We start from the raw sequence: 144,179 nt of genomic DNA, 5'->3' as shown, positions 1-144,179 counted from the left end.
TTGGCATTAAACTACTTCTGCATACTTTCAGCTACAGACTCATGTTCAGCTCTTTAAGGACATTTCCGCTTGAATTCAGCATTTTTCTTCCAAGTATATTAAGCGTTTTTAGACTTCTTGTCTTGTAGTTTCCAGGTTTTTCAGCAGTGTAGTCAGTGCATTTGAGCTTTTATATCTCAGCCAATTTGTTTTATATTTCTGCATTTTCAGCAATGCATTTCAGCTGTCAGCATCCACACGCACTTTCTGCAGAAGATGCCTTTTCTAGTTATTTTTATTGTTGTTATTAACCTATTATTAGTAGACCTATAATAATAATAATAATAACAATTATAACAATAACAAGCAATATATTATTTATTGATTATGATTGGTGTTGTTTTTAATTATTGCTGCAGAAATATATTAACAGTATACAAACACACACACACACACACACACACACACACACACACGCTTAAATAACATAGATTCAACTTCTTTAATTTCAGTTATTGGTGTGAGAAAACTGGTTGAATTCTAGTAAATTTTATCTTTTGACCAACCTGTGTGTATTTTTTGCATCTAGAAATACCAAAATATATTGTATATTTTTCATATATGAAACATTAGAAGACTCAATTTTCCTGCATCCCAAACATAAATCGCATGAATGTCATTAACACGTAGGCCTAAAAGAATTGAATTGAATTAAATTAAACTAGATTAGATTAAATTAGATTGAATTGAAATGAAATGAAATGAAATGAATATCTTTATTATCCACCAGGGTGGAAATTTGTTGTCAGCCCTTTAGATACAAGAGACAACATAATAAAAAGCAGACAAGCAGTTTGGGGAAAAAAACATATAGATAAGGTCATTAGAAACTTTTTACACTTTAAATGAGTTTATGTGAGAATGCATCTCGGGCAATATACTGTACACAGAAAAACAGGATCACAAGAGGGCTCTGTTTTCACTGTGGACAGTGTGAGTCAGAGCCTCTCTTTCTCTCCCATGAAAAAGCAATAAAGGCTGATATCAGTAAACACGTGTCGACCAACAGGAGGCTGCAATGACCTCAGCATGGGCTGAGTACTCAGGAGAGGGCTCACTGAGGTTACTGGTGGTCACTGACTCCTGGTAGCTTTAGTGAATATTGATCCAATAGCAGGCTGAATCTTGAAGGTGTGTTTTCCAAGTTGCAGCTGATTGATCACAGGGAATCTTCAAATCAGGAGTGTAGCTTCAAAGTCCCATTTCCTCAGCCTAAACTGTGTTTTCTTCTCATTTTTAGCTAAATGTTGTGAAGATGTGATCGAGGTGGCAAAAGAGGCCAGGAAGAGGAACCTGGGCCCCCTTCACCCTACCTTCAACCTGGTCAAGGTGATCAAGACTGGCTTGAATCGTGACCTTCCTTCTGACGCACACATCCTCGCCTCGGGGCGGCTGTGTGTTTCACTGACCAGAGTGTCTGATGGGGAGAACGTGCTGGTGTCAGAGTTTAGCTCCAAAGAGGAACTCATACAGGTGCGGGAAATCTGTGACATTGTTATTTTTAATTCTGGAGAAGCCTCTTCTGGGGCATCCGTCACAGTATTGTAAGCACAGGAAATTGATTTTCTCTGGTTTAACCCTGCACTTTTTCCACAGGCGCTGATCTGTAGCTGTTTCATTCCCATCTACTGCGGGCTGATCCCTCCATCCTTCAGAGGAGTGGTAGGTGTCTGCAGCTGAGTTGCTATTCAACAAGGTTGAGCTTTAAAGTCTCCCTTTTGGGATTCACAGTAATTTGTACAAAACTGTATTTCACTCTCTTTCTTCTCCCAGAATAGTTACTGCCTCCAAAGTTTTTTTCTGAGCAAAAACTAAAGTGTTAAAATTTTTGTTCAGTGTAGAAGGAAGTTTCATTGACAAAGAAAGATCACAGTTTTTTCATGTAGCAACAAGCAAAGTTGAAAAGGGAGTCAAACATCAGAGAGGATAATCATCATGATCCTGAATTTAGAAACATATTAAAATTTGAAAAATAAAATTTGAAGATCATTTTGAATTGCCTTTGGGTGCATCTGTGATCCAAAAGCGTTCTATTACATGACAGCGTTCTATTAAAACCTAAAAATAGGACTGGAGGAATACTGCACAGGAAAAAAGCAACAGGAAAATATAGGTCAAGCCACGAGGCTGCTATGAGATCATTTTAGTTTCCTTTATAAATCAATCAGTCTGGGTGGCTTGCATGTTTAGAAAGAGAACTTATAATCGATTTAGCTGTAAGTCCTGGTTTGATACCAGTGATGTCTTCACTTGGACTTATCAGCTGCTATTGGACTTTGACAGTAATCTAATTGGGACAGATAGAGCTGGGGTTACTGTGTGTGTGTGTGTGTGTGTGTGCCACTGTTAACAGGCAGCACTAATCAGACCTACTCCCTCTGCCCTATTGCCAGCTGGTACACAAGCATAACTAAGTCAGTCAGATTAGATTCAGATGACGTTATGTAGTAATAATAAAATACAAAGGTCAAGTGATTCACAATCCATACATATAAAAGTACTCAAGCGAATGACATCAGCTCAGTGCTTATCATTTACAGTAAATATAAATCGATTCAAATTATATGATGAGTTTTTTGTGTTAGGACCAGACGGAGAAGCTCCAGTCACAGAGTAAATCTCTGTGGTAAAATAGGACATCCCTGACAAACACTGTCTTTGTGGACATCTTGGTACACTTCACCCTGAATACTGCCTGTTGTCCCAGTCTTTGTGCCAGAGTTCCATGTCAAAACACCACAGGGAACACAGTCTGTCCTACAACTTGAAGCTAGATTCAGTCAAACTGTAAACACGCAGCTGTCTGTATGCACACATTCTGTCTGCAGGCTATATTTGTGGATTCTGTACATTGTGTACTTTCTGCTGCCTGACTGCTGCTGGCTCAGAGCCCAGTTTCATGTGACTCACCAATTCCTTGCATGAGTGTGCATTAACTTGAGGCATGACACCCTGTGGACAACTAGTAATTTGGAGAATAGCTAGTGGTGTATTTATTAAAAATCAAACATTTGTAGGCATTTGATAGATAAAACTTAAAATGGACTTAAAGGGACAGGATCATACTTGTATTAAAGGTTTCTACTAGAACATGCTTACATGCCATAATGGTCAAAAACACTTTATTTTCCTCACACTGTCTGCGTTGGAACACCTGTATTCACTCTGTCTGAGACGCTCCATTAAGCACCTGTAGGGTTGCCACATGTTCTGGTTTTCCCGGGATTGTTCTCTTTTTTGAGCGACTGTTACGGAAAATGACTATTCTTTCTCGGCACACAAAATATCCATTTTTATTGTTGAAATGTATTTGTAATTTAGAATGTCAGAGTTCCAAATAAAACCAGATTCTGTTTTTTCTTCTTTACATTTAGAAATCCAACCATATGTCTGTAAACAGGAAAAGCTGAGTAGAACACAGTGATGATTGGCCAGATGCCTGTACTTCTTTTCAATTGGTAGCAGAAATATGAACGTTTACCTTATCACCTAGCAATTGCTGGGCTGTCACTGTCTTAGGTAAGTTATCCAGTCATTTCATATTGTTTTGTGTAGTTAGTAGGCTATTGTATTCCCCGCTGTACTGTGAAAGTTTTACACTTTATAACTGGCTCACTGGAGTGCAGAGATTATTTTATTTTGAAAGCCCCCAACAGGACGTCGTAGTTAGGCTACCCTCATGTCTTGTGCTACTGTTGGGATGATTGAGATGTCTAACGTAAGTTTTGACAAATCATTGTGTGCAGCAGAAGTCTGAATCACTTTGAAATGACACTCCTGCAGTCATCATGCCAATGGCATACTCCCTCAAAACTTGCAACATCTGTGGCATTATGTTGAGTGGTCAAACCGCACATTTTAGAGTGGCCTTTTATTGTGACCATCCCAAGGCACACCTGTGTCGTAAAAATGCTATTTAAGCAGCATCTTGATATGCCATGTGTCAGCCGAGTGGATTATCTTGGTGTAGGAGAAGTGCTCACTAATATGGATTTTAACAAATTTGTGACCAAAATTTGAGAGGACTGAATGTATTAAAAAAGCCTTAAATCTTTAACTTAAACCTGTTAAAAATGGGAGCAAAATCAAAAGTGCTGTGTTTAAATTTTTGCTCCGTATATGTTAAAGTGTCAAAATCCACACTTCTATGACTCTGTATGCACATTGATGCATCCTGACCTCCATTTCCTCACTGACCTATATTCTGTCAAGCTGGCAGTGAGGTTGTAACACAGATAACACATTTTTCACTCATTTGGACTGCTGGCACCATCTCTGCCAAACTGAATGGGATTTTACAACTGGCCCTTGGAATAAAGTTAATCCTTTCTCTGTGGCATTTTAAGTGCTTTAAATGATAAATACCCTCCCTTCGTTTTCCAAGGTTCCAGAGGTTGAATCTGAAATGGAATTAGAGCATTTCATAAAGCGAAGATGTTAATGTTGCAGAGACGTGACTGATAGGTCAATTGCTAAAGTGTCTTTAGGATGTAAGCTCAGAACAATCGCAGGGCACAAGTACCATTATTATGGTACAGTAGCCGGGAGGAACATCCCATGGGTTTCAATGGGACTCCTTCTGTAAAGGATGATATTGCAATCTACTCTGTCGTCAAAGTTTAAAGTACTTCAACTCTTGATGTAAATATTTCTGTCTTTTCTTTAGCGCTACGTGGATGGCGGGATCAGTGACAACCTGCCACAGTCAGAGCTGAAGAACACCATCACTATCTCGCCTTTCTCTGGTGAAAGTGACATCTGTCCCCGCGACAACTCCACCAGCTTCCACGAGCTGCGCTTCACCAACACAAGCATCCAGATGAACCTGGGGAACCTGTACCGCCTCAGCAGGGCCCTGTTTCCACCAGAACCAAAGGTAGGGAATACCTCAGCATTAGAGGGACACCCTGCTTTTGTCAGATGGTGTATAAGGTGCATTTAATAAAGTTAAAAAAAAATAGTAGAAAAGACAATAACAAAAAATATGATGCAAAATGGTAAGTGTACTTTTTGCTACAGCCAGTGGGGCATCTGTAGATCAGGAAGTAGAGATGTTGTTTATGTATCAGAAGATAGCTGGTTAAGTCCCTGGCCCCTTCAGTCTAAGTGTTGCAGTGAACTTGGGCAAGATAATAAACCCCACTGGTTTGTGGATTCCCATTTTGAACCGGCCACTAGGAAGTACGCAGAGTGTTGGAACCAATTTTTGAAGCCAATTTTTGTGGTGGCCAAATAGTGGAATTACAACTACGCAGGCGGTCACGCCATGCCATTAGGGCCCAAAAGACCCCATGGACTTACATTGGGAAAGAGATGTCTGTAAATCAGGTGATACATTTTTTTTTAGCATTATGACCTGACGAAAATGACCGGTTTTAATATCAGGATTTGATCCATTCAGTCTGATAACATTTGGAAAGTCTAAAAGAACTGCACGAAAAAATCATTTTATATTAATTTAAGCTAGCAGAGCACTAAACCAGAAGGAGCTGGGTGAGCTGTTGTCAAGTGCGCTTGCTCTATGGGCCCAATGATGCGAGAGCAGCTCCGATCATCTAGGTATTTCATACTGCAGAAATCAAGCTTTTTTTTTTGGCTTCATGCACCACAGGATCTCACCTTAAATGCTGTATCCAGGTCTCTTTATACATTCATGGTTTTGAAGGCTGGGCTATGGCATTTTGGCCATGGCCATCTTGGTTTCTGGAGTCAGAAGTGACCATATTAAGATGAGAGGGTGGAGATAGCCCTAACACTAGCTGCTAGCTTAGCTAGCATTGTACATTTACAGCTATGGTTAACTGTGATAATACTAATGCTAATGCTAATTTTTGCCACCAAATGCAGGCTTAATCCATTAAAACAAAATGTACTTAACGGAAAAGTAACTGAACGTCCAACTCCTTCGAAGGTCTTTTAGTACAACCAAACACTGAACAAGACTTCTTTAGACACCAAAATGTTATAATTAATTTTCATGAACAGAAAACGCACTAAGGTGGTGACAGCTATGGCTACGCCTATACATTGGAATCTGTGGTTATGCTCAGGTTATGTTACCTAACCAGTGTTGTTACCATGGTAGCGACCTGTCAACAGACAGCACTAATCAGTCACTCAAAATGGCCACACCCTTAATTGTGAATAACTTTAAGCATTAATAAAATGTAAATGAGTGAGTTACATAAAAATCACCCTCTGTATAGTTGCCATGAATGTTGAAATTAGCTATAGAGACTAGGGATGCACCGAAATGAAAATTTTTGTCCGAAGCCGAATAATATTAAACGCTTGGCCGAATACAGAGTACCGAATACCGAATATCGTTGTTTAGTTTTTCATTAGTTTTTGCAGATGAACCCCTTCCAGATTAGTGTTGTCACGGTACAAAAATTGGATCCCACTGTACGATACCACTGAAAATATCATGGTTCTGAGTAGTACCATGATACCACAGCGAAAATGAGGCAGATGTGCCTTTTGTCATTTATAAAAAGATAAATCACTTTTCTATAATACATCAATGATATTTCAATGGAATAAATTACTTATTGACTTATTCATACTTCAAAAACAGCATCAATGAGTGATTAACATAGGGGGGATCAAAATAAAATAAATAAATAAAATAAGAATCAAACAGCCACCCTCCTCCCCTTCATAAGTAAAGAACAGTCCCTAAAGTGCGGTGAGGTTTGTGGGCCATGAACGGCTCGTTTCTCCTCTGACACGTCACATACCTGTGTTCAGCTGGCTCGGCTGTTCAGGTACTTCTGGGCAGTCCACACGCCAAGAAGAGGATATTTTGGGAGCCGACTTATCCGTCGCCGGAAAGCCAATGGCCGCCGTATTTGACAGGAATACATTACTGTCTGTGTCTGTGACCCCCGTTCAACCCACAATCGGTGGGATTCGCCTTTCGTTTCTGCTGGTGGTTGAAATCTGTAGGCTGCTCGCACAGCGTGCTGAATGATTTAAGCCTATTTTGCTCGCTCAAAACTATTTTTAGTCGCAAATGCGAGTGCAGTGAGGGACGGATCGCCACACTGCCAACATTTTAATCCGCCCGTCACGGCACGCTGTTTGATTGCGTTATCAAAACACGCCACTATTATTCAGTCTTGCTTTTAACTTATTCCACCGAATCCCGAATGTGTGTTTTTTTGCAATATTCAGCCGAATATATTCAGTTACCGAATATTCGGTGCATCCCTAATAGAGACCAAAATTGTTTTTTGTACCAGGCTATATATTTCTGCTGTAAAGTTGGGCATTTTAACATGGAGGTCTATGGGGATTGACTCGCTCTTTGAGCCAACCTCTAGTGGCCTTTAGAGGAACTGCAGTTTTTGGCAATTCAATTTTGGTTTCATTTTTCAGCCCCAGAGGTTGCTGCTTGATCTACTGATCACCTTGTATAGTAGCCTCAGCAGTGGTGTAGTGATAGTTGATGCTGTTGTTGTGGCTGTTAGGTGGGTATACTGTAAACAGCCAGAAAAAGAGAAAGGTATACCCCATATACCTAGGTATACCCTTCACTACACCACTGAGCCTTGGCCACCAGTGTGTGTGTGTGTGTGTGTGGTGCCTGTGTTGTAAAGGGCTTTGAGTGGTTGCTAAGACTAGAAAGGCACTATATAAATACAATCCATTTACCATACGTGGTCTGGTATGACCATAAGCTTATGGTAGCTAATGTAAGCTAATTTTAGCAAACTCAAGAAAGGTATTCTTTTATAGAATTGAAATTACTACATCAGTTTGTCTGTTTTATGACCAGCATGCAAGGATTGGCCAAAGTATCTCCACACTGAAACTGAAGTGGCTCGCTGACAGTTTAAAGATGTATACTTCACTGTCACAAGTGGATAAAGTACCTTTAAGGCACACAGGAAATAAGCTTTTTTATGCCTTGACTCCATGAGGTTTTGCTTTCCCCTCCACTTTCTTAATCTTCCTGCGACCCCTCTTAAGTAACCCATTATGCGGTGAGCTTTGACCTTGTTGGGGTAGAGCTGTGTTATTGTTATACAGCCTGGCTACTCTCTGCTCTCCTCACGTGTGTGTTATGTCGTCTGGCTTCTACAGTTATGTAATTGGGTGCATTAGTCTGTGTGACAGGGGAGGTGTGTTCCTACCACATTCCTAGAGGGAGGAATTACCTCTCTGTACCATGCCACATGACAAACAAGCCTGCAAGCGGTAACTCTGTGTCAACTTGTCACTACAAACACACACACATGGCAGTGCATAGGAACACAGAATTTGAATGTCAAATAATACAGAGGACTCAGTGTATTTTGACCCGTGGTGACCTGTCCCTATCAGTCCAGCCAGTGGGTTGGCTGTGATCACCTCTGATGATGTCAGAGCTCTCTTTTTATGACACTACTTGCCAAGTCTTTCTTGAATGAAATTTTTTACATTTTGGAAATTTGTTTGCTTTTTTGCAGAGAGCTAGGTGAGAAATTTCACACCAATCTTACATTTGTAAATTCAGTCGGGTATGGAAAATTCAAAATGCCTAAATAAAAACAAATCAACCAAAGAAATCAAGAGAAATTCACCCTCACCTGTTGTGTGATGTTATGAAGTGAATTATGACAGTGATGTCAAAGAAAATTGATTGTGTGTTGTGTGTTCTCGAGATATCGCATTCATGAGAATGACTGACTATTAGATGTCCTGTCTTCCTCCACAGGTTCTGGCTGAGATGTGTCAGAGTGGTTATAAGGATGCTCTACGTTTCCTTGAAGAGAACAGTGAGTACTCTACTACTGTGTTACCATGGTGATATCAAATAAGCTTACCTAGGTATGATGCATCCCTATTAGCCTCTAGTTTAACCCTTGGACAGTGTTAATGATGTCATGTTTTGTGGTGCCAGACCTGCTGATGCTGGAGCGTCCGACCTCAGGCCTTGCCCCTCCAGAGAGCACGCCCACCTGCTGCTGCAAGCATACAGAAACCACCAAAGAGTGGGTGCTCCGTAGGCTCCACCTACTGAGGAAACAGCACTGGTGGCTGGATGAGCAGATTGCTCTGCCTACGCCCATCAAGAAAGGTGTGGTGTCATCCCAGACTGTTGGTTTTTAGTAATGCAATAAGTTTTGTAAGGCCTCTGTAAAGTGGTGTGTGGTTGACTGTTGTCTGTGTGTCCTTCAGTGTTCTGCGAGGCCTGCCAAGACAAACCTGGCCTGATTGCCAAGGTTTCCGAGATGCTGCCAGTGAGAGTGGCCTCCTACATGCTCATGCCATACACACTTCCTGTACAGTCGGCCTACTCAGTGGCCCAGAGGTCAGTATAGATCTGATTCTGAACATTACAATATCTCACCTTTAACCAAAAGAATTCTGCATTTCAATCTCATTTTCACTCATCTTGAAGAAAAAGTGAGGTCCATGACCAAGCTATCAGTTTCCATGTTCAACATCAGTTCAGTGCCTGTTGATATAATGTTTCTGCTCTGCTCCAGGTTTGTGGAATGGATCCCAGAGGTGCCAGCTGATATGCGCTGGCTGTTTGGGGTTGCAGGTGGCATGTACCAACAGGCCTGGAAAGGAGCACCAACCAGCTCCATGAGGTGACAGATGATTTTCATACAGTGTAATACAGTGTTTGAGTTTAGTCATACAGTTATCCACCTGCAAATTACAAACCAAGAAGGTTGTATATGAAAAAATCAGAAAATCACTAAAAGAATACATCCAGCAAAAGATCTCAGAAAGTAAAGAAAAATCACATTACTAAAAAACTTACTGCCCCTCGCTTGTATGCCTCCCCGCACCAGTCACGTTTCTCTTACAGTTTACATCCATGTCTGTGAAAACATAGATGCTTCACACATGTCTTTCCCCCAACAGCACAGAAGATCTATACAATCAGCACAGTTTCAAGGTGGACACCCAAGATTAGTGTCACTAATTCAGTATCTGACCAAATGTCTCCTCTTCCGTTCCTGAGATATGACATTGAATAATGGCCAGAAAAGTGTCTTATGCAGATCATTATGATGTCACAGTGAAGTTGACCTTTGACTTTCTGGATATAAAATGTCATCATTTTATTATTTTATCCTATTAGACATTTGTGTGAAGTTTTGTCATAATTAGCCGATGAATTCTTGAGTTATGGCCAAAACATATTTTGTGTGGTCATACTGACCTTGACCTTTTACTTTCTACCACAAAATTCTAATCAGTTTATTCTTCAGTCTAAGTGGACATTTGTGTGAAATTTAAAGAAATTCCCTCAGGGTGTTCTTGAGATATTGTGTTCATAAGAATGAGACAGATGCAAGGTCACACTGGTTGACCTTTGATAATTGAAATCCAATCAGTTAATTGTTTCCTCCAAGAGAACATTTGTGCCAAATTTGAAGAAATTGCCTCTCACTGTTCTTGAAGTATTGCATTAACAAAAATGAGACAGACAAGGTCACAGCGACCTTTGACCACCAAAATCCAATCAGTCCATCCTTGAGTCCAAGTCAACCTTTGTGCCTAATTTAAAGAAATTCCCTCAGGACGTTTTTGAGATATTGTGGTCACAAGAATGAGACAGACAAGGTCACAGTGATCTTGACCTTTGACCTATGACCACCAAAGACTAATCACTACATTGTTGAGTCCAAGTGGACATTCTTGGGATATTGTGTTCACAAGGATTGGATGGAGAGCCGGACAGACTCGAATTTTGCGGTAGAAGGTCAAAGGTTAGGGTCAGTGTGACCTCACAAAATATGTTTTGGGTCATAACTCATAATTCATATGATAATTACTACAAGACTTCACATAAATGCCCACTAGGATAAAATAATGAAGTGAAGACATTTTTTATGCAAAGAGTCAAAGGTCAACTTCACTGTGACATCATAGTGCTCAGCAAAACACTTTCATGGCTATTATTCAACACCAGATCTTCTGTGACATGGATGAAAACTCTAAGAGAAACTTAACTGTGCGGAGGCATACAACCATGGGGTGGTAATTCTAGCTGTCAATTGATTTTTGGTACTTTCACCTCTCATAAACTTTCACACATTACATCAAAGAATGTGTATGCTTTTGAACTTTGTTGCCTATTATCCTATGCACAAATTGTTTTTAAAATAAGTGAAACTAACTCTATGTAATCAACTTTACAGTGAGCCCTGCCTGAGGAAATGCACGAGCACACCACCTCTGCCCTCAGAGTGTGATAAATTCATGCACAGAAACACCCTGCCTGTTCTCTCCTCCCTGGACCTGCACGGCAGCTACTGGGAGATCCCCAAATCTTCCTCCTCCTTGTCCCACCATCATTCTCACGTCATCCCCTCCTCACCACAACAAGTCTGCTTCTTTGTCGGCTCACAGGATGAACCTTTCAGCCCTGCACAACAGTAAAATGATTCCCAGGACATGAACTTTAACTCTGTGGTCAAATATCCACTCTGGAGTGGGTGGTTTGATAAGTGGTAAACATTTGAAACCAATAAGCAATGGTGTCTAAATGTTTTAAGGAAACACATATTTTTATGTCTGAATCTGAACACTCCAGGCAGCACCAAGTATATTATATTTTAATGAGTGCTCTGGAAGACAGAGTCGCAGCTTAGGATCATGGATATGTGTGTATGACCTGTTTTGATGTACAGCACAGAAATGTGTCTAGTTTTAATTCCACATTCCAATATACTTAATTCAGTCGATTCATTTGTCTCTCCAGAAGTGGCTCTCTCTATCTGTTTGTCCTTTAGATCATGTCTGTTTGTTTTCACAGTTGTGAGATATCTCCAAGTCCCATATGACGACTCTAAGGTGACATGATGCATTTTCTGATGACCATACTGGAGGTTTGCTGGCCTCATTTCTTAACATTTTAAAGCTGGAGTGTGGAACTTTTGTCTCCCCTCTCTGGCCATGAGGGTAATTGGATAAAAACTCTTGACATAAGCTCATAAGGTATACCTGCAAGTGAGCTTGCAGCATCTCCCCTGCCCCTAGGAGCACTCTTTTATTTACTTTAATCCCTCCTCTGAATGCTGAGTTTCTTATTATATCCAAAGCATCCCATCCAAAATTTTGGACACTTATTAGGATTTTCCAACCTAGCTTGGGGTGGCTGTGGCTCAGGAGGTAGAGCAGGTTGCCTGCTAACCTGAAGATTGACGGTTTTATCCTGGCTCCTCCAGTCCGCATGTGGTTGATACTCAACCCTGCATTTTAACTGAGTAGCAGGTGGCACCTTGTATAATATAGCCTCAGCCACCAGTGTATGAATGTGTGTGTAAATCGTTTGTTTTATGTGTTGTAAAGTAGGGGTGGAAATCACCAGAAGATCCACGGTACGATATTGTCACAGTACTTAAGTCACAATACAATATTATTGCAATTTTAAATATGTTGCAATATACTGAGTATTGCAACAAAATATATGGCGATTTATTACCTTTTTCAACTGTAAATTATTTTCCCGAAGGAAAACTTTTATCAACATCTGTTTTACCTAATAAGATAAAGTTTTCAGTCTGTTCATCTCACTTCAGTCATTTTTTGCAGCAGCAAAATGTATCTAGTGGACTGAAAAAGCAATTGATTATATTATTCTTGTAGGCTACCTAAGGTTTAATTTGTATTTGTAAGATTAATAATTTATATAATTAAAAAAATGATACTTGGCACTATGTGGCAATATGATATTGCCACACAAAAATATCGCAATTCTATGCTGTTAATGAGATACTTGCTACAGTTGCATTTTTGACTCACCAGCTGTGGTGACACCTTGCAGACAGCACAACGACAGTTACATGCATAACTTCAAGCTTTAATAACATCTAAACAAGTGAGTTATATAAAAAATCCAAACAAACAAAATACTTTAGTAACAAGATGTTTCCATAACTGCAGAATTGATGGCCAAAAAGTTGTAATAAACTAAAGTGTCCTTTTACCACGATGATGTCAAAGACCAGATAGTGTACAGCATCACACAACTCTAAATATCAAGACATATCTACTAAAAAAAGACAAGTCGCTTTACTCACTGGTCACTAACATTACTGACCAATACTTAATTGCAGGTTAATATAGTCTGTTTTCTGTGTTTAAAACAGCAAGACCTCCATGAAGGACACAAGAACAGATCCTCCATAGAGGTCACTGTTAGGACCTCAATTGCCAAATGAAACACTGATGCTGACTGTGTTAACAAAGACTGTGCAACCAGTGTTATTGTAATATCAGTGTTATCAGTGCACATGGTCTAACCTTCAAGTTGTTAATATGTTTCAGTCATTTCTCACTTGAATGTAAAGGTGTTTTATTTTACTGTGATATTCTTTTAAGATTAAACCATTTGAAATCTTATTTTGTTTGTTTATTTGCTGACACAACAACAACTTGGATGGCCACAAGGCAAATACATTTCCCACAAAGTCAAAGAGAACACAAACACTGCACATGAGTCTACCTCATGGCAAGTGGTATGGGACTGTTTAAAGTACTAGTGAGGAACTTATGTTTTTTTTCTTTTAGCTAAGGGGAGGGGCACACAACTTTAAATGTTTGTATTTTGTATTCATTTTACCACATTTTTTTTTTAAGAAAACATGCCTGATAAGCTTGGGTGAGTTAGGAAGGCATGTTTTCTTTGAAAATCACCAAAATTACACCATTCATCATAGCTAGAAACTAGGAACAGAAATTGTCACTGGATTTTAAAATTACCGACAGCCTTAGGACACAATGTGCAATGAGAAAAAAGAGAAGAAAAAAAACCCAGCCACCCACCTCCTCTGATAATTAAAGAGCAGTCCATACGGTACCTGTTGTTCTGGTAACACTGCCTCTGATGCCCACGCCTACAATGCATATTATTTATGATCTGCCTATAGTACTTTATAATTGTAGTTATAAAAAGTCATAATGCTTCATAACAATAATCATTATAAAGCATTTTATAATAACATATAAGGTCAAGTATCATTATACTTAATTGCTGGTCACTCACTAGACTCACAAGTCAGTCTTTAGACTGTTTAGCTTTGTTTATCAGAAGATGGAGATCTCTGATTGTCTGGTGGCGAGACCTGTCACTCACTGACCTTTTTTATGGAGGTTATGTCTATAATACATTATAAGCACATTTATATGACATTATGATGCAAATGTTTGGCTTTATAAAACTTGTATTTTCAACCATGTATGACAGCTTATGACAATGTTAATAAAGTATTAGTTCTTATTAATAATCTTTAATAAAAAAAATTACAGTGATAAAAAAGACCAAAACAAATTAAAGCTTAGACTACAACAAAAAAGAGAACAACAAACAAACAAACAAACAAACAAAAAGGGTGAGGTCAAGGGGGCATACAGAACAAAACAATAGTTTTATACTGTTCAAGCTTCTTAAAGACAGGATTTAAACAATGTTCAAGGGTCCATCAATTTGATCAGGCCTATCGTCATTTTGAAGAGTTAGCGCAGCCTGCTGATAGCAAATCCATATAGTCATTACGCCAGCTCTCCACGCTGACACAGTTCAGCTATCTGCTTAACTGATAGGAAGGCCAGTGCTGTAATACCATGGGCAATTTTTGTTTGTGCAATGGCCACTTTACCAGACATGGTTTGATATTAAGGAAGCATGACATGTTTATAATATATTTATTATATTCAATATCTTACCAAAACTGCTTAACAAGAGAACAGTACCACAAAAAGTGCATCAGCACACCATCTACTTCATAGCCATACGAGCACAATTTGGATAATGTATGATCAGGGTGTAACGTAAGCCCTGTGTGTTATCCTTATTTGCCAAATCTTAAACCTGACACAATTACATAGTTCAGTACTACTTTAAAGTGATGCGTTCCATTGTGATGAGATATGGGAATACCTATATCACTTTCCCATATTCTGTAGAATTTTTACCACAGGATTTTGCAAGAGAATTGTAAAAGTAGAATGTCCCTTCTGGGAGTGAATTTTGGATTGTACTATAAAACTGGTAAAGATAAAACTTTATTATGTTCGTTTAGAATTTTTTTTCCCTTAAGCCTTTCCCAACTACCAATGTGTCTCAAACCATTATAAGCCCAATGCAGGGAATATCATGAATTATATGCCATGTTGTACTGGTGAATAGCTGGTAGCCCTGGTGTTCCTCTATTTTGTGAGTTTATTAGTTTTTTTTGTTTGTTTGTTTTATAGTTAAATGGTATAAATGGCATAACAAAAGCCAGGCTTGGTAACATATGTATTTTTATAACTTCAGATCTGCCCCACAGGGATAAAGACAAGACTGTCCATCTCCAGCAGTAGTCACTGATTGGACCCTTAATTACACTTTATTCTTTTCAGCTCATATAACACAAGTAAGGTGTTCAAGGCAAGGATAAAAATAACAGGTGATGCTGTGTAACCTTGGCGTGTAGACTGATGAAGATGGAATGGGCCAGACCTTACACCATTTGTTTAAACTGTTGTAAATGGTTCACAGTAAAAGGCCTTTACCCATTTCAACACTGGCCCAAATCCATATTTGAAAAGGGCACAAAACAAGTCATGCCCCCAAATCCCAGCCCATACTGGGCTATGTGAAAAAAAAACTGATTTGTTTTGACTCATGTCACACTTTTTATTTATTATTATTATTTATTGTACTGATAGTTAATTTAAATGATTACATTATATATTGACATACGTAGAACATGCAAACATGTCACCTCTGTATCTCTTCATGGAAACTGCTTTCTTCTACTCTGGGCTCTTCTTCTCTGGGTTCATCTCTTTCTTATTCTTACAGATTATTATCATAATCTAAATCTAAACATCAGACGCCAAAATGACGCCAATTTAGTCCAGCGGAGTTGCTCACCTGGCGCATACATGTAAAAAAGCCTCTACTCCACACCTGCCAGCTAATAAGCCTGTGTTGTGGGCATTCACAACCCCAACCCACCTACTCCATTACCCACCCAGACAGCCCATCATCTACATCTGCCTCTATGGCTTGACACAACTCCTGTGTTTTTCACTATGTCGATCCTTTGTTTGAGCTCCTGAATGCCTACTTTGAGGACTTCATTGTTATTTTGCATCTCCTCTCTCTGGTCATTTTCTGTTTGGAGTATTTTCTGAAGATCTTTTGTTTATGGAGGGCTCCCTTCTTGTATTGCATTGCCTCCTCCTGCTCCTCCACCTCCTTCATGAAGAAATGATTGACACAGATAATCTCTTTCACATCATCCAGCTCTGGGTAAAGTGCTTCCTCCTTTTAAAACTGCTTTTCTATTTGGAGCATTCTTTGGCTCCTGAATGTGGTGTTGGAGGGATTCATTGTTTTGCCCCGCCTCCTTCTCTTGGGTAAGTGCACTCTGCATCTCGTAGACTCAAGCATCTCCTCTTTTTGGTCCCTCTGTGTTTGCTGCAGTTCCTAGAGCTCCTTCATTTTTTTCATCCAAGGTTGGTTTAAGTAGTTTTATTGAGTTTCTTTTCAATTTATTGATTTGTTTAAGTGCAACTTTTTTCTGTCTTTTTGTGTGTCTTGTGTTTTGTGTAGGATATTTATTATTATAATTGTTATTGTTATTGTTATTATTATTTTTTCATGTGTTTGTGTTGTTGCTTTATTTATTCTTTTCTATGTTTCTAGTTGATGGTGTGCGGGGGAGTGTGAGACCCAATTTCAAAGGGATAGTTTGGACATTTTGAAGTGAGGTTTTAAGGAGTACCAGTCAGTGAGTTCATATGCGGTAGATTCTGGTTTGTACGCAACCAGTTTATTTTAGCTGCCTAAAAAAATCAATATCAGGTTAACTGTATGCTATATAGCATTTTTACTGCTTAGCCCGTTCTGACAGGGAAGCCGTTAATGACTTCAGTTTCCCATCTATAATCTTGTCAAAGACACCAGACTCCATTGAGAAAAACAGTAACTTTAGCTTGCTGAACACAGCAGCTGCTGATCTATCACTGCCTCCATCAGTTACTTAGTTTGTTATTGTGTGACTTTGGTGAATCTGAACTAACCCTTTTCAATGACAAAGTCACACAATAACAATATCTAACTAACTAACTAATAGAGCCAGCAGCAGACCAGCAGCTCCTGTGTTCAGCAATGTTAAATTACTGTTTTTCTCAGTGGAGTCTGGCTTTGAAGAGAGTGATATAACTGCTTCATTTTTCTGTCAGAAATCATTGTGTAGTTAAAATACGTTTTGTTGCTGACACCTCCAAAGCAGTGCATTGCTGAGTTTCCATGCCAGACTCCAGCCTGCTGGCACTGGAGGCATGCCGACTGACATCCACTGTATGTAATATACTGTCTATCGATAAGTACCTAATACAACCCCACTTCAAAAGATCTGAACTATCCCGTTAATGACAGTTTGTCATTTAAAAAAGATATATTGTGAAATGAATTTGTGTTAATGTCCTGCTGTTGGAACCATGGCCTCTGTTCAAGTAATTTAGAACCTGTGTGAGTTTAAATTTCCAGGTAATTTCCTGGGGGTGAAATTCCCCTATGTGGTGTTGTCAACAATGTTACAAAGTAATGTAACCTGGCGAGGGCAACATAAAGTATGTACTATTTCTGTTTTTTGTTTTTTTTTGTTTTTTAAATATTAACAAAAGATGCTCTGTAATAATGAGACCCAAAAGAACAAATGCGTGAATATTTTTTTACACAAATTAAGTAACTGGGATGTAAGTAACATACCATGAAGATTTTTTTTTTCTCAAAAATGTTATTGATTAGTGTTTCAATTATAACATATCCCTTGTAGTGAATACCTGGTCAATATTTTCCACAAAACGAACATTAATTAGCCATCCCCAAGCTTAAGGGACTGGTCCCCATCTCCTTCTACTGTTGTACCATTGTCATTAGTTAGTAACAGGGCAAAACTCACACGCATCACCAACACCGCCAGGACAACTAGTCTCCCCACACCCAACCCCTGGGCTATTACACGCATTGCTACCTCAATAGAACAGGACATCACACACCCACTCAGTCACCACCTCAGCCCACTGCCCTCCCTGTGGGTGCAGGTACAGAGCACTGAGGTGCAGAAGGGCTCGCTTTGGGAGAAGTCTGATCCCCACAGCCATAGCTGCCTTAAATAATAGGCCTTGCTCATACTTGCTGAACAGGCCTGAGTATGCACTCCTGTCTGTCATTACTGTGATGTTGTCCAATATGTTACTGTGTGCTGTGTATTTGCTGTTGTCTGATAATTTATAGCACTGGGGAAAAGAATCTGCCCTCACAAACATTACATTAAAGCAACCTTCTGTTCATTTACATTATGAAGCTCAATTGACATATAAAACTATAATATTATAGGTACTGTACATGCTTTTAATTGGCTATACATACTGTGTGAGTGTGTGTGCGTGTGTGTGTGTGTGTGTGTGTGTGTGTGTGTACAAGAAAAAATAATCTCTGTTTACCCTGCCTTTAATCTGTGTTAAATGGCTCGAACTTTAGAGCTCTATAATTTACTTGTCACTGCTCATACAAAATGGGCACTGAGTGTCAATAATGTTGTCTTCAGGCTCTCTCCTAGCTAATATGTCCTTCTCTGAACATTCAACATCCTACTCTACTGCCTGTCCCTGGGGATTTTCCTGTTTCCCGAAGTATGGACAATGGTTGAGAAATGAGAAGCAGGTCTTGCTGATCCACAGTGAGGACATTGGTTTAAAATGTTTTTTGAAAGGCTTACGACTAACATAGACTTCTAAAATAATGATATAATATAGTTAAGACTCTCATTGATAAAAAAAAAAAAAACATGCATCTGAAAAACAGAAACAATGTATCTTTTTGATTACTTATCTCCCTCCTGACATGCAACGTGTTTTTGCAAAGTGTTTTTCCCCCTTTTTTTGAGAAGAGTTCTGTTGCTCACATACTCATGTGTGTTACACGCTTAGAGAGCTCAGGATGGCGTTTACACAGCACATGGGGACTCAGTAAGCCTGCATGTGTGGTGTTCAAAATAAAGCCCTCGGTATCACAGGACAAACACGCACTGCTCTCAGGAGGATAACCTTAACATCTGTTGGGTGATGGGAGCTTTGCGCATGCGTCCTAGATCACCATCATCACTAGCAAAGAGGATGGCGGAGGATGGGAGGGAAGAGTCGGTGGCTACTGACGACGACTCTGACCACACAGCAGCAGACGGGAGCAACAGCTTGAACAACACGGTAAAAAACGGCAGCTTCCACTCCACGCTATAGTTGTAAAACTGCTCTTAGCACAGCAGCGGGTAAAGGCTGGGATAATGTTACAGTGTATGGGCTCATAGTTTAAAGCTCAAGGCAGAGCTAGCTTAAATACTGTAATGTCATAGACAAGCTAGCCAAATGGAAATGAATAGGCTACACGTTGGCAAGGCCAGTTCAGTTAATATGTTCGCCATTTAAATAGTTTGCGTCATAATGGACTCTGAGGCAAAGTTAATGTTATGTGACTCTATACAGTCTGTGTGTGACTGTTATTTTAATGCTAACATTAGCGTGCTTAACAAACAGGGTGAATGCAGATAAAGTGGGACAATGATTAAAGTGTGATTGTTAAGCTTTATTTTAAGAGTTTCTATCATTTTTACCTTAACGTGTATACTAACATCACTAAAAATCAACATTGAACTCATCAGTAGCAGGTACAGGAACTGTGGTTTTGACATCACCTCCGAGGGCGTGGCACACCATCAAAAACCTTGCAATGAATAGTTTTTTTTAAAAACCTTTATTTAACAAGGTAATGGACTCATTGAGATTAAAATCTCTTTTGCAAGAGAATCCTGGCCAAGAAAGGCAGCAACGCAGATTCCTGAAAACAAGACATAAAGGTTACGATGCACAACAAGACATAACAAAAACATGAACAAGAGCAATAGCCACAACAATGACAACAAATGTTGTCTACATCTACATATAGTTACAGTATGTCATGGTGAATAAGATTATTAAAAAATCACTGGCCGAAATCACTCACTACACACTATATAGTCCACTGTATTGTGAGTTTGCCATTTTGTAGTGCTGTCCAAATGTATACTTAGAATTTTTATACCCTATATAGTGAACTCAAAGTATCCCACAGTGCACCGTGAAAAGTTGTGTACAACAGATGGTCACTAACCAAGCAATATATCCCATCATGCTTTGTGCCAAAGGAACGGACAGACTATATGGGACAGACACCAAGATGTTGAAGTTTGTTTACCAGTTTCTTTGCCATGTAATAAACTGTCAGTATAATGTGTAGTCGTCAGTCCATGAAGAGATTAAAATGAATTGGCAACTGATCTTCTTTAGTGCTTTTTTCTTTAGTGGGTTGGTCGCCTGTTCAAGTCCTTGTCCGGACCAAATATGGAGCGTGGACTGGTAGCTGGAGAGGTGTCAGTTCACCTCCTGGGCACTGCCGAGGTGCCCTTGAGCAAGGCACTGAACCCCCCAACCGCTCAGGGCGCCTGACCAAGGCAGCCCCCTCACTCTGACATCTCTCCACTTGGTGCATACAGGTCCTGTTTGTGCATGTATGTGTTCAGACCTGTGTGTAATTGACAGCAAGAGTGAAAAAATTGAATTTCCCTGTACAGTACTTTTACTGTACAGAGTAGGGCTAATAATGCTAGCTAATGTTAGCGAGCTGGGTTGCTACTAGCTCTTATTTGTGCCGTAATGGTGTAATGCATAACGTTATACATTAAATTTACAAGTTATTACATGACTGACTGGTAAAACAAACTTCAACACAACAAAGATTAAACTGAAAATAAGTAGGACAGGTTGCAATTGTGTTTTTTTCTTTCCTTTTGTCTGTCTGCCAGGCCCACATTTAATGTGAGCAGAGCAGCACAGCTCACAACACAAACGGCCACAAAGTACTTTGTAACGTTATTTATTGATTTGGAGAAAACACTGTCTAGTATGATTTCTTGTTTTTATCACAAAAATGCATGTCAGTATTTGTTATGGATGGTTCACCAGCCAACGTTGATATGACATTTTAATTTTGCAGCAGCTATGATGTAATCAATGGCACAGAGAAAAATTACCTGAGTAGTGTCCAAAAGTGCTTTTTCATGTTGCAGATGAGCTCACTACATCGTCCTCTATATTGAACTCCCTCCCTAGTGAGTAGGGAGTAGTGAATGAGTGAATTATTTCAGACACAGCCACTGTCTCAGTTTGTCAAGGTCCCCTTTTTACGTGTCCCTAATACATTTAGCTAGCTAGCTAGATATTTTAACAAGGATTTACTTAACAACTAACTAGTGATGAAAATATTTCATAGATTGCCTCAAAAACCAAACAGTCCTGCCAAAAAAGGAAAAAAAAAAGAAGTTGAAAAAACAAGGAAGTCGAAGGGTAAAGCTTAGATGGCTATTTACAATTTTTGCAAAGCCAGATGGTGATGAAAGTGTTCCAAAGAAGACAGAGGATTAGATCATGTGCAATGTTTGTCTGAGTCTGCTGTAACTGCACCCTCCCTTAAAAAATTGATTTTTATTATTGTTGTTTATATTATTGTGTATTTATTAGGCCTAAACAAAAGTGTCATAGTTTGACAGTAGAGCTGGATAAAATGTGGTTTAGCGTCACTGTGTGTTTGAGGAAGAGTCATCCCTCCTGTCTTTAATCCTTCTTTCTTATTTCTTCTGTGTAGTATAGTACAACTCATGATGGTATTTAGAATAGTATCATTTAAAGGGTTAAGACATTTTGATCAAAATTAAAATGATGCAGAAGGTAAATTATCACAAAATGTACCACTTGACCATTATTCACACTCATCTTTCAGAGTTGATATAGACAGCTGCTAGCTATTGGCCCAACAATTACACTGGTGGGATCAATGAGCCAAATATGTTGCAAAGAGGTGTTGTCAATGATACTGTGTGATGTGATGGTTCAGATGGTGGAGGAGGGCTCCACTCTCCTGCGCAGGATGGAGATCTGTGTTGCTGAGGCTGAAAAAAGGAGTGGCAAAAATGCAGTGAACATGCAGGAGACGTTCACCGTGTACCTTGTCGAAACACGGTGAGAACAGAACACCCTTTATCAGTCATTTGAAGGAAGTGTTGTGGGTTGAGCTGAGATGTTGTGACATCTGTACTTCCTCTTATGTAGGGCATGCATTTCCTTCTGTATTTTATTGCTGTGCAACAACAACTTACCAAAAACTTAACTGTGACTCAATCTTTAAAGGCCAATGGATGCAGTTGCTGAAGGTCGCAACCCAGCCCCTGACTCTCTGTGGAGGAGATACAGTGAATTTGAACTTCTGCGGAACTACCTGTTAGTTACCTATCCATTCATCGTGGTCCCGCCTCTGCCAGAGAAGAGGGTGAGTTTAGTGATACTCGGAGGATTGCATCCTTGCAGCCTTGAAATGTCTAATAAAATGTGACAGGTCAAGAATTAGTAGGTTGAGAAATCACCACTTGTTTCTAGCTAACTTATTTGCTTATTTGCATTTCAAAAAAATTAATGGTCAGAAAAAATGAGACCAAGCTAATTAAACAATTTGGTAACAGTTAATGTTTTGTAATGGCTTCACTCTGCAGTCCTCATCCCCAAATAAAAACCAGCAAACTGTTCCTCTGAACATAAGTTTGATTGTAAGTCTGATTGTAGCATCAACACTTTAACTTCCACACATTGTGCAACCTCATGTTGTAAAATGACAAATATGAACCTTATAACTGCCACTGTGTAACCAGTTAGTTTCACTCTGAACTTACTACCTTATCCAGCAACTTAAAGGAACAGTTCAACCCAAAATCAAAACTACATATTTATCCTCTTACTTGTAGTGCTATTTAACAATCTAGATAGTTTTGGTATGAGTTGCTGAGTGTTGGAGATATTGGCCGTAGAGATGTCTGCCTTCTAGGGCTGTCAAAATTACTCAAAAATGACATTCGAATATTCCTTCTAAAAATAACTCATAGGTTCGAACCATTCGAATTTTTTTTTTCGCATTATGTCCACAAGAGGGCAAACTAATACAAGGAAACATACTTGTATATGTATTAATACAAGGAAACTTTTTACTATTTTATATATTTTTATTTCAACATAAACGTCTTTGAAAACATTTACATAGCCTACCTACGCATTAAAACACATAAAACAGGTATCTAAAACATTACGTTAGAAACGACCACGGACCTCTCGCTCGCCCCCCCTCTCTGACCCGTCAGGCCACACCGCTCGCGGAAGCGTTGTGAAGAGCCTCGAAGCGAAGCCAGTTTCCTTTCGGCGCCCATGTTAACATTGTGTCATCCACACCGGCTGCGCCGCGCCGCGCAGCTCAGTGGCCGGCTCTGGTCTATTTTCTGCGCGAGCCGTAAGCGAATGTGTCAAGCCGGGTGACAGAGACAACAGCTGGGAGCAGAACCGTTTGTCGACCAGCATGGAGAAATGCGCGTCTGATGTGAACGGAAGTGCTCCAGCTCGTGCGAGAATTTGTGTGGCCTTATGCAGTGCGTTCAGTGCAGCGGCCCAGGCCAACGCCCACTCGCAAAGAGGACAGTTGCGGTGGTGTTTTTTTTCCTCCACAATCGAATATCAATTTTCACATTCGAAGGTCCATTTTTTTTTCAAATTCGAATTTAAATTCGAATTTAGAATATTCGTTGACAGCCCTACTGCCTTCTCTCCATTATAATGGAACTAGATGGCCATCGGCTTGTGGTGCTCAAAGCGCCAAAACATACATTTGAAACTGCAGTATATACTGGTGCTTGGTCAGTGACTTCTGGCATCAGACAACAACGAAAAAAGCTGTCGTTTTACATTGGCATGATATACAGTTATTGCTGTTATAGTTTAACAGCGGCATCAGGGGGAAACAAAGCGTGACAACAATGAAAGTTAAGGTGGTGGAAGCAGGGTGGGTGGGAGGGGTAGTGAATGGGTCCAACAACCATCGACTTTCAACTGGGAGGCTGGTGTAGATTGTAAAGCCAAACCCTGTTCTTTTTTCCTAAACCCAATCACGTGCTTTAACTGCTAAACCCAACCATGTGCATGTGTTTGCAAAATTTAACCATGTTCGTTTGTTGTTGAAGGGAAAAAAAACTCAATTCGTACTGACGCAGTGAAATTAATTTGAAAGAGACGGTATGCAAACTGTACATTTCCTGTGAAAAAGGAAGTGTAATTAGAAAATAGACAATGCATGTATCAGACGGAAGTTTCATGCTTTGTTCTGGCGTCCTAGAACAACAACCAGTGCATCCAGGGTGCCTTGAACGTCATATCTCAACGTGGAAAGTCCATGACCAAACGTTAATATGTGACAAGGCCAGAGTGAGAATGCGTTGCAACAGCAGTGTCACCTTCCTGAAATCAAGACACGGTTACCCGGCATCCTCCTCCACTGGTGCTAAGTGAGCTAGCAGTACAAGCACGCTTCCTTCTGCACGGTGATACTGTTGGCGGTTGTAGTGCAGTAAAGAGAAAAGAGTTCCTACTAGGGCTGCACGATATTGGAAAAAACTGACATTGCGATTTTTTTTTTTTTGGTAATATATATTGCAATATTAAAAAATACAAGTATTTTCACCAGATGACAAAGTAAGAAAATTAAAAAATAGTGGCGGGGCTTTTGGGTGGCACGGTGGTGTGGTGGTTAGCACTGTCGCCTCACAGCAAGAGGGTTCCCAGTTCGATCCCGGGTGTGGGAGCCCTTCTGTGCGGAGTTTGCATGTTCTCCCCGTGTCAGCATGGGTTCTCTCCGAGCACTCCCACAGTCCAAAGACATGCAGATTGGGGATTAGGTTAATTGATAACTCTGAATTGTCCATCGGTTTAAATGTGAGTGTGAATGGTTGTCTGTCTCTATGTGTCAGCCCTGAGATAGTCTGCCGACCTGTCCAGGGTGTACCCTACCTCTCGCCCAGTGTCAGCTGGGATAGGCTCTAGTGTCACCCCCTCAAGAGGATGAAGCAGTTAGAAGATGGATGGATGGCGGGGCTTTTACTCACCACAACTACAGAGGCTACCAGCTTCATTTGAAACAGACTACAGTCCCTCTGTCTCTTTATATTTTTACTTTATATCCGCTCCTGTTGCCTTGATAAAGTTAATGCATCGAGCCGTCATGTCAAACTCAACACTTCCTGTATTTTTTTCAAATTAAAAGCCCCTTATAAGTTCGGCTGAGAGAATCCCTCCATTTTGCAAGTAGGTTTTTATTGTGAAACATTTGTAGGATTCAGTGACTTGTATGCTTACGTACGGTTCTTCAAATGTAGCTCCTGCCATCTGCTGGCGCTTTTCAGCTGACTACAACAACATTTCGGCTGGCACATGGACAGACACAGTGACTGAAATAATAATAAATAATAAATGATAATACTGACTGGTGATACTTGGTGTGTACCATTGTGTAGCGTGTCTTGTCTGTTGGCCAAGTCGCAGCACGATTTTATGACTCCACAATCATGTAATGTGACATAGTGACTTTCAGAATGGGCAGAAAAGTCGCGTGTAGTGTGTACCAGGCATAAATCCTCCTTTACCGTTTCTCCCTCTTGCATGTTGCTCATTTTCAGTGTGTGACTGCAGCGTGTGCATGAGAGGGGGAGAGGCTGCTTAGTGCTCAGAGAGGGAGGCGAGCAGAGAAGAGCAAAGAGCTTTCTTCAGAGCTGCTTTTCTGAAGCAAAACAAAAGTTTACATGTTCATAAAAAAAGAGAAAACATTGCATGTCCTGCGATGTGACTATCGCACATGCACACATCATGATGGAGATGTTCAAACGATATATCGTGCAGCCCTAGTTCCTACATGAAACTGCTCACAATTAAGTCTGTGAAATATGTTGAGTAACTGGGTCATGACAAGTAAAATCAGGGCAATTGACAGAAATTCTAATGGCAAGATGACAAACATGCACATCCATTAAGCTACACATTCACACCAGACCTTAATGAAAGAAAATTAGGGATGTCGACAGGTTAAAGACATTAACCATTTATTTGCCATGTCCACAGTTGAAGTACAGTTGGAGGCTTGTGTTGCATTTGTATCCCCTCTGTCTCTTTCCTCATTTATTGTCAGTTCTCTATTGTATACGATCTATATAGGCATAAACCGACCAAAAGTTCTTAAGAAAGTAATGTGGGTTATCTTGTATAGAACAAGTGCTTTTCCATCTGAAGTCAAATTATCATTTATGAAGGTAACAAACATTTAATAATTGCTTCTGTGGTACTAAAAGTATTTTGCTAAGATAAGGATGGCTGCATCACACATAAATATGATCATCAATGTAACAGTATTAGCAAAAGTCAACAGTTAGCAGTTTCTGTCCCAGTTTTCTTCCGTTGTTTCTGCCATGACAAAAGATAAAAGTCAACTGCTCAGGAGAGTTATCATTTTAATTCACCAAAACATACAACTGATGAAACCAAAGACAAACAGTCAAGCTAAAGTAAAGACACTACATAAAAGTCAAGTGAGATGTTGAATGCAGGCAGTTTCTTTGTTCTCTTGCACGCAGGCAGAGTTTGTGTGGCACAAGCTGTCGGCAGACAACATGGACCCAGACTTTGTGGAGCGCCGCAGGGTCGGGCTGGAAAACTTCCTGCTTCGTGTGGCATCACATCCCGTCCTCTCCAATGACAAGATCCTCCACCACTTTCTGACTGAGGTACATGCTGCAGCTCTGGGCCACTCAAGTGATAACAAACAGATCAGTGGCTCATTAAATTAAACATTTTCACTGCTGTGTGTGGCAGGAACATGGCTGGAAGGAAGTGGTGTATGAGACAGGATTTCAGGCAAAGGTACTTTGTGGAATCTCTTTGTTCTTACAGGTAATCTGTAGCAAGATTTTTAGCGTTGACAAAGCTTGACCATCTCTTGTTACTCCTGTTTCAGGCAGATTCCAGGCTGAGAGCTCTCAGTGCCACCTTCAGGGTGAGAAATCCAGATAAGTAAGTTAGTGTTAGTGTAAACACATTGTAAGAGGGACTCAGCTGTGTTGAAAATGTTGTCAAAAATGCCCTTTAATGTCAAAATAAGCCATCCCCAGTTATTAGGAGTTGTATTTTAAAGTTGGAGCTGTATGTTTGTTGTTTGTTTGTCATAACTGAGGTGCAAAAGATGTCAATTGTTTATAGGCAGAAGGATGTTTTGTACCCTTTATTAGTATTACAGATATGATCAATTCTAGTGCTCGACCCAATGAGTGGATCTATCTAGGGCTGCACCTAACAACTAATTCATATTTTTTTTCCTTGATTAATAACTTCATCATTTGGTCTATAAAACATCCGAAATCAGTGAAAAGTGAACGCATAAGCTAGAGCACAAGATAACATGATTACCAGCAGCAACAACATTGCAACAGCTGGTCTTGTTAGATATCTTGTTTTGTCCAACCCAGTTCCCACATTTGAGTATGTGGAGCTGTCAAATGTTTTGGCATTTTTGCTTGAAAAGGGATTGATTGATCATTAAAATAATAATGAAGTATTATACAAATTGTTGCAGCTCTAGATCCATCAGATGGAAAGAAAAAGCTAAACTAAAGAACATCACTTAAAGGAAGATTAAATACATGTAAACTTTAGAATAAGTAGGCAGACTGTAGGTAAAGGAAATTGTAATCACTGCCTTCTGTTTTCTCTCACTCAGACGCTTCATGGAGATGAAACACTACAGTGATGAGCTGCAGTCTCACACATCTCAGCTGCTCCGAGCACGAGCAGTAAGTCTCTATACCCCTCTCTCTCTCTCACACACACACACACACACACACACACACACACACGCCTGTACTTGTACTTGCTACTTATTGAGTACCAAAACATGTTTGTAACCAACGGAGTGAGAACATTTTTGGAATGTGAGGACATTTTGCCTGGTTCTCACTTCTTCAAAGGCCTGATGGGGGTTAAAACTAGGTTCAGGTAGTGGTTTAATTTAGGTTAGAGTTGAGCATTGATGGGTAAAGGCACAGTTCACCCCAAAATGATATTTTTCCTCTTACCAGCAGTGCTATTTATCAATCTTAGAGATGTCTGCCTTCTCTCCAATATTATGGAACTAGATGGCACTCAGCTTGTGGTGCTCAAAGCGCCAAAATCATCAAAAATCATCAAAATCATGACCCAGTTACTCAAGATAACCCAAAGCCCTTGTTGTGAGCAGTTTCATGTAGGAACAATTTACTTTCTACTAAACTACATTCGTCAACTGTATCACTGTGCAGAAGAAAGCATGCATCTACTGTTAGCTCACCTGGCACTACTGAGCTAGCTACCGTTACAGCTCGGAAGAGGACGCCATTATTGTTTACATCCCAGGCTGTCATGAGCAACAGACTCTCATCCATGAGTAGATGCACAATAAGCACCACAAGTCGATGCCATCTAGTTCCATTATATTTGAGAGAAGGCAGTGATCATCTGACATCTCCCACACTCTGCAACTCACACCAAAACTATCTAGACTAATAAACAGCACCACAGGTACGGGGATTTTTTTTTTTTTAATTTTGGGGTGATCTGTCCCTTTAAGGTCAGGGTAAGGGGCTAGTGATTGCATTATGTCAATGAAGGTCCTCACAGAGATATAAGTACAGGTGTGTGTGCACGTGCACACACACACACACACACACACACACACACACACACGCACACACACACAGATAACATGTCATCTCCTTCAAGTTGTTATATTGAACTTCTCAGCACATCCAGGAGTTACAACGCAACATTATCATTCATTTGGAGTCTTGGTTTTTATGTCACTCCTGCCCCTAAAAAGTGTACGTTCAATATTCTGCTGCTAAATGTTCTCTGGCTATCTGTGTCTGCTGTTTGTTGCTGAGCAGGTAGTTTTTACAGCATTTTCTTTGAAAACAGCTGCCTGCTGCTGCAAAACACGACACTATGAGTGTGTTTACATGGACATTAATAACCTGTTTATGAGGCTGATCCAGTTAAGGATCATATTCGGGATGTGGTGTTTATTTGAGCACAGAGAAATCAGCCTATTCGTATTCCCTGTATACATGACAAATACTAGAAACCCACTCACTGATGACTGCTTCCTTTTTGCGCAGGTACTTGTGATATTCACAAAAACAAACCATTTACATTTACTACCACTTGACAACTCAACTGTTAATTTTTTTACTGTTCCGATCACCAACAGCTGTCAATCTCACACTCACTGTCACTCTCTGTCTCAACCACACACACACTCCATACTGATCTAATGTTATTCATGAAAACAGCCACTATACTCTTAAAACACTGTCCTCCACAATGGCACTACCTTGTTACTACCACTACATAGCACAGGGGAGCAGTGGATAAAGATATGCAGCCTCTTTTATTACCAGAGGTCAAAGCTTTGTTTCTTTACCACTCCAGAAGAAAGAAGCTGTCGCTGCTGCTATTGTTTGTATTTCTGCCACATCACTTGCCTGGAGCTGCACCTGCGGAGGCAGTCGTCAGCACTCAATCACCGGGATAAGATTTATACATAAAGCAGTATCCTGATTTCTTTTGGAAAGCTCCAAGTAGCTCTCTGGGTTTCGAAATATGGGATATGGTGTTAACATGCTGAAACTCATAAGCAGGATATTAAAAAAAACACAATTTTAAAATGTAAAGGCACTACATGAGAGCAGCGAGAGTGAACCAGAAGTTGTAGGCTTGACAGATAAACACTGAGCTGAAACTCACTGTAAAGCTCTCTAAAGACGAGGGGAGATGAAGATTCAGTTTATCATTTTCTGTAGGTTGTTTTTACATTTTATTATGAAAGTATAAATTCTAGTGACTTTGTAAAAAAAAATGTCAGAGCTAGTGGCAGGTTCTTAGCTGAGTCTCTGGGAAGAAATTAAATTTGTGTACTGAGAATGAAAGTTAATTCTTGACCTCAGAAACGGTTACTGACCAAACAATCTCTAACCAGAGGGTACTGGTCATTAAAGTAACTTGACAAAGATTTTTAATTTTTGTATATAAATAAAAGAAAATACACTTGAATACCACTGGGCTCCTTCAGCTGAAAATCTGAATTTCATCATGAAATGTTTCCTATGTTTTTATTTTAATCAACATTTACTTTCATGTCTTTTCTGTGTCTCTTCTAGAGAGTTGCAGATCGACTCTACGGTGTTTACAAAGTCCATGGGAACTATGGAAGAGTTTTCAGGTTTGACAACAAGCATGTAATATTGTATCTGCTCATGACTTTAAAAGGACCTGAAATACTGATCAATGTGTATCATTTTCAATTTAGTCTCAAAGTTATATTAATCCAAAATCACAATTTTACCTTAAAGGACCTTAAAATCTGTGCATACATTACCCAATATCCTTAGGGTAATGTAGAAGAAGAAGAAGAGTGAAAAACAAAAAAATATGTCCCGTAATGACAAACAACAGATTCTCTGCTACCTTTACAAAATGTTCTTCACTCCAAAAATTCAGAAGCATTAAATGTGATCATCATAATGTTATTACAACAATTGTATTTACATACAGTACAAATTAATTCCACACTGCTTATTATTCATATTGAAAAACAAAACCTGAGAGTTTTTTGAAGACAGTATTTTTCAAATGTAGCAGTGTTTCTAATTTGCAAATGTGTGTGTACATCCATGTGTTGACTGCAGTGAGTGGAGTGCCATAGAGAAAGAGATGGGAGATGGACTGCAAAGTGCCGGTCATCATATGGATGCGTGAGTGCTTGATGGGACTCTCTGCCTTGTCTTAATTACATTTGTCCCAGTTATTACAGTTTTATGCAATTTCTTGACAGATATTATCTCTCTAGGATTATTAGTGCCACTACTGATGTTTTTGTTTGTTGCTTACCTGTAGATTTGCTGCCTCAATAGATGATATCTTAGAAGAAGAGGAACATTATGCAGACCAACTGAAAGAGTATCTCTTCTATGCTGAAGCTCTGAGGTAAGACCCAATTTTAGCAACATCTTCACTAAATATTTAAAAGGCTTATGACATAATGGCTCCATTAGCAGTAGAATGTGCTACAACAGAAGATGTTACCATGTAGTATGAGAAATGAAAATGAGAAAAGTCCCAGTCAAGTTTTTTGGCCCTGATCCTATTCCAAGTCCATTCACATTCGATAGATACTTACATTTACTTAAAGTTTATTAAATATTTACCTGGGACACTGAAATAACAGCTGTAGCTTCTAAATGAATTACAGCTGTTATTTCAGTGCGCCAGTGCGAGGCACTTAGTCCAAATAATGAAATTGCTGGTTCGAAACTATTACTAGATTATATTTTTGATATCATATGAAAGAGGGGTGGCACAGTGTAGTGCTTAGCACTGTCGCCTCACAGTAAGAGTGGTTCAGTCTCAGGAGGGAGCCCTTCTGTGTGTTTGCATGTTCCCCCCATGTCAGTGTGGGTTTTCTCCAGGCACCCCAGCTTCCTCCACAGTCCAAAGACAAGACAGGTTGGGGATAGCTTAGTTGGTGACTCTAAATTGCCTGTAGATAACGAGAATGTTTTAAGAAGGGATGTGCTGATCTGATCTCCAAGATTGGGATCGGGGTCGATCAAAGCATTTTTAACTGATCAGAATCAGGTATATTGAGCTACATAGAGGATCTGATCTTTTGTTTAATGTCAGTTGTCACACAGGTGTTTTTATTCGTAAAGCTTTCATGCAGAGACACATGGATTCCAACTAGGGGTGTAACAGTACACAAAAATCTCGGTTCGGTACGTACCTCGGTACACAAGTCACGGTCCGTTTTTTTTTTCGGTACAGTAATGAAAAAAAATAGACAACTATTAAATATCTTTTACTCATTGGTAACCTTATTAAAACATACCACCACAGCAGTTAACTCTTTTTACACAATTTTTGAATGAAACAAATATATATAAAATCCTGCTTTTTCACATTGTTTGAATGAAAATAGAAATATAAATTTCTGCTTTACTCAATTAAAATAAAAAGTATAGTGCAGCTGGTCAGCTTTAAAGCCTGCTCAGATTCAGTTTTACTAGGAACTTACTTAGCTTTCCCACTTTGTTAAAGTGCAGTAAACAAAACATGCTTATATCTAAAGTGCAGCTTAAACAATTTTACGCCAATGGTGTTGATTATTTCTTTAGCGTGATGGTCAGGGAAACGCACTCTCTTTTTAATCGACGACGATATCGTAGTTTGCACCAGATTGCTTTTTCTAGTCGTGCCGGTGTTTCGGATTTACTCGTGACCCTGTTAACTGGCGACCTTCAGCCGAATGTGACCTTATGGCCAAAGGTCGGCTATGTTTTGATATTGTTATGAAAAACTGAATAAAGAGGCCTTCGCGAGGACAGCTACGCTGTTCTCTTCCTGGTTGAAAACAGCTGTTGTCACTACAACAACCACAGACACATTCGGCTGAAGGTCGCCAGTTAACAGGGTCACGAGTAAATCCGCAACACCGGTTAACGTTCAAACTCAGGTGGTGTCGCTTTAGATGCGTTAGCATGTTAGACGTGTTTCCAAGTACATACCCGACTGCTGTTCTGCAGTGTCTGCACACTGCTTTTGTCTTGTCAACTTGTTTATTTCCATCTTCGTATTTTACGCTGAAACCAAAGTGTTCCCGAACGGAGGACTTAAGGTTTGCGGGTGGGTCTTCAGGTTCGTCAGGCTCACTTGCCATGTTGTCAAAATGTGAGAATGCGCTGCACAAAGTGAAAGCGGAGATTTACGGGACTCGGTCCGTCACTCAATTATGTCCTTCGGGGAACTAGATATTTTAAATGGCTCGGCTCGCAAAAACGGAATTAAAATAAAACAAAATAAAATAAAATAATATCCTGCACCTAATAATTCGGTACAGGGTCGTGCCGAACCGAAAGTCGCGTACCGAACAGTTCGACACAAATACATGTACCGTTACGGCCCTAATTCCAGCTGTCTCCAACTCTTCACTCTCCTTTTGCTCTGCCCACGGCGAAACACAACAAACCATAACCGACAAAATTATGAGCACTCGTTTAATTTCAGCTCAGAGTGAGCCTGTGTTGCATTCAGGCGTTGTCACGTAAATAACAAATTCCAGCACTTGAATAGGCCATAGCACAACACAGCAGCAAGCGGGCCGAACCTGAACCAAACCAGAGCAAAATTTTTGATTTGTTATCGAACTTACAGAGCAATGAACAGTAACATCTTGTATTTCGTTCATGAACTGTCTTGTGGCTGGTGGTGTGTTTTAATGTATTACATCTGTGTTCAGTGGATATTGGCTCTTTGTGTTCCTTCATTATGTTAAAAGCTTGTGTTGGAGCACAGGAGCAGCATGCTGTTATGATGTTATGTAGTTAACTTTGCTTTGACAGGGCAGTATGCAGAAAACATGAGCTGACCCAGTTTGAGCTTGAGATGGCCACCCAGGACCTCATCTCCAAAAAACAGCAGCGTGAGGAGCTGGCTACAGGGGTACACTCTGCTTATGTTTTACATGTATTACTCAACTCCTTCTTTGTCTGTTATTTTTAAATAGAGATGGCCTATTTTGTCATGTCTAACCGAGGTATGACTTGAGGAGAATTTTATGATATAATTAAGTTTTCTGTGTTGACGTCGTCCCTTAGATTGTGCGGACGTTCTCCTTTAAAGGAATGACCAACAAGCTGTTTGGCCAGGAGGCACCTGAGCAGAGGGAGGCCAGGCTGAAGCTGCTGGAGGAGCTGATCGCAGAGGGTGAAGAGACCGTCAAGGAGAAAACGATCGAGTGCGAGTGAGTCATGTACACTGCTCAAAGATATATCTAACTTTTCTGCATAGAACAATATACTAAATTTATATAATTTGTGTACTTACATTATCCAAAACATTTTCAACTAAGAGAAATCTGTTAAAAAAAAATTAAATATAAATTGACTTTTTATCCAGTTTAAGGCCACATTTTTATACTATTTAGATCTTCGTCTTTTGTAACTCAATCAATTATTTATTCACCACACGGAAATTTTACAAGATACAACTCGTCTTCTTACATTGTTAGCTGCTGCTTTATAATTGTTCATGTTCCTGGATTGTTTCTGGTTGTGGAATGATTTAACTGTTCACACGTCCAGACTTCAACAAGACAGCCGCAGGGTCGCTTTTCCTGACCATGGCAGCACCACACTGTTTACATTTAAAAACCTCAGCCTGGCTAGCTAGCTAGCTAGATGTTGGCAGGAGGAGAGTTTACAGACTGGTGAGTTGATTTCCTTAAGCTCACGGCAAACACAAAAAGCACCACCAAGACTTGCAAAATAGACAAGAGCCTAAATTTAGCACAAATTTAGCAGAGCTGACAGATAGACAGCTGGAAGTGTTCCGTTTCACATACATTCTGAGAATACTCTCTGAGAGCTCCTAGCCCAAATGCACTGACAGCGATAATTGACGCATGTCGACTGAGGCGCGTCAATTATCGCTCCTATAGCACACTGTAGACATTAGGCAACGCCACAGAACTAGCAGTATTTTAGGAAAAAAGCTGTTGACTATATTACAGATGCCATCATTAATTGTAGCCTATACATGTCTACTTTAGTGCGTTATATGAAATCAGAATCAGTATTTTAGGAAAAAAAAGTCGCAATTATAGGCAACAATTTCTGTTGGCAGTCACCTGGTTGCAGACTTTTCTTATAGCAGCCTAATGAGTGAGATAAGGAAAAGGGTGGATGGAGATGAGAATGTCCAAGGGTGACCAGATGTCCCGAAAAATTCAGGACAGTCCCGAAATCCAAGCAGTTGTCCCGAATCCAGAATCCTGCCCTAAAAATTACACTAGAGCAGAGTCTGGAATAGTTATTGCCTGATAAAACATTAAAAAATCATCATGGTGGTTGAGTCGTCCTGCAGCTCCCGCCGGCTGCACATTGGCTGCAGCAGTTCCTACATGAATTATGGGTGGTTGTACTTTTTAAATTGTGTACAGCAGTGGCGATGAAGCAGATGAAGAGAGCGCAAGCTGCAGCCGCGAGGACAGGGAAAGCGCAGGCAGCCACGAGGAGTGGCTGATTTGGAGTGATTTGTACGTTGCAGTGCAGCCTCATGTTCAAACTGTTCAGCACTGTTCTACAAACTGATAGGCCTGAATGTACCAGGCATCTTTTATTTTGTTAGCTTTTATTTTTTAATTGAGTTTAACACTAGGACCGCCGGGATTACAGGGCCCCTCCAAGCGCCGCAACGGTCTGCCAGACCGTCATATGTAACTTCATGGTTTATGCTGCCCGTGTGCTCAGAAGCATACAAAAAATACATTTTTGAGTAATTACCGAGAAGTTATGATAAAATAAAAAAATATTAAAGACTATAGAATAGGACTGACAACCTCACCAATGTCTCATGTCAATTAATTAACACTATTTGTCGGCTTTTTATAATGCCTTTTTGCGCTGCTGCTGTGCCGTGCCTCCAGTTGAAAGTGGTGATTTGCTAAATACATTCTACAATAATAAATTAGATTAACTTTTGGTCTGTAATATTGTTGGCTATATTACGCATTTCAATTAAAAAACAACAACTTAAGAATGAAAGAAATAAACACCGAAATAATTAGTGGAAACTTTTTTTTTTATTGATACTCCTCCTCTCCTTGCCTTGCCTTGCCTCTCTGACATACTACACACACACACACACACACACACACACGATTGAATGAATGAATGAACATTGGAAGCGATTCAGCCGCAGTCCCACCGGCTGGCGCGGTAACTCTTGAGATTACATTCGTTTTTTATTATTAACAAAATGTTTTTTTATTGACCGTATGAATGGTTTTGTTTTCAAATAAATATTTGGAAACGAAAATGTATGCTTTGGTGTACTTTTGGAATATGTATAGCCTACCTGTATGTATCAAAATGTATAAATTTCAGCAGTGGCCTGAGTGGTTTTTGTGCCTAAACCTAACCAGACCTTAACCACAGGGCATCATGATGATTTCGGAACGGACTTCGGAACATTGAGTTTAATATGGTCGGAACAATGGGATGTCGAACTAATGGGCTGTCGGAACCAATGGGCAGTTCCCAAATGTCGGCAGTGTGGCAATCCACCTGTCACCACACTTGTATTTGCGACTAAAAATAGTTTTGAGCGAGCAAAATAGGCTTAAATCATTCAGCACGCTGTGCGAGCAGCCTACAGATTTCAACCAGCAGCAGAAACGAAAGGCGAATCCCACTGATTGTGGGTTGAACGGGGTTCACAGACACAGACAGTAATGTATTCCTGTCAAATACGGTGGCCATCGGCTTACCGGCGACGGATAAGTCGGCTCCAATAATATCCTCTTCTTGGCGTGTGGACTGCCCAGAAGTACCTGAACAGCCGAGCCAGCCGAACACAGGTATGTGATGTGTCAGAGGAGAAACGAGCCGTTCACGCTCCACAAACCTCACCGCACTTTAGGGACTGTTCTTTACTTGTCAGGGGAGGAGGGTGGCTGGTTGATTCTTATTTTATTTATTTATTTTATTTTGAACCCTCCTATGTTAATCACTCATTGATGCTGTTTTTGAAGTATGAATAAGTCAAAAAAATAATTTATTCCATTGAAATATCACTGATGTATTATAGAAAAGTGATTTATCTTTTTATAAATGACAAAAGGCACATCTGCCTCATTTTCGCTGTGGTATCGTGGTACTACTCAGAACCATGATATTTTCATTGGTATCGTACAGTGGGATCCAATTTTGGTACTGTGACAACACTAATCTGGAGGGGGTTCATCTGCAAAAACTAATGAAAAACTAAACAATGATATTCGGTATTCGGTACTCGGTATTCGGCCAAGCGTTTAATATTATTCGGCTTCGGCCACAAATTTTCATTTCGGTGCATCCCCAGTTTAGCAAGGAGTGTCAGCTTGGAAGTGATTTGGCAAAGTTCTCACAGCAACTCTGAGCAAGGAAGGGACAGAAACTTTTATCATAGTGAGGAGGTGTGGTTGACCCCATTGCTAGGTATGACACATTCTTTTACAAGTGTGATTGGCTGTCACAGACATGCCCTTTTGTGAGCCTGCAAGGCGTGGACACCCAGTGAAAATTAAATGAACTGCTAAATGTGAAAGTGTTTTCATTGTTAATGTGATCACTCTGCTGGTGGAAGGTTGAGACAGACCCAAGTCATCACTGCTGCACTGTTGCATTTTTCCAGTTTTCCAAATGTCTTAGTGTTGTGATCAATTTATTTCAAGGTTAGGTGGGCAATGTGTGCGTATCTTGAAATAGCATCAACCATACATATTTTTTCTGCACAGTCTAATCTGTAACATTTCATTTACACGCTTTCATCCAGAAAGAGAATATTTCTCGGACCTCTTTGTCTTTCTGCCATTTTCTCCTCTGCTTAAAGAATCTTTTAAGCCTCTGTAAAGTTCTCCTCCCTACTCCTTACAGTTTTTCACCATAGGAGCTCTCTTAAGGTCTAAGATGCTCTGTGAATAACTTTTATCTTGACAAAGACCTAGTCTTAACTCTAAGGGGAAATTCTAAGAAAATGTCACATTTCTAAGGTGTTTTCTTAGAATTCTGTCACTAGGAGCAGCTCTTTGTATTAGGAAGCTTTGTGAATTTTTATTTTTTTTATTTTTATTTGACCTTTATTTATCCAGGTTTGCCTCATTGAGATTAAGAATCGCTTTTTCAAGAGGGACCTGGCCAAGAAGGCAGCAGAGTTATAGACACACATTAAATCATTACATAATATCAATACGGCCCCTGAACATTAAAAACTTAAGGAACCCAACCAGGAGAAGTTTCAGCTGGTTGCAATCTGCAGTCCTCACCACTAGATGCCACTAAATCCCCATAACTCTTACACACTGATCCTTTAAGGAACCCTAGCTAGGAGTAGTCTCTCCACCAGACAATCAGAGATCTCCGCCTTCTGATAGTCTGGGGACACTCCTTTCTAAAGTGTGTTTAACACACCAGAGAAAACCGCCAGCAACAAAGCAACGCCTCTTGCAGTTTAGAAAAGGACACGCCCTCCCGGAAATGTGCACTCCCCCTTTTCTCGTCCACAAGGAAACAAACACAAAGAGAGCTTGAAAATGGATGCTGAGAGATTTAACTCTGTTTTATCAAATGTGTGCTCAGTCCACAAGATTGTGGAAATGAAGGACTTACAGCGACTTTGTTTAAAACTTTTAATGCAGTCGGACTATGTTTACGAGCACAAGAGTTCAGCGAGCCACCAAAGGACCGCCCTGCGGATTTACTATTGGTTCTGCAACGTAGGGAGTTTTTTTAAACTCTGAAATTATATCCGCCCATCTAAACACAAAATCAGGGAGAAAGACATTAGTCTTTAGTTAAGCAAAGCGTCTAAAGACTGACTTGTGAGTCTAAGCTAGGAGAAACTGACTGCAATGATGTAATTGTTTTGTCTTCAGTTATTTTGTGGCAGAAAAATTATATATTGTATATTTAATGCTTGCATATTGTGTGTGAAAGCAGCCTTAAACGTTTCTGACCTATAAGCAGAAAATCACACATCCTGTCGATGTCATGATTTTAAGATAATACATTCACCAATATCCTGTGTGCTTTATTTGATGTGTTTCGCTGCAGAGAGCATGTTGAAAGGGCGTGGGTGGATATGCAGCGCTTTAAGGAGCAGAAAGACAAAGATCTGCGGGAAGCACTCATCAACTATGCTGTCATGCAAATCAGCATGTGTAAAAAGGTACAGAACAACACATCGGCTATCTGAAGGTTACAGGACAACTGAAGAGGTCATGTTCATAATAAGCGTTTTTTTTTTCTTCTCTCTTCCTGTAGGGAATACAAATGTGGAGCAATGCCAAAGAATGTTTCCTCAAGATGTAATGTTGAAGCCATATTTAAAGGATTTTCATTCTCAGTGATGCTCAGTTGTGGATGCTGAGAAACGATGCCCAGTGTCTTCTGGATAGAGTAACAGTAAAGCAGCAACATTGCGTATAAAGATAATGTAGTTTGAAGTATTTACACAAAATGCATTCATATGCAGTTAACTTTCAATTTTAACTTTTTTTACTTTCTTTGTTAACTTTTTGTGGAATGAAAAGGCTTAGGAAGGTAGTGATTCACACAAAGCACATGACGGGGATACTGGAGACCAAGGTTCACAGGGTTAACTTTCTCAAGATTTAGATAAGACCATGTTCTCTCTCCCTAAAGAAGCACTTTTGTTGAAGTCATGGGGTTTTATGCCTCTGTGCCAGCAACAGCTGTGACCGATGGCATTATGTTTTTAGGTTGTCTGTCCCATTCTGGTGAATGCAATATCTCAAGAATTCTTTGAGGTAATTTCTTCAAATTTGGCACAAACATTCTCTTGACGACTCAGCGATGAACTGATTAGAATTTGGTGGTCAAAGGTCAAGGTAACTGTGACCTCATCTGACCCATTCTTGTGAATGTGATATCTCAAGAATGCCTGATGGGAAAATTTTCAAATTTTGCACAAACAGCCACTTAGACTCAGAAATGAACTGGTTAGAATTTGGGTGTCATGGTCACTGTGACCTTGCATCCGTCTCATTCTCGTGAGCATGATATCTCAAGAACACCTTGAGGGAGTTTTCTCAAATTTCGCACAAACATCCAATTGGGCTCATTAATGAACTGATTAGAATCAATTGTTATCTAGGGTTGGGTACTGATCTCTGTACTTTTAAGGATATCAACGGAATAATGTTGGTACTACAGAGTACTGAGCCACTTGAAATCTAATGTTGTGAAATTTTGGTACCTGAAAGCACATCTGGGTGAGAATGTGGGGTTTAGACAAGAGGAGGAACGTGTTGTGAAGCACCCTGAAGCCTGGAAGCCAGCCACAGAGCTCCATGGAACCACAGAGTTCAAATTCAGACGGGAGGTAGAAGCATCCCTGAGCACAGAGCTCCACAGCTGTTCCGTTGGTTTCCCAGCAAACTAAGGGGCTGTACACATGCCGTGTTTTTTGCGCCCTCAGATTCATTGTTTTTAGTGTAGAGGTGCAGCAGGTGCACTCAAACGCCAGAGCTACGGCAATGCAGCAGGCATGTGTTCCCAAGCCCGTGTTTTTCAGGGTGCGACCGCTACACCCTGAGATAAACTGAGTTCAACTTTTGGAACGCAGCAGCGTGCACGGTATGTCATGTGATGATGACCGACCAATCACAGCTGACAGATACCTTTCCCTTCATCCATAAATATTAGTCTGTGATAACTGTGGAGAAGAAGTTAATCATTTTAGTGCAGAGCTGTCAGAGCTTTAGACAGACAACAGGCCTACACAAACAGTGCCTGGAAGAAGATCAGCTCTGCACTCAGGATTTCAGGCAAATAGGCTGATGCGGTGCTTGCTGTGGTTGTTTAGCAACCTTAGACGCAACCTGCGTGTGTTTTCCAGGCGATTAAAGGTGTGGCATGCATACGGCCCCAAGCTGTTGCTATAGCGCCAATCTGCTGTGATAGTTTCAGCGTCTGGTCTTTGTTGATTTCTACCATATTTTAACAATCAATTATATTACTAATTATAACTTTTAGACGAGCACACACACACACACACAAGCAGACAGACAGCACATTAGTTCTATGTGGGATTAGAAAAGAGCAGAGGAGCAGGATTTATTTTACGTCTATTACATCAGTCCTGCTGCTTGTTCAAATGGTAAAGTGCTGAAAAAGGTACTGCTGGGCACCTCGTTCGAGTTCTCTGAACTGGTACTGGTATCAGTTTAAATGTGACCGGTACCCAGTGCTTTTGGTAACCATGGTAACATGTCTATGCTTTAGGGATTGTCCCTGACACTTCAGAAATTTAAAAGCAGTACAAACAGTGGAACAGTAGCGAACACACAGAATCTTCCCTCATGATATTACAGCACAACATGCCTCTCTACCTGTTTGTCATGTTTCATGATACATGCTCATAAATCCAGAGAACATAAATCAACCATCAGGTTCAGTGAAGAGTAACATGACCTGGTGTCAGTCACTAGAATTTGATTTGATCCATGTGGGTCTATGTGGAGCTGATTTCAGTTGCCAAAGCTGTCAGACTTGCAGTCCAGATGACTTCATGTTCACTTGTCTTGGTTCACTTGTGATAAGTGAGAAGTGTGAAGAACAAGAACATGAAGAAGAACATTGCAGCAGAATTAAAAGGCAGCAACATGTTATATTTGCCCTCGGCTTTCCCTCGGCCTGAACCAAATAAAAGGAACTACAGGTGTGAAAATGACTTGAGCTGCTTTAACATGACTATAAAGACATTGAAAGTACACTGTAGTGCTCAGTAACATTCAGGAGAGGATACTGTGGCGAAAACACAAAAATATGTATAATAAATATCATCTATATGGCATTACATTTCCCTCTGCAGTGAGGTAATTGCTTCCAGTCATGCTTTAGATGAATCAGTCAAAGTGAAGAAGCTACAAAATGTTGATTTCATGTGCTGATGTGCAGGACAGTGTATTATACTAATGTACAGGAAGCTGCACATAAGATTCATGAAAATCAGTCTGAGATGATTTTATTTAATTGAATTTAACCTTCATACTGTATATTGCCTGAAATGTTTTCTCTTATATGTTTAAAGGGATAGTTCAGATTTTTTGAAGCGGGGTTATATTAAGTTCTTAACCACAGATAGTGTATAACATACAGTAAATGTCAGTCAGCATGCCCCCAGTTTGCAAAAGCAGGCTGGAATCTGACATGGAAGCTGAGCAATCTACTGCTGTGGATGAGGTCAGTAACAAAACAAATTTTAGCCACCTAAAAAGAAAAAGAAAAAAAAAAAAATCAGTATCAGTTTAAAAGTGTGATATATTAAAAGTATTATAGTGCTTTACCTTGCTCTCAGACTGATTACCAATAGGATAATGAGGCTGGTGCAGTAATTTAACATTGCTGAAGAAAGGAGCTGCTGCTCTACCACTGCCTTGATCAGTTAGTTTGTGTTATTGTGTGACTATGGCATAGTTTGTTAAAACACATTTTGTGCTGACCCCGTCCACAGCAGGAGATTGCTTAGCTTCCATGTCAGACTCCTTCCACTTCTCCAAACTTGGAGCATGCTAACCAACATCTGCTGTATGTCATATACTGGCTATGGATAAGTATCCCTTACAACCCCACTTCAAAAAATCTGAACTGACAGTTTATACTAACAGTTTATTTCCTGTATTGGAGGCTTGCCAGCAATAAGCTTTTTGTGTGTATTTGTGAAGTTTTCATAAGTCCATTTATCTAAACCTATTTGTATTTCAGATTTTAATCCTCAATTTGGATGTAGCTGTTTGTTTTATTTATTTGAATAAAACGAGTCCATGCCACTGATGGGATTTGTATTTTTAGTCTTTCTTCTGTGTTTTAAATACGCAACATTAACTAAGAGAGTGGTTTCCAACCTTTTTCTCAAGGGATCCTTTTTCTGTCATTGAGTAAACTCACGAACCCTGAATTAGTGACATAATTTATGCATTTAATGCATAACAATAACAGAACAACTGATAAACTGTACAATTAACCTAAATAGTGAACGCAGTAACTGCAGGAAGTTTGTGTAAAGTGATTTGGATACATTTTGAGCAGATTATTTTCTGTGAATATTTTATCAGACATGAGTTTTCCTGATTTATTTAACTCTCTGTAATATCCATCCATCCATCCATCCATCCATTTTCGTAACGGCTTATCCTCTTGAGGGTTGCAGGGGGCTGTAGCCTATCCCAGCTGACATTGGGCGAGAGGCAGGCTACATCCTGGACAGGTCGCCAGACTATCGCAGGGCTGACACATAGACACAGACCATTCACACTCACATTCCCACCTACAGCCATATAGAGTCACCAGTTAACCTGCATGTCTTTGGACTTTGGACCACACAGAAGGGCTCCCTCCTGGGATCGAACCAGGAACCCTCTTGCTGTGAGGTGGCAGTGCTAACCTCCACAACACCGTGCCGCCCTCTCTGTAATATGTATTTTTCAAATTAATTTTAACAATCACATATACTTTCAATGCTTCTTTTCTTTTTTCTTGCTTTGTTTTTTTTCTAAGCAAATTCAGTGTTTTTTTTTTCCTGTCCTTGGCACTTGGCCATTAACCTGTCCTTGACACTTAACAGACCAGCCACCTGCCACAGGTGTGATGGCAGGACAGAGCAAAAAACACAAACAAAAGCATGCTAGTTCCTTGCATTTTTATTTATTTTTTATTTATTTATCTTATTTTATTTTTGTCTTCTTTCTTTCTTTCCATTTATCTTCTTATATCTTCCTTGGTCTCTTCATTTTGCTCTCTAATCTCTAATCTTCTACAGAGAACACACACACACAAACACTACTTACATCATTTTGATTTCCATAATGTATGTATTTATACTTTTTTTCTTTTTCTGTTTTTTCCTTTTGTGTTATTTTTTTGTATCACTTTGGTTTGTTTGCCCTTAGCTCCACTGCCTATCTTGTGCTTTGTTATTTTGTTGGTTAGGTTGATCACTTGTATCCCACTATTTATTAAACATGTATTTTGCAGTGTTGGTTCTCATGTTGCACACTTGTTTAAAAAAAAGGCATGACCCAAAGGACCTTCAAGCACCTAATTTAGAAAATAATGATATCAAATTTGGAGTGTTAATGGTGGATTTTTTAAAAAAAAAAAAAAAAGAAAAAAGAAAAGGAAATGATGTACAATACCTTGATTATTATGGCTAAACAGTTTATACACAGATGTAAATATGTTAATGCCTCACCACTTTTCCTTGTCGTCATGACAAGGAAAGTAAGTTAGTCTTTCACATTTACAAAAATATTCCAAGATTATTTTCTGATTAGACCTCTGACCATTTCGTTTATTCTCTAATTTTTATTTTTTTATTTCTAATTTATTTATTTTTGTTTATTTTTCCATGGCAGTTCTACGGTCTGTAATGTGTATTGTTTGTACTTTTTTGTCAACTTGATGTTGTAGCCTAATGGTCGGAATTTGTTCCTGGAAATTAAAAAAAAAATACAGATAAATAAATAAATAAATAATAAAAACTAAATTTAAAACAGACATGCCCCCGCCTTATTCTTCCTTACTCTGCCTCTGATTGACTTACCATGACATTTAACATGACTAACCAATCTCACGTCTCTTGCCTTAAGTACTGGCCAATCAGAGGGAAATTAGGGCGGGTCATGCCGTTGTCATCCCAGGAAAAGAAAATTTGCTTCTGGGTCTGCTCAGTCTACCTCCACGTGAGTAATATCTAACCGGAGTCATGTCATCAAACTCTGTAAATCTGAATGGAGACGAGGATGAGGAGTTCTGATTGTTTGTGGCCCTCCACGCCGCAGCCCTGCAGTCCTCAGGAATTCCCCCAATCTACTGGAAGAGCCTCCATCACAAAATCACTAATGAGGTCTGTCTGCTGCTCACTTAGCCTGGTTCCAGACCATAGACCCCGCCCACTCAACTGAGGAGGCTTGCATCTCTGGTCTGGCATACTGCAATGAATTTGCGATTTCTCGTCCAAACGATGGACGGACCAATGAACGCAGGGGGTGGGGGCGGGTCTAGCGATTAATAACAATAATAATAATAATAATACATTTTATATAAAAGCGCCTTTCTCAACACTCAAGGACACTTACAGAGCATTAAAAACACAATTAAAATCACAATTAAAATAAATAAAAACAACAGACAAGAGTGACACAAAGTAAAAATGGATGTGGGCAATTAAAGGGAATATGCAATTTGGAACAGATGGGTTTTGAGTTGTGATTTGAAATGGGGTAGAGAGTCAATGTTTCTGAGGTCCGGGGGGAGAGAGTTCCAGAGTTTGGGAGCAGAGCGACTGAAAGCTCTGCTCCCCATGGTGCTGAGCCGGGCGGGGGGCACAGAGAGGTGGAGGGAGGAGGACGACCTGAGAGAGCGAGAGGGGGTGGCGATGTGGAGGAGATCAGACAGGTAGGGGGGGCAAGGTTGTGAATGGCCTTGAAAGTATACAGAAGGATTTTGTAATGGATTCTGAATTTGACTGGAAGCCAGTGAAGCTGCTGGAGGACAGGGGTGATGTGGTGAAAGGAGGGGGTTCTGGTAATAATGCGGGCTGCAGATTTTTGGACCAGTTGAAGCTTATGGAGGGATTTGTGAGAGGCACCAAGGAGGAGTGAGTTACAATAATCAATGTGGGAGGTGACGAGGCTGTGGACCAGGATAGCCGTGGTGTGAGGGGTGAGGGAGGGGCGGAGACGGTTAATGTTTTGTAGGTGGAAATATGCAGACCGGGTGATGTTATTGATGCGTGAGTGGAAAGACAGTAAGCTGTCGAGCATGACACCCAGACTCTTAACCTGAGGGGAGGGGGACACTGTGGAACTGTCAATAGTGAGGGAGAAATTGTCAGTTTTGGATAAAGTGGATTTGGTACCGACCAGGAGGAGTCAAGCTGTCAAGCTAATGTCAAGCTGTACGCTAGTGGGTAACTGGTGAGGATAGCAACAATGGCAACCACTACAGATCCTACAGACCACATTAACGATGCTATCGAGGTACTTCGCCACTACTCGCGTTAATGGAGGATCAAATTAAGGAAGCTGCTAAACTGGATTTAACGGCGATGCAGCTGGGCGTGCACGACGATGGAGACATTTTAAATGGGCAATGCGTGTGTGTGGCGGCCGCGGGTCCATGTCATTGGTTTGACAGCCCATTGGTTCGACATCCCATTAGTCCGACTGTCTGCGGTGCTGAACGGCTCACGGCGGGCGTATGGTGCGCCGCGACTGGCTTGAGGCGGAGCAGGCTCACGGCTTATGTGTCTGTCACTTTCTTTTTCATTTTAACCCACACCATGATCTTTTCCTGACCCTAACCAAGTGGTTTTTGTGCCTAAACCTAACCAGACCTTAACCACAGGGCATCATGATGATTTCGGAACGGACTTCGGAACAATGAGTTTAATATGGTCGGAACAATGGGATGTCGAACCAATGGGCTGTCGAACTAATGGGCAGTTCCCGCGGCCGCATCAGTTGCTGCCCACCAGTGTTAGTATTCTTTTACACTTTTACACCTTCTATACTCAGACATTTTATCAAATAATGACATGACACATAGTCTTTTATGTTCATACCACACACTCTATTCATTTTGACAGTTTGTTTTCTGATTTGGGTGCACACAATTTGGTGAACATTCTGTCACATTGTTTTTAAGTTGCAACTAATACTTACTGTTTGCTTCTCCGAGCTCCACGGGCAAAAGGCTGGAGGCCTGAGCAGGAAGGCCTTTTAAGGACAGCCCACAGGAAGTGGAAGGAGCCAGGATGGAGACTGAAGAAGGGGGGGACTCAATTTGAAATTCTCCTAAAATCTCTTTGTTTGCCTTTTTGTTTTCATTTGTTGTAAGTTAATTATTTCTTTGTATATTTTTGCTTTTGATAGGTTGTTTATATTTAGGTATCTTTAAGTTTGTTGAATGTTTAATGTTACTGTCAGTCAAATTCCCCCTGTCTCTGTCTAGGTAAAGTCTATATAACCCCCTCGTGTGTCATTTAAAGTCAGGTCAGTTTGGTGTTTAGTTATGTTGTGTGTGTTGAAGCTTTAGTTCTTTATTGCTTAGTTGACCTCCTTTTGTTTTTGTAGCTTATTTTTTTTCTAGTTACTTGAGTTATTTGGGATCCCTGTATTTTTGGCATTTTTTCGAAACAAATTAAAAACAATTTTCCTTTTTACACCTTTGTCCTTTTGCCTTTTTGCTTGGTCCCTGACAGTTAGGGAAAAATCAAATTCCCTCCCCCTTGTAAATCGCCTTCAGTGGAGGCGATATCAGACTGAAGGTTCTGAGAGCTTCAGTCTGACACTCAGGCTACTGCTCACTAACATACAGCCAACACAGCACCATGTCACACCTTCAGGTGTGATAGAGTGGAATGCTGCTTAATATGTTTCAGTAACTGCAGTCCCGATATGGAATAAGTACATGCTCGTCAGAAAGATTTCTGTTGTCAGACATTTTTCTCCTCCGTCTTTTTAACTTTATATGGGTAGTCAGTGTTCATAGATATCTATGGTCAGAACTGCTGGACGCCGCCTTTTGAGGTGAAAATGGGCTATTAGCAAATTAAAACAAATTATAAGGCCTTTATCTGAGATAAGGAAAACCTTAACTTATGTTTCGACTCGATACCCAGCTAAAATCTGCCAATTATAGCATGTTAACTCTATGTCCCGTTCTGTCGTAAGGGAGGGGTGTCTTTCCAAACTCGCTTTAAAAAACTGATATTTCCAGTTTTCCTTCATTGTTTGCAAACACACATAACGAAAAGTTACAGTTGTAACTACGGGTCTATGAGTCCCGGATGACCGCCAGAGGTGGTGCATAAGCACTGGATAACTCTGCCTGCGCTAGCGCATGTCGAGTACGAATATCAACAACGTCACCTGTGACCCCTGCATGAACTCTGGGAGGCTATATCTTCCGGTGTCAGCAGGTGATCTGTTCCCAAAATCTGCTCGCAAGCGCACAAGGGTTCTGAGTGACCAGACACTCTGGCGGTCATCCGGGACTCATAGAACCGTAGTTACAACTGTAACTTTTCGTTCTATTTCGTCCCTACTGACCGCCTGAGGCGGTGCATAAGCACTGGATGACACATACCAACAACGTCACGAAGAATCCCCCAGACCTACCTCACTGAAGAGAAGTCCAGGGGCGAAGGACCACACCCAGCAGGTTGGGAGCAGCAACATTGAGGCGATAAAAGCGATGGAACGTGGAAGGCGATGCCAAAGAAGCCGCAGCACAGATGTCGTCCAATGAAACACCCCTCAAAGCAGCCCAGGACGTGGAAACCCCCCGTGTTGAATGGCACCTGACCCCGGCAGGCAACGGACGGCCGGTGACCCTATAAGCATAGGAGATGGTGTCCACAATCCAATGCGACAGACAGTTTAGAGAGGGCACAACCTCTGTTATTATGACCCCCATAGCACACAAACAAGTGGTCCGTTCGTCGCACAGGCACAGTGGCGTTGATGTAAGCAGCCAGGGCCCGTACAGGACACAACGACGGCGCCCCACAGTCGGCCGATGGCGGGTCAAACCGAGCCAGATGAATCGGCCGGTTGAGATGGTTGCGTGGCAGCACCTTTGGCAGGAACGCAACGTTCGGCCAGAGAGTCACCCCCGAACCATCCAGCCCCCAACGCAGGCAGGACTCACTGACGGAGAGAGCATGCAGCTCCCCGACTTCAGTCTTCATCGACAGCCACTTAAGATCAGCCTGAGCTAAAGGCTCAAAGGGCGAGGAAGACAGGGCATCCAGCACCAGGGAGTGATCCCATGCTGGAACCCTGGGGGCCACTGGAGGCAGCAGCCTCAGTGCCCGCCTGAGAAAAGAGGATACCAACCGCTGGCAGTGTGTGTGCAGTCCTGGACAGACCGAAAGCCGTTCAGCCACATCTGGAGGGGGCGGAATGACAACAGGCCAAAAGGAATGGCAGTCAACGCGGCCGTCAGCTTGCCCAGCAACTGAAGAAACAGGACAAACGGCAGCCGCTTGCCTCTCCTGAAGAGGGGAAGGACTTGGAGGATGTCGGCCACACGACGCTCTGACAGGTAGGCCCTCATGGCCACAGAGTCCAGGACCAGGCCTAGGTAGGCAGCCCACTGGGTGGGGACCAAACAACTCTTTGCCACATTGACCGTGAGGCCTAGCCGGGCCACATGTGTCAGAAGGCGGGCTGTATCCTGAATCACCTGGGCCCGGGAAGGTGCGCATACCAGCCAATTGTCGAGGTATGGCAGCACCTTCATGCCTCCAGCCTGTAACAGCGCCAGAGCCGCTGCCACGCACCGGGTAAAGACCCTGGGAGACAGGGAGAGCCCAAAGGGGAGCACCCTGAACTGATAGTGGCGGCCCTGAAAGGCAAAGCGCAGGAAAGGCTGATGACGAGCTGCAATGGGCACATGAAAGTACGCGTCCTTCAGGTCGATGGACGTGAACCATTCGCCTTGCTGGGTCACGCACATCACATCCGCTGAGGTCAACATATGGAACGGTAGAACCTTCAAGTACCTGTTTAGGCTGCGAAGATCCAAGATTCTTGCTGACAAGGAAGTAGGTTGAGTAGAATCCCCCGGGTTGAAGGAGGGGGTCCACCGATGTGATGGCGCCCTTGTCCAGGAGGGTGGACAGCTCCTGGGCTAATGCTGTGTTCCCACCAAACACGATGAATGCGATTTACTCGCGCGAGTAAATGAAAATTCATCGCGCTACTTGCTCGAGTTTGGACGCTGGGCCATAATGTCCCTTATCGCGTTATCGCGTCGCGCGAGTACAGGCTCGCCCATTTTCACTAGATAACAACAACATTACTTCCGCCATTTCTTTCTCTCATCGACCATGGCTGAGATCACCAGGATCACTGCATTTTACCTGCTCTGGAGGTCCCAGATTCGTCTGAGGGCCAAACGCCGCCGTCGGTTCTGGGTGCATGATACCCTGCGGCGGCGCACTCAGCTCGGCGAGTTCCGAGGAGCGCCTGTCCATCTGTCCCCGGTGAGTTGCAGTTTATTGGTGTTTCAAAATCAATAAATATTCACTGTATCTAGCAAGACACTGACCGGGAAAGGACCTGGAGGTTTAGCTGCTGCTCTGCCGAGAACTGGTGCTTCATAGCCGGCCATAATTTGAGCTGCGAGCCTTGTTGTTGATGTGCGTGTGTGTACAAAACTTTATTTATAATGTATGAATAAATTCTAGCTCTTGACCTGCTTGTCATGTTTTTAAATAGCTTTTTAATTAGTTCTTGTTTTATCCACTGCAATAAAGCAAAAGTGCAACCTCAGCATTTTCATATGTGTAGCCATATCAATAGAATATTATTATTTGTTGTATGTCTTTTTGGTTGTGTTTTGTATTTTAAGTCTTGTGAGTATGAATGTAATGTGTTTGTATATTTTCTGTATTGAGTATTGTGAAATGATTTCTGTACAGTAGCTAATGGGGATCTAAATAAACTATAAACTGTCACCTACAGCATTCGCTACAACTCAGCTAAATTAAATGTTTTCTATGGTGCAGATACCTGGCCACTGGTGACTCCTACAGGACCATCGCCAACAGCTTCCGCGTTGGCGTCTCCAGTGTGTCCAGGATTGTGGCTGACGTGGTCTCCACCATTTGGGACTGCCTTGTGGGGGAGTTCATGGCTGTGCCCACCACAGAGGAGTGGAGGTCCATCGCGGAGGGGTTTGAGGAGCGGTGGAACTTTCCTCTCTGCTGTGGCGCTGTGGAGCCCCTGACAACACAGGATCCCAGTTTTTTAATTACAAGGGGTCATTTTCCATTGTCCTCTTGGCTGTCGTGGATGCCACATATTGCTTCCGAGTGATTGATGTCGGGGGCTACGGGAGGACGAGTGATGGTGGCATCCTGGCCATCTCAGCCTTTGGTCAGGCACTTCGCTCTGGCACCCTCCATCTGCCTGCTGACCATCTGTTACCTGGAGCTGACCACAGAGGACCCCAGCCACACGTCTTTGTGGCTGATGAGGGGCAGGAGGGCTCCGACGGAGGGATTCCAGGAGAAGCCGCTCAATCTGTGCCTGCCTGTCTTGCTCATCCACCCCCTGGCTCTCTTCCTGGTCCTCCTTGTCACTGTATAAAATGGACACATCATATTTTGTGAAACTACTGCATCCAATCAACGCAAAAGATGACAGTATCCAAGTTAATATTTGTTAAACTATTGAAATCAGGCAACAGACAAAAAGACATGAGTCAAACATGAAAGGTAATCAATACAGTACTTGTCATAGTGTCACAGTACTCTTAATGAAAAAAATATACTCGTACCATAAAAAATGCAATCCAACTTTTGTCATGCACATACTGTTGGGTGGTCTTGCAGCAGCAAGGGCAGCAGCAGGGACAGCAGCAGGACCAGCAGCAGCAGCAGGGACAGCAGCAGCAGGGACAGCATCATTGCTATCTGCCTCACTTTCAGAGGACAGATATCGTGGCTGGTCTGTAGTAGTGACAGAGATGTCAGTGTCAATAAAGCATTTAATGCACCCATTAATACATCATACAGTTCCACTCATAGTAATATCTAACCTTGAAATGCAGTGGGCCCTTAATGTACAGAAAGAAATGATCCCAGAGTTACTAACTTCTAGTGTTTTTATGTTCTTCAATTGGGTTGTCCTATCCATTCTTCACGTTTTGAATTACAGGTTTGGTGTACGTTAGGTGAGAGTACAGATTAGTTTGGGGTATTTTCACATTTTCTGTGAGTTATTTAGTGCAGGCTGTGAAAAGAAATCTGTCTGTAACGTTACTGAGACATCTATACAAGTCAGTTATCCATTTATACAAAAAACATTTTCAATACTGTACGTGTGTGCGTCTTCATTTGTCAACAAACCCCCGATATCAATCCCTGATGGGCCTGCTGCTGTCTCTCCCTCGTCCTCCAGCTCGACTGGCCCTGCTCCAGACTCTGTCCACTCTGTCTCATAGTCTGCGGCCCTATCTTCCTCGACTCAACCCATGTTCCCGCTTGTCTCCCTCGGTGCAACAAAGGGGTTGAGGAAAGATAGGACCACAAAGTACCTCCATTTCTTCCCTGTCCCTGCTGCTGCCCCACTCTTTTTCTCTGTCTCCTTTTTTCTTTCTCTTAAATAGGTGTCCCTGAGGCTCTTCCATTTTCTCCAGCAAACATCCACTGACAAAAAAACACACGTAAATTAACTGGTCAATCTAGAAAGCCAGACAAGTAACTTTAACGTTATGCCGGGAGAGCCAGCTGTGCTAAGTAGGGCTATGCTAGTGCTAACATTCATAGTACAGTACAACCGATAGCTGCAAACAAGCAACAGATATTTACAGAACTTACCAGGTAATCCAGCCTCCTCGCTCACCTTCACCCAGGCCTGCTCCTTCCTGTTCCTGTCCCTGTGCAACACCATTGTGGTGTCATACAGTTCGGGGCGTCCGCACACCGCTACTATCAACTTTTCCTCCATATTTGACTGGCACCAGGCAGGGCGCGAGAACGTCAGGATGTCAGTGACGTCGGGACAGTCTCAATGTTGATTGGCTTTCGCAGCACAGCGTCACGCGAATTCGCCTCAAAAGTTCAATATTTTCAACTAGAGCGATGAGGCGATGGACGCGAATTTCGTGTCTATCGCGCCGTGCCTACGCATGTATCGCATCTAATCGCATCTTTGCATTGACTTTGTATGTAATCTTGACGCGCGAATTTGCGAAATCGTGTTTGGTGGGAACACAGCATTAGGCTTGGGCCTTGCCCGAGTCGTTGATGACCGTCATGTTGACCTGGCTGAAAGCTGGGGGCCGGTGTCGGAACTGCAATTCGTAACCCCAGGTCAAGGTGGCAACTACCCAGGGGTCTGGCAAGCAGGCAGCCCAGTGACTGAGCTGCTGCTGCGAAAAGCAGCCGACGACTGGCCCCGTAGCCCTAGCGCCGAGGCCCCTGGCCCCCGGCCCCTGGAGGAGCCGGAAGTGCGGCGGCCAGGCTTGGGGTCCTGAGGCTTCCAAGGTGAGCGGCGCAGAGTGGAATGAAAGTCACCTGCGGACTTCCTCTCGTCCCGCCGTTGGCGTTGGCCACCCCGGGGAGATGGTCGTGGAGGACCCTGAGGGGCAGATGGAAAAGTCCTCGAGCTGCTTCTGGAAACAGGTGCTCTTTTATGGAGGCTCGCAAGCCGCCGCCTGGTCTCATCGGCCTCAGCGGTGCGGTCCAGTGCGTCCAGAGCAGCAGGTTCTGCTGGCACCTGGCGAAGGACCCTGCGAGTCGCCTCCGTCAGAGGTGACTGTGCCAACCAGACATGACGGCAAGTGTGGGCAAGCGTCAACATCAGTCGTCCCAGCTCCCTCGTCTGGTAGGCAAAAGCCTGCAGTGATACATCACAGATGTCACGGACGAAGTCGTCCACCTGTGCTTCCTGCAGGGAGGCCGAGAGAGCAAGGAGTAAGTGGGAGAGGGTGTTCCCCAAGCGGCCGACACGTGCTGCTGTGTTGTAGGCCTTGCAGACATAATCATCAGTGACCTTACACTGGGCAGAAGGGCACTTAGGGTCAGACTTCATTGCCTCATCAGGAGCCACAATCAGGGCTGCGATTGGAGGCTCAACCGCCGGCATGTGGAGAAGCCCTACCGACTCGGCATCCTCCATGGCAGCCAAGGCCCGTTCATCTGACCCCGGCCTGGTGAGGGCTGAAGTGTCCCTCCAACAGGAGTGCAGCTCCTTCAGGAAGTCAGGAGAATGCGGCACCGTAACCTTCGCTGAGGGAGGGTTGCGCCTGTGAAATGCACTGGGAGCCTGCCCCTGACTTGGGGCATCGAGCTGCAGATGTGCCAGGGCTGCCCGGATGATCGCCCCCATGGAAGAGTCATCAGACCCCCGCTGAGAACTCTGGGCTGAGGAATGGGAGGAGCCTGCTGCCGTCAGAGGGGCTGGACTATCCTGTGAGTCCCGAAACTGACTCGACGAAGCTGCGATGGAGAGAGCATCGTCCAGTGGCAGCGGTGACTCCCGGGCCGGCACAACAGCAGGGGGTGCCACCCCACCAACAGGCTGGGGACTCATGAGGAGCGCCTTCATTTGCTCCATATCAGCAGCCAAGCGGTCAACCGTGGAGGAGAGCTGGTCCTTGGCAGCCGCCTTCCTCCTTTTCGCAGGAGCACTGTCCCCGCCCCGTGTGGCAGACCTCTTCTACACAGGGGCCCCACAGAAGTCTGCCCTCTCAGACTGGAAGGAAGGGAGGCAGGCCAGAGGATCCAGTTGGGCCAGTCTCACTGACCGAGGCATGATACAGCAGTTCATGCAGGCTTTGTCAGTGAAGGCCTCCTGCAGGTGGTCCACGCCAAGACAGGCGTGTATATGAATATTGTATATGAATATTGTGAATATTGTGAATATTTTATCAGACATGAGTTTTCCTGATTTATTTAACTCTCTGTAATATCCATCCATCCATCCATCCATCCATCCATTTTCGTAACTGCTTATCCTCTTGAGGGTCGCAGGGGGCTGTAGCCTATCCCAGCTAACATTGGGCGAGAGGCAGGCTACATCCTGGACAGGTCGCCAGACTATCACACGGCTTACACCTAGACACAGACCATTCACACTCACATTCACACCTACGGCCAATTTAGAGCCACCAATTAACCTGCATGTCTTTGGACTTTGGACCACACAGAAGGGCTCCCTCCTGGGTGCGAACCAGGAATCCTCTTGCTGTGAGGTGGCAGTGCTAACCTCCACAACACCGTGCCGCCCTCTCTGTAATATGTATTTTTCAAATTAATTTTAACAATCACATATACTTTCAGTGCTTCTTTTCTTTTTTTCTTGCTTTGGTTTTTTTCTAAGCAAATTCAGTGTTTTTTTTCACCTGTCCTTGACACTTAACAGACCAGCCACCTGCCACAGGTGTGATGGCAGGACAGAGCAAAAAACACAAACAAAAGCATGCTAGTTCCTTGCATTTTTATTTATTTTTTATTTATTTATCTTATTTTTGTCTTCTTTCTTTCTTTCTTTCCATTTATCTTCTTATATCTTCCTTGGTCTCTTCATTTTGCTCTCTAATCTCTAATCTTCTACAGAGAACACACACGCACACACAAACACTACTTACATAATTTTGATTTTCATAGTGTATGTATTTATACTTTTTTTTCTTTTTCTGTTTTTTCCTTTTGTGTTATTTTTTTGTATCACGCTCCCCCGCCTGTCTTGTGCTTTGTTATTTTGTTGTTTAGGTTGATCACTTGTATCCCACTATTTATTAAACATGTGTTTTGCAATGTTGGTTCTCATGTTGCACACTTGTTTAAAAAAAGGCATGACCCAAAGGACCTTCAAGCACCTAATTTAGAAAATAATGATATCAAATTTGAAGTGTTAATGGTGGATCTTTTTTTTTTTTTTTTTTTTTTTTTTTTTAAAGGAAATGATGTACAATACCTTGATTATTATGGCTAAACAGTTTATACACAGATGTAAATATGTTAATGCCTCACCACTTTTCCTTGTCTTCATGACATGGAAAGTAAGTTAGTCTTTCACATTTACAAAAATATTCCAAGATTATTTTCTGATTAGACCTCTGACCATTTCGTTTATTCTCTAATTTTTATTTTTTTATTTCTAATTTATTTATTTTTGGTTATTTTTCCATGGGAGTTCTACGGTCTGTAATGTGTATTGTTTGTACTTTTTTTGTCAACTTGATGTTGTAGCCTAATGGTCTGAATTTGTTCCTGGAAATTAATTTGATTTGATTAATCTGATTGGCTTACCGTGAGTGACTAACCAATCTCACGTCTCTTGCCTGAAGTACTGGCAAATCAGAGGGAAATTAGGGCGGGTCATGCCGTTGTCATCATAGACATATACAGGCAGTCTTGAGGCTTTTCCAGGTCTTCCACTTAGATGCAGTTCTGACACACAGCCAGCAGATGTCACTCTTCTGACTGTATGAAATGCTTCGAAGCAGTGTGTCATTCTTGAAGCAGGTGTGTCAAAGTGGTTCAATGCTTCATGAAGCTTCGATTTCACCATCACTAGTCAAATCGTCAAGTCAGTGAGTCAGTGAGTGAGCCCTTTATGCCCCCTTACCATAGGTCAGCATCAATGCGGACTTATGGTAAGGAAATTACCCACAGTTCATTGGAATTGGGCCGATATATCTATGCATGGTTTCGGCCTACCGCCGCCATTTTGGACTGTCAGCAGACGGCAGCAGACCCGCTTGCATACAAAAACACACAGACAAACTGAAGTATATCGCTATTAATTATGCTTACAATGCTACTCACCTCGTGATAGCTTGGTCATAGCTGCTTTTTCATGTTTTTGTAAAGCAAAACATAGACTTAAAAAAAAACAAAACGAAGAAAAACGGCCGAGACTGCATCTCTTATTACATCCACTTATGAGAAGATTAAAAATTCAAAATCACCCTATAAGCCAATCTACCAAAAAATAAAATCAATATTTTAACTAGAAACACATTAATGGCGACATCACACAGTCAGGAATAAAGATATACATATATATGTGTGTGTGTGTGTGTGTGTGTGTGTATTATCATATATTGCATGTTGTCTGGGCGCAACAGCGCCCCTAGTGGCTGTTGGCAAAAATTCAACGGAGCTTCGCCTCTTGGTATCCATCATAGACATATATACATATGCCCAATTCCAATCCGATCCCTTACAGACTCACTGACTTAGAGGCGCGTTCATGTTAAGTGCGTCAGTGTGTGAGGGCTGTCCCACTGTCAAATCTTCAAGTCAGTGAGTCAGTGAGTGAGCCCTGTATGCCCCCTTACCTTAGGTCAGCATCGATGCGGACTTACGGTCAGGAAATTACCCACAGTTCATAGCGCTGTGACGTCAAATACAGGGGTTGCTCTCGGAACACCGGAAGTGTTATAAAAAAAACCCCGAAAACACGGTCGGCAGATATGCAAACGGTAACGTTATGGAAGGAGAGCGAAAAAAAAAACAGATAAACAATGAAACATTACATTAACAAGGATTTAAGATGGTACATAAACACACATGAAGTCAGAGGAATACCAGTGGTTATATTCCACACACAAAGAATATATAGGCCTATCTATATATCTATATATATATATAGAGAGAGAGATCCATCTATCTATCTATCTATCTATCTATCTATCTATCTATCTATTGATATATATAGATAGGCCTATATATTCTTTGTATGTGGAATATATGCTGACAATAACCATAAATGATCACGCCCAGAGCCGCCAATGTTAACAACATTTTGTAGAGAGGGGGATAAGTGCTGTCCCATTCCTATTTGTAGCATACGGAGCCCTTTCAGACTCTCACACTCAATCACTTACAGCTGACGTCAGTTAAGTCAGTGAGGGTTCAGGGCTTGAGTCTTTAGGGGCCGGATTGGAATTGGGCCATAGACGCCGCATCGAGTGCCTGAGCGCGTCCTCGCCGGCCGCCATCTTGGATGGGTCTCGCTTTGCCTCCACAGTGCATTCACTTCTATTGAGGAAGGATCTTTATGCACAAGTAAAATAGAATAACTCACTGAATTTTCCACTTATTTTCACGAGGTTTGGTTTGTTACAAACGGCACACATGTAGTTATGATACAGGATGCTTTCGTACATTAAAAATGCGGGATTTCATGCTTTAATACTTTCTGCAGATAGCAACAGCATGTTATTTAGGTCACAACACAGCTATTTTATTCACCTCAACCCCAGAGTGCGATGAATATATATATATATATATATATATATATATATATATATATATATATATACATATACATACACATACATATAGGCTATACTGTATATACTGTATAAACACAATATACACAATAAAAAACATAGTATAGCATATTTATACATTTATTAATATATTTTAATAAAGAAAAAGCTTGATTGTTGATTGAGTTTATTTCTCACACACACTCACTCTCTTTTATACCCACAGCCATCAGACTTAATAATTCTTTGTTAAATAGATGATCTTACAGACTTCTTTGAAATTTCCTTTGGGGATTAATAAAGTTCTTCTTATTCTTATTACACTGACTGCCGTGATCCCTCAAAACTAGTAAAAAAACATTTTCAATATTTACATAAACACTGAAATTAATTTTGGTATTGGTATCATAACTATGAAAATAGGACTGTGGTCAAGATAATTTGAAAAAAGATACAGAAGGATGAGCAGCAGGGGATATTTGCAGCACAGCTGGTGGAAAAGTGAATATGTGCACAAAGGTGTGCTATACATAATATGCTATACTATGTTTTGTATTGTGTATATTGTGTTTATACAGTATATAAATACTGTGTATGTGTGTATATATACATATACACACACACACACACACACACACACACACATATATATACAGTACAGGCCAAAAGTTTGGACACACCTTCTCATTCAATGCGTTTTCTTTATTTTCATGATTATTTACATTGTAGATTCTCACTGAAGGCATCAAAACTATGAATGAACACATGTGGAGTTATGTACTTAACAAAAAAAGGTGAAATAACTGAAAACATGTTTTATATTCTAGTTTCTTCAAAATAGCCACCCTTTGCTCTGATTACTGCTTTGCACACTCTTGGCATTCTCTCCATGAGCTTCAAGAGGTAGTCACCTGAAATGGTTTTCCAACAGTCTTGAAGGAGTTCCCAGAGGTGTTTAGCACTTGTTGGCCCCTTTGCCTTCACTCTGCGGTCCAGCTCACCCCAAACCATCTCGACTGGGTTCAGGTCCAGTGACTGTGGAGGCCTGGTCATCTGCCACAGCACTCCATCACTCTCCTTCTTGGTCAAATAGCCCTTACACAGCCTGGAGGTGTGTTTGGGGTCATTGTCCTGTTGAAAAATAAATGATCGTCCAACTAAACGCAAACCGGATGGGATGGCATGTCGCTGCAGGATGCTGTGGTAGCCATGCTGGTTCAGTGTGCCTTCAATTTTGAATAAATCCCCAACAGTGTCACCAGCAAAACACCCCCACACCATCACACCTCCTCCTCCATGCTTCACAGTGGGAACCAGGCATGTGGAATCCATCCGTTCACCTTTTCTGCGTCTCACAAAGACACGGCGGTTGGAACCAAAGATCTCAAATTTGGACTCATCAGACCAAAGCACAGATTTCCACTGGTCTAATGTCCATTCCTTGTGTTTCTTGGCCCAAACAAATCTCTTCTGCTTGTTGTCTCTCCTTAGCAGTGGTTTCCTAGCAGCTATTTGACCATGAAGGCCTGATTGGCGCAGTCTCCTCTTAACAGTTGTTCTAGAGATGGGTCTGCTGCTAGAACTCTGTGTGGCATTCATCTGGTCTCTGATCTGAGCTGCTGTTAACTTGCGATTTCTGAGGCTGGTGACTCGGATGAACTTATCCTCAGAAGCAGAGGTGACTCTTGGTCTTCCTTTCCTGGGTCGGTCCTCATGTGTGCCAGTTTCGTTGTAGCGCTTGATGGTTTTTGCGACTCCACTTGGGGACACATTTAAAGTTTTTGCAATTTTCTGGACTGACTGACCTTCATTTCTTAAAGTAATGATGGCCACTCGTTTTTCTTTAGTTAGCTGATTGGTTCTTGCCATAATATGAATTTTAACAGTTGTCCAATAGGGCTGTCGGCTGTGTATTAACCTGACTTCTGCACAACACAACTGATGGTCCCAACTCCATTGATAAAGCAAGAAATTCCACTAATTAACCCTGATAAGGCACACCTGTGAAGTGGAAACCATTTCAGGTGACTACCTCTTGAAGCTCATGGAGAGAATGCCAAGAGTGTGCAAAGCAGTAATCAGAGCAAAGGGTGGCTATTTTGAAGAAACTAGAATATAAAACATGTTTTCAGTTATTTCACCTTTTTTTGTTAAGTACATAACTCCACATGTGTTCATTCATAGTTTTGATGCCTTCAGTGAGAATCTACAATGTAAATAGTCATGAAAATAAAGAAAACGCATTGAATGAGAAGGTGTGTCCAAACTTTTGGCCTGTACTGTATATATATATATATATATATATATATATATATATATATATATATATATATATATATATATATATATATATATATATATATATATATATATATATCCCACCCACTCTGGGGTTGAGGTGAATAAAAGAACTGTGTTGTGACCTAAATAACATGCTGTTGCTATCTGCAGAAAGTATTAGAGCATGAAATCCCGCATTTTTAATGTACGAAAGCATCCTGTATCATAACTACATGTGTGCCGTTTGTAACAAACCAAACCGCGTGAAAATCAGTTAAAAATTCAGTGAGTTATTCTATTTTACTTGTGCATACAGCTCCTTCCTCAATAGAAGTGAATGCACTGTGGAGGCGAAGCGAGACCCATCCAAGATGGCGGCCGGCGAGGACGTCGGCTCTGATAGGCAGCAGCAGTCAATGCGGCGTGTATGTATATGTGTCTATGGTATCCATGCTGTTTGTCCCAGGAAAGGGAAATGTGCTTCCGGGTCTGCTCAATCTACCTCCACGTGAGTAATATCTAACCGGAGTCATGTCATCAAACTCTGTAAATCTGAATGGAGACGAGGATGAGGAGTTCCGATTGTTTGTGGCCCTCCACGCCGCAGCCCTGCAGTCCTCAGGAATTCCCCCAATCTACTGGAAGAGCCTCCACCACAAAATTACTAATGAGGTCTGTCTGCTGCTCACTAACATACAGCCAACACAGCACCGTGTCACACCTTCAGGTGTGATAGAGTGGAATGCTGCTTATGTTTCAGTAACTGCAGTCCCGATATGGAATAAGTAGGCCTACATGCTCGTCAGAAAGATTGCCGTTGTCAGTGTTTATAGATAGGCTATCTATGGTCAGAACTGCTGGACGCCGCCTTTTGAGGTGAAAATTGGCTATTAGCAAATTAAAACAAATTATAAGGCCTTTATCTGAGATAAGGAAAATCTTAACTTATGTTTCGACTCGATACCCAGCTAAAATCTGCCAATTATAGCATGTTAACTTTATGTCTCGTTCTGTCGTAAGGGAGGGGTGTCTTTCCAAACTCGCTTTAAAAAACTGATATTTCCAGTTTCCCTTCATTGTTTGCAAACACACATAACCGATATGGCGTGGCTAAAACTTGAAACAAATGTATATGTCCCCGGGGTAAATTCGGCATGTAATTTAGAAAATTTAAAGAGTGCTGTGTGGGTTATTTGTTATATGCCGAGCTGAAGAGTGGAACTAACACTATAACAAACGCATTAAAGAAGCTGTGTTAAAGCTGAGAAGCAAGCAAACTTTAAATTGACAAATTCTCTCAAATGGTTACATTTCAAAATAGGCTCATCATACTGTTTGTGTATGTCACAGATTTATGATGCTGGGGAAGTCTTCGGAATCATGCAGTTCCAACAAGGACAAGATGACGAGGAGGAGCAAAATGGAGAGAATGAGGAGAAGAGGGGCAACCCTGGAGCAGTGGTCAGGTGTAAAGTGGTTGTGACCCGGGACAATGGGCTGTCAGCCTCAGAGCCGACCAGGTGAGGGCGCCACATGCCTGAAAATCCCCCCTCACTCAAGGATTTAACAGTATTTATTTTATGGAAACTCTACATTTTGTTTATTATTAATTCAATAAAAAACACATAATAAATTAAACTATATGAATAAATTCAATAAAATATATAAATGAACAATTTTCTATGAGTCTGTGGTGGCCAGTGCTATCCTCTATACTGTTGTGTGCTGGGGCAGCAGGCTGAGGGTGGCAGACACCAACAGACTCAACAAACTGATCCGCAAGGCCAGTGACGTTGTGGGAACGGAGTGTGACTCTCTGATGGTGGTGTCAGAGAGGAGGATGCTGTCTAAGCTACGAACTATCTTGGACAATGTCTCACACCCACTCCACCATGTGCTGGTCAGGCACGAGAGTACTTTCAGTGGGAGACTGAAGTGACAAAAATCGGTGCCTGGAATTGGGCCTGACGGCTCCCGACCCTGTCCTCCTTGTTTCTTCTAAAATATCTTCTGTGGTCAATTCAGTATCTTAGGTTCGGCTGGCAGGTACTTAGAAAAACACTGGAGATAGGCAGAATCTGGTGCAATCGAGTTTATTGTGTTCACAGGCAACAACACAGACAAACTCACGAGTCAGCCTCCGGAGGACGACTGAAAAACTGCTTTCGGCGCTCTGGCTTATATGCTGGTGGAGGTCGAAGAGATCTCCACCCATTTCTGTAGTCCTTCTCATTTCGATCCGTTTTTACTGGTAGCAGACTTTGCCTTTGTTCCGGCTCAAACTGGAATCTGCCACCAGTATTTCCGGAATCGCTCTCACTCTATTTTTTAAAAACATGTGATCTCTGGGGACTCACATGCTACAGTCCCTCGGGCTCCCGTGTAATATGAACCATTACATGCACATTAAGTAATACAATCATTTGAGTGTGTGTGTGACCTTTCCAGTGTAATATAAACTCTTAAGTGCATTAGGCAGTACAATCAAGTGAGTGTGCTATCTTCTTTACATAGCATGTGGCAGCTTGTATGAGTGTCACTGTAAGTTCACGACATCATGTGAGTGTAGGTCAGTGCATTATATCATTACACAGAGCGTGATAGGTTATGTATGTCAATAAGAGTTTACAACTGAGATGTCGCTAAGAGTTCACACCATTATATTGCATATTACACATAAATGCAGTATTAGTTTTTGTAAAAGTCTACACACTAACATGGTTATATAGCTATTTGTATCTTATCCCACTTATATGGTCTAACACCTGATGAGGGTTTTGACTTTTACACTACAAGACTCATACCACCTAAATGTACCACTGAGTGACACAGGAAATCATTCCTGCCTGTGGCCATCAAACTGTACAACTCCTCCCTCTGAGTGGCCCTGAGACTATTTCATTCACTGTCAACATGTGCAATAATTTAACTTGTGCAATAACCCCATTTTACCTTGACTATATATATTCTGTGTATTATCTATTTAGGTTACTACATATATATTGTGTAAATAATCTTGTTTAAGTTACATATATATAGTCAGGTCCATAAATATTTGGACATCGACACAATTTTCAGCATTCCAGCTCTGTACAACACCACAATGGATTTGAAATGAAACAATCAAGATGTGCTTTAAGTGCAGACTCTGAGCTTTAATTTGAGGGTATTTACATCCAAATCAGGTGAACGGTGTAGGAATTACAACACATTTTATATGTGCCTTCCACCTTTTTAAGGGACCAAAAGTAATTGGACAATTGGCTACTCAGCTGTTCCATGGCCAGGAGTGTGTTATTCCCTCGTTATTTCACTTACAAGGAGCAGATAAAAGGCCTAGAGTTCATTTCAAGTGTGGTATATTCATTTGGAATCTGGTGAGGTCATCTCTCAATATGAAGTCCAAAGAGCTGTCACTATCAGTGAAGCAAGCCATCATTAGGCTGAAAAATCAAAACAAACCCATCAGAGAGATAGCAAAAACATTAGGTGTGGCCAAATCAACTGTTTGGTACATTCTTAAAAAGAGAGAATGCACAGGTGAGTTCAGCAACACCAAAAGACCTGGAAGACCACGGAAAACAAGTGTGGTGGACGACAGACGAATCTTTTCCCTCGTCAAAAAAAACCCCTTTACAACAGTTGGCCAGATCAAGAAAACTCTCCAGGAGGTGGGTGTATCTGTGTCCAAGTCAACAATTAAGAGATGACTTCACCAGAGGAAATACAGAGGTTTCACCACAAGGTGTAAACCATTGGTGAGCTTCAAAAACAGGAAGGCCAGATTAGAGTTTGCCAAGAAACATCTAAAAGAGCCTGTACAGTTCTGGAACAACATCTTATGTACAGATGACACAAAGATCAACTTGTACCAGAATGATGGAAAGAGAAAAGTATGGAGAAGGGAAGGAACTGCTCAAGATCCAAAGCATACCACCTCATCAGTGAAGCATGGTGGTGGTAGTGTAATGGCGTGGGCATGTATGGCTGCCAGTGGAACTGGATCTCTTGTATTTATTGATGATGTGACTGCTGACAAAAGCAGCAGAATGAATTCTGAAGTGTTTCGGGCAATATTATCTGCTCATATTCAGCCAATTGCTTCAAAACTCATTGGACGGCGCTTCATAATGCAGATGGACAATGACCCGAAGCATACTGCGAAAGCAACCAAAGAGTTTTTAAAGGCAAAGAAGTGGAATGTTCTGGAATGACCAAGTCATATCATCTGACCTGAATCCGATTGAACATGCATTTCACTTGCTGAAGACAAAACTGAAAGGAAAATGCCCAAAGAACAAGCAGGAACTGAAGACAGCTGCAGCAGAGGCCTGGCAGAGCATCACCAGAGACGAAACCCAGCGTCTGGTGATGTCCATGGGTTCGAGACTTCAGGCTGTCATTAACTGCAAAGGATTTGCAACAAAGTATTAAAAAGTGACAGTGTGATTTATGATTATGTTAGTTTGTCCAATTACTTTTGGTCCCTTAAAAAGGTGGAAGGCACATATAAAATGTGTTGTAATTCCTACACCGTTCACCTGATTTGGATGTAAATACCCTCAAATTAAAGCTCAGAGTCTGCACTTAAAGCACATCTTGATTGTTTCATTTCAAATCCATTGTGGTGGTGTACAGAGCTGGAATGCTGAAAATTGTGTCGATGTCCAAATATTTATGGACCTGACTGTGTGTGTGTGTAGTACAGGCCAAAAGTTTGGACACACCTTTTCATTCAATGCGTTTTCTTTATTTTCATGACTATTTACATTGTAGATTCTCACTGAAGGCATCAAAACTATGAATGAACACATGTGGAGTTATGTACGGTGAAATAACTGAAAACATGTTTTATATTCTAGTTTCTTCAAAATAGCCACCCTTTGCTCTGATTACTGCTTTGCACACTCTTGGCATTCTCTCCATGAGCTTCAAGAGGTAGTCACCTGAAATGGTTTTCCAACAGTCTTGAAGGAGTTCCCAGAGGTGTTTAGCACTTGTTGGCCCCTTTGCCTTCACTCTGCGGTCCAGCTCACCCCAAACCATCTCGATTGGGTTCAGGTCCAGTGACTGTGGAGGCCAGGTCATCTGCCACAGCACTCCATCACTCTCCTTCTTGGTCAAATAGCCCTTACACAGCCTGGAGGTGTGTTTGGGGTCATTGTCCTGTTGAAAAATAAATGATCGTCCAACTAAACGCAAACCGGATGGGATGGCATGTCGCTGCAGGATGCTGTGGTAGCCATGCTGGTTCAGTGTGCCTTCAATTTTGAATAAATCCCCAACAGTGTCACCAGCAAAACACCCCCACACCATCACACCTCCTCCTCCATGCTTCACAGTGGGAACCAGGCATGTGGAATCCATCCGTTCACCTTTTCTGCGTCTCACAAAGACACGGCGGTTGGAACCAAAGATCTCAAATTTGGACTCATCAGACCAAAGCACAGATTTCCACTGGTCTAATGTCCATTCCTTGTGTTTCTTGGCCCAAACAAATCTCTTCTGCTTGTTGCCTCTCCTTAGCAGTGGTTTCCTAGCAGCTATTTGACCATGAAGGTCTGATTGGCACAGTCTCCTCTTAACAGTTGTTCTAGAGATGGGTCTGCTGCTAGAACTCTGTGTGGCATTCATCTGGTCTCTGATCTGAGCTGCTGTTAACTTGCGATTTCTGAGGCTGGTGACTCGGATGAACTTATCCTCAGAAGCAGAGGTGACTCTTGGTCTTCCTTTCCTGGGTCGGTCCTCATGTGTGCCAGTTTCGTTGTAGCGCCTGATGGTTTTTGCGACTCCACTTGGGGACACATTTAAAGTTTTTGCAATTTTCCGGACTGACTGACCTTCATTTCTTAAAGTAATGATGGCCACTCGTTTTTCTTTAGTTAGCTGATTGGTTCTTGCCATAATATGAATTTTAACAGTTGTCCAATAGGGCTGTCGGCTGTGTATTAACCTGACTTCTGCACAACACAACTGATGGTCCCAACCCCATTGATAAAGCAAGAAATTCCACTAATCAACCCTGATAAGGCACACCTGTGAAGTGGAAACCATTTCAGGTGACTACCTCTTGAAGCTCATGGAGAGAATGCCAAGAGTGTGCAAAGCAGTAATCAGAGCAAAGGGTGGCTATTTTGAAGAAACTAGAATATAAAACATGTTTTCAGTTATTTCACCTTTTTTTTTTAAGTACATAACTCCACATGTGTTCATTCATAGTTTTGATGCCTTCAGTGAGAATCTACAATGTAAATAGTCATGAAAATAAAGAAAATGCATTGAATGAGAAGGTGTGTCCAAACTTTTGGCCTGTACTGTATATATATGTGTGTGTGTGTGTATATGTATATGTGTGTGTGTGTGTGTATGTATATGTATATGTGTGTGTGTGTGTGTGTGTGTGTGTGTGTATGTATATGTATATATGTATGTGTGTGTATGTATATGTATATATGTATGTGTATATATATATGTATATATGTATGTATATATATATATGTATATATGTGTGTATATATATATATATATATATATATATATATATATGTGTGTGTGTGTGTATATATATGTGTGTGTGTGTATATATATGTGTGTATATGTATATATATATATATATATATATATATATATATATATATATATATATATATATATATATATATATATGTATATATATGTGTGTATGTGTGTGTATATATATATATATATATATATATATATATATATATATATATATATATATATATATATATAAAATAAAGTATTTCTGATTCTGATTCTGAATTTGGGAAGTAGTTGGAGAAATTATTAAAACTTAAGGAGTCACTATTGCAAGAGGTGATTTCATTATACACAATAACTGAATAGTATTAATAACAATATTATTAATAGTGTAATAATGTACACTTTGGAGCTCCATAATTAAGAGTCTTACAATAAGGTCTTAATTAAAAACAACATAAACAATAAACTGATTGAGTGAAAGTTTAGAATGAGTTTTTAAACTCCTGTCCATTTTCCTGCTGTCCTGCCTGCAGTGTCTTCCTGGTGGATCATGCCTGGACGTACCGCGTGGATCACACCCGTCAGCAGCTGGAGCAGGTCCCCGGCCTGCTGCCCAGAATGGCTGCCCTCATGGGGATAGACTTTCACGGTGAGGCCCCTGACCCGGACACCGTGGAGCTGGTGATGGAGCGCATGTGGAAATACAGCCAGACTTATAAACTCTCCCAGGGGGTATGTTAGAAAACATGATCCAGCCTCTCATACTTGCTTAGAATATCACAATACTTCTGTTTATTATAGCTGCTGTCACACATGGAATCTGCAACATTGCTGCTTTCAGTCATCTTGGAAGGGGTTAAGTTACAGTGTGTATTTGCACGTAATTTCTTTATTTATAAATGTTACAAAAAGGATTTTGTGTCATATTTGCTGAAAGTGTTACACTATCGGGGCAGTAGTACGTGAGACAGATAATCTGTGAAAACCTAATCTTCCCCTGCCTCCTCCTGCTGGTCCTGATGGCATTTGCTAGAATCCACAGCATCTGAATGAAAACAACCAATCAGAGCTGAGAGACTCTAAGGGGCTGTGCACATGCTGCATCTTTAACCGCCTGGAAAATGCGAGGCCTCGCGCCGGGTTTTACTCTCGTGCCTGAACTGCACTGAAACACAGCCCCAAATTACTCCCATTATATAGACTCGCTGTTTCTGTGAAATGTGAGACAAAGTCAAACAGACAACAGAGAGACATTCTTGTTGGATTTCTCCAACCCTACACCTACGCTATTAATATCTTCTTTGACCCTGACCATATGTGTTTTTGACCCTGGGCCCCTTACTGGTCATCTGTTCCAAACCTTCAGAGCTAATGATAATACACTATAGCTGTTTAGCTGTAACATGAGGACGTTTGTAGAGACAGACAAGCAAAAAAGAACTGTCTCATCTTTTTGCTATTGCATTGCCAGAAATACAACTGTAGCAAGTATCCCACTATCACTATACTCATAAATAAGATGTTACGAAGTTTATCAATGTACAAAAAAAGCTAGAAAAGCAGAAAGTTAGAGCGTAATACAGTTTCGTTGCTATGGAGATAATACATCGTCTTGCCTAGTTGCATTCATGGAAACTGTCAGGTTTCAGAACATTGCAGATTGAAAAGTTGCAAGTACTTGCAACTTTTAACTCAACTCATGATTCTTTGGTCTTACACAGAGTATGAGACTGATGTGTTGTGCACAGAGTTTACAGCTATTGCTAATTTTCAACTCTTGTCCCAAGTTGGGCTTTTGCATGTAGGCCTACAATGTTATTAAAACTGTACAGTTTTAAACATCATAAAACCACAATACACTATAAACAAGGAAAGCACAATGAAATACATTTCCCACAATCCACATACTACAATACACATACCACCATACATACTCACAATACATCTGCTACAATTGACATACTACTATACACATACCACATACCACATCAATACACTTATATTATTACCCCTTAGTTTGAGTGTGATTTATTTGAGTGTGGGTCCAGCTCTGTGTTGTAAAGGATTCTTTTAAAATGAGGAACACATTGAAATATAGGGACCACTGAGGTTTGTTGAGTTCTTGCTTTTATTCATGGAAGTGAAGAATGAGCAGAAGTACATGTTTTCCACATCACAGATGCAAACACAAGTGTGGACGTAGCCGCTGTCTCAGTCAACTCTCTGTCCTCCATTTTACCCCTCCTGTTGTGTTTTATGATGCAGTCTCCAGAAGACAAGGTTCCGGTGTGGTACATCATGGATGAGTTTGGCAGCCAGGTGCAGCACTCTGACCAGCCCAGCTGTGGCATGTCTCCCTTCCTCTACGTTCAGGGAGGGCTGGCCTACTCTGTGCTCTGGCCTCTGCAGGACCTGCATGAAGGAGGTGAAAGCAGACGCACATCCACACACAGCACACAGATAGAGGAAGAAAGAATCTTAAAAGCAGGGTCAACTCCTGGTCTGGTCTATGTCAATCTGTGTCGCCCCAAGCTGAATTCTTTGTCTTCTTGATTTTTTTTTTTTTTTATAAACTGATTATAATGTCTGGTTTTCCGTGTGTTAAAGTCATGGTTCTGTTTTTTAGCGACTGTCTCGCTAACCTCAGTTATTTACACTCTATTCAGAAATGCTACTTACTTTACCTAAGCGGTTAGCAATCTGCTAGTTATTTGAGCAAACTGCTAGTTACTTAGCTTTACAGTTAGCGATGGTTTCTCCCTCTCTGCTGCTCTCTCTTGCTCAGTGCGTCTTATGATTAGCTATTCCTCTGCCTCTTTTATAAATGCAGTTCATTTACCGGCATCAGCTCAGCATTATAGAAACCTATGGGTAGATGTTGTAGTTAGCCAGCCTCCGCTCCACACCGCTCCGCAGCGGTGGCCGCTGGCCGGAGCACTGGTGTCCCAGCGGGCAGCAGTGCTTGCAATACACTGGTGGAAATGATTAATATTTCGATAACATCAGCCAGATGTTTGCTTACCTGTCTAGTAGAACACACGCGAGGTCGGCGTTGAATTGTAGTCCTAGATTTTCACAAAGCGCTTTCCATCTCGGAAATGCCACAAAAATATTTATCCTGGATTTAGCTCTCTTCTTATCCCAAATTCTTCTGGGATCGCTTGGTTGACCCGTATGTTTCCATTTTATCGGCTTGTTTACCGGGACAGCTTCGGTGTCAGAAGGTGCAGCAACCGTCAATGCATAATCATGATCCATGATGAGTTAGCTTAGCCTAGCAACAGTAACGTTCATTCTCTGACGTCTCATCCGGTCTGCTGCTTCTTCTTCTTCTCCTTCATTTAATGTCTATAGTAACTGGAGTTACGCCGCCATTGCGACCTAATGACACGGTCCGTAACTGTTATTGATATTTCATATTTATCTGGGTTTGAAAAATTGTTGGAAACGTTTCTGATAATCAAAGTACACAACTAAACAAAATATATAATATTGGTTTAGTCGTTTTTAGAAATTTTTATGTGGAAAAACTACATATTATATCTTTAAGATGTTAATCGATATTCAGAACATGGAGGGGTCTCAAGTGACTTTTTTTTACCCCTCTTCAACGGGGATGGCTGAAAGGAGCGTTTATCAAGACGGGAGTGAGACCGGGGGCAGGGTCGTAAACATTTGACCCTGGAGGAGTTCAGAATGGGTGTTCCTCCTACACTAGAGCAACTAACACATAGCATCCTGTTCACAGTCTTATATAGTAGAGGTGTATGACTGCCCCATGTGTGTTACTGAGCCTCCCCATCATGTCTTATGTGGACAGTGCCCTCGGTTGAGTTGGGGTGACCAGACGTCCTGGAAAATTTGTAACAGTCTTGAATTAAGAGCAGTTGTCTTAAAACCCTGTCATTAAATTATCAATTAGTCCACATGAATTAATAGAGCAATAGTTTTTGCTACCCTCATTCTGACCAACTCTTTTATGTAAACTATAATTACTGCTTTTGATGATTAAAAATGTCCTGTTAGTTTACGTAAAATATATAAAAGTATTATCCATGTGTTTCCCTTTGTCTGTTGCTCTGATTAGGCTATCATAGATGACGGATGTTCCTCATTTCCACACAGCAATAACCTAATTATCTCCACAGATGAAGTAACCCGTGATTATACGTATGGAGAGACAGACCCCCTGCTGAGGCGATGCCGGCTGTTACCGTGGATACCTGCTGAACTAGAAGGGGTCAGTAGTGTTACCACTGAGCCTCCAGATTCATACTATGAGGTGAGGACCGTTTTTTTTGATTTATGAAACGCAACACAAATGTTTCAACTGTTCGACAGACATGTGCAGGTTTGAAGGTCAAGATCAAGGTTGTGGTGGAGGGTCTGGGGCTCCTCCCCCAGCAAATTCTGAGTGTTAAACACTTCATTTCCTGTATTCTGGTGAAGTTTTATGCACCAGTTTATGGTGGAAATGTCTTTCTTTTTTTTTGTTGAGGAAAACACAAAATTTAGGTGCCAAGTGAAAATTCCAAATATAAAAATCTAATGGAGTACAATTCAATAAAGCTCTCAGACATTCTGTATTGCTTTCAAGGATTTATTCTCCTGTAGATCAACTTTTCTCATTTCATTTTATCCCTGCTGAATCAACACACACACATAGGCAGGATATACTCTTCAGTCCTCCTTTGTGTCTTTTGTTTGGCAAAGTAACTTCTTTAAATGTACACGTGGCACCTATTCATGTCAATTATACATTAATTCATTTAAAATTATTTACAAACCTCTGGACTTTAGCTCATATGTGTTTAAGTAGGATTTCTGCTCATGTTCAAAACTTTCTTCACATTCAAGACATATCACACTTGTCTGTTCTCTCAAAAAGTCCAGAATGTAGTTGTAATATTTTTTGGGGAAAAGTCCTGTCTTATAGTCTGCTGTGCATCACATTATCACTCTAGTATCCTCTTCAGACTGTCTTAAAGACATAGAGCTCTGTTTGGGACTCTCTCTGGGTGAGGAAAAAGTATTGGGAAGCAGCGGAGCACTGCTCTTCATCAGAAGTGGAAAAACAAAACTACATCCAAGAGCCTGGAGAGCAGACTGTACAGTCAACAGAGGGTGTGAGAAGAGAGTTCAGTCACCTATGCCCAGGTAGGGCTGCAGACCCTGACAGCCATAGCCCAGGGGTACTCAAATAACATGCCAGGCAGCTGTGTGTGGTTTTTCAGCACATATGTACTCTGAGCCTGAGCCTGATGATAGTCTCTGCCCGGTGGAAAACATCATGCCTGGCTCCTGTGCCCAGGAAGAAACAACCAAGCACACACAGTGACTACAGACCAGTAGCTTTGACTTCACATGTCGTGAAGTCACTGGAGAGGCTGGTCCTGAAGCACCTCTGGTCAATAGTCAAACCATCACTGGACCCCCTGCAGTTTGCCTACCAGCCTCCCCCATATTGGAGTGGAAGGCACCATCATCTTCCTGCTGCACCTTGAGGAGGCAGGCAGCACTACAACCTGTCCTGCTCAGCAATAAACTACTGGACATGTAGGTTGATGCTCCACTAGTGTCCTGGATAACCAGCTACCTTACAGGTTGGCCCCAGTATGTGAGAATGCAGAACATAGTGTCAGACATCATAGTGAGCACTCAGTACTGCAGACTTAAGATACTGCTCACAGTTCTACCACCTGCAGAAGCTTTTGGACGATGAGGGGTGTGATGGACAGCTTTGTGGGTCGTGTGGATGTCACAAAGACAACACTGGTAGTGGACTTTAGGAGGAAGAGGACCCATCTGAACCCAGTCAGCATCAAGGCAACTTGAGGTGGACATTGCGGATGATTACAAGTATCTGGGCATTCACTAAAACACTGATGCTGTGTATAAGGGAGGCCAGAGCTGCCTGTATTTTCTCAGGAGGATCTTTCAGGAAATGTTGCAGATGTTTTATCAGTGGTAGCAGAATTATCTTCTATGCTGTAGTGTTCTAAGGCAGGAGGATGAGGGCAACTGATGCTAAGAGACTCAATAAGCTCATCAGAAAAGCTGGTTCTGTCCTGGGAGTGGAACTGGAGTCTTCAGTAGAGGTGTCAGAGAGGGGGATGCTGAGAAAACGTCTCAGTATTGTGGACAATGCCTCTTTTGCACTGTTGCTCAAGATTTTCCAGCGTGCCCTGCACAGGAGTAGGGAAGCTTTCTACTTCAATGCATGTTAAAACAATTGCCAGAGGCGTGTGCCCAAGCACCAGAACGTTCTCGTCCATAGTAAACACTGAAAAGCTGCATGCAAGTCTCATCTTTAGCAGGGAAAGCCTCGTTGAAAAAGCTTCATCATGGTGGTGGTAAAAGCAAGTTGAATGATTAAATAGTGAAAATGTGCATGTAGGATGAAACTGCTGTTGAAAAGCAAACACACACAAGCACCCCCCGGGAACACTGCAAGGCCTCCTTTTCACATACATTGCTTCCAGCGTCCCCCATCATTCTCTTACAGGCTCTTGGGGGAAGTTACCACCCCCACTGAGAAATACTATCTTAAAGGAAATTTCGGTTTATTTCAGCCCGTCTCCTATCGTCCTAAATTTGTTTCAAGTGACTAGTGACATAGAAATAATAGTTAGCATTTTAGCTGTTAGCCTAGATACAGCCGTAGCGTCAGACCTGTTAAAACATAAGTGAACGGGCATAGCTTCAAGTGCAAAGTTAGTCCACTAAACAAGCTTTTTTTCCCACAAAGACTGCCTCATATTGTTAGGATAAATGTCAGAGAACATATAGAAAACAACATGTAAACGTGTTGTCTTATCTTACTGGTGTGGTGCCATGTTTGTTTACAATTTAGCTCTGCTTTCCAAAGCGCGGCCAAAATATATGTCGCCAGCTCTAGATAAAGCCCAGCTGGATACTAACGTTACTCCAGGTGGAGGTGTCTCATCCTCGGTCACATCCAGACCTTGAAAATAAGGCTGCAACCGGTCCCATTCTTTGCAACAGAGGCATTCCTCTTCTGTGGGCACTGGTGCACAGCATTCACAAGTACACCACCAATCTCCAGAGCTACGCAGCCTTGTGGCAGCCATTCCTCCCCTCTCATCCTCTAACGTCACCTGTTGTGCCTCTCTCTCTCTCCTCCTCCTCCGTTCTTCAATTTCACGAAGCTCTTTGTCAGTGTATTCTATAGGGATGGGTCACAATTTTCATTTGAGAGCGAGGCACGCAGGAGGCGGCGAGGGACCATACGGCCGGGCTCAGCGGCATGACACGTCTGCAGCGCGAGTCCCGTAGCAGCTCGCCCCCCTGTTAATCAGTTACAGCGGCTCCACCGGCAACAGGAGCAGCGTGACAACCCCCGTCTGTCGCGCGACGACTCTCTATTTTATGCGGCTCTTCTATTTTTGTCGCGCTACGCTCCCCTACGCGACCCTCCAGCAGATAAAAACTACATGAAATAGTGTGCTAAACGTGCACAATGTGTTTTTAAACGAATAAACCATTATTAGAGGTGATATGTGTTGACTTTTTATTCATGCATTTACCCATGTTTATCCGTGACACTGTGTAAATGTCCGTGGCGGACATTTGAAAGCGAGTAGATGACAAACAGTACAGTAAACTTGTAGATAACTCAAATATATGTAATAACTTAGGTGGAAAATGCTTTAACATTTCATGCAGCCTACATGCAGCCTTTCGGCTCGGCAAACGGTAAACAACCCCGCTGGCTTCTCTACGTGTCACTTCCGTACGCAGTCAGTGGAGCCCAAATGAATACGCCGCGACGCTACGCTGACATGACGCTTTGCAGCCAGTGGAGCCCGGCCATAATGATGAATGGATCTCTGTGGCTCCGGGAGGGGAGGGGGGAGGGGGGCGATTATTCGAAAAATCGTCGAATAGTTGCCATGATTTTCGAATAGTGTTTTTGCTTGTGCTGCCCATCCCTAGTATTCTGGCTCAAATAGATAAGGGCGGCCATCAAACTCTGCAAAATCAAATTCCTCCTCCACAAAGTCGAAGTCTGGCAAAAAGTCAGCCATTATTCTATAAATCTTTCATAAAATAAATGAATGAACTTTTCAGGCTACTGTCCGGTTCTGTCTTCCAGCTGTTTGTGCTTGTTCAGGCACGCAATGAGATCGCTGCTTGTTTTCGCGATATTTTGGCCGCGCTTTGGCAAGCAGGGCTAGAGGGATAAACAAACATGGCAGCACACCAGTAAGGTAAGACAACACGTTTACATGTCGTTTTCTATATGTTCTCTGACATTTATCCTAACGGTAAGAGGCGGTCTTTGTGGAAAAAAAGCTTGTTTAGTGGACTAACTTTGCACTTGAAAGGATGCCCGTTCAATTAAGTTTTAACAGGTCTGACGCTATGGCTGTATCTAGGCTAACGGCTAACATGCTAACTATTATTTCTATGTCACTAGTCACTTGAAACAAATTTAGGACAATAGGAGACGGGTTGAAATAAACTGAAACTACCTTTTAAGATAATGTGTGTTATTTATGAGGGAGGAGGGGGGGGGTGCAAAAGTTTGCAAATATTTTTTAAGCACCGGGAGGGACTTATGTTTTTTAGTTTGGCTCAGGGGAGGGATATACAATTATAAATTGAAGTATTTTGTATTTATTTTATTTTCCAATTTTTGGAAGGCATGCTTTCTTTAAAAATCGGAAAAATTACATCATTTATCACAGGAGAAAACTGTAGAAACAGAAATGATCAATGGATTTTTAAATAACTGTCAGTCCTTGGACACATCATGTGCAACAAATGCTTCTATTAAAAAAATTTGCATTTGAAATAGTGATATTTCATCAAAATCACTTTGTTCTACAAAAAAGGAGGGATAGCTTAGACTTTGCATTCCGCCCCAAATCACATATCTGCCTTCCTTTTAAACAACAGTGCTCTTGTGACATTCTGCCGAAAGACTGACATATTAAAATTATACAACAGTAAAAATTAAACAACTAATTGTGACATTGACATTGTGATTAAAAGTGCTGATAAAGGAGGTTCTTTAGTGGTGTGGCAAAAATAAAGTATTTAACTGAGGCACATCCTGTGTGTTCCAATCCCAGTACTACCATACTCTGTTGCAGAGCTTTTATTTTGAATTGCCATCTCCTGCTGTATAGTGAGTGACAAATGGACAGCTACAGAGACAGCAAACTAGCTTGATGACATGGCCAGATGCAAATATGACCCTGATTATATGAAACTATGTGGACCTTGAATTAATGACTCTGGCTGGACCGGTTGGGACCACTGCTGTAGAGTATGCCACAAAAAGATTTAGTATGCCCCAAAACATTGACGTCAAATGCAGTATGCAAGACAGCATGCTTCTCTGGCTATTCTGACACACAGTCCTCTGCAAAGCAAAAGATGTGTCACATTGATTGAGCCGCAAACAGATTTTATTATCATTTCATTATCATGAATATCATATGTTAGAATCTACAATGTATGCAGTTATTACTTATTGCAAAATAACAACAGCAGAGAAAAAAAAAGTCAAATATCGTGCATCCCTATTTTCCGGGTTGAGCACTGTCTCTGGCAAGCTCGGTGAACAGCGTTTTGTTTTATCTCTATGGTAACAGCTATATGAGTAAGAGGGTCAAAGTTCAGGGTGTAATGTGATGAGGAAGTAGTATTAGTATTAGGAGTATCTGGACTGTGCGATGCTGAAGTACTTACTAAAAGTAAAAAGAATGTGACCATGTTCCTATATGCTACCAAAAGTGCATAAAAATCTTCTCAATGTTCCAGGCAGACCAGGAATATCTTGAAATAATACATTTTATTTATACAGCGCTTTTCAAAAACTCAGAGACGCAGACAAAAAGTGCAGGAAAATACAATCAAGAGTGCAAAACAGCAGACAAAAAGAGCAAAAAAATTACAAGTACAAAGTTATAGACAAATAAGAGTGCTGAAATTACCAAGTCAGATGCAGTATAAATTAAATATCAAATAACAGTAAGAGTGCAAGGGAAGAGCAAGAATAAAATAGGTGCGATCAAATTTAAAAGTTAAATGCAGAGCGGAACAGGTATGTTTTGAGTTGAGTCTTGAAGGAGGTGAGGTCTGTGCAGCCACAGATGTGTTGTGAGAGCGAGTTCCAGAGGGTGGGAGCATGTTTTCACAGACATGAATGTAAACTGTAAGAAAAACTTGACTGGTGCGCGGAGTCCCTGTGCTCACACTGTTCTTCATAAAAAGCTGTAGTGAATACGTAATCCAGAAGCTGTCTCCATGGTGTTTGTGATGGGTGTTATAGTCTGAAATGTAGTGTTAGTTAATGTCATCATCCAAACCCCTTCAGACAAATTTGTCATACCTTATGGAGTTTAATACCTTCAACAAACACAACACTAGTTCACATGTCTCATGTTCTACACCTGCGTGGGTAATGTCTCTCTCATACAAGATACTGTTAGGTCATCACTGTCCACTGTGTCTGTTTCTGCAGGCCATTGCTTTGGAGAACAAAGAGCAGCTTCCTGTGGAAATCCAACCCTACAGTGTTCCTGAGGACAAAATCCTTAAGTAAGTCTCTCACCTCAGCAGCTCCACACTGGACATCTAGAGATATACAGAATATATGCATTCCTATATATGAGGACACTTTTAAGATAAAAATGTAAAATCAGTGAATTGTTGCTAATTTCATTTATTAAACATTTGCAGTTGGATTTGAATGATGATGTGTTGAGAAAAAAAGTATATACATTTTGATAGTCATGGTGAGCTCAGAGCTAAAGAATGTCCAACAAAGTGAGCAGCACCTCAGTGAAAAAGTCCCATTCATTTTGTGTGAGGTCACACTAAATCAAATGTAATCCCAAATGTATTTACAACATAAACTGATAGCAGGATCTTAAATTCATCCGATATCACTGCTAAGAGTGGTGGTAAAAACAGTTCTAATAGCGGCTCTATGGATGGAAATGTCAGCTGTTGTTGTTTGTGGGTCCATTTTGGTGTTGTAGTGAATACATTAGCCTATATGTAGCAATCATGGGTTAGAATCAGTCACTTTGTAATTCGATGGGAACATTAGGGACTGTGATATTGAAAGATTCACACACACAGTTAGTCATAACAACTTCTGTTAGATGTATGGTAATTTTTTTTTACTATTAAGTCATTTCTTATTTCATTATAGAGTTGCCTGCAGCTCATTTTCTTTGCCCCTCCCTTCCCTGTTCTCTCTCTATCAGACTACAAATGAGACAAGAATTAGCTGTTAGCTACCACATTGTCCCTCTGCCTCTTCCCCGCCACTGTGCACTGCTTTGCCTGGAGAAGAGCGGGCAGCAGCTCAATTTGGCCAGTGCAAATCCCCCAGCTCTGGGTATCACAGTGGTTTGGTGGCCAGTAGCAGTGCTGGGTCTAACCTGTCCAACAATAGTAACACAAAGTTTGGGGTTTGCGCTGGATTTCGGTTGCTGTGGCCACTGACTGGAGGTGTGTTTCCAGAGCTGCTGCACTCTCTCCAATTGGAGTGGTGTTCTGTAGCATCGGGGAGTGAGGTGGTGGACGCACTGTGATTTGAGGCTCTAGCAAACGTTACATAAACATGAACATGAAACTGCAACCAAGTCTTGGGTTCAGGTTAGCAGAAGGCTGAACTATTAACATTTCTCTTCATCTTTGAGACACTTTGCCAGTACTGAAGCACTTGTTGTGTTTATTGTCAGACCCTCTTTTAGACTCTGTTTTTGATAAGTCCGCCTTCCTTTTGGTTTACCCTGCTGGAATAGCAACTTTCCCTGCAGGATTTTCTGCCATTCAATCAGGCTTTTCCCAAAGGAATGTGCACGTGTCTGCATTTGTAAAAAGCCAATAGGACAACTTGTGATTGGCCAAAGTCTCCTGTCACATGCTAGGTTTTCTAAAGTCTGAAAACAGAGCCAAGAAGAGGTGCAGAAGTCTAGTTTTCTATCACACCACTTGATTTACAATATGATCAAAGTTTAATATGGGATTTTTGCTCTAAAACATCAAAATAAAACTGCCTGCTGCAGCTTTAATGGATGTTTTATATTTAAATGTAGACATAATTTTTATGTCTAACCAGATTGAAAAATTAAGAGTAATTTCCCCCAAGCAATCACTATTTATTCTATTAAAGGACACCAAACATGTCATGTCTAGCACAGTGGAAAAGACCTTACACTGATGAATAAAAGTTGTACTTCCTGGTCAGCCTTCACTATAACAAATGCTTGAATAAACTTGATGTGCCACAGTTATCTTAACGTGAATATATGTCTCCTTACATTCCACTCAGCTATATGGCACCTAGATTCACGTATAAACACGCCACAAGAGAGGAGGCAGATAATGTGTGTGACCCTCGATTAGGACCATTTCTCACCCTTTTTTTTTTTTAAAAAAAAGATATTTTCTAGGGCTTTTTGCCTTTAATAGATAGGACAGTATTAGTGTGAAGGGGGTAGAGAGAGGGGATGACATGCAGCAAATGGCCGTGGGTCAGAATCAAACTCCTGGCCGCTTTAACAAGGACAAAGCCATTGTACATGGGGTGCCTACTCTACCAAGTGAGCTACTGGGTGCCCTTTCTCACCCATTCTTATGGACGTCAGAACAACACGCATCTCTATCTCCAGGCACTCGGAGTCTCCTCACACAAAGCAGGTCTGAAGCCCACTGAGGCCTCTCAGGATAACAGACCATGAGAATGCACACATCATACACGTCCAATAAATTTTCTGCTGAACTGATGCTTATTATAACTGCTGAAATTTGGCAGGGAGCTGGAACAAATGAATGCTTTGGCGGCGGGCTTTTGATGGAAAAGGAATGTGTGTGTGTCATCAGCTATGTCGTGAGGGGGAGAGCAGCAAAAAGCAGGCCTCTAGGAATTCAACTTCTACAGAGAAAGTTTTAGCTTCCTTTACTTACTCAAGAACACCATGAGGGAATTTTGTCAAATTCGGCACAATGTCCACTTAGAGTCAACAATGAACTGTGGTGGCCAAACAACTTCGGTCTATTTAAAAGTGCTGTATGTAAGAATTTGGCCAAAACGGTTACTGCACTCAAATTCAAAATACTGCCGCGAGTCGTGTCCGCCCCCCCTCCCCTACAGATTCGAGGTTGCTGGACAGCGGCACGCTGGAGACTGATTTGTTTGCCCACAGGCGGCTGCCGTGGCAAGGCCGCGTCGCCGCGTCCTTGATTTTCGGTTTTCCAGCGGACCATTCGAGCAAGCCCGGCTTCTCTGCTGCTAACGCTGCTGCCGGGATACAGCTGAGGAGCCGGCTGCTAATGCTATGTACCTGGACACTGCTAATGCTGCTTGCCGTGTTGCTGTAGCTCAGTCGTAACTGTAACTGATGCTGAGACTCTACTGACTGTGTGACTGGTAGACGGCGGTGGGTGGCGCAACAGGCCACAACACAAATTCCAAACATAAACATGATTTGCGGACCATAAAAATGTTTTTTAAATGCAAATATTCTGGCTGTACTATTGTTGTCAGTGAGATCAGTATGTTATATGAACATTATTCCTTAGTCTCTGTGACATATTAGGAGGATTTTACAACTATTTGCTTTAGATTTCTTACATATAGCTCCTTTAATAAACAGTTTAAAGAAAAAGGTCTTCACATGTTGACTGTCTTTCTTAAGTTTTAATAAGCACTCATGAATGGAGTCACACATACAACCGCATGAACAGTCAGTCAGTGAGTGAGTGCCTAGATGTTCTTCAGCTATGCTATCTTTATAGTTCCCAAAACACATGCATGTCAATAGTCAAAATATATAGCACGCAGGTGGTTCTGCAGTAAGCATCCCTAAGACACAACATCTCTTGAGGCCCACAAGGACACTTGTTGTTGGAGCCTCCCTGACTCGTAACCTTTAACCTACTTCCATTAGGCCTCTGCTGTATCTCACACTACTGTCACAGTAGGGGTTAAATGAGCAACACATATCATTAGGTGAGAAGTTCAGTTTCATCAAAACAAGTAACCTTAGAACATGGGTGTACAACACATGCAGAACACATTATAGGTTAAATATGGTTAAATACCAGAATTTTCCATCACAGAACCGATTAGGTTTTGGTGGTCAAAGGTCAAACGTCACTTTAACCTCACAAAACACGTTTCTGGCCAGAACTCATACGCTTCATGACAAAATTTTGCACAAATGTCTACTAATCTTTGGTGTCCACCTTGAAACTCTGCTGATTGTATAGATCTGTACTGCCGGTGGAAGATGTGTGAAGCATCCATGTTTTAGAATTTGTAGCGTCTTTGTTGCAACATTTATATTTGAAGCATTGTTTACTGTCATGGCTGTGAATAAGTTGAGACAAACATGGATGTAAACTGTAACTTCAACTTGACTAGCTCGGGAGGCATACAACCATGAGGCAGTAATTCATCTCTCTCCTCCCTACCATGGACCCATTTTTTTTTCTTTTGTTTTGCTACTGTCACGCCATTAATGGATGAATCATGGTTGTTCTTTCTGGCATAGTTACTTGTGGTCTCTAATTACAGCATGTAAATTTTGAGCATTTTTGATCAAGGACTTTTTGAGTTATTCACGAAAAGCTTTGTAGACCGACCAACTAACCAACCAACCGACTGACCGACAGAGTGACCTATAGCTGCTAAAAAGAAAAAGAAAAAAAGTATTTTCTGTATTTGAAAATACAAAATACATGTATTTTATTTTGATACATTTTCTTGCACCAGTATTTTGTATTTTATTTTGATACATTTATTTGAGGGGTATTTTGTATCAAAATACATTTTGATGTATTTTTGCACATCTCTGCCGGACGGGAATTTGAACAGACGACCCTCTGGTTCCCAACCCAAGTCCCTATGGACTGAGCTACTGCCGCCCTTTTTAGAGTCCTCGCATCCCTTGTGGAGATCCCAGGAGAGAGGGGTAGCAACACAACTCTACCTAATGGAGGCTGACGGCACCCCAGATTCAAACGTCCAAAAACACCATAATTGAAACCACAAAATATCTCCATGCTGCTCGTTCATAGTGATCCAAGTGTCCTGAAGCCCCGACATAAAAAGTTGTTTGGAAAAATGTCATTTGAACTGTAGCCTGTAGCTCTAACTGCCTCTCTGTACACCGCGCTCACATGTGTGCGCTTGTGCGAGACCGTGAGACATGGGCACTGTGTTCATGTGTGTTCACGTGTGTTCACGTGCTTTCGCTGGTCTCATGCGCAAGGGCGCACACGTGAGAATCTGGGGCGCCGTAAACCTCCATTAGGTGGAGTTGTGTTGCTACCTCCTCTCCCGTTGGATCTCCGCAAGGGATGTGAGGACTCTAAAACTTCACCTGAGCCTCCCTCGGCATACGGGTAAGAAGATAATGGCTGAATTTTCATTTTTGGTTGCACTATCCCTGTAAGCCATTATGTGTATAGTGTTGCTGTGTACTTCTTACTTTTTGTACCCACTGCTGTCCTTATTTCAGTGTTTTCCACATTAATTCATCACTCTGTGCTTTGCTTTCAGAGTTTACACCGACATGTCACAGGTAACAAACAACCTGACACATCCACGCTTCCAGCTGACAGAGGAAGAGGAGGAGGCTGATATCATTTGGAGCTATAATCACATCAAAGACTACAGGTCAGCCGCAACACAACACACATTCACACAGTCCTGTTGGCTGAGTTGAGCTCTTTCATCAATGTGACAGAAAAAATACAAGATATATTGAATTTAGCTTAGTTACATGAGTTATCAGTAAATATGACAAAGATGTATCTTAAATAATCTAATTGAATAGTTCATTGACAGAAGCAGGCCGTGAATACTGCCACTAAATGTGCTTGAAGGTCCAGCAGTAAAGGCGTTTATGGTTCAGCGACAAAGGGTGAGCAAGTAAACACAGTACAGTTAAACTTAAAATTATCATGTTGGGTTTTCCTTCAGTTGTGATGATTAGAAAGACAAAGAACACTGAGTCCTACTCAAGGTTTTATTAATTCGGCCAGGAAGGTAGAACAATGTACGGAATACAGTCTCTCTAACTATTCCAAGGCACATGTTAGTCCAATCTGAGGGCCCCCTTCTTCATCCTTACATGGTTATATCCTGCAGTGCTCATACTGCTTCTTCATGTGACATGTGACAAGGAGTGTACAGTACACTGTCATGCATATGTGGCATAACCATCAATCACACATTTCCACTACTGCACTAACACACTATGCAAAATACAATAACACTGACATAAACTACACAACAGAGAGAACGACAGAGCATGTGACTATGGGACCTGGATAATGTGATACATTGGTAAATGGAGTCACAGAGAAACATACCTTCACAGCAAGCTTTTGAAGGGATAGTTCGGATCTTTTGAAGTTGGGCTATATAAGACATTTTACCATAGTCAGTGTATTACATACAGTAGGTGGCAGTTGGCATAGAAGCTAAGTAATGTACTGCTGTGGAATGGTCAGCAACAAAACATATTTTAGCCACCTAAACAAATCATTATAAGTTGAAGTGCATGCTATAGTTAGAATGTTTTCACTGCTTTACCTTGCTGTCAGACAGTGATTTCCAGAAGTGACACCATTATAATCACTCTCTTCAAAGCCAGACTCCATTGAGAATAACAGTGATTTAACATCGCTGTACACAGGAGCTGCTGTTCTACCGCTGCCTCAGTCAGTTATTTTGTTTGTTTACTGTGTGACTTTGGTTTTTAATAGGGTTAGTTCAGATTCATCAAAGTCATACAATAACCAACACAAACAAACTGACTGAGGCAGCAGTAGACCAGCAACTCTCATATGCAGGAAGTTTAAATTGCTGTTTTTTCTGACTGCAGTCTGGTGGCTTTGATGAAAGCATAGATAGCGAACAGAAACCATTTATGGCTTTAGCATCAGAAAGGGTTGTCTGACAGTAAGGTTAAGAGGTGAAAATATTCCAAATATAGCATACACTTAAACTGATATTGATATTTTCAGGTGGCTAAAATACGTTTTGCTGCTGCCCCCATTCACAGCAGTACATTGCTTAGCCACCGTGGTGGTACTCCTGCCGCTACTCCAAACTGGGGAGCATGCCAACTGCCAACTACTGTAGGTAATACACTCACTATGAATAAGTCCCTCATACAACTGCACTTGAGCCACTAATACAGGTTTATTAATGTCACATAAATACTATATTTGTCTTTATAAGGCAACATTTTACTTCATGTTTTCCCTGCTGTTTCTCTCACACTTGCATGAGGAATATTTTGTGGATTGAAACATTCCTTTAAAGTCTCCATGAAATGAAAAATACCAGTATCGTACTTGTATCGTAAATACAAGTCAAAAAATCTGTATCAGAGTTTTTTTTTTTTAATTCATCCAATCAAATGAGACTTTGGGTGACTAGCTAGCCACAATGGTCGTTTAAAACCGCACTTCACCGTTTGTAGGTAGCTAAGAGAGGCTGACCAATACTGTCTGTACATGTATTTGTGTGTGTGTGTGTATATATACATACAGTGGTGTGAAAAAGTGTTTGCCCCCTTCCTGATTTCTTACTTTTTTGCATGTTTTCCACACTTAAATGTTTCAGATCATCAAACAAATTTAAACATTAGTCAAAGATAACACAAGTAAACACAAAATGCAGTTTTTAAATGAAGGGTTTTATTAATGAGGAAGAAAAAAATCCAAAGCTACATGGCCCTGTGTGAAAAAGTGTTTGCCCAGCTCCTGTTAAAACATAACTGTGGTTGATCACACCTGAGTTCAATTTCTGTAGCCACACCCAGGCCTGATTACTGCACACCTGTTCCCAATCTAGAAATCACTTAAATAGGACCTACCTGACAAAGTGAAGTAGACCAAAAGATCCTCAAAAGCTACAGACATCATGCCGAGATCCAAAGAAATTCAGGAACAAATGAGAAAAAAAGTAATTGAAATCTACCAGTCTGGAAAAGGTTATAAAGCCATTTCTAAAGCTTTGGGACTCCAGCGAACCACAGTGAGAGCCATTATCCACAAATGGCGAAAACACGGAACAGTGGTGAACTTTCCCAGGAGTGGCCGGCTGACCAAAATTACCCCAAGAGCGCAGCGACGACTCATCCAAGAGGTGACAAAAGACCCCACAACACCATCTAAAGAACTGCAGGCATCACTTGCCTCAGTTAAGGTCAGTGTTCATGACTCCACCATAAGAAAGAGACTGGGCAAAAATGGCCTGCATGGCAGAGTTCCAAGACGAAAACCACTGCTAAGCAAAAAGAACATTAAGGCTTGTCTCATTTTTGCCAGAAAACATCTTGATGATCCCCAAGACTTTTGGGAAAATATCTGTGGACTGACGAGACACAAGTTGAACTTTTTTGAAGGTCTGTGTCCCATTACATCTGGCGTAAAAGTAACACTGCATTTCAGAAAAAGAACATCATACCAACAGTAAAATATGGTGGTGGCAGTGTGATGGTCTGGGGCTGTTTTGCTGCTTCAGGACCTGGAAGACTTGCTGTGATAAATGGAAGCATGAATTCTGCTGTCTACCAAAAAATCCTGAAGGAGAATGTCCGGCCATCTGCTCGTGACCTCAAGCTGAAGCGAACTTGGGTTCTACAGCAGGACAATGATCCAAAACACACCAGCAAGTCCACCTCTGAATGGCTGAAGAAAAACAAAATGAAGACTTTGGAGTGGCCTAGTCAAAGTCCTGACCTGAATCCTATTGAGATGCTGTGGCATGACCTTAAAAAGGCGGTTCATGCTCGAAAACCCTCCAATGTGGCTGAATTACAACAATTCTGCAAAGATGAGTGGGCCAAAATTCCTCCACAGCGTTGTAAAAGACTCATTGCAAGTTATCGCAAACGCTTGATTGCAGTAGTTGCTGCTAAGGGTGGCCCAACCAGTTATTAGGTTTAGGTGGCAAACACTTTTTCACACAGGGCCATGTAGCTTTGGATTTTTTTCTTCCTCATTAATAAAACCCTTCATTTAAAAACTGCATTTTGTGTTTACTTGTGTTATCTTTGACTAATGTTTAAATTTGTTTGATGATCTGAAACATTTAAGTGTGGAAAACATGCAAAAAAGTAAGAAATCAGGAAGGGGGCAAACACTTTTTCACACCACTGTATATACACACACACACACACACACACATATATATATATATATATATATATATATATATATATATATATATATATATATATATATATATATATATATATATATATATTTGTCTACCTGTCTATCTATCTGCAATGAAGTTCTTCCAAACATATGTTTATCAAAGATACATAATGGAGGCAGGATATTTTATTTCACTGTACAAAAAACTTGATTAAAAAAGGGATCCATGCACTGAAAGAGTTAACTTCATTGGGAATTGAATTATTATGAATTACTCCAAGTATCTTCTTCTGGATTATATTCTGTAAAAAAAACAACATATATGCTCATACCGATATATCAGTGAGAAGCCAATATTGGCCGATAAATTCAGCCAACCGATATACTGTATTGGTCGGGCTCTAATAGCTAACAGAGCAACATGGACAGGATGTGGTCAAAACCTTTTTTTTTTTTTAGATTCCAAAACAATGTGATGGAATTCTAATTCAGTCATCTTTCCCTCGTCCCTCACCAATAGTATGCTGTAGAGCCGTATCTTGCTAAACTCTAAGCCTGGGGCCTGTATCACGAAGCAGGATTAATGTCTTAGCGAGGTAACTTCAGGGTTAACCCTGGGTTTTCGGTCTCACGAAGCTGGTTCAGTTCTTATCGGGGTAGATCACCATGGTAACTTACTCTGAAAGGCTATCCTGCTCCGGAGCAGGGTAAGTTCAGGGTTGAATCTGAACCTATAAAAAGCACCACCCACTGGCCAATCAGCTGTTTGGAAAAAAATGACTCCGCTGACAGAAATGCAGCCCAGTCATGACAGGAAGTTTAATTCATTTGATTGATTTTGATTTGAAAGTTTATTTTGAACGTTAAAAAAGAAAAGAAAGCAACAACAACAGACAATGAAAAGATTGTTCAAAATGGAGTGGAAAGAAGTCGAAATTCATCCCACCCCTTCATAAGAAAGAAACTGATAATTTGCGGACACTTAATAGCACCATTAATTAGTGCCAACATTTTTGATGATCCCTGTTAAAGATAATGGGCCTAACTGACAGCTTTGCTGCTGGAAATGTGGAGAGTAGCCTATCATGTCTACACTTCATGGTGTTTGAGGGATTTTCCTTTTTGTTTTTTAAAGAGGGAGACTAGGTAGGTATATTTTTGCACAGCTGTTAATTTCTAACACAGCTCAATATCAGGATGATTTTATTCAGACTATCAATTTGGTGTTGATATGATTTAATTGTGGTGTCAGCTTTAAGCTTTATTGTAGCATATAATGTTATGACAAAGAAGACCAATTTATAAGGCGCAATAATGTTAGACGATAATTGTAATACATGCAATTCATCTGCGCAGCATTGATTGCATGGGATTCAAGGGTGTGATCAGTGTCAGATGTACAGGTACAGGTACAGTAGCTACTTGAACCAGTGATGAGTAATTTAACCTACACATCATTTTATTTGCTACCTTGTTTTGTCTTCATTTTTCCCTCTCTCCTCCTCTATTTCCTCTTTCCTGACCCTTTTTTTTTTCTTCTCTATTATGTGATTTCATTGATGTTTTGACAGGGGAATTTCTTTGATAAGCTTTTAGTGGCTTCTAACCTCTCTGGAACTTTTCTTTTTTTTAATCTTGTAAATTTTATACTGTCTGCTTTTAACATTATGTGCAAATAAACTAATCTAAACTAAAACTAAACATTATTCATCCCGTTATGCGTTGCCACGCATGTTTCCTCCTCCTGCAGCTGCCACGGTGTTGGCCTTTTCTGTAATGTTGCTTTTCTCCTCTTCATATTTTAGTAGAATTAATCTCTGATCCTCACGAGAAATACTTTTTTTTCTCCTCACATTGTAGTCGCTCAGATTGGGACCTGGATGTGGGCCTGGAGGCTCCCGACCTTGTCCACTACGTAGCTTCTTAGCAGTTTTCTGATGTAGGCCTGATATCTTGGAGTCAGCTAGATAATACTCAAAGAAACACCGGAGACAGGCAGAGTCCGATGCAATTGAATTTAATGTGTTCACAAGCATCAACACACACAACCCATCGAGCCAAGCTCCGGAGCCAGACTGAAATTTCACTGTTCTGCGCTCTTCCTTTTATGCTGGTGGAGGGTCTCCACCTTCTTTCTTTAGCCCTTCCTACCCAGGCTAGAATCTATTGGTAGCAGGTCTCCTTGCCTTTGTCCAGACATGTCTAGACATTTCTAATGGTGTAATCCTTTCCCTTTGGCCTGGAAATTCTCAACCTTTGCCACTGTTAGATCCGGGCCTGGGTTCACATTATTTTTAAAAAACCTCATGAAGTTTGGGGACTATCATTTTCTTCAATGTCCCCAACCTTCATGAAATACAATCTTTTAATGTGTTTTTCAGTGTGCATCAGATAATATCGAAATACAATCTTTTAATGTGTTTTTTTCAATACGTACCAGGTAATACAAGTAGTCAAGTGGGTGTGTGTCACGCAATACAATCTCTTAATGTGCTTTGGATAATACTTGTATGTGTGTGTGTATATCAATTATGCTGAACATGATATAATATCAGCTCCTAGCTTTGTACTGTGAACACTTTATCACAAATAACAGTGCCTTACCACATATGAATACATTCTCAATCATAGAACATGATAACATACTGATTATGATAACATACTGATTATGTAGCTTTTGTCTCCTAATCAACACATGTAGAGCAACATTTTTCTTGTTTAGGTGTTAACTCTTTACACTACAACATGCAGCGCTCTGTGAGGACGCTCTGTGAGGACGCTCTGTGACACTGCGCTTCTCTCACGATTGTGATTGGTCCGCTGCGTGCACGTTCATGGCTCTTGATAAAGCAACCCTGGGTTGAGTTACCGAGTTGATATCCAGTGTCGTGATACCGATTATCCTGATTGCCATTGTTAGGGTTAGTCAACCCAGGATTGTCATAAGAATTTGTTTGTAATGACCTTTAAAGCAAATAGAGACCGGAGCTGAAATATCAAAGTTTAACAGAATTTATTATCTTGTACAAGAGGAGCGTTTCACAGTGCAACACACAAGATGAGGTTACAGAGAAAAGGCTCCCTGAGGAGCATCCACTGCAAGCTTTTATACAGTACAATTGGGCGTTGGAGTTTGGGGGTTTCAGGTCCCCTAATCTATCAAGTAAAGTACACACTTCATAGATAACAATTGTTTTCAGTTGGTGTGACGTCTTGTCTCACTGTCCTCCGGATGACACTGTCCCCGACCTGTCTCCGACTCTCTGTTTCTCTCATTTCCTCTTACATATATAATGACGGACTTCCCTTTATCCTTAACCACCTGCTGATCTTGCAGTTGCTATAGAATTAAACAGGAACCTCCAGCACTTGCACAACACAATGGCATGTTTATACAATGTGATCATAATTTTTATAACAAGGATAGGTCTGAGTAACCCAGGAAAGGTTGATCTTGCTTCGTGATACAGGCCCCTGTCCTCTTTAAGTGGTCCAATTAAATGCAGTACAGAAGCTAAAGTTGCCCTTGCTTCTGTTTTAACTAGGACTCAAAAAATAAATAAACTATTTATTTGGAGTCTACAGTGTGGAGACCTCCTTTGTACCCTGCGGCAGAGGTGGAAAGAGTGCTGAAAATTTGTACTCAGGTACATGTACTGTTACATTGCTTAAATTGTACTCAATTACAAGTAAAAGTACTGGTGTAAAAAAAATACTTAAGTAAAAGTACAAAGTACTCTTCTTAAAAACTACTCAGAGTATTAATTACTTTTAACTGATGGATGTTTTATTGCGTCGTCAGTAGCAGGCATTCGATTCCATTCACCTGTATAAATTATTGAAAACAGCTCACCTTATACAGTGAAATTACTGCAATGATATGACTATTATGAGGCAAGAGTGTAAACACATGGCAGACACATGAATACATGGGGCTCACTGACTCCACAAGAGTCACAGCTTTCCAGTCAGGCCCAATTTATCCAACTGTAATACTGTTTAAGGACCCCGATATACAGGAATAATAAAATAGAATAGGCAAAATTACATAAATACCGCACACAAAATAACCGCGTGGGATTTGCACAAAACTGCAAGGGATTAGAGTGAAGTGGATGTGTTTGTAAAGGGGTAACGCTTATCATACGAAAACATTTTCATTCAGGTGTCTTGAAGTAAGAGAACAAGAGACCCCTTGCTCGTGCCCTGTTTTCCATGCTAAACCTTAGCCTAAATTTGGAGCACTATTTACCCCCCTTACCGACAAGCTAACATGACATGGTTAATTTTCATGGTTAATGTTTCATATAACATAGCGTCACTCTAGCACAAAATATAGGCCTGCTGAATGTAGGCCTGTGAGTATTAAATGACTACAGATTTAATTTATTGTAATGACGGTGGTTGTCCAAATATTAAGCTAAAACATCACTAAGAATTGTAGCTCAATTATGCATGTATGCACGCGCACATGTTAGCTAGCTCCATCTTATTTTAATATCAGGCAAAGCAATGGCAGTGACAATATCTTTGCAGACTTATCTTAGCCAAACTAATAACCAGTGCTTAATTTGTAAAATTAGAAGTAGGGGAACACTTTGGGCCTCTGAGAGAGCAGTGTTCCCCCACTCCCAAAAGTGGGGGAACACTTTTTTAAGCGGCACCCAGGCCACCTCACTGCGCGACTCCGAATGGAATGGTTGTGACATCTAGTGTTGTCACGGTACCAAAATTGGGACCCACTGTACGATACCAGTGAAAGTATCAAGGTTCTGAGTAGTATCACGATACCACGGCAAAATGAGGCAGATGTGCCTTTTGTCATTTATAAAAAGATAAATCACTTTTCTATAATACTGCCCTACAAAGGCAAAAGACCTTAACTCACAAGAGTGTGAAACTGAGAAAAATGACTTTAAAGTTATTTTGTTGTCCCGCCAATTGAGTTGTAGGTAGAACATTGGACATTTGACATTTTGTTGTTTATAAATGAAGTTATTTATCCACCAAAAAATTTTAAGCTTAAACTTGACCTTTGACCCTTATTCGGAAGTTACTGTATTCTGCCTTTGCATTGTCTGCAGAACAATAATGGATCATACAAAGGCAAAAGACCTTAACTTCTATTTTATTGCCCATTTGGATTTTTATCACTTTGTATAATATTTTCCTGTGATAACAATGATAATGTTAAACTAAAATTTAGTGATTTTTTTTGTCTAGTTAGGCTTAATATTACATAAACAGAATATTAAAAATAAAAAATAATGAGCATTTGAAGGTTGCAACAGTACATTACTGGATCATTTTAAAACCTCATCATTGTACTAATTTGAAATAAAATAACACTTTACCTCCCTCCTATTTCTTACATTTGAAAGTTACAGCTGATTTGGCTATGCCAGTAATATGTAGCAATTTCCTTTGTTAAATACACTTGTTAGTACACTTTATTGAAGTATTGAAGATGTGTGTCAGAAGTGCTTCAATCACATATAATACATAGGCATAACACCGTAACTCCAGCGCGGTTAACAGTAACTTCACTTTGGTGCTTGGCAAAACAAAGGCAGAGTACCATAACTTAATTCGAGCGGAGTGCCGCGGAACAAAAGCAAAGAACCGCAACTGATGTTACGGGCTTCTGCCTTGGCTTTCCCTCGGCTTTTGGAAGTTACGGCAAAAACAACATCTTATTTTTTCCAAAAACAACAAAATTGACTCAAGATATTTGTCCACATGATAAAACTGATGTTTATTCTTCCAAAAATGACAATAACTCATTTTCGACAAAATTGAAGTTAAGGCCTTTTGCCTTTGCACGGCAGAATACATCAATGATATTTCAATGGAATAAATTACTTATTGACTTATTCATACTTCAAAAACAGCATCAATAAGTGATTAACATAGGGGGGATTGAAATAAAATAAATAAATAAAATAAAAATCAACCAGCCACCCTCCTCCCCTGACAAGTAAAGAACAGTCCCTTCATAAGTAAAGAACAGTCCCTAAAGTGCAGTGAGGTTTGTGGGCTGTTACCTGCCACAAAGAGAGAAATGTGAACGGCTCATTTCTACTCTGACACACCACATACCTGTGTGCTGCCACGGCTTGGTTGTCCAGGTACTACTGGGCAGTCATGACGCCAACGAAAGAGGAAATTACTGGACCTGGAGGCGGATTTCTCGGTCGTAAGCCGTTATGTTGCGGCGCAGAGCACTATGGCGCATGGACACTCACCCTTGGCTTCTTTGTCTCCAAATCTTCAGTACATAAATTAGTCTCTACTCTGCTGTGTAGGTATGTTACCGCCAGACACCTGTGCCTGTTGCAGTGGAGTTATCCTATCCTAATGTGTACTTCCACCCCTGCCCTGCGTTAAAGTGTTACCAGTATTTTTTGTCTTGCACCTGAGTATTTTTGCCTGGATGTGCACAGACTTGGTCCCTCTCATAAATGCCCTATGCTATTGCTGTAATTTAATGTCAGGTCACTTCAAATTGCAAGTATAAAAGTACAATGATATGTAATAGCATACATTACAACTGTTCCACAGTTGTGAAAAAAACTGGGGTGTCACTAATTTACTGTAACAAAGTAGTGAACATCATGATAAAGTCAGATTTAGCTTGATTTGTTTTCACAGCCAGTACACACAAAAATACAGATACACCTAACAAAATACAGATAGCAGCATAATATACTGATAAATATGAATCATGTTTGTTTCTTAACTGGCCTCTGGCCTCCTGTCATTTTGCAAAAGTGGCCCCCAGGCAAAGCAAGTTGAGTATCCCTGCCTTAAAAGAAAAGTTGCTTTCAAAATCTGAAACTTCACAGCATGTATTAGCTAATGTAATTCTAGCATCAGGAGCATAATAGAATAACAAATGCAAATGATGAAAAATAAATCAACGTTCTTTTGTTTTGGTTTTTTGCACAGACATGAAGCATTTTTTCCTGCGGCAGAACTTCCTGTCACACTCTGAGGCAGCAGGTCAGGGTAGTGTGTACAGTGTGGGTGGGAGGATGGGCAGCACAAGCAAAAACACTATTCGAAAATCATGGCAACTATTCGACAATTTTCCGAATAATCGCGCAAAGCTCCACGCACCAGTGACTGCTCGGCATGTATTTTTCACATCGCGGGGATTTTTCATGGACGTTTTTACAGGAAACTACAACACCGAAGTCTGCTCGACTATGAAAGCCCAAATGACTGCAGACATTCCTTGCGGAGTAGTAGTCTCTGCATGTTTCTCCTGTTTGTAGAAGAGCATCAAACTAGCTGGTAGCCCATCTTGCACCGCTGTAGCAATCCTATACTGCCCTCGTGCGGTTAGGAGCTGAATTGCATGTCAAATAAAGGGGGGAAATAAGACAGCGAATAGTAATAACATTAAAAAATCGATTTTTCAAAAATAAAACAACTATTCGAAATTCGAAAATCGTGACCCATCCCTAAAAAACATCATCCTTAAGTACTCACAGCTGACCAGAGCTCCTTGTTGTGAGCACACTGTAAACACTCAGGGCCGAATTCACAAAGAATGAACTGCGGCCGCTGATAGCACCTTGAATTGCACTTCACTTGCACCCGCAGTTTGCTCCATCTTAACGTCCTATTCACAAAGGATATTGCGCAAACACGCCCCACAAAGTTTGGCAGCTGAGTGCAGTTTGCTCCTGATTTGCCCCTGATTGCAATAAGCCACATGGCAAAGTATAAATGCTGGCTTTGCGCCAAGAACACCATGGCAGAACAATGGCAGACTTTGTTTGGCAAAGTACTGAATACTGTATCCCCTCATGTAGTGATGTCTGCTGGTGAGTCAGTCTAACAGTGTCAGATGGGTTGAGGCTGTGGATTTGACCAAGTTTGACCACTTTATCACTATTCCCTCTCACTTGTAGCTGTTTTTTCATTATCTTTTGAATTTAACATGAATTATGGAACCGTTTTTGTTCACATTTGTTTGCCCCGTTTCGTAAAATAAATTATTAAAAGTTGCTTTTGAAGTGCGTGACAGAAGTGCGTTTTGAGAACGACAGCAGACTGTCACCTGTTCAACGCATCGGTATCTTCGGATGCCATTAAAGTAATAATGATTATAATAATAATGTCAAAATATTATTTACAGACTGATTTAACAGACGATCACTGCTGCCACGATCACTGGAAAGTCTGGGCGAGAGGCTTCCACAGAGGAGCGCCAAGTTTGCACCAGCTTTCTAAAGACGTTATTTACTTCACTCAAACTGCGTGTGGCTATTAGCGCTGGTGTTAGTGAATTAGACGTTGTTTATCAATGAGGCTCATTTGCATAGAAAGGGGCAATTTTTCCGGCAAATATATGCATATTACCTCATTTAAATACGTGCAAATAACACCGGAGCACCGAGACACAATCTACTTGGCAGCGCAGTTAGTAGAGCATTTCACCCTCTGCGTGTGCTTTGTGAATTAAGGCCCGAACATAGTCGGGTGGAACGTATGCGAAACGGACTCCACGAGGAATGTCCGCAGTCATTCGGGCTTCCATAGTCGAGCGCACTTCCACGTTGTAGTTTCCTGTAAAAATGTCCGTGAAAAATCCCCGCGATGTGAAAAATACATGCTGAGCAGTCACTGGTGCGCGGAGCGGAGTCCACGCAGTCGTAAAATCTGAGCTTTGTGCACACAGGGCTTGCGGATGTCCGCTTTGAGTCCGCGCAGACCTCCGCGGAGTCCGTTCACCGTACGTTCCGCCCAAGTATGTTCGGGCCTTTAGACGGTATCTGTTTGCTCCATTTTTACCGGTTTAGCGGCCGCAAAAGCCACGCAATACTTTTGCAGCCCTGAGGGCCGAATTCACAAAAGGATTCCGTCTCGGTGCCCCGGTGTTATTTGCACGTATTTAAATGAGGTAATATGCATATATTTGCCGGAAAAATTGCCCCTTTCTATGCAAATGAGCCTCATTGATAAACAACATCTAATTCACTAACACCAGCGCTAATAGCCACGCGCAGTTTGAGTGAAGTAAATAACGTCTTTAGAAAGCTGGTGCAAACTGGGCGCTCCTCTGTGGAAGCCTCTCGCCCAGACTTTCCAGTGATCGTGGCAGCAGTGATCGTCTGTTAAATCAGTCTGTAAATCACTCACATATATACAGTGGTGGAAAAAAGTTTTCGGACACCCTTAAAATTTTACACAATCTCAAATATTATCATGAAATATTTGTGGAAAAATCTTTTTTGTGTTTCAAAAGGTGTGGCTGCATTAGACAGATACAAACAAATACAAATTATATTGTTTTGTTTATTGTTTACAAGAAAAACTAACAAAACTAAATTCTTGACAGTTTCAATATGTCAGTTCTCAACATTGTCGGTATCAAAGTCAACAAATAACAGAGAATGTGTTCAAAACTGAACAAAAAATAAATAAACCATCACATCATCAAATTAATATTTAGTAGTTCTGCCATTGGCACGTAGTAGAGCTCTAATCCTGGCTGGCATGTTCCCCACGAGCCTTTCACACTGTTGAGGGGTAATCTTGTCCCATTCTTCTTGAATTACTGCTTTTAATTCTTCTAAATTCTTTGGTTTATGCTTTGAAACAGACCTTTTGATAATCCACCACAGATTTTCAATGGGGCTCATGTCCAGGGATTGAGCTGGCCACTCTAAGACCTGGATACTGTGCTCCTGCAGCAAAGTTCTACTGGCCTTGGATGTGTAGCAAGGGGCATTATCTTGTTGAAACATCCAGTTTTTACCTCGACGGAACAGTGCACGCGCAGAAGGGAGCATGTGGGTTTCAAGAATGGTACAATACTTGGTAGAGTTCAATGTGCCATCACAGACAGTGAGATAACCAACACCAGCAGCACTCATGCATCCCCAAACCATGATACTGCCTCCACCATGCTTGACAGTAGGTACTGTACATGCTGGAGATAATGCTTCGCCTGGCCTTCTGCGTACCCTCACATTAGTAGGAGGAAGATAAAGCTGGAAACTGGACTCATCTGACCACAAAATCTTCTTCCAATTCCTGGCTGTCCAGTTCTTGTGTGCCTGGGCCCAACGACGCCGGGCTAACCTCTGTCTCTCATTGATCAGGGGCTTCTTGATAGCCTTGTAGGACCTTAAGCCATGATCTAAAAGTTGGCCACGTACAGTGCGGGTCGAACACTGGACACCAGTTTGGTTTGACCACTGCTGCTGAAGCTCCTGTGATGTCATTCGGCAGTTTTGCCTGCACATGCGGATCAGGATGCAGTCATTTCTTGCTGAAGAAACCCTTGGACGCCCAGATCTTGGTTTGTCTTCCAAGCTGTTGGTTCGTCTGTATTTCTGCAGAGTGTGTCCAACTGCTGAAGGACTGCATCTGCACTTCCTGGCTATCTGGCGGCAGCTGTACCCTTCCTGGCTGAGAATCTTTATCTTCAGGCGTGTTTCCTGCGTTAGGTTCCTTGTTTTAGCCATTTTTGTGTCTGAAGAACTTTCAAATGTGCTGGCTTTATGTAGACACGAAGCTTGGCAACAAAAATTGTGTCTTTTAATAAAAAGAACGACCTTCATCACTGGTACCAAAATGACCCAATACTCAAAATTTCTTATGTATTTTTAGGGAGCCAATCAATTTTAAGTTTTTAATGGCTTTTTTAGGATTTATTTAGTATTTTGGCTGTGACTATACTAAAAGAAATTGCACTTGAAGACCTAAGAGTGATTCTTAATGCAATATTTCACAAATGCATGGGGTGTCCGAAAACTTTTTTCCACCACTGTGTATATATATATATATACAGTACAGGCCAGAAGTTTGGACACACCTTCTCATTCAATGCGTTTTCTTTATTTTCATGACTATTTACATTGTAGATTCTCACTGAAGGCATCAAAACTATGAATGAACACATGTGGAGTTATGTACTTAACAAAAAAAGGTGAAATAACTGAAAACATGTTTTATATTCTAGTTTCTTCAAAATAGCCACCCTTTGCTCTGAATACTGCTTTGCACACTCTTGGCATTCTCTCCATGAGCTTCAAGAGGTAGTCACCTGAAATGGTTTCCACTTCACAGGTGTGCCTTATCAGGGTTAATTAGTGGAATTTCTTGCTTTATCAATGGGGTTGGGACCATCAGTTGTGTTGTGCAGAAGTCAGGTTAATACACAGCCGACAGCCCTATTGGACAACTGTTAAAATTCATATTATGGCAAGAACCAATCAGCTAACTAAAGAAAAACGAGTGGCCATCATTACTTTAAGAAATGAAGGTCAGTCAGTCCGGAAAATTGCAAAAACTTTAAATGTGTCCCTAAGTGGAGTCGCAAAAACCATCAAGCCCTACAACGAAACTGGCACACATGAGGACCGACCCAGGAAAGGAAGACCAAGAGTCACCTCTGCTTCTGAGGATAAGTTCATCCGAGTCACCAGCCTCAGAAATGGCAAGTTAACAGCAGCTCAGATCAGAGACCAGATGAATGCCACACAGAGTTCTAGCAGCAGACCCATCTCTAGAACAACTGTTAAGAGGAGACTGCGCCAATCAGGCCTTCATGGTCAAATAGCTGCTAGGAAACCACTGCTAAGGAGAGGCAACAAGCAGAAGAGATTTGTTTGGGCCAAGAAACACAAGGAATGGACATTAGACCAGTGGAAATCTGTGCTTTGGTCTGATGAGTCCAAATTTGAGATCTTTGGTTCCAACCGCTGTGTCTTTGTGAGACGCAGAAAAGGTGAACGGATGGATTCCACATGCCTGGTTCCCACTGTGAAGCATGGAGGAGGAGGTGTGATGGTGTGGGGGTGTTTTGCTGGTGACACTGTTGGGGATTTATTCAAAATTGAAGGCACACTGAACCAGCATGGCTACCACAGCATCCTGCAGCGACATGCCATCCCATCCGGTTTGCGTTTAGTTGGACGATCATTTATTTTTCAACAGGACAATGACCCCAAACACACCTCCAGGCTGTGTAAGGGCTATTTGACCAAGAAGGAGAGTGATGGAGTGCTGCGGCAGATGACCTGGCCTCCACAGTCACCGGACCTGAACCCAATCGAGATGGTTTGGGGTGAGCTGGACCGCAGAGTGAAGGCAAAGGGGCCAACAAGTGCTAAACACCTCTGGGAACTCCTTCAAGACTGTTGGAAAACCATTTCAGGTGACTACCTCTTGAAGCTCATGGAGAGAATGCCAAGAGTGTGCAAAGCAGTAATCAGAGCAAAGGGTGGCTATTTTGAAGAAACTAGAATATAAAACATGTTTTCAGTTATTTCACCTTTTTTTGTTAAGTACATAACTCCACATGTGTTCATTCATAGTTTTGATGCCTTCAGTGAGAATCTACAATGTAAATAGTCATGAAAATAAAGAAAACGCATTGAATGAGAAGGTGTGTCCAAACTTTTGGCCTGTACTGTATATATACATATATATATATATATATATATATATATATATATATATATATATATATATATATATATATATATATATATATATATATATATATAGACATAGACATTTTATATCCAAAATGTCAAAGATCAATTTCACTGTGACATCATAATGATCTGCATAAGACGCTTTTCTGGCCATTATTCAACGTCATATCTCAGGAACAGAAGAGGAGACATTTGGTCAGATACTAAATTAGGGACACTAATCTTGGGTGCCCACCTTGAGACTGTGCTGATTGTATAGATCCTCTGTGCTGCCAGGGGAAAGATGTGTGTGAAGCATCCATGTTTTCACAAGCTTGGATGTAAACTGTAAGCCCAACTTGACTGGTTCGCAGAGGCAAATAACCGCGAGGTGGTAATTCGAGTTTTTTGATGCATTCAATTATCATTGCATTATCTCCTCTAACAGAAAGCTGAGTGAGGAACGCCCTCATGTGATGCTAAACCAGTTTCCCTGTGAGAGCATCGTCACTGTTAAAGACTGCTTGGCCGCCGTGGCTCATAGAGTGAAATCTGATTGGCTACCAGAGACCTTCAACCTCCAGTCAGAGCTGCCACAATTCATCAAGCATTATCAACTGAGACAACAAAGGTTGGAATGTTATACTGTATTTTTAAAACTTTAATATAACCAAAAACATGGTGCTGATGTTGATGGTTTGATCAGCATAAACAAGATAAAAGCTGTCTCGGTGTGTGTTTCAGAGGAGAGGATAACCACTGGATCTGTAAGCCCTGGAACTTGGCCCGTGGAATGGACACACATATCACCAACAACCTGGACTATATAATAAGACAAAGAGAGAGTACACCAAAGGTACACACACATAACAGAACACACCAGGAAACCAGCCTGCCTAAGACCATGTCCAAATACCTCTATATTTAGCTCCTTCAAAATGAGTTAGTCAGTGTTCGCCATTTACTTTGAAACCATAAATCTCTGTATGTGACATCTGGTACTGTCCCACCCAGTAAGTTGATTGCTATGACACATAAACCATGAGATTGTCTCTTTTTTAAACTACATGTCACTGCCAGTTGCTGGAAACACAGTCATAGTGGATGGTACCTGACTGCATAACGGGTGTGGGGAAAAAAATTGATTCACTTAAAGGGGTATTTCACTGCTGGAAAGATGGCCTTTTAATAAATCTAGGATGTGTGTGCAGTAGAGAGACACAAATACTTTTGAAACTGGTGCTATGGGACCAGTGAAAAAAAGAAAAATGAAGCTTTTGTTCAAGAGGGAGAAAACCTACAACTACCAGAATGCACTGCACCATACCAGACCAATAAACGCCCCCAATGGCCGGTGATATACATGACATGCAAAAGTTTTGGAGCCACTGGTCAAAATTGTGTTTGTTGTTAATAACTAAGCAAGTAAAAGATTAACTGATTTCCAAAAGGCAAAATTATAAAGATGACACGTTTCTTCAATATTTTAAGCAAGAATACTTTTTAATTTCAATCTTTTATAATTTCAAAATGACAATAAAAGGAAAAGGGCCTGAAGCAAAAGTTTAGGCACCCTGCATGGTCAGTAGTTAGTACCGCCCCTTTGGCAAGTTTTACAGCTTCTAAACACTTTTTGTAACCAGCTAAGAGTCTTTCAGTTCTTGTTTGGGGAATTTTCACCCATTCTTCCTGCAAAAGGCTTCTAGTTCTGTCAGATTCTTGGGCCGTCTTGCATGCACTGCTCTTTTGAGGTCTATCCACAGATTTTTAATGATGTTTAGGTCAGGGGACTGTGAGGGCCATGGCCAAACCTTTAGCTTGCTCCTCTTGTGGATTTCGAGGTGTGCTTAAGATCATTGTCCTGTTGTAAAAGCCATCCACTCTTTATCTTCAACTTTTTTACAGATGGTGTGACGTTTGCTTCCAGACTTTAATTTAACTGAATCCATGCCTCCCTCTACCCATGAAATGCTCCCCATGCCACTGGCTGCAACACAAGCCCAAAACATGATCGATCCACCTCTGTGTTTAACAGTTGGACAGGTGTTCTTTTCATGAAATTCTGTACCCTTTTTTCTCCAAACATACCGTTGGTCATTGATTCTAAAAAGTTCTATTTTAACTTCATCAGGCCACAGGACTTGTTTCCAAAAAGCATCAGGCTTGTTTGGAATGGTCTTAAATCAGCCGCTGCGGCACTTGTGTATCAAATGGACAGTTAACTTTCACCAGCTATAAATTTCACAAAGGAAGCTAAACGATTCTATCTAACACTCAGTTTCCTGCCAGAGATTAATTTTAAAAAGGCAGAAAAGGTGTCGTTCAGAGTGACAAGGGCATCCGCAGGCCACTGAAAGAAGGCCCTGATCCCAAAAAATTGTCTCTCTTTATATCCTTTCAAGCCCAGTTCTTGATGACACAATAGACAGTTTTTCAATAAATTCAAAACAGACAGTTTTCTATCCATCAACCCCACGTAGAGATGTTTGACTCCCTTATCATCTGCACGTGCATTGATTGTGAAGAAACAACAGTGCAGCACACATACACATACTGCTCTACATGCTCAATCCCACAAAACCATTAAAATAATACGTGGAAATACAAAAAATTATTCAGTCTCAGCTTTATGATAGAGATGAGATGGATATGTGTAACATGGAAAAACAAGCATTTAAAAGCAACATTCTTCCTCAGTTAACATTCTTTGTTCATATTTCCTCCAGATGTTGTTCCTTCTAGGCCTGTGGTTTCTAAAAGGACTCCCTCTGATGCACAGTGCAGCGCATTGCAAACATGACTTCCTCTGTCACACAGTACAGTGTAATACAACAGAGTGCATTATAGGCACCCTTAGAGTGCTTAACTAAGTACAACAGTACATCAGTCCTTAAAGTCTGTGTAAAGCAAGTTCTGTTATTTTCTTCTAAACACATTAAATAGGTCATAAAAGTATTCCTCAAAATATGTAAAAAAAAAAAAAAAAAGCCTTTCAACCATTTACAATTGACTTGTGGAGCTAGGCTTCACAAACTGTGTTTCTAGGTTTCTGGGTTCTGGATTTAGTGGGTGGGCCTTAAAGGGATAGTTCGACATTTTGGCAAATTCGCCTATTGCCGTAATCCCTATAGTCATATGAGTAGGTACATTACCTTTAATAATCAGCACCTGTTGTTCTGAGATCGGTGGGACAGAGCTGCCTGCTGCTCGGCGCACAAAATGGAGGTGAAAACTAATCAAATACACCATCAAATGACTCCAAAACGCTCTTGTGGGCAACTTGTAGCTTACACATTCACCACGCTATGAAATAATAATGTAATATTACGAGACCGAGTTGTTTTGAAGTCAAATGCACAGCCGGAGCTACATTCCAGACATACAGTACTTGCTGGGCGGAGTGATTTCAAACAGCGTATGTTTAGTGCAGTTACTCCCATCATCAAAACAAGTTTGTTGAGAAGAAGCCAGAATATACAGAGGAAGAGTTTGGTTTTGGAAGAAGAGAGAGCAAGAAGAGAGGCTGAGGCTGCCGAGCAACCAGGGGCTGAGGGGAGACCCAGAGCCGGCATGGATTGGTGGTGTAAATGTGTGGCTTACTGGCCACTTTATTAGGTACAATTGTGCAATCTAATACAATCCAATATAACAGCTCTGCCACACATTCTACGTTTACAAAGCTTTTACATTTTCAGTTTTTGTTGACATTGTCAAAAAGGTTAAGATTATTCTACATTATTATTGAGGTCGTAGTGGGAGGTGCTGGTGTATATGTATGTATACGAGATAGATATATATATATATATATATATATATATATATATATATATATATATATATATAGATATAGATATATATATAGATATATATATATATATATACAGTACAGGCCAGAAGTTTGGACACACCTTCTCATTCAATGCGTTTTCTTTATTTTCATGACTATTTACATTGTAGATTCTCACTGAAGGCATCAAAACTATGAATGAACACATGTGGAGTTATGTACTTAACAAAAAAAGGTGAAATAACTGAAAACATGTTTTATATTCTAGTTTCTTCAAAATAGCCACCCTTTGCTCTGATTACTGCTTTGCACACTCTTGGCATTCTCTCCATGAGCTTCAAGAGGTAGTCACCTGAAATGGTTTCCACTTCACAGGTGTGCCTTATCAGGGTTAATTAGTGGAATTTCTTGCTTTATCAATGGGGTTGGGACCATCAGTTGTGTTGTGCAGAAGTCAGGTTAATACACAGCCGACAGCCCTATTGGACAACTGTTAAAATTCATATTATGGCAAGAACCAATCAGCTAACTAAAGAAAAACGAGTGGCCATCATTACTTTAAGAAATGAAGGTCAGTCAGTCCGGAAAATTGCAAAAACTTTAAATGTGTCCCCAAGTGGAGTCGCAAAAACCATCAAGCGCTACAACGAAACTGGCACACATGAGGACCGACCCAGGAAAGGAAGACCAAGAGTCACCTCTGCTTCTGAGGATAAGTTCATCCGAGTCACCAGCCTCAGAAATGGCAAGTTAACAGCAGCTCAGATCAGAGACCAGATGAATGCCACACAGAGTTCTAGCAGCAGACCCATCTCTAGAACAACTGTTAAGAGGAGACTGCGCCAATCAGGCCTTCATGGTCAAATAGCTGCTAGGAAACCACTGCTAAGGAGAGGCAACAAGCAGAAGAGATGTGTTTGGGCCAAGAAACACAAGGAATGGACATTAGACCAGTGGAAATCTGTGCTTTGGTCTGATGAGTCCAAATTTGAGATCTTTGGTTCCAAGCGCCGTGTCTTTGTGAGACGCAGAAAAGGTGAACGGATGGATTCCACATGCCTGGTTCCCACTGTGAAGCATGGAGGAGGAGGTGTGATGGTGTGGGGGTGTTTTGCTGGTGACACTGTTGGGGATTTATTCAAAATTGAAGGCACACTGAACCAGCATGGCTACCACAGCATCCTGCAGCGACATGCCATCCCATCCGGTTTGCGTTTAGTTGGACAATCATTTATTTTTCAACAGGACAATGACCCCAAACACACCTCCAGGCTGTGTAAGGGCTATTTGACCAAGAAGGAGAGTGATGGAGTGCTGCGGCAGATGACCTGGCCTCCACAGTCACCGGACCTGAACCCAATCGAGATGGTTTGGGGTGAGCTGGACCGCAGAGTGAAGGCAAAGGGGCCAACAAGTGCTAAACACCTCTGGGAACTCCTTCAAGACTGTTGGAAAACCATTTCAGGTTACTACCTCTTGAAGCTCATGGAGAGAATGCCAAGAGTGTGCAAAGCAGTAATCAGAGCAAAGGGTGGCTATTTTGAAGAAACTAGAGTATAAAACATGTTTTCAGTTATTTCACCTTTTTTTGTTAAGTACATAACTCCACATGTGTTCATTCATAGTTTTGATGCCTTCAGTGAGAATCTACAATGTAAATAGTCATGAAAATAAAGAAAACGCATTGAATGAGAAGGTGTGTCCAAACTTTTGGCCTGTACTGTATATATATATATACATACATGTCTGTAATAACTCCAGCGGATGTCTTAGTTACAACATGATTGAGCTAGCAAAGCAGTTTTGTGTTGCTATGTGTAGTATTTATTCAGTTTTGGGAAATCACAATGTCTAGAAAGCATCAGTAGCTGCAGCTGACAGGGACAGCTAACAGCAGCAGCAAAGCTTACATCAGGACATCATCTGTTAAAAGCGACATGAAACTACTCCAGTTAGCTCAATCATGTTGTAACTAAAACATCCGCTGGAAAAAATATTTTCAGTCAGCGGAGCCGAACCGACACTCTACCTCCCTGGATTACATCCTCCCGTTCCGCCGGCTGCAGGTGCGGGGTTACATCCTTGTACAGTACACGGAGACGGCTTCCCTCCCGCGAGTGGGCGTGGACTAAATGGCCGCAGCCTGGAGTCATGAGACAAGAGGCTGCAGACATACCCCTCCGGACACGCCCCCAGCATTTCACAGCAGAGAGAAGTGCTTGTTTTTCCATGATTTTGAGAGCTAATTTTATATACTTAGCGATTTTTTTTAATCTTTCAAATTTGGCTCAGTGATTAATGACACATATTTCTGTGATGTGACAAACTTATAACAGACATTTTTTGCTGCTTTACACAGACTTTAAGTTTGCTAACGTTATAAAATCATGAAATTTAGAAATCATAGAAATATAAAACATAAGGTAAGATACTAATAATAATAATAAAAAACATAAGATAAATATAAAACCTGAGATTATGTGACCCACACTTTGCAAGATGCTGATATGACCTTAAAAGCAAGAAATAAATCAAATCAAATCAAATCAGGCTGGAATTGTCATCTCACCAACATACAACACCAGTGCAGGTAAAACGAAACAGTGTTGGTCGTTTCAACACTGAATTAATAAATACTAATACCATAAAATAGATATCAGTAAAATACAATAAAACCCTAACTATCCAGCAATAAATCACAACTAAAAGTCCAGTATGACACTAACACATCAGCAGTGACGTGCGTGCGTGCGTGCGTGCATGTGTGGGATGTGAATTGCACCAACATCCAGTAGTTTCCACATCATGGGTTTGGATTTGCCTTTCCAACAATCCTACGAGCAGTTCTATATAGTTTTCTTGGTCTTCCAGACCTCAACTTGACCTTCACAGTTCCTGTTAACTGCCATTTCTTAATTGCATTTCGAACTGAGGAAACAGCTACCTGAAAACACTTTGCCATCCTCTAACTCCCAATTTCCACATAATCCGTATGCGCCGCACTGCGCAGCACTGCGCAGCACTGCGGATCTGGAGAGACGGCGCGTACCCTCGCCCACTGGATGCGTTTCTGGTGCGCTGCATAGCGGAGCCGCAAGCTCAGATATGGGAACTGCAAAATCACGCGATAAAAAGCACCATTCCCTCCCATAAATCCTGCAATTTCACACCATGTCTTCTCCTTTCGGCTTGTATCCTTGTAGAAAGGATGTGTAGTGTCATACAAAATACTATGGTTTTCCACTTCAACTATGAGTTTCTCCTCGTCCATCTTTCCTCAGACCCTTGCAATGACTGACAACTTGTGCGACAGGATGTGACGTGATTTTTAAAAAAATTGAGAGTTTACAATCCGTAGTCCGTGCATTGTGTTGTATTTTGAAATTTACCGGATGCTGTGTGCGTTCCGTTTCCGGTTTGGTGCGATCTGAGCTTCATGGCTTGACGTGCTATGGACGCGCAGTCGTTGAAAAATAGACCTGGCGCGTATCTCCAACAAAACGGAGCACCGTGGTGCTTCTAGGATGCTCCAGAGACGCTGCACGCGCTGTGGAAATGAAGCTATTCAGTAGAATGGGAGCGTATCTGCTTTGCAGTGCGTATGTGGAAATTGGGGGTAATAGTCTTCTCCTGCTTTGTGGGCATCAGTTATTTTAGTTTTCAGAGTGCTTGGCAGCTGTTTAGCAGAGCCCATGGCTGCTGGTTGTATGAACAAGGTTTCAGGAGTCAGAGTATTTATAAAGCTTTGAAATTTGCACCACCTGGCCTTTCCTAACAATGACTGTGACCAACCCATAGTCATAACAAGCTAATTATGGTTTTAGACCCTGGTAAAAGTTGTCTGATGCTCCTTTCCTCTTTTTTTTCCTTTAATTTGTACAAAACAAAAATAATACACTGATCTTGCTTAAAATGTTGAACAGCATGTTCCATCTTTAACTTCATTCCAACCACCTCAATCTCTTACAGTTAAATAGTACGTAAAACATATTTCTTAAAACATATGAGGTGAGAATTAGGCAACTCAGGAACAGAATCTTGGTTTATATTTGATCAGCACCACATAGTTTTAGTTTGATTTCAGTTTTTGAATTAAAAAAACAACAAAAAAAACACCTGCAGCTCTCCCCTTTCTGTCCTAAGCCCTTCCCACCATGCACATGCTTCATACAGTAACCCAGTGTTCATACACTGTGTACATAGATTAATTGAATCTTACTTCACTGATTGTAATTGATTGATTACAGACCGATAGCACTTTTCCCCATTATCACAAAATGTTTTGAGAAACTGGTCTTAAATCATATCAAATCCAGCCTCCCTGCCAACCTTGACCAGCACCAATATGCCTGCAGAGCACACCAATCCACAGAGGATACTATTGCCACTGCCCTCTAAAGGCACTCTCACACCTTGACCAGAAGGGGACATATGTGAGAATGCTTTTTACTGATTACAGCTCGGCATCAAATACCATTGTCCCCAGCAGGCTGGTCACCAAACTGCATGGCCTGGGTCTCAATAGCACTCTGTGTATGCGGATCAAAGACTTCTTTTCCAAATCCATAGACAGACAGACTTGGCACACTTCTCTCTCCCAGCCTGACCCTCAGTGCTGGGGCACCATAGGGTTGTGCTCTGAGTCCCATGCTGTAGTCACTGTACACATTTGACCGCACTCCTACGTACCCCACAAACACAATCATCAAATTTGCAGACAATACAACAGTGGTGGGACTTTTAAAAACAAAACAATGAAACACAGTACAGAGAGGAAATAGACAGGCTGACAGACTGGTGCATGGACAATAATCAATGACCACACTGCCTAAAAGACAAAAGAAATCATTATTGACTTCAGGAGACATCATGAGGACCATGCTCCCCTAACCATCAGGGGAGAGGAAGTGGAGAGAGTCACCAGCTTTAAGTTTCTGGGGACTTACATCACATGGATGATTAACTCCTCTGCCCTGGTAAAAAAAAAATGGCTTAACAGCAGCTCTACTTCCGAAGGCAGGTCCAAGCATCTGCACCCATACACACTCACTCTGACCTAGATAATTGGGATACATGAAAGAGGGGCAGGTAAGATCATAGTAAAAGAAAACTGCTGAGGTTGGCCCTTTTTGGTAAAAGATGTAAACATCCTACTCAGCCGATTTTAACCGGTCCGAGGGAGCTTCCAGGGGTCAGATGAGGTAAAAAATGATGTTGTGACATATGTGAATTAAAAAAACAATAGTAGTTTTACACATATGATTGGTTAAAAACTTAAGAAACTGAGCGAGAGAGAGAGAGAGAGAGACTAGGTATAAAGGTCCATGCCAGAGGCTGTTAGGTTCAGTTCTGCAATGCACTGACCTCAAAAACACTGAGTATACATTAACAGAGTACACATTGAACTCAAAAACACTGATAACTATAGGTACTTTCCACTTTAGTTCCCACGTGCTTGCATGCAGTATATGACCAAATGTGTGTGTGTGTGAGTACAACATGTGAATACATGAAACTGTGTAAACGAGTATATTAACTTCAACAGGCATTTCAAACTTAATCACCTTATGCCAGTGTATATCTACTGATTTATTACTTCAATCACTCTTTGCAGTTAAAGCTCGTTCTTACACTACACAATACGTTCTTTAATGTTATTTTTTATATTTATTGTTCTGGGATGATTGTGTACATATATGCGTTGTGTATGAATTACTGTCTATTTTTCTATTTATTTATTTTTTTGTCAGGCATGGCACAGCAAATTTTGTTGTACTTCTTGTGCAGTGACAATTAAGTCTATTCTTCTTCTTATTCTTCTTGTACAGTTTCTCCCTGAAATTAACTACGTTTGAATGGTCAAATTTTGAATAAAAAGTAACACACCTAATGCCAATGGGGTTTTAATGTGACTAGAATCGTATTACTAGCATCAGCATCAACAGGTGCATTGTACACACACAGTAAAATGATTTATTCCTCTCTCATTTCAAAACTGACACATAGATGATTTAATTTGTTACCTCTAACTCTGTCTGTCTGTCTGTCTGTCTGTCTGTGTCTTTGTTTTCCAGGTGGTGTGTAAGTACCTTGAAGATCCAGTGTTGATCAACAGAGAGGAAGTGGGAATGGTTAAGTTTGACTTCCGCTACATGCTGATGTTGCGCTCTGTGCAGCCTCTGCGTCTTTACGCCTACAACGTGTTCTGGTTGCGCTTTGCTAACAGGTACAACATATATGCATACATATACACACATCACATCCAGCTTTAATGGCCAAGCCACAGATCCACCCTCTCGTCCAAATATGGTCACTTCTGGCTCCAAAATCAAACATGGCGATGGCCAAAATGCTGAATTCAAGGCTTAAAAACTGCAGTCTACAAACCAGTGGGTGGCATCACAGTGACTACATCCATTATTTTTTACAGTCTATGACAAAAAAAAATACTGGTAAAGTGGTTGTTGAAGTGCTCCTCATAGTGACGGCCTGTGGAAAGAAAAAGTTCTTGGCTGTGGTCAAATAGTCTTTTTTGCTTAGAAAAGGTTTCTAACTGAGTGAAATGACCCGGAAGTATCTAAGTGGCAGCCATGATAAGAGCTGGTTGAATTCTCTAAATTTTAAGGAAAGATGCTTCAGTGCTTCCTTTCTGATCTCCTTTAGCATAGGGTACACTTGACCATCCTTTACGAAAGGAAAGGAGATAATTCTGTCCCACAAGTTCTTGTGGCGGCAATATTTACAGCGACCAAGCGACGCACCATTCACAAACTCAAATGATTAGGAAAGAAAAAGATCAACATGACCGAGAAAGGAAGGAGATCACCATGTACGTTACCGTTGTTTATGAAGCATTATACATCTCATGCTATAACTTGTTCATATGCTATATGTTTTGAACTTTCAAGATTATGTTAAACTTAGAAGCGAACTATGAATGTTTCGCTACTATTGGTGTACCCTCCGTCCACAGCTTTGTTTAACTTGTTTTATAACAGGATGAACAGTTATAGCCTACAATGCATTATTTTCATTTTCCGATTTTCGTGTGAATGAGAAAAAACAGAAGTCCACCTGCTTTTCCCATTTTATTGTTTATTGTTCTATCTATATTGTCTGCCCCTACTGCATCTCAAAAGATTGGCATTGGCTATGCTTATAGCCTAGATGGATGGATAGATGGATAGATAGATGGATGGATGGATATTCTGCTTCTCCATGCCCCCCGTTTCTCTCTCAACCCAACTGGTCTAAGCAGATGGCCGGCCACCTAGAGCAGGGTTCTGCTCGAAGTTTCTTCCCATTAAAGGGGATTTTTTCCTTACCGACGTCACCAAATGCTGCTCATGGGGGAATTTTTGGGTCTCAGTAAATTCAAGAGTATTATCTAGACCTGCTCTATGTGAAAAGTGCCCTGAGATGACTTTTGTTGTGATTTGGCGCTATATGAAAAAAAATTGAATTGAAAAGAAATAGATAGATAATCAATGAAGTAACGTCGTTGTGCCTCATGCGTAAATGCGCATATAATTGGCCTATCTGGAGATTTGAATAATCAATGAAGTTAGGCTACTGCTTCCCACTTTTTACTCCCCTGTACAGTGTTTCCCTGTAGAGCTACAGTGAAAGGATCATAACAAAAAGAGAGAATTGGGCACTATACAAACGACTGTAACGTTGTTTCACCGTGTTGTCAACTTTTATATATCCTGCACGAAACAATGCGATGAGAACGTACGGGGCACATTATCTAAGATGCGCTTTTTGTAGTCCATCTTCAGAACATTATAGTTTCACCACAGCAGACCCACGTCAATAACATCCGCTGTCACATAATTACGTAGCCCAGTGTAAGTGCAGTCGAATTCTCTCAGCACCACATTTGTCTTTTCCAAAGTCCTTATGAATTCTCCTTCACATCTTCTCTTGACCTCGTGATATTTTCCATCAAGGTCAAGGAAAAGTGGTTAGGAAAAGACGATAGGAGGCACTTTTCGACTGTAGCCCTTGTGTCTGGTTGTTTTGGCATACAGTGTTCTGTAGTGCCTCCCAGAGGGGAGAAGTTTGAACAGGTTGTGTCCAGGGTGTGATGGTCTGCAGTGATGTTTCCTGTCTGTTTTCTGACTCTGGAGTTCTATCAGTCCTAGACTGGTACCAGTGATTCTGCAGTCTTGACTGTCCATTGAAGTCTGTCATTGTCCTGTTTGGTGGCTTATCCAAACCAAAGAGTGGAGATGTGCAGAGAACAGACTGGATGGTTTCAGTGTAGAATTGGATCAGCAGCTCCTGAGGCAGATTGGACTTCCTGAGATGGCGCAGGCTGAGAGCCTGAGATGGCAGAGACATAGCAGCAGAATGTTAGGTGCAAATGAAGTGAGACGTTTGCTTTCACTTGCAGCTGCTGCTCCTCTCATCCATCGATCTGATCTGATCAGCTCTTAATGGCTTGACAGATCAATTATTCATCCTGCAAGTCACAAACTGCTGCTTAGGGAAAAAAAATAACTTATGGAGATCTCTGTCTGCGCTGCGTTCATGGGACAAAGGGACACACACAGGCATTTTTTTTTAAAAAAAAGAAAAGGTTTGCTGTTGTTGTTGCCCCTTCTTCAAATTTGCATAAAACACTTTTCTGGCCATTATTCATCACATATCTCAGAAACAGAAGGGGACACATTTGGTCAGATGCTGAATGGTGACAATAATCTTGGATGTTCACCTTGAAACTGTGTTGATTGTATAGATCTTCTCTGCTGTCAGGGGTGTAAATGTGTGTGAAGCATCCATGTTTTCACAGACATGGATATAAACTTTTATTGCAAGTTGACAGCTTTGCGGAGGCGTACAACCGCGAGGCAGTAATTCTAGTATATATATGAAATGTTTTCAATGGCATCATACAAAAGCTGCCCTGTATTCCACCATTGCGTTAGATGAATGAATGATTTATTTTGGATTGGGTTAATCACAGTGTCAATCAGTGTTAATCACAACTCAAAGGTACAGTCAGAGTTCTGGATCTGCGATTTGAGAAGAAGTATTGCAATAACATATATTGAGATATATTATGATTTATTACCTTATTTCCACTGGCAATTAAGTCCCATTTTATTATTTTAGTGGGCCACCAAAAGTTCAGTTTGTAATTGTAATATTAATAATTTATATAATTAAAAAAAATCTATACTTGATGTCCATGTATTGATACAATATTGCCACGCAAAAATATTGGGATATCATGCTGTACGGACAACAGTACAATCATTACAAACTGAAATTTTGACTTGATGATGGCTCTAAAAGAAAGGTCAGGGCTAAAGGTACAAGGATACATCCTCTGGGAGCCATGGACATCTGTACCAGAATTCATGGCAATCCATCCAAGAAGAAGCGAGGTATTTGAAGCTGCACCAAAATGGTGGACTGACCAACAAACTGACATGCCATCTTGTGACCCATGCTGCAAACTCTAACTATAGGAATTTACACATAACTTGGCTTGTCCTCATTTTGTTTTATTGGTAGTGATAATAAAGTGTCTTCATACTGGGGGGCGAACTCTTTCTTGTGCCTGAACCTGATGTCTGTTTCTTGTATCCAGACCTTTCTCCTTGGACCATTATGATGATTACCAAAAGCACTTCACCGTCATGAACTATAACGAAGGAGTGGAGCTTAAGCAGGTACCTTTTTATTGTTGTTTTTGCTGTTACTAGCAATATCTATTTTTGCAATCTATCTGTGGTCACAAGAACAAGGTCTGGTCAACACATTCACACTCCAACCTCGTTACATATCGAAGTTTGGTCGTGGACTTTCCACGGCAAGATATGACATGCAAGGTACCCTGGTTGTGTTGGTTGCTGATGTTCTGGGACACCGGAAGTAAGTAACTAAATAAGTAAAGCTTTATTTGTATAGCACCTTTCAAGACCATGGTCACAAAGTGCTGTACAATAGAAATAAAATAGAAATAAAACATAGTACAATGCAATATTACAGTACACACGGCAAACAAGGACAAGATATGCCTGGAATGCACCAAATTAACAGTTCAGATATACTGTATACACATGTAACACAGGAAAGATTATGTAATCACACCATAGGCACCGCATCTAAAAAGGAAACAGAAAAAAGGTGGGTTTTAATGCGTTTTTTTTAAAGTTTTTTACTGTGGTGGGAAGTTTGTTCCATAATTTGGGGACCACCACAGAGAAGGCATGGTCACCTTTGGTTTTCAAAGTAGTCCTGGGGACAGTAAGAAACCTTGCATGGGATGATTTAAGGGGTCTCACAGGTGTGTGAGGACTACGCAGATCACTAATATAGCTGGGAGCCAGGCCATGCAGAGCCTTGTAGGTAGTTAAAAGTATTTTAAAATCAATTCTAAATTTAACGGGTAACCAGTACAGAGTGGCCAGGATGGGAGTTATGTGAGAGCGGCATGAAGACTTGGTGAGAACCCTCGCAGCAGCATTTTTTTTTTACCTGTAATCGGTGTCAACTTCAGCCTGTTACATGCATTGTCGGTTCTCAGAATACACTTGTGTTTTCACAAGAAATGTACAGGTTGCATACAGTCTCTTTAAAGATAAATGCACTACGTCAGTACAACAACGCAGATTGAAGTTTTTTTCCTTCAGCAACAAATGCATGTGGTTATGTTTAGCCTTAACAGCGGTTTCAAGCTTGTTTTAACTTAGTGTCTAAATAATTACATTTACAAGGCGAACATGAAGTAAATTGTGAATAGTTACCTGCGCCATCACCCAGAGGCTAATATTAACAAGAGGGGCTGCAATCAGGGTGTAAACCGGCTGACCAACACACGCTGCAGCATTAACCAGATTAAGACACCTCTGCTCTGTGGTGAAGAAAATAACTCTCTGCTCAGTCTGTTTTACCTGCTCAGTGTCTTTGCTTTCACCGGTGCAAGCAGAGAGAGAGAGAGAGAGGCTGATCGTAGCTCCTATGCTGGCATAACGTAAATAACACAGTGGCTGCAGGCTGAGCACTCAAAAATAATTCATTCATTCATTCATCAGTGCAGTTAACTTCTTAAAATAAAAAGGATGCGGACCATATATTATTTAATAGAACGTGAATTGCACACTTATTATGGATCACCAAAAATAGAGTATGCTATATTTTAAAAGAAAGAGAAAAATAAATCGTGTTGAAATCCAACATTTTGATGCATTGTGATGCAACAATAATCATTTTGTTATCGAATCATTAATCTGAATCATAATCGAATTGTGAGGTGTCTGGATATTCCCACTCCTACTTACAAAGCAGCTGTTTTGGACGGCTTCGGAGTGAGACCAGGTTGGTTGGGTCACTGTTGTCTTTTTTTATTGTTTGACCAAATTTCTCATGGAATTTAATGTTTCAGAAAGAATGACCCGTATCATAAACATCTTCAGAGGTAGCTTTATTGGAGCTTTGTAGTCAGAATTGTCAGTTGCCTAAAAGCATTGGCATCCCAAAAAAATTGTCATAGGGGTGGCTAGATGGGTACTAACTGAATTTCAAGGATTCTACTGTGCTGTTGAAGTACATCAGCTAGTTGAAAACTGTGTCAGTATGAGAGTTAAAGAATCACATGCTGATATACTTAAAGTTTCTTATTTGACCATTAATGCTACTAATTATCTCATGCATATTATGTTATATATCTGTGTATACCTGTATTAGGCGATTTGTTGTTCTTCAGATGGGCTGGTTGTCCTTTTCCCTAAAAAGACATTTATTCAGCTTTAAGGGAGTACACTGATTGTAAGGAAAAAAACATTTTCTGGGATCCCTTAGAGACCCGCTATATATCAATTTCTGTCTTGTTTAGAGGTGACAGCTGACCTTTAGGTGGGGATAGCAAAAGTGATTTAAGAAATGATCAAAAATCCATCAAATTAAGGCACCAAGACCTTTGGGAACATCAAAGAAAGTGCTGTGATTTGGAATCAAAAACTTTTGACATTTTGGAGATTTCTGTAAAAATTACATTACATTTTTTGCACTTCTGTTCTGTAAACTGCTCAGAAATCCTGTTATTGTCGAAGTACCTAGAAAAGCCATCCGTCCTCTGAATGCTCAAGGTCTCCAATTTGTGGCTGTAAAGTTTCATGAGGCTATAATGTGATGCAATAATATAATTATATTAATAATATATAAATAATAATATTAATTACTAAATAATAATTACTCAGTGAGACACCACAAAACCTCACCACAGATAGACGTAGAGTAAATGGAGACAAACTGTAATGACTCAACAGTAGCAAAGTGCAGTTAAATTCACAGGAGGTTTATTTGCACACAGCAGCATACAAATAGACCACGCTGCAACAAGCTGACTATGCCTCAGCCTACCATCTTATACCTCACCAGTGCAGCCTCTGACAGTGATTTATCCCGTTACCTCATGTCTAGCGATACATCACAAACAGTCCTCTTCACTAGAGATGTACAGACAGTGATGTGCTCACATGCCTTATTCAGTGTCTTTCCTGCTGATTGGGTCTGTACTCCTTGTGCCTACATATGATTAACTATTTAGGTCAAAGGATATATCATGTCTCTTGTTGTTTATTAAATAGCGATGATGTGAAGGTGATGAAGGAGACTCCACTGACACCATCTTGCTTGTATATAGAAAGGTTTATTACAAGAAGTCCAGCATCAAATCAAGCGCCTAGGATTGCCTGAGAGAGGGTTCGAAGCCAATATGAACTGCTCTGAATAACAGCTCCAACTACCCTACCTTATATAGGTTGGTTGTTTTTGTGAACTGTGAGACAAAATGAGACAGGTGTCAGAGAGACACCCCAGATGGAATTTATGGGGTCAGATCAGTCTCATAATGAATGAACTCACGCAGGGTTTCTCACGAATGCACATGCTCTGGTTCGCAGTTGTATTTCGGACTCACTAATGCATACGATCTGTTTCACAAATGCACATGCTCTGGTTCACAAATAAAATTTTTATGCAAACTTGTAATATAAATTCGGAAATGTGCTCTGCTTCACAAATATTATTTTGAGGCACACTTGTAATATAAATTCACAGATCATGCTAATTGCTGAATCTGCATTTAGAAACTGCTTCTCATTTGTGAAAGAAATCTGTGTGGTGATTTTTGAGACTCCCCTGATGTCGCAGGTCAACGAATGTCACCATTGGCTGATAAATCTGTCAATCAAATTTATGATTCTGATTGACAGATTCATCAGTTAATCAGGTGTCTTCACTTTCAGCCAGTCGTATGGCTCCTTACATAGGGTGTATTGATTGTTTATGTTCATTCAAACATGTTACTTGGCTAAGCAGAACGCTTCAACTCATTATAATTCAATAACATTGCATGATATACAACGAGGGGATAATAAGATAAATGTGTTACGTACAGGTTGAGATTGATCCATGTCTCTTACACCATTTCAGTCTAGCGCGTCTTGTTTGACCACTGCAAACAGTAGCTCAGTAGCTCTGCGATTGGATTAAAAGTGTGGAGAAAATGTAAGGAGCCATACGATTGGCTGAAAGCGAACACACGTGATTAACTGATGAATCTGTCAATCAGAATCATAAATTTGATTGACAGATTTATCAGCCAATGGTGACGTCGTTGACCTGCAACATCAGGGGAGTCTCAAAATTCACCAAACAGATTTCTCTCACAAATGTAGAGAAGTTCACAAATGAGAAGCAGTTTGTAAATGCACATTCAGCGATTCGCATGATCTGTGAATTGATATTACAAGCGTGCCTCAAAATAATATTTGTGAAGCAGAGCACATTTCCGAATTTATATTACAAGTTTGCATAAAAATTATATTTGTGAACCAGAGCGTGTGCATTTGCGAAACAGATCATGTGCATTTCCGAATTTATATTACAAGTTTGCATAAACATTATATTTGTGAACCAGAGCGTGTGCATTTGCAAAACAGATCGTATCCATTAGTGAGTCCGAAATACAACTGTGAACCAGAGCATGTGCATTTGTGAAAAACCCTGCGTGTGTTCATTCAGTATGAGACTGATCTGACCCCATAGGAATTCACCAATCCTTGACCTGGGCCATAAATACCTTCTTGACCTGGGCCTTAACAAATTCTTGACCTGGGCCCCTAACTGATCATCAGACCTAGGACGTGAGATGCTGCCATAAAACATTCCCACTTTACTGTGTAGCTCTTTTTCCCCAAGATGGAAAACATTGATACAGTGACCTTTATCCTCCTATGCAGTTCATAGAAAGAAAGAAAGGAAGAAAGAAAGGAAAGTTTATTCATCCCCAAAGGGAAATTCAACTGTCCAGTAGCTCATAAAAAACAACAGCAACACTTCCCCTCATCAAAAATAATACAGTGGTATTAAAGTAGACATAAAATAAGTTAAAATAAGTGCATACTGTAAATAGAAATTAAAATTAAAATTGCCCATTCCACAGTCGAAGTTGTGGCTAAGGTGATGTGTATGAGTGTGTGTGTGACTGGATTCAGGAGGTGTTTAACAGTCTTATTGCCGTGGGGACGAAGGATCTTCTGAAATGCTCTGTTTTGCAACATAGTTAGATAAGCCGACTGCTGCAGCTGCTCCTCCTCGCTCCAGGAGGCGGTGGAGAGAGTGTCTGCTATTGTCCATTATAGCTTTCAGTTTGTTAAATGTGACCCTCTCCACCACAGTTCTTAGGGGGTCCAGTCTCCTGCCGAGCACTGAGCCAGCTTTTTTTACCAGCTTGCCCAATCGCTTGCTGCTTTGTCCATCAAGCTGCCTCCCCAGCACACTGTAGCATAGAAGGGTGCATTGGCCACCACCATGTGAGAGAACATGGTCAATATCTCAACAAACACATGAAAGGACCTCATCTGATCAGGATCCTACTGGGACTATGTGTTCCCTGCACAACCACTGGTAGGAGGCCCAGGGGCAGACCCAGAACACGCCGGAGGGATTACATATCTCATCTGGCCTGGGAACAGCTCGGGGTCCCCCAGGAGGAGCTGGAAAGCTTTGCTCAGCCTGCTGCCCCCTGTGGCCCAGCCTCAGATAACAGTTGAAAATGGACGGATGGATGCATGGATGGATGGATGGATGGATGGATGGATGGACCATTTTTTAAGTTGGCAAAAACAACACATTTCTACTGCATGCCAAACTGCATGGTTTTTGCCAAAAAATAGCATGGAACTAGCATAAAGTGGTTATGTCTGTAAAGGAGAGCCTTGTGGGTACTCATAGAACCTATTTTCATTCAGATACCTTGGGGTAAGAAGTGAAATGAAGGGATAGCTGTAAAAACAAAAAAAGGCCATACCAGTTTTTTTCTTTGCCAGAATTTGGTGTAACTTTGAAGTGTTATTTAGCTCCCTTTTTGACAAGCTAGCAAGGCATGGTTGGCACCAATGGACTCCATGGGTTGTCTAGTAGAATGAATTAATAATTTGTGTTTTGGTTATATATATCTTGAGAAAAGATTAAAGATTATTTCACACTAGTTTTCTCACAGTCAATAACCGAAAAAGGTATGGGTTGAAGCCCAAGGCTTATTTTTCCCTATCCTATATCAACCACAGGATAACCCAGAATATCAATAATAGGAAAATAAAAGGAAATTAAAAAAAAAAGAAACTCATTATGCTCTAAAAAATGATTCTCTATTATTTTACATTTTAAGGCTTTTTTTGAAACTCAACAGAGAGCAACACGACTTCAGCTCAGCAGAGTCCATTCCACAGTTTGATTCCCAAAACTGAAACACATCTGTATTTTACATCTGTTCTCACTTTACATGTTTCATAAATAAACAACCTTCTTAAATTACAATTTCCTTCTCTTAATTTAAACAGTGTTGCGGATACGGACCGGAAGGCTTTTTTTCACAACTTGAAAAAGTATTTAATGTTTTTAAATACACAACACAGTACACAGAAATTTTAAGATGTAGGATGCTATAAACAGTTGATTAGTCGATTCATGATAACCAGCTTTATGTATTACTATAAGAGCTCTTTCCTGAAGTTTAATTACAGGGTTTATATTTGTTTTATATGCATTTCCCCAAATTTCAGCTCAGTAAGACATATATGGCATTACAAGTGAACAGTACAATATATACAAACATTTCTTATTCAACACCTTGTCAGATAGTTTCCATTTAATATGTTCTATGTGTGGCTTCCAACATAGTTTATGATCAATAATTACTACCTAAAACTGCCATGCATTACCAAACTGATTTTATTATTCTCAATTTCATTTCTCTTTATTTTATTTGTGATTATTTTACTGTTTGCATCAAATTTACAAATGTTCACTTAAACAATGTTCCAAAAAAGGTACCTACGTACCACATGAATACTTAATGTAAGCTAACAAAGCATGGATGGGTTTTCACAAAGGTGCAGTTGATAACGGTTGTAAGTCTGGTAATAAGATGTTGAGTTACTGACTCTCTGTCTCTAGGTGCACTACGATGAGTTCATCCCCATGTTTGAGAGGCAGTACCCACTGTATCCATGGAAGGAGGTGGAAGTAAGTGTAAACTTTATCCCTTTTCAACAGCGGAAACTTCTCAAGAGCTTATTAAATAAAGGTGCAAATACCTGCCTTTTAACTCACCTCATTACAAACACATCCTTTATTAAGTTCACATCGTCTTTTCACTAGTTCCAAATAATTTTATTTGCTGCATTTTGCTGCTACATTACACTTATACTGGGTCACCAGCATATTACAAGTTTCACCACCTCATGTCCATGTGGATGTCATGTGGCATTATGCGCTTTCATTTTTGTTCAGTCTGTTTTAGTGCTTACAAGGATTTTCCTTTCCTTCCTTGTCCTCTCACAGGCAGAGGTGTTTAAAGCGCTTAGGGAGTTCTTCCAGGCAGCCTCTTCTCGACCGGCTCCGTATGGTATTTGTCCCTACCCGTCATCCCGGGCGATCTATGGTGTAGACCTCATGCTGAAGTGGAGTACGGGTCAAAATGGTGAGTATTCATTCTATATTGAATTCATCAGCATGGTAAAAAAGCATCAACTAATGTTTCCCTTTGATCCTCTGGGGATTGGAGCCCAAATTGTTTCAGAGGCCATAACCAAATTTTCCATCTCTCAGATGTCGATACTGTTGAGTTTTTAACCATAGACTGTATGTAAAGATGGACAACACCTCCCCACTTACCTCCGCTATGCATTAGTGAAGCCAAAATATCCCAGACACGGCCGCTGCCATCTTGTACTGGTGATGTCATTCGGAGCCAAAGTCTGCGCAGTAGCAATCTCTGCGATGGAGGAGTCCCGTCCAAACAACCTGTCCAACCAATTGCAAGCAGCGCCATTAAATGCAAGCACACTGATTGGCACACACAGCTGTCTATCCCCATTTTATAGCATTAAATAACTACGTAAAGGGAGTGTAGTCAGGTGTAATTGCACCCAAAAATGAAAATTCAGCCATTATCTACTCATCCATATGCCGAAGGCGGCTCAGGTGAAGTTTTAGAGTCCTCACATCCCTTGCGGAGATCCCAGGGGAGAGTGGGTAGCAGCACAACTCCACCTAATACAGGCTGATGATGCCCCAGATTAAAACGTCCAAAAAAACACATAATTGAAACCATAAAATATCTCCATGCTGCTCGTCCGTAGTGAGCCAAGTGTCCTGAAGCCCCGACATAAAAAGTTGTTTGGAAAAACGTCATTTAAACTCTATTTGTAGCCTCATTGTCACCTGTAGCTCTGACTGCCTCTCTGTACACCTTGTGTGCTTACGTAAGGCCGTGAGACATGGGCACCGCCTTCATGTGTGTTCACGTGCTTTCACTGGTCTCGCGCGCACACGTGAGCACGGTGTACAGAGAGGCAGTTAGAGCTACCGTCCCTACGTCGCCCCGGACAAAATGGTCGTGCAACGATTACGTCACGTCCAGAGCCCGTAACTTTACAGGAACCTTCCTCGTACTCCGCTCTCTTCGTGGAGACACGGCAGTTGAGAGGGCCGAACGAGAGGACGTTCCTGTAGTAGTTCCTGCCCCCCAAATAGTACCAGGAACTTCTTCAGTGGAAACGGGCCTTAAAACTTCACCTGAGCCTCCCTCGGTATATGGGTGAGTAGATAATGGCTGAATTTTCATTTTTGGGTGCACTATCCCTTTAAAACCAAACTTAACAGAAAAAAAACGAACACTTGAATAAACTTCAGGGTTAATAAGAACTACCATAAATGACAGACAACATCTTTGGGGAAAAATGTATTCGACATGTACTTCGACATGGCTCATGTCCCATTCACTAGGGCATTAACGACTTGGATTTTTTTCAGGTCGACTTATCTGTAAATAAAGTCGAGTCGACAAGTCATTTGATGACGTCATCACATTGACACGGCAGAGTAAAGTGAAGTATCTCCACACATGTGATGTGTGTCTGTCAAGGCCCGAACATACTCTGGCGGAATGTATGCGGAACGGACTCTGCGGAGGTCCGCGCGGACTCAAAGCGGACGTCCACAACCCCTGTGCGCGCAAAGCTCAGATTTTATGACCTCGCGGACTCCGCTCCGCACACCAGTCACTGCTCGGCATGTATTTTTCACATCGCGGGGATTTTTCACGGACATTTTTACAGGAAACTGCAACGCGGAAGTGCGCTCAACTATGAAAGCCTGAATGACTGCGGACATTCCTCGCGGAGTCTGCTCCGCTTAAGTATCAGTGTAAGCCAATCAGAGGCAGCGATTGCATTCCGTACACAAGCACACAGAGAGAGAGAGAGAGGGAAAAAATACACGACTTGTCGACTCCTCCTGAGGGGTGTTGACTTGTGCCATTGACATCGACACATCGACAAATCAGCTTTTCTGTTAATGCCCTACCATTCACTAACATGAAGGGGGTGGGGTTTATGACCTATATTGCAGCCAGCCACCAGGGGGCCATCCAGATGTTTTGGCTTCACTTTTGAGAAGCTGTCATGTCATCCATCCATTATATACAGTCTGTGGTTTTGACTTACAAAAGGCCAGCAGATGCAGGGGTCCTATGTGGCATTTCCACTGACAAGTGGCTGTCAGGGTTAGGGTTAACACATTCTCGGAACCCATCTGGGGACAGACCCCCAATTTTTGGGCATTCCAGTTTGGAGGAGGCGAATTTACATTTCCGACTTCCGTTTCCTCCCCCTGCTCATATAAGTAAATTATGCTGAACCATTGCGATGGATTCAGAGTTTGCAGTGACGCCAATTATGTTCCGCCTCGTTAGTTCACCGCACGGACCGTTTAACCTGGCAACAACTGCAGCCGGCTCAAACGTGATTGGTCAATATCTCGCGGATTACAAATAGCCTACAACCGGAAACCAGGGCTCTTCCGCTCTTCTTCCGGAGGCAAGATCTCCAGGGTTTGCCTACAGATTCTACATTCACTGAATGTAGAGTCTGTATATAGAGACTAGGGTTAACACCACCCTTGATACTGCAGCCAAAAGGTCTTCACAGATGTACTGTATCTGGCCCATAGTATCTGAGACTTTTAATATCTTGTGACTTGGGACACTATATGGGTCTGTTCAGATGGACCACATTTGGATCAGAAATAATTATCCCCAGGGTTTTTACATCACGACTGACTTTCCTTGGGTCCCTTTGGGACTTCATACTCATCTGGCTGATGTAGGTTTTCCATGGGTCAAATTAAGAATTGAGAGGACCTCTAAAGCAGAACTCTTGCTTTCAAACACCACCACAATGCTTACACACTGCTCAAAAAAATAAAGGGAACACTTAAACAATACAATGTAACTCCAAGTCAATCACACTTCTGTGAAATCAAACTGTCCACTTAAGAAGCAACACTGATTGACAATCAGTTTCACATGCTGTTGTGCAAATGGAATAGACAACAGGTGGAAATTACAGGCAATTAGCAAGACACCCCCAATAAAGGCGTGGTGTTGCAGGTGGTGACCACAGACCACTTCTCAGTTCCTATGGTTTCTGGCTGATGTTTTGGTCACTTTTGAATGCTGGCGGTGCTTTCACTCTAGTGGTAGCATGAGACGGAGTCTACAACCCACACAAGTGGCTCAGGTAGTGCAGCTCATCCAGGATGGCACATCAATGCGAGCTGTGGCAAGAAGGTTTGCTGTGTCTGTCAGCGTAGTGTCCAGAGCATGGAGGCGCTACCAGGAGACAGGCCAGTACATCAGGAGACGTGGAGGAGGCCGTAGGAGGGCAACAACCCAGCAGCAGGACCGCTACCTCCGCCTTTGTGCAAGGAGGAACAGGAGGAGCACTGCCAGAGCCCTGCAAAATGACCTCCAACAGGCCACAAATGTGCATGTGTCTGCTCAAACGGTCAGAAACAGACTCCATGAGGGTGGTATGAGGGCCCGACGTCCACAGGTGGGGGTTGTGCTTACAGCCCAACACCGTGCAGGACATTTGGCATTTGCCAGAGAACACCAAGATTGGCAAATTCGCCACTGGTGCCCTGTGCTCTTCACAGATGAAAGCAGGTTCACACTGAGCACATGTGACAGACGTGACAGAGTCTGGAGACGCCGCGGAGAACGTTCTGCTGCCTGCAACATCCTCCAGCATGACCGGTTTGGCAGTGGGTCAGTAATGGTGTGGGGTGGCATTTCTCTGGGGGGCCGCACAGCCCTCCATGTGCTCCCCAGAGGTAGCCTGACTGCCATTAGGTACCGAGATGAGATCCTCAGACCCATTGTGAGACCATATGCTGCGGTTGGCCCTGGGTTCCTCCTAATGCAAGACAGTGCTAGACCTCCTGTGGCTGGAGTGTGTCAGCAGTTCCTGCAAGACGAAGGCATTGATGCTATGGACTGGCCCGCCCGTTCCCCAGACCTGAATCCAATTGAGCACATCTGGGACATCATGTCTCGCTCCATCCACCAACGCCACGTTGCACCACAGACTGTCCAGGAGTTGGCGGATGCTTTAGTCCAGGTCTGGGAGGAGATCCCTCAGGAGACCATCCGCCACCTCATCAGGAGCATGCCCAGGCATTGTAGGGAGGTCATACAGGCACGTGGAGGCCACACACACTACTGAGCCTCATTTTGACTTGTTTTAAGGACATTACATCAAAGTTGGATCAGCCTGTAGTGTGTTTTTCCACTTTAATTTTGAGTGTGACTCCAAATCCAGACCTCCATGGGTTAATAAATTTGATTTCCATTGATAATTTTTGTGTGATTTTGTTGTCAGCACATTCAACTATGTAAAGAACAAAGTATTTAATAAGAATTTTTCATTCATTCAGATCTGGGATGTGTTATTTTAGTGTTCCCTTTATTTTTTTGAGCAGTGTATGAACTGTTCCCCTCACACCAAACCTCTGTTCCTTTAGAGATGTACAGCAAATGCATTCAAATTTCAGTTTAAAGGGAATTAATACTGTTTTTCTCTCTCCATAAAGACCTTCTTAGGCTACATCCACACCAATATGTTTTGTTTTAAAATGCATAACTATTGCTACATTTACACCTAGCGTCGACAGTGTTCCAACATTTCTAAACCCTTAAAATGTAGACCTTCTAAAACACTGCTGACCCTGTTTTAGTTTGAAAATATCAGGGTTGCATTTTGGTCTGGATGGGCGAACACAAAAACTGCTAAAAATGATGACTCAGACACTCATGCTCACTTTGGAATTGGGTCTTATCAGTCATGATATGACAATCCAAAACATTATAGCTTGCTCTACATACCTTTTGTGATTTCATCCTTGTGTGGGTTCTTCTTTCCCATTTCAGTGGTTTCCTCTGGCAATGCATAATGCAGTGTATTTATACTCAGTGTGTCACAGTTCAACCTTGTTGTCTGTCCAAGCAAAGAAATCTCTGGTCTCACTTTTCCTCTGTAGTATTATGTGTAATTAAGCAACCAACCCCAAAGTAGACAATCTGCTTCCTATTTACATCAGCATGTGCATGGCAAGTGTATCTGAATCGTCATGTGATGTGTGTTTCAAGGGTGTTAATATTGACGGAGATTATTTCTGAAACTGTATTAAAACACTTGTTTTAAAATGAAAACGTATTAGTGTGGATTTAGCCTTATGCTGAAATCACAACAAGCAGCAGCAAAGTGCAGGCTGTGGCAAACTGCCATGTAGTGTCTATGGAAAGCTGCAGCAACCACTCCAAGGCCGTTTGATTCTCCAGCAAAGTGAGGCAAAACTACAAGTTGGTAATAGTTTAACTTTTCGTGGCTAATTGCTGGGCACAGGGCCATTGTTACATCAGTTCACACCCTACGCACTCAAGCTGACAGGCAACTTTCTTCTTGATGGTGCAGTCGGTGACAATAGTTCAAAGCATCCATTTGCAATAAAATGTGGGATGGAGTGGGGAGTTTTTTGGTTCAACCATGTCTGTGTCAGGTGGACTGGATATAGAGTGGCTGCCCATTCGTCGGGACCTTCCTTGCCTACCCAGTGCTTACACCAAACGAGCAACAAGGCTGACCTTGGTACATCCATGGATTAGATTTGGGGAAATACCATTGTTTTTGTACAGTGAAGCGTGGGTAAGCTCCTTATTTTATTGACAAGTGCGACTTTTAAAAACAGGCTGTTCCAGAAGTGTAACTTAGAACGTCCTGCCGGCAACAACACGATTTTAATCTGCCGCCATGGCACTCACAGATCAAATGGACCATGCTAGCAGGCCTGTAGCCCTCAGGGAGCTGATTTGGCTAGATTGTCTGCCCGACATCTGGTTGCCGCCGTGGGCCACTACGTAGCCTAAGATTAAGGTTATCCTACCCTGAGGTGTAGAGTGTATGGGGTGTGTGAGTCTATATCAGCTGTGTTGATCAGAGCATGTGAGCGGAGCGGAGTGAGGAGCGGGAGGATTTTGTGTTGAGCGAGGAGCGGCTATTTTTTTTTAAAGGTGGAGCGGAGCCTCTCGCTCCAATTTCGCTCCGGTCGCTCATGCCCCACCCAGAATGCATCTTTGCACCTGTGCACACCCACACTATTTTCTTTCAAAACTATGGAGTTTACTGTGTACTTCAGAAAAGAAACTGAGAAGAGAACCAGCGGTACCTTGGAGAATGGTCCCTAACTGCAGGGAGAGGCGAGAGGGCTTCGAAGGTCGGCTGCTTAACCTGGTCCGTCTCCTCTACACTTTGACTTAACCTATTTCCACCCTGCCAGCGGTACCGTGTAGAACGGTCCCTAACTGCGGGGAGAGGGCTTCCCCGGAGAATCTACCAAGCTCATGTTTTATTGGTGCCGTAGCATTGTTCCGATCTCTCATTGTTCTGACCTCTCATTAGTCCGACGTCCCGTTGTTCCGATATGTGATTATACTAGGCTATACTGTATTTGCGTGACATAGAGGATCAGCAACGCAACAAAAGTAGGCTACTGGTCGAGATACAAGTGTCATAGAGAGGAGAGAGTGAAACACCATAACCTCCTGTTATTAACTCTGGGGTCGGGGTTGTGTGGGAAGCTCTCCGCGGTGCTGAACGGCTCCTGGCGGGCATATTTCTACCTTGATGGTGCGCCGCGACCGGCTCTGGGTCAGCTGGGAAAGGCTTGAGGCGAAGCAGGCTCACGGCTTATGTGTTTGCCACTTTCTTTTTCATTTTAACCCACACCATGATCTTTTCCTAACCCTAACCAAGTGTTTTTTGTGCCTAAACCTAACCAGACCTTAACCACAGGGCATCACGATGATTTCAGAACAACGGGACTTTGGAACAATGGGTTTAATATGGTCGAAACAATGGGATGTCGGACCAATGGGCTGTCAGAAAAATGGGCAGACCCCATTTTATTTGTGAATGGAAGATTACAGGTAAAGGTAGTACGACGCAGTTTTTTTTAGCGGAGTGGTGAGCAAGTGGAGAGCGAGTGGAGCGGGATAAAATTTATGATTGAGCGAAGAATGCGCAGAACCAAGCGGAGCGGACGAGTGGCGCAAAGTGACAGGTCTACGAGCGAGGAGTGGAAATTTTCACCCGCTCACATGCTCTGGTGTTGATGCAGTGTGAGATGCGCTGAGTGTACCTCTCGGGGGCTCAGCAGCAAACTTCCAAAGGAAAACCTCTTCTCTCAGCGTCTGTGGTCTCCTCACGAGGAATAAAGTCAGGAATGTGTCAAGTTGTTAATTTTATTTAATTCTCTCGATTTTAGTAAAAAACTAAAAAAAAAAAAAAAAGAAAGAAAAAATTAAAGTAAAAGATAAAAAATAGTTGAACTGGTCCGGATAGATTTTATATGCTTTTAAATCATGCCAATCTGATTTTTAATTTGGATTTATCAATAATGTATCACCTAAATTTAGATTTCTTTATTTTCCAAAAGAGATCAGTCTAAAGCCAGTTGACATTTATTGCTTCAGTTTCAACACAGGAACCGCTCTCAGCAAACTTTCACTGGCTTTAGGTTTCACAAAAGAAGTCTAAAGATTCTATCTATTGCAAAGTTTTCTGCCAGAGACTAAGTTTCCCCGGAGCAGAATAGTATTTTTCAGAGAGACACAGGCATCTGCAGGCCTTGATAAGGAAGGCCCTGTTCACCACTAACCGACCCTTTTTACATTCTTTCTAGTCCAGTTCTTGATGACAAGACTGACATTTTTTCAACAAATACCAAACGTAATTGGCTGTCCGACAATATCTGTCTATCAACCCCATGTGGGGAAGTTTGACTCGCATGTCTTCTGCACATAAACACGTATGGGTCAAACTTAAAACCCCTTAATAATCTTTTAAATAAAACAAAGCAATATAATGCATCAGTCAATAATTGCATTATGATATAGGTAAACTATGTATATGTGTAAAATGAAAATACAAACATCCAAAAGCCACATTTTCATCTTTATCTTCTTTGTTTACATTCACCTCCAGATGTTACCTCTTATAGAGCTGTGACTGTAGCTTGACCTCATCCTTCACATTACACACAGACTGCAAGACGACACAGAGCGACTGTTAGTGTACTATAAACACTTGCGTTATGCTTACCCAAGTACAACAATATATCAGTACTTAAGCTTGCCGTCCTCATAAAATCATTAGAAAAAAGAGAGCTTTAAAATAATCGTGAGGTAAAATACAAATAATGATAACATAATGTAAGGTGAATATAAAACCTTCATCTAAGAGTCATACCGCAAATGCTGATATGATCCTCAGAGGCAAGAAATATATTTTGTAAGATTTAACACACTCTTAGGCGATAGTGTGGGCACATTTCTTAGTGGAGGTAAGCCTCTTTAAACCGTTGTGGCTTTTTGTTTTTGGTATTTTCTGTTGTTGTTCCCTCTTCTGGGGTTGGGGAGATAAACCTCCATAACAGCCCACTAAGAGTCTCCTGCTCCGGCTTAACTGGAGTCATTAAAGACCCCAACAGGTGTTCGTATGTATTTTTACATCTCCACTGACCAATGGATACTTGGTCAAGACCCCTGGGAATCATGTTCCGTTATGACAGATGTAATGGCGTCAGAAGTCAGGGCTTACTGATGAATGGACAATTTAAACTAATTTTATTGGGCCCAAGGTCAAGTTAAATGTGTCATGGTACCATTTTAGGTAATAGTATACATGTCTCTCTCTGTTCACACTTATCACATAGCTTCTACATGTAGCCATGTTGATCCAAGCTCGTAATTAAACGTGCATTAAGAAAGAACTCCATGATTGGCCTCATCCTTGAATTCTCCAAATCAGATCATCACAGAAACACCTGCTCTCAACAGGGCCCCGTACCTCTAAAGTAGAGTCTTACAGACCCCCATTAAGGTTTCAGGTGACTGACAACTGTGTGTGTGTGTGTGTGTGTGTGTATGTGTGTGTGTGTGTGTGTGTGTGTGTGTGTGTGTGCGCGCGAAGGTATGTTTATACTCATGTCAGCTTAATGGAAAGTTTATATCTACACACTAAACCTGTATGCGGTCCAATGGCTGCACTCTCATCCTGGATGTACATGGTAAAGAATAAACAGATGTGCAGACAGTATGACCATGTTTATGTAATGTATGGACAGTGTGTGAGTGCGAAAGGTAAGATGAGATAGAACAAACCATATGTGTGTGTGGATGAAATATATGGAAGATGTGTAAGTGCAAATGGTGAGATGTGAATTGCGTCAACTTCCACTAGTTTCAACAGTCAGACCACAGTTCATCAGAAATTTCTTCTCCCAAGTCCTCCTCCCACAAGGTCCTGTTGGGGTCCGATGTTTGCGGACATTTGAGGTGAATAACTAACTATGTCTAACATGTCTTTGGGGTCATCAGGTGGGAACCTCCTTTCACCAGTGTTTCGTCTAGTTGGTCCCACGACACCTCCAGGAGGCTAGACAGTGATCTCTGGCATCCCAGAGACACTCCCCTAATGCCAGGTCTCACTGCTCCCGTCCCTGCACCAACCCAATAACCTCCTTTACCTTACTTACACATGGCTTTCTCAGCCCAAACAGCACTGCCACCTTCAACCAAACCCAGGCTCCGTACATGCGAGCTCCAGGTAGAAACAATGCTGATACTACCTTTCCTAGCACATTCACCATACTCTATCTCACACGCTACATAGCATAACTCCAATATAAGCTAAAGTTAAAGGAGATAGATAACTCACAGGATCAGCAAACACACTCACCTTGCAGCATGGTCTCAAACAAAAGGGATTCAAATAGGCCACTCCCACACTTAAATAACCTTCCTCTTCCTGGATTTCCTCCTGAGAGGAAGTGGATCTCTCCACCTGATCTCAAGGAGTTATGTACTCTGCTTAGTAGTTCCCCCTGCTGACCCCCAACTGACATTATTTCTTCTCACCCAGATCCATTGGCTTGCTCTACCTGCTTCATCTGACATTTCCTTCACTGTCTTCCTCAAACTCTGTCTGAGTTCCCCCAGGAGCGAGACAGCTGATCTTGCTATGAATCCCCTACACCCCACTTCCACTGGACAAATCCTAGTCTTCCATCCTCGCTGCTCAGCTTCTGCTCCTAAGTCTGCATATCTAAGCTTTTTTCTTTCATAGGCTTCCCAAGGAACTGTCACCTCAATGAAATAAACTATCTGTTAACTCACTGACCACAACACTATGTCAGGCCTCTGCTTGGTACAAACTATTTCCTGGGGAACAGCAAGCTTTCCCCCTAAGTCTACTTGCATTTCCCAATCATAAGCACCTTCTAGGCAGCCACACCCTTGCCTCCTTACTAACTTATTACTTTCTCCCCCTCATGGACAAACTGAATTGCTAAACTCCTATCCTTAACACCTTCTGAATTCACCTGTCTTCGTTTCCCTTCGATTCCTGCAGCTAAACATCTCAACACCTGGTTATGTCGCCATGTATATCGGCCTTGTGACAAGCTAACTTTACAGCCTGACAAAATACACCTTAAGGTTGCAGTACCTGAACACAATGGGCATGATGAGTCCCATTTACCCACAGTTTTAGGTTCTGGGGGGCTGGTAACACATCGTATGTAGCCCCTACCAGGAATCTAATACGATTCTCCTCCATACTCCACAGGTCCCTCCAACTAAGCTTCCTCTTCTCTACACTTTCCCAATTCAACCACTGTCCCTGTTTAGCCTGGGCCACTACCTTTGCACCCCTTAATATCTCCTCCTGTCTACGTATCTGTTCCATGACCACCTTTCTTTTATCTTTGAGACCTGCTTTATTCCATACCGGTTTGCCTGAGCCAAGCCCCAGGCCTCCCTGGCCAAACTGAACATTACCTACAATCTCTGCATGCGTAAGAGCTGCCTCTGACTCCTGAACTGCCGACCTTGGGTTCCACTTCCTCCCCTTGGTTGGATATTGGGATTTCATAAATTGACAATGGTCACATTAACCTGGGATATAGCCCAAATTGCAAACACCACAACTTCAACTTTCCTGGAAGTTCTGATTTATCTATTCTATCCAATCCTTCAGCCACATCTTTTCTAAATTTCACCACCAGGAGAAAAGTTACAGCCAACGGGATTACTTTATTTGCAAAATACAGCTCAGTAGAACAAGTTGTAGATCACAAACAGTATGACAGAACAGCCCCGCTTATTCACCTTTCAAATACCTTTATACTGTTGAGTGTGGGCGTCTGTTCGTTTGTGTGCATGTGGGTGTGTGTATGTGTGTGTGTGCGCAGACAGGTCTGAGATTATGACCTCATTGTCCCAACAGGTTTGATTTCTTGGGGAACCTAAGTGTTTTTCTGTTCCGTTTGATTTCCGAGAATTGGAGCTGTGCACACACCTCAATTTATCAAAACAACTCCTTTATCGGAGTTTCCCTAGCATTCCAAACGTCACTTAACTCAAAAAACAACTTCTTATTAGGATTCTTTCCTATTGCGAAATCTAGCCTGTCTGTTCCAACGGTCAGGTCACCCTGACCCCAAAATGTTCTACTCCATTTGATTTTCCAGAGCTAGACTACACAAGAACTACTCAATTTACCAAACCACCTCTAAGGAGTCCTTTTTATTGCCAAATCTGACATTTGATCAACTGCTTCCAAGACCTTGTGCAACTGACATTATTTTCACCCTTGATATAGAGTGATACATTATCTGCCTCTACATAGTCCCTCCTCTTTATGATTTTATCATAAATTACTCGCAGAGATAATGTATGGTAAATGAACGCCTATGTTTGTATGAATATGAGTAGGATATATGGCAATGTAATTATAACCAGTGTTCCTTACTAACATGAATATATGGTCTTGTATGAAACTCCTAAACTTGAATATGATTATGCATAAGAACACATACGATATGGTGATATATGAACTTGGCATGAGTATATGATATTACATGAAATACTGAAACATATTTTAGCATCTGTCAACACTTCAACTGATGGAGGCGAAAAACCTGGCGGCTGTTTAATCCAGGAAAAGTCCCCCATCGGCCCCTTCCCGTTAGGCGGCCTAACAGATTAATTTTCAACAGATGGATCAAGTACATCAAATACATCAGATGAAATACAACTTACTTATTAGATTATAATGGAATCACAGAAATCATTTTGGATAATATGCATAACTTGCTAAGTCCAAATCAGAGTACATTTTCCTCTTGTAAAATCAAAACACAGGAATGAATATAGGAAAATAAAAATAAAAAATGAATGCAGAAAATAATGACATAAAAATGGTGTCAGAGTAGTAAAGTATATTGTTGTTTTTATGTGATATTTTAGATGTGGTTGTGGTGTATATATTCCTGGCCTCTCTTTCAGGAGAGAGTATCAGAGAGAGAGTATCTCATTCACAGTTCCTCCTCATCCTTTGAATTGTCCATGTAATCAGGAATTGGAAATAAATTTGGTATTTCCTCCCCCCTCTGCAGAATTCTGCACACCACTTGTTCAGGGGTCAGCATACTTAGCATTTGTGCTCCTTGTATGTCCGTCACAAAGTTCAGCTTCATGTCCATCTCGCTCTCACACCATTTCTTCAGGATAGGCACGATGCAACATGTCAATAAGGAAAACAGAATTGATACTATCAGTACAATTATCCCTATTTTAGCCAAAACGGCTCCCCATTTTCCAAAAATTTACTCTAACCCATCCCACTTGATGCTTCCACCCTTACCAGCATTTTCAGTCATTTCAGATTTTAAGGCTTCGAGCTTACACATAGCAACAGAAAATGTTCCATCAGGCGACGTGTTATTCGATTAACCTTCCCCTAACTAAACGGCTTAGAGTCATAACAAAGCTTATCTGAGAATGTTGGCATGGGTTTCAGCACAGTGTGAATTGGGAATTTTGTGGTTGCATCATATTTATCTTGAACACGGTTGTGCGTTGCTTCCTGGAGCTGCTGTGACTCCAGCAGATGTCCCGTGCGCCTTGTCTTCAGAGTCTGACTTGGGCCAGTTTTCTCTGGATGTCTCTATCCTGCTCTTTCATCCTCTGCTCATCTTTCCTGTGTCTCTCCACTGCGTGGATCACATTTGTCACAAAATTGTCTGTGTGGCATTGTTGTTAGTGCCACTTCGTCCCTCAGTCTGCTCTGGACTGGGGTGGGGAGCGCATTAGTGACTGAGTTTCTGAACAGAGTCGTTAACACCTGGCTCTGGCCGATGTCTTCCTCAGTCTCTTGCCTCCATCTTTTCAAATGATTGTTTATGTATGTTGCAGGATTATCAGTCTCTGTGAAGGGTTCACCCCGCAATGCCTTGGGGTCAACTCGTGTCGGGTATTCCCCCCTTAATGCTGCCCACAGTCTCCCACGATAGGCATCAAATTCAGTTCCATCAGCCATGGGACTCATCATCCACCCACACCCATTGTGCTTCAACATGTTTTCCATTGCCAAGGCTCCGAGAGTTTCCAGCTCTCTATACCAGCTCTCTATACAACTATTTCCTCAAACACACTTTCTCCTTTCTTTCTTTCTCCTTCTCTCTTCCAGCCTCGAACAAACAACACACTTTCTTATGTCTTTCTCTCTTTCTCTCTTTTTCAGCCTCTACTCGGACACCACACTCACCAATCTGCACCTCTCAACACAACGCAATGTTCCCAACTTTACTTTTTTCTCTTACACACTTGCTTCTGTTCTTTCTTTAACACATACATATTCACACTCTGAACACAACTTTCCTACGCTTTCTTATACTACACAACTCACGCTCCTCTCTTATAACTAAGGGTTAACAATTTCCTTCTGCTTGGCGCTCTTGGCGTTCAGCCCAGAGTCTTACTCTCAGTGAGCACAGAGTTTTTATATTGCAGTCTGTACATTCATACATGGGCATTCATACATGAGCTCAACACAGCATACAAGCAGTTACACAATATTTCATATACATCTAAGCAGACAGTTTTCTACACTCTAGACCTGCATAAAAAGAACTCTTAAAGGCCAAAACACACCGGCGGCGTCATATGACGGCGGCGTCATTGACGCGAGTCAAGTGCCGCCCCCAACACACACAAAAAGCGTCGCGCTGCAGGGCGTCAACCGGATTTCTATTGCACACTCCAATCCACTAGGCTGGGAAGTACAAAATTGCGCTTTTTCAAGGGCGGCGACGCTGGAAAAATAGGACAATAGCGTAAAGTGCCGGGGTGCAGCACGTCGATGCGCATCGAACCGCTGCTGGTGTGGGTTTGTAAATAGAAAATAATGGGGGCGGCTGTTTTGACGCGCGTCGTACGCCGCCGGTGTGTTTTGGCCTTAAGTCCCTCTGGACTCTATTCTTGGTCTCTCTAGACCTGAAGTTTCTTCTCAGACTTCAAACACACGACTTGGTCTCCCTCAGACCTGACCAATCGTCTGTTTCCCCAGCTGCTCTTTTAATTTCTGGCTGTTTCGTTTTGGACACAATGAAAACCAATCATAGTCGAATTTCACTTTACTCTCTTAAGTTTAGCTTATCTCTTAGCAGCTGTTCTGTGCACAGAAGTCTGGCTCTCTTTTCTCCTCCTCCTGAGTATTTATGTGCGAGCTGCTGAAAGGAAGCAAATACATATCAGTATATAGGTCCATGAATTTGCAAATACCTAACCTTGGGAAAGTGGGAAAGTGTGGTTTGAAGCCAGGGGAGCATAAATAGAGAATGCTTGCAAACCAAAATGGCACTTAAATTGAACCCAGATCTTGAGTGACACTCTCACAATAAGATTTTTAGACAAGACAGAGGCTGCAGGAGCAAATGAGGAATGAACAAGGGCAGTAAGAGACATCAGTTCAACAGGGTTAGACTCCATGCCAATCCAAACAGTAGGTGGTATAAAGGTGTTATAGCTCAGCCAGTACTTAAAGATTCTAATGTTAGCAGTCCAATAGTAGAATCTCAAATTTAGCAAAGCCAACCCTCCAAGTGATTTGGGTCTTCGTAAATATTGTTTGCACAGTCTCTGTATTTTCTTATCCCACAAAACCTCTAAGATTAAATTGTCCAGCTAACGAAAGAACGCCTTGGAGAGGAAGACTGAAAGACACTGGAACAAATATGAGAACTGGGGGAGAACACACATTTTAACAGCACTGACTCTTGCAAATAATGACAGATTTAGAAGTGACCAACTGTCAAAATGCTCCTGGGTTGTAGATAACAATGAGGTGAATTTAGCTTTGTAAAGAAATTTAAATTTAAGCGTGAAGGGGAATTTATGTAGGGGAAATTGCTTAGCTCCATCATTTATAGGAACTATCTCACTTTTGCTGAGGTTCAGGTTGTATCCAGAAATCTGACCAAATGTTTAAAGAGCGGCCAAGACGGCAGGGATCAAAACAGACAAGTTAGACAAGAATAAAAGCAAATCATCTGCGTAAAGTGAGACCTTAACATTTATCTCATGCCTGCAGATTACAGTGATAGCAGGGTGAGATTTATGGGCAATTGATAGGGGTTCAATGGCAAGGGCGAATAAAAGGGGACTTAAAGGGCAACCTTGGCGAGTGGATCGGTGCAGGAGAAAATAGTCAGACTGCACTGCATTAGTTCTATCAGATGCCTTGGGAGGTGATTAAAGTCATTTAATCCAAGAGATAAAATTTTTACCTCGACCAAATTTCTTGAGAGAGAAGAACAGGTAGTCCCTCTCAACTCTCTTGAATGCTTTTCTGTGTCAAGAGAGATAAAGGCTTCCTAGATGTTTGACATTGAAGGATTATAGATGGTGTTAAACACACGCCTAAGGTTAGTAAAAGAATGTCTGTTACGGATAAACCCAGTCTGGTCATCCGAAATTATAGATTGGAGGACAAATTCAAGGGACTAGCTAACAGTTTGGATAATAATTTAAAAATCTACATTCATAAGACTTATTGGTCTATATAAAGTACAAAGAAGTGGGTCCTTGCTCTTCTTTAGTATAAGAGAAATATTTGCAAGATTAAGGGTTTGGGGGAGGAAACCAGAACTGAAAGATTTATTACACATGTCCAAAAGCAACGGAGCCAGCTGGTGCCAAAATGTTTATTTGTTTATTTGTTTATAACCAATATTTATTGGTTTCTCCAGTTCCTCACAAGCAAAACATTCAAGTGAGGGAATGCTCAAATTATCAGAAAAACCATCAAAGTTAACCAACAAAATCGTCATTGCAGGGCAAACTTGTGTTAAAGGGAAATTTCGGTTTATTTCAACCTGTCTCCTATCGTCCTAAATTTGTTTGAAGTGACTAGTGACATAAAAATAATAGTTAGCATGTTAGCCGTTAGCCTAGATACAGCCAGGGCGCATAGTAGCGTCAGACCTGTTAAAACGTAAGTTAACGGGCAATCTTCAAGTGTAAAGTTAGTCCACTAAACAAGCTTTTTTCCACAAAGACCGCCTCATATCGTTAGGATAAATGTCAGAGAACATATAGAAAACGACATGTAAACGTGTTGTCTTACCTTACCGGTGTGCTGCCATGTTTGTTTACCCCTTTAGCTCTGCTTTCCAAAGCACGGCCGAAATATCGCGAGAACAAGCAGCGATCTCATACCGTGCCTGAACAAGCAGCAACAGCTGGAAGGCAGAACCGGACAGTAGCCTGAAAAGTTCATTCATTTATTTTATGAAAGATTTATAGAATAATGGCTGACTTTTTGCCAGACCTCGACTTTGTGGAGGAGGAATTTGATTTTGCAGAGTTTGATGGCCGCCCTTATTTATTAGCCAGAATACACTGACGAAGAGCTTTGTGAAATTGAAGAACGGAGGAGGAGAGAGAGAGAGAGAGAGAGAGAGAGAGGCGCAACAGGTAGAGGACAACAGAGGAGGAATGGCTGCTGCAAGGCTGTGTAGCTCTGGAGATTGGTGGTGTACCTGTGAATGCTGTGCCCCGGTGCCCACAGAAGAGGAATGCTTCTGTTGCAAGGAATGGGACCGGTTGCAGCCTTATTTTCAAGGTCTGGATGTCACAGAGGACGAGACACCTCCACCTGGAGTAGTATCCAGCTGAGCTTTATCTAGAGCTTGCAAGATATATTTTGGCCGCGCTTTGGAAAGCAGAGCTAAAGGGGTAAACAAACATGGCAGCACACCGGTAAGGTAGGACAACACGTTTACATGTCGTTTTCTATATGTTCTCTGACATTTATCCTAACGATATGAGGCAGTCTTTGTGGAAAAAAAACTTGTTTAGTGGACTAACTTTGCACTTGAAGGTTGCCCGTTCACTTATGTTTTAACAGGTCTGACGCTACTATGCACCCTGGCTGTATCTAGGCTAACGGCTAACATGCTAACTATTATTTTTATGTTATTAGTCACTTGAAACAAATTTAGGACGATAGGAGACAGGTTGAAATAAACCAAAATTTCCTTTAAAATTGCCAAAGAGGTCGCGAGTTAGTGGAACTTTGAAAAGAAATTTTTTACAGTGGCATGTGCATGGTCAGAAATGAGTATTGCATCATAACTACAGTCAGAGACTGATGACGGTAGTCTGTTGTCAACTAGTGTGCCCCATTCTCTTCACAGATGACAGTAGGGTCACACTGAACACATGTGACACATGTGGCGTGAAAGAGTCAGGAGACACATGCTGCCTGTAACATCATCCAGCATGACAGTAATCCATCCACATCATCCAGGGTCAGTAACCGTCTGGGGAGACCACATGACAGACCTCCATGTCATAGCCCGGACTGCTGTTAGGTACTGGGATGAAATCCTGCTCACTTATGGGACATTATCTATCAGTGCATTTGACAGCACCAAGTACCACCACCTGTCCAGGAGCTCACTGATGCCCTGATCCAGGTCTGGGAGGAAATCCCCCAGGACACCATCTGCTGACTCATCAGGAGCATGTCCAGACGTTGTTTGGGGTGCATACACGCATGCGGGGTCATACACACTACTGATTCACATCATAAGTTGCTGTGATAAAGTTACACAAGTTTGTTCAGCCTGTGATTTCAATTTTTTACTTAAGCTTTTAGTGTGATTATGGATCCAGCCCTCAGTGGGTTGATGATTTTGGTTTGCAATGGACGTTGTTGTGTTATTTTGTTCTCAACAAATTATACAATGTACATTAATAAAGATTTTCAACTTGAATAATTCGTTCATCAGGATCTGATGTGTGATGTAAGTGTATCCTTCATTTTTTTTTTGGCAGTGTTAAATATAAATATTCAGTACTTTCATCTGTGGATGCCTTTATTTACGATACTAACAACTTTTACAATCTTTTTTTTTTTTAATCCAATTTGTGTGCATTCCTGGTTCAGGTGAGCGAGTCATGCAGCCTCAGATCCTGGAGATGAACTTCAGCCCAGACTGTGCCCGGGCTTGCCTCTACCACCCATCCTTCTACAACCACATGTTCCAGACTCTGTTCCTGGATCAGCCTGAGCAGTGCCCGGTCACACAAATCGTCTGATCGAGTCAGCGGCGCCAGGACTGTGTTTGCAGTTTGGTGTTCTCTACAGAGATACATTTACTTCCTACTTTTTGTCTGTACTTTTCTGTCATGATCTTTCTCTTTTACTGGTCTACCATCTGCTTTCCAGTTTGATTTTAGGAGCTTTGCCTCTGGAGCTCAGGTGCTCAGAAATCTTTAAAGCCTTGTCTTTTTTTTCATTTCAATAAAGTTATTACAGGGTTGTCCTCAAAACTGCTGCTGTTACGAGCCCAGTAATTAAAACCAAAACATTAAGGGACAAATAAGCAATAAAAACTTTTTTGTATGAACTGGCATTGTATCATCATTGATTGTGAGACAGATCAACTTTGGTGCAATGAAACTTGAGTATGCAGTTACTACTCCTCTCAGCCCACCTTCCTGTTCGTCATTTCTGTCCTTCCTGGTTGCTTTACATGTCAGTCATCTACTTCTGAGAATGGTCCAGGGCCTGTTTCAGAAAGCAGGTTTAACAAAAGCCCCATATCCATCAAGCAGTACGGTACAGGTCCCTTTGGTACACTGTTTTTCCATTTCCAGTGTGAAAAGTTGTGGACAGTACTAATGAAACCGTTCTGTACCGTCCCAATTTTTGGTACTCCTTCTGTTGTGGTTCCTAGTACACAGATCTGGGGGGTATTCAACCAAGTAGCAAAGAATATCCAGACCAAGGTGTAATCTTGAAGTTTGGCTAAACTCCCAATCTAGCGCCAACCCGTTCCATCAGGTGAAATCAGCTGGTTCCGACTGACGCTAATTCAAGCCTCACCTGTTAAGCCTCAACTCATGCACGCGCCCAGGGAAAATAAAAAGCCCACACTAGTCGAGTGCCGAAAATGTTGTAAAATGTCAAAAAGCAAAGGAAAGGAGCAAACACTCCTTATTGAAGTGTATGAGGCCTATAAGGACATAATTACAAAAAAAGCCAAGTAATAGAGCAAGGGAGGTGGCGTGGCAGAATATTGCCGACAGGCTAAATGCGTAAGTGACAAAGAAAATAAAGCATTTCAGCATAATATCATGTTTTATAAATCCTGCATCAAAGGGACAAAATATATGTAGCCTAGATAAGAACACCTATTAAATCTAACAATTCAAGTAGAGGTAGAGGTAGATATGGGGGCAAATGCGTCCCGTATAAGTTTGCACATTAAAAGTGCTTTATTTTACCGCTGACCGGTTCAGATCGCCAGTGCTATCTCTGTAAATAGCATACTAAGTGTTTCCCTGACCCTTCACCTCCTCACGGCTGCGACGTCATCTCCCGAGAGCTTTGCTTGTTGCCGGAAGAAAACTGTACAATATATACGAGGGCAAAGTATGCAACAGTAAATGTGCGTCTCGGAGACAATTCTAGGTATCAGTATTACATGCATAATGACATATTAGTTATACTTACTTGATGGATAGTTGACCATTTGGTCCCTGTGGTTTTGGCCGCCTCCTCCAATTTATATTTATAAAAAAGGTATCCAGCACTGCCCTGTTGATCAGAGAGGGGAAATCCTCTAACATAGTTACACGGCGTTGTTTCTGTATCATCCCAGGACACATCGAGACCATGAACATTGGGCAGCAGGTCCCACTCGTTGCAACACAGACATTCTTCCTCTGTAGGCATGGAGTCACAGTAAGGAGCACCACCAGTCCTCAGAGATTCATGTTTGTGCAGCTGCTGCTTCACCCTCGCCTGCTCGTTGGCCCTCTCTCTATCCTCGTCTGCTCTTCAGTTTGTAGGAGCTCCTCGTCCATATACTCGGGCTCAAATAAGTACGGGCGGCCATCGTAATAAAAGGGCTCATCCTCATTCTCGAAATCGGGTAAATATGCAGCCATGATACCGATGCAGTAAAACTCTCCTCTGTACTCTGGGACAATCAGCGCCACTCTGAGCGGCGCTCAGCATGGCTCCTCTGTTTTCTTCCGGCAACAAACAAAGCTCTCGCGAGATGACGTCGCAGCCGGGAGGAGGTGAAGGGTCAGGGAAACGCTTAGTATGCTATTTACAGAGATAGCACTGGCAATCTGAACCGGTCAGTGGCGAAAAAAAGCACTTTTAATGCGCAAACTTATACGGGACGCATTTGCCCCCATATCTACCGTTTTAGCTCTTTTCGCGGCTGCCGGCTGCATCCGCCTCCCTCAATACTGAACCAATTTTAAAACGAGTTGTACCTATGAGTCATACGCACACATACACATGGGGAAATAGGGCCCAGGTTGAAAAATACCAAAGTTATCCTTTAAATGTATGGAATGTGCTATAGGATGAGGAACAGACAAACCACAATGGTGTGTGTCCCATTTTAATTTGGTTGCTTTGTGTCATGGTTAATTCATAAATATAAACGATAACCATATGTTAATGTGATCATCTCAGGCCCTATGCCTGATGTATGGTGATGCTAGAAATAATCAAAATGAATAGAAAATACACCCTTTTTACCTCTGCAAACAGTTGCCTTACTTAGCCTCTCAGCATCACCAACACTGTACAGGTGTGTACCGCTAGCAAAGAACCTCAGTGCAATTGCACAGTGGTCAGAGACTGGCTGCAGCATGTGATCTTTATATTGTGTGGGTCCAGCAAACTGCATAGATACATATGCTTTGTCTGCTGAACCGGTACCTCTCCCACAGATAGGAGTCCATCTGTATCAGTGGGTTGGTCCTGTCCTGGAAGACCCTTGGGGCTGGTGGTGGTTGGAAGGCCCTCTGGACAATGTGGGCCTCCTCATCAACAGGATCCTCGATGAAGGGGCATGCCATTATTTCCTAATTTACTCTCTCTTGCTCTTGCTCTGTCTCTGTGTCTCTCTGGGTGTGTCCCTCTCCTTCTCTTGAATGCACTCCTTATATGGCCGTTGTCAGTTGACCTTAATTGGCTGTGAATTTGCTAGCCAATTGGAAACAGAGTGGGGTGGGGATGGGAGGGCAATCGCATATTCATGTGGTTTGGTGTACATACAGTATACAATCTTTTTTTAATGCCTCAGTTTCATTTTATTATAGTTTTGTTTTTATTAGTTTGATTTTGGCTTTACTGTTGTGTTTTTTTAATTATCTTATTTTTATTACATTTTAATTTGTTTTTTTTAATAGTAAATGTTTTTTGATTAATTATGTCATATATTTTATGATTTACATATAGTTGTGAGTGTGTAAAAGCACTGGCAGAACTGTCTTTTAGGTGTCTGTTCTTGTCTATTGAACATTTTTTGATCATAGATGGAGCTAATCCAGTTACCATGGTTACTAGGCTGGGATTCAGGTTAACCACCTTGATGGAACGGAGTTCTGGCTCAGGTTGATGGAACGGAAACCGGAGTTTAGCTTGATGTATCAGGTTTAGCCAGAACCATGGTTTCCATGGTTACCGATGCAAGGCTAATCTTAGCCACTTTGATGGAACAGAACTCTGGCTCACATTAGCCAAACTTGGCCATTTAGGCCTGGATTTGCCTTTAGCTTGCTTGATGGAATACCCCCCTGGTACTAAAATATGAAGCTAAAAACACTGCAGGCCATTGATTGCTCAACAAAGGACTCAATGCACAAAACTGGAAGGTCTTCCAGCTTGTTTGTCAATTAATGGCTGACCACAGCTTCCACCAGATGGCCAAATAGTGTCAAAATGTAAAAACCTCAAACGTGACTACAGAAGGATCTATGACCACAACAGCCATAGTGGCGCAAACAGGAAAAGCTGGCAGTTGTTCTTTGCCATGGACACTATCTATGGTCACAGGCCGGCACGCATTGGAAGAGAGGGGGGCATCAACTCGGCCACAGCTCTACTCGAGTCTGTTCTGGAGACCGACAGTGAGTATTTTGTTGCATTAGCTAACATGTTAGCCTTGTACTCAGCTTGCAATCTCTGTTCACTTTTAGCCTAACATTACATTTCAAACCTGTGTGAAGTCTTTACTGTTTTGGCTTGTTTGCTAACCAGTTATGCTAGCTAGTGAACCCTTAGCAACCCATTGTGTGCAGCTGTTTACGCTGTACTTTCTGTATTTGTTATTTCATATAGTGTTGAAGTCATGGAAGTCTTGCATTCTATTTCTGTGGTTGTAGTTAACTCGTGATTTGCGTTATGTTTCTGCTTAAGATGCAACGTTCACAAGCGAGAACAACACAGGCCCCAGTTGTGAGGACTCCACCACCCCTCTCTTCTGTGAGGACCTGGATGCATTCTCCAGTGCCACACAGCTCGGAACCAGCAACATCGTTGACACTGGCATAACCACTGTTGTCTACCACAGATCAAGCACCGTTAGGCTGACCAAACGTCCTCTTTTGCCTGGACATGTCCACTTTTCACATCCTCTCTGGGGTGTCCGGGGGTGTTTATAAATTGATGATAATGTCCGGTTTTCCTTGTGTGTGTGTTAGAGTGCGGCACGGGCCGCATATTTCTGTCCGAACCCGACAGTCATTCTGTTTTGTTATGTCCGAAACCGAACCAAGCCCGACATTATTTAATTACTAAAGCACTGAGTTTGTGTCACGCAGTTGTTATGGTTACAGGCTATTTAACAGGCCGGGCGTGCGCCATGGGTGCTCCGCGGAGAGGGAGACCTCTGTGTTTGAGACGGGAGCAGGCGGCGGGAGGTCCGAGGCTTCCAGCGAGTGGAGAGGGAGAAATATAACAAAATAAGATAAAACAGGAAAACTTGTCGCCCTCTTTTATTTTTTATTCAGCATTTAATCAAGGCGGAGGCGGGCAGCAGAAGGTCCGAGGCTTCCAGCGAGGGGAGAGGTAGAAACAACCAGCCAGTGTGTGTGTGTGTTCTGTTCAGGTGTTGTCACGTAAATAACAGTCCCCAAGCAATAAACAGGACAGACAATAGGATTTTATTTATTTTTACACTACATTTTCACTGAAAGCTGACCGAATCCGACCCGAGCCCGAATACAATTTATACATTTTTGACTGAACCCGGCCCGACCCGTTGGGTAGGCCTACCGTTGGGACCCGTCGGGCTCGGATCGGGTAGCCACACTCTAGTGTGTGTATGTGTCCCCTATCTATAGGGGCCTATCTGAATTTCTGTCTTTGAGAGATATAATTTGTAATATAACTGAATTTTCTATCCATACATATAAACTTTAAATATATTAAAATTATAAGGCATCTTTGAGTAAACTGTGAGTATCATTTAAGTATCTCGTGGCCGGGCCGAGTGTCCTCTTTTTTGGAAATCAAAATATGGTCACCCTAAGCACCGTCCACCTCCACAACCATCGGCATCGTTACAATGCCACCACGTACAGGTAAGAAATGACAAATTAGCCATCCTCTTCATTGTTGGGTAGATCAATCTACAGGAATGCATCATATACAACACATTTACCAAACATACCTTTTACTGGACAGGAAGGGTATAAAAAAATTAACCTGCAAAATTACTCATAACTACAGGAACCAGACAAACATATGGAAAGACATGCTTTGCTTAACATCTCCCATTCTTGTTTGCTTTGTCATCTAGGCAGGGGAAGACCAAGAGGATTTGTTGACTGTCCTGAGGGAGATGCAGGCATCTGAGGAGAGGCAGATGGAGAGATAGCTGGAGCTGAACCAACAGCATCCAGACCAGTACCTCCAGATGCTGATGGAGGATGCCTGGGAAGCAAGGTGCCAGGAAGCAGAGGTGGTTAGGGAAGATCATCAGCAAACTTAAGCTTTTAACCAAGTGTTTCTTGGTACTCTGGGCCAGCTCATACAAGTGATAAACCCTCCAGGATCCTCAACAAGCTGATAAGCTCTGTACACATTATTGGACATTGCTTCTACAGCTGACAACAGCTTATTGGTTGGTGTTTAATGCACCATTTGTATATAGTTTGCGGTGTGGCACTGATTTGTATTTGCATGTTGTTTGCTCTTGATAGTTTGCTTTTTATTTGCACATTTTTTTCTATATAAAGTAAGTTTTGTTATACCACATACGTTTCTGTTCCATTCTATAACTCTGGCACCTTGCTTTTCACTTATATCATTTCTTGTATGGTTGTAATGACATTAAAGCAAATGAATCAGCTTGGTGTACGTTAAAAGGGAGTGTTAAAAAGCTTAGAAACTTGAATTACAGAGAAAAACTAAAATTTACACAAAAAACAACCCTCTTATATTGGGACAATAACTGCCATTGTCTTTGTTGTTTATTAAATAGCGATGATGTGAAGGTGATGAAGGAGACTCCGCTAACACCGTCTTGCTTGTATATAGAAAGGTTTATTACAAGAAGTCCAGCATCAAATCAAGCACCTAGGATTGCCTGAGAGAGGGTTCAAAGCCAATATGAACTCCTCGAATAACAGCTCCAACTACCCTGCTTATATAGGTTGGTTGTTTTTGTGAACTCTGAGACAAAATGAAACATGTAACAGAGAGACACTCTAGATGGAATTCAACCTTTCAACCTAGCTAATCATCATCAGCTAATCATCAACTAATCAATTCTTGACCTGGGCCCCTAACTAATCATATCAGACCCAGGATGTCAAATACCATATGGAACTTCAAATACTACATCTTGCAAAGTAAAGCAATGTGGTACACACCTTTTTTCCATGTGTTTTTCTCCTGTATTTGTGACGTAAATCTCAGAATTTTTGACTGCTCTTACATATTTATGACATAAATATCTCAGAATATTTGTTTTTAATCACATAAATATGACTTTTTTACTTAATACATGGCACAATGTATTAGATAAAAAAAATGGATCAGCTATACAACCAATAACTTGGCATTTTTTATTCCAGAGAAACACCATTATAGAATTGGGTGGCAAATTAAAGGGAAATTCAAAAGCTGCCTTTTTTCCAATTGAGTCATCTGCCTTTATATGTAGAATTTACATCCTGTAACCTGGCTAAGCAAAAAACAAAACAATTTATTACGAAAGTACTGCAGTTACAGTTCCAAATCTCAAGCATTTATCCAAAATCCAAGTAATTTATAAAAACCCAGAAGAACCCAGAAAGTCAGCGTTTAAAAAAGTTTAATTGTTCTTATTACAGCTGCAATATATTGCAAAAGTTTCTAACAAAGCACAGTTCGCTGTTCAAGTAGGGCATCAGACCCTCTCGTACATCCCTGCCCTCCTCCTCAGTACCTTGTGCCAGCGCCACCACAGGTCCTGCTGCAGCTGCTGCTACAGGTGTGTCCCATTCATTCTGGTAGTCCTCTCTGTGGCTTTCACAAAGGTTATACACAGCAT

At 41.5% G+C, this 144,179-nt stretch overlaps 3 protein-coding genes across 3 annotated transcripts in view; all 3 read left to right on the top strand.

Annotated features, from left to right (window-relative positions):
• The window catches only part of pnpla3 (patatin-like phospholipase domain containing 3), a 13,875-nt gene extending 483 nt beyond the window's left edge, over positions 1 to 13,392 (top strand). The window contains exons 2-9 of the mRNA XM_033614827.2: positions 1,280 to 1,512; positions 1,636 to 1,701; positions 4,706 to 4,915; positions 8,741 to 8,801; positions 8,927 to 9,103; positions 9,205 to 9,337; positions 9,516 to 9,623; positions 11,187 to 13,392. Coding sequence (XP_033470718.1) covers positions 1,280 to 1,512; positions 1,636 to 1,701; positions 4,706 to 4,915; positions 8,741 to 8,801; positions 8,927 to 9,103; positions 9,205 to 9,337; positions 9,516 to 9,623; positions 11,187 to 11,427 — 1,229 coding nt within the window. The 3' untranslated portion in view covers positions 11,428 to 13,392. The remainder of the gene's footprint in view (positions 1 to 1,279; positions 1,513 to 1,635; positions 1,702 to 4,705; positions 4,916 to 8,740; positions 8,802 to 8,926; positions 9,104 to 9,204; positions 9,338 to 9,515; positions 9,624 to 11,186) is intronic.
• Positions 13,393 to 19,128: 5,736 nt separating this feature from the next.
• Positions 19,129 to 42,413, top strand: LOC117249413 (sorting nexin-4-like). Its single transcript, XM_033615061.2, has 14 exons — positions 19,129 to 19,254; positions 21,974 to 22,098; positions 22,267 to 22,405; positions 26,571 to 26,720; positions 26,809 to 26,856; positions 26,951 to 27,006; positions 27,710 to 27,782; positions 30,183 to 30,244; positions 30,711 to 30,776; positions 30,919 to 31,008; positions 33,420 to 33,519; positions 33,675 to 33,820; positions 38,670 to 38,784; positions 38,880 to 42,413. The coding sequence occupies exons 1-14, from the start codon at positions 19,129 to 19,131 to the stop codon at positions 38,925 to 38,927; spliced, it is 1,344 nt and encodes a 447-aa protein (XP_033470952.2). The 3' UTR covers positions 38,928 to 42,413.
• A 17,604-nt stretch (positions 42,414 to 60,017) lies between these two features.
• Positions 60,018 to 137,241, top strand: ttll12 (tubulin tyrosine ligase-like family, member 12). Its single transcript, XM_033614653.2, has 14 exons — positions 60,018 to 60,332; positions 61,011 to 61,180; positions 66,698 to 66,896; positions 68,430 to 68,589; positions 70,313 to 70,446; positions 76,660 to 76,736; positions 81,718 to 81,834; positions 98,220 to 98,402; positions 98,516 to 98,627; positions 107,633 to 107,784; positions 111,160 to 111,241; positions 118,035 to 118,103; positions 118,422 to 118,560; positions 136,775 to 137,241. Exons 1-14 carry the CDS (start codon positions 60,192 to 60,194, stop codon positions 136,924 to 136,926), a joined length of 1,887 nt encoding a protein of 628 aa, XP_033470544.1. The 5' UTR covers positions 60,018 to 60,191; the 3' UTR covers positions 136,927 to 137,241.
• The last annotated feature ends 6,938 nt before the right edge of the window (positions 137,242 to 144,179 follow it).

This window comes from Epinephelus lanceolatus, chromosome 23 (assembly GCF_041903045.1).
Source record: "Epinephelus lanceolatus isolate andai-2023 chromosome 23, ASM4190304v1, whole genome shotgun sequence".
Taxonomy (NCBI): domain Eukaryota; kingdom Metazoa; phylum Chordata; class Actinopteri; order Perciformes; family Serranidae; genus Epinephelus; species Epinephelus lanceolatus.
This window is presented reverse-complemented; position numbering and strand designations above follow the sequence as displayed.

What these genes read in the sequence shown, in the direction of transcription:
- LOC117249413 (XM_033615061.2), top strand. Translation starts at nt 19,129, where the DNA reads ATGCGTCCTAGATCACCATCATCACTAGCAAAGAGGATGGCGGAGGAT. An exon ending in GTGTACCTTGTCGAAACACG is followed by an intron (nt 22,099 to 22,266) that starts GTGAGAACAGAA and finishes CAATCTTTAAAG; the next exon opens with GCCAATGGATGCAGTTGCTG. An exon ending in TTCTATGCTGAAGCTCTGAG is followed by an intron (nt 31,009 to 33,419) that starts GTAAGACCCAAT and finishes TTGCTTTGACAG; the next exon opens with GGCAGTATGCAGAAAACATG.
- ttll12 (XM_033614653.2), top strand. Translation starts at nt 60,192, where the DNA reads ATGTCATCAAACTCTGTAAATCTGAATGGAGACGAGGATGAGGAGTTC. An exon ending in TATCAACTGAGACAACAAAG is followed by an intron (nt 98,403 to 98,515) that starts GTTGGAATGTTA and finishes TGTGTGTTTCAG; the next exon opens with AGGAGAGGATAACCACTGGA. An exon ending in ATCCATGGAAGGAGGTGGAA is followed by an intron (nt 118,104 to 118,421) that starts GTAAGTGTAAAC and finishes GTCCTCTCACAG; the next exon opens with GCAGAGGTGTTTAAAGCGCT.